This window comes from Toxorhynchites rutilus, chromosome 2 (genome assembly GCF_029784135.1).
Source record: "Toxorhynchites rutilus septentrionalis strain SRP chromosome 2, ASM2978413v1, whole genome shotgun sequence".
Taxonomy (NCBI): domain Eukaryota; kingdom Metazoa; phylum Arthropoda; class Insecta; order Diptera; family Culicidae; genus Toxorhynchites; species Toxorhynchites rutilus.
Genome location: NC_073745.1, coordinates 133,191,345 through 133,335,523, shown reverse-complemented (window position 1 = coordinate 133,335,523; position 144,179 = coordinate 133,191,345). Strand labels below are relative to the sequence as shown.

The following is a 144,179-nucleotide window of genomic DNA, read 5'->3' as shown; positions in this document are numbered from 1 at the left end:
CTCGAAACGAGTCTGACGGCGTGAATTTAGTTTTTCCCTCTTCTTGGGATACTTTTCCTAGTTGGCGGCTGTCCAAAATTTTAACACCCACCAACGGGAGTCTTTTAAATTTACCAACTCCTTCTTTTATCATTTCGCACGTCAGACCAGTTTCAGTTACCACCCCCGAGATTTCTACGTCATGGGAGGGCGTAGACGCGATACTCTAGGGAGAATCTCTCGTCGATCACAATTGCATTCGCGTGTTTCCGATCACTCACGACAACACGCAGTTTGTTCGGTCTAACCTTAGAGATTTCGACCACGGAGGAATATAATCTTGCCAGATCTTTCGAAACCTGAATGACATTAATTGACTTTCCTTTTGGTTTAGGCCGGAAAAAAACAACCCATGGACCAGCTCCAAGTGCATCGTTTGGATAGACCTTGACACGAGGAGAGGTAAAAAACGGAGGGGGAGGACGAGGTCGATTGTTGAACGTGAGCGGGATCAGTAGGGCTGGGAGGCAAGTTCGGTAGTAGAGTGGAAGCGGGAGCGAGAGATTGAGGGGGCGAAGAGGAAAAGTTTGCCAATTTTCTTGAGGGGGGCTTGTTAAGGTAGATTACCTCTTTCTCTGAAGAGACATCTTCTGAGGGGGGAACGCGTTTAAGCGACTTCCCAGCCCCCGTTGTAGCTAGTGAGGAGGAAACAGTAGTTTCAATCTCCATGTCAACATGACCTTCTGCCATTACGGCAGATATAAAATAATAAAATTTTTATTTTTTTTGTATTTCTAAACCTAATATATATTATACCTAAATCGTACACCAATGCGAATGAAATGAAACGGTGTCCCAATCGAACCGCGTGGCAATCGCTCGGCACAGATGCAACGGTATATCGCACCACAACACGATGATGGAATCGATGACGATGCTAAAGCACACACAGCGATGATACGGCACACGCACCGCGTCCGCCGTGGAGGACTTCTTCCTCACGCTGGTAGTGATTGCTGCTCTTCTCACTCGCGCAATAAAGAGAACCCCGTTAGGGCGAAATAACTTCACCAGCCACGAACTGATAACGGTATAATCTCCACTCTATAATAGACGCGAACAAATTTGCGACCGATGTCTTCGGACTGCGCGAGCTGAATGTATTTAGTATTTGAAGAGAATCATTTTTGGAGTGTTTCTCTCATATAAGTCTTGGTTCTTAAGGTGAAGACTACAGTGATCGATTATCACATTTTCTTTTGACCCCAATTTCTTATCACTCAGGATGTTTTGCAACACGATAAGAAGGTGGCAATCACTTGGTGCCAAGTTTGTTAACTTTACCTTTAAAATGGCAACAAAATATACAACAAAACGGTGCATATTTTACCTTAATCGTACAATCCTAAATATCTCAAATAAAGTTTTGAATTTTACGCCAAGATAATGAATTACTTTTTTCCCAACCTAATATATTCTACTAACAAGTTAGTCATTCTTATAACAAGTTGATTCACGTGATACAACATGGACAGTATGTCGAACGTTTCAAATGAGAAATTGTGTTAATTAGTAGGGGTCGGTTTTTAGACCTCACCAACCCCCAAAATCAGTTTTCGTTTGTGTCGACCCCTGGGAAACCGAGATCGACCCCAAGGGGTCGATATTGACCACTTTGAGAAACCCAGCTTTAGTCGATGCAAATTTGATTTTTGATCTTCCCACAAACACAATCATGAAAAATCACACCGTTTCTTCGGATGAGTTTATAATTCAGGCATTTGCAGAACGTGAGTATTAAAAAATTAATTACTAAAAATAATAAAATTAATAAAAGACGGGTGGGTAATGTCGGGGACATAACCGGAGTGACGTAGGACTATACAAAGGGGACAGCTCTTGTTAAATATATATTTTAAATAAATACCTACCTATCTACCTGAAAAATGGATTAGTGTACTGTTTACTCTTTATGAACATGTTGGTGGTTCTGAAAAGAACCTTTGGCGTTGTTTTTGCGTTTTTTGGTTTCCCTTTCGACAGTCCCCTCTGGGCTGGTTTTATTGTGGCTCTCCACTGGGGTAGAGGCGAATGAACTTCAAAGTTTAAAGCCTCTTAAAAACAAAAAAAGAAAGAAAGAAAAATACATTCATTACGATTTGTTCGCTCGTTGGATTCACATGCAGGCTAAAAAGGGTCCTTTTCAGGATCACAAAATTACCTTCAATCTAAAGAGTTTATTGTTTTGTTATCACTCGATATCCCCATCTTGTTAGGCTAAACCTTTCTGTTTAGCGATTGCATTTGCCACTCGCCACAGCTTTCACAGTTGGGAAATTTCTTCCCATCCAGCTTGTGACATATTTTACAGTAAATTACATTCAATGGCACGTCGCATTACCACCACTCAGTATCGGATTGGAGGTAATTTTAACCTGTAATCAGGGGATAGTAACTTCAAGCAAAAAAGTGGGACCGATTCGAGATTGCTTTTATGTAAACAGTGAACTTTTTTTACACTCTAAAAATTGCACCGACTTGCACTGACGACTGAATGATATTGTCAGCCGGGTGCTATGATTGATGCTAGGATCGTTAGCAAAATCTCAAGCAGAACTGTCAGTGGGATACCCAATTCATATGAAAACAAAGGGAAAATGTCAGTGGGATACCCGATATGTTGGCTCCTGTCAGTTCAATGGGGGTTCTCTAAAGACGTCACCCGGCTGGATATTGTCAATTTGTGCGAGATGCCTCAAAACAGCTGGGAATAAATATTGTTTATATACAGTAAGTTACATTTAATGCGACGTTTAGATTATTGGACAGACCTGTAATGTGACACGTTTAATTGGACATTTTTGTAAACATCGAGTTCGGGGCCCGAATTATGGCGTCATATTAAAGTTGCCACCAGACTTAGACACTGTACCACTCACATCGTCAATGTTCAATTACAGGCCAAAATCGCCTCCAAAGCGACACTGAGTGGTGCCTCGGCATGTCGTATTGAATTTAAATTACTGTATTATATTGTTATTTATGTTCGCATCATAAGCAACGAACACACATTTATTTTCCACTTGCAACCGTATTCACGATCATTGGATGGATGAATATACGATTTATACATGCATCTAGTACGACTATTGTCATGCATATATATGATTTAAAACAGACAACCAAAAAACGAATGGCGGAAACGTTCTTGATAATTATTATAATTATTACAGATTTTTGTAAATACATGTATGTTTGGAATATTGCGTTAAAAATTATTTTTAAGTCCGAATATTTCCGGTTTCAAGAAAAGTGAAAGTTAAAGTTGCTTTTTTTATTTTTAACTTTTAAGAACGAAAGATTATCTGTTTGCCGGTCTTTTGCGTTCTGATAAACATAGTTACAAAAATAAATTAGTTCAACTTCGTCATTCAATTTCACTTAACTCAAAACTGTAAACATGAGATTATGAACTTGACAAACCAAGCTGCCAAGTATGCCAACTCAGCAAACATTAAATCGTTTAACTATCGTATATAGAGCATCGAATATCTGATATTTTGGGTGATATATGATGCGCCCAAATAGCATATACAGTAAGTTACCTCTAATCCTCGACATACCGAGGCACTACTCAGTATCGCGTTAGAGGTGATTGGCCTTTAATTGGACATTCACGATGATAGTGGTACAATGTCGACATCTGGTGGCGACTTTCAATCTGGGGCCGTACTTTGGGTACCAAACTCGATGTTTACAAAATATCCAATTAGAGGTGAAAATGTCCAATTATTTGTGTCCCATTACAGGTCTGTCCAATTAACTAAATGTCGAATTAGAGGTAACTTACTGCACATGCAAGGTCATTAGGCAATACCTAATAACATAATAAGTCTGTTGTCATACGAATATACGATTCATCACTGCCATTAAAAAAATGGCGGAAAATATCAAAGTAAAATGTTCGGCCCGGGGAATCACCATTTTTGTATGTATATAGAACCTTTATAAACATTTATGTTTGTACAAATAGGAATTAATCAATTGACTTTTAAGGATATAAAAGTTTGATATTAGTGGTGACGACGGTTGTAAAATTGCTCCGATGGGATTTGAACTCCGGTTGTTTGAATTATCAAACTGCAGCTAGCTCGTACGGCTATCTGAAATATGATTTTAGGGCAAATAAAGCTCTTACATATGATACGAAAGAGTTGCAATCGGATACGTCATTCCTGATTGTTTATTGTGCTTTAGTGGAAATATCGCAAAATTTATATAGAAATGTTTAAATAATGTTCAGTACTACATGTTTCAAGTAATCAAATAACATGAAGTAACAAATTTCATTCATATTTAACAATTTAAAACTGCCTTCGAACCGGCCCAGCAAACATTAAATCGTAAAAAAATCGAGGGGTTTTATCCGAGACACGACCGCTTAGAACGTAGGACTACGCAATCTTCTTTCTTTTGAAATTTGATGGTTAATCATTTCGAATATAATTTGCGAATACGTCGAAATTTCATAAATAACTCTTTAGTAAAAAGTTCCAGGGACTCTCAAAAGGTTTAATGGCTTGCGTAGTTTTGTAGAATCATTTCGAGAAGCAACGATCATTTTTTGCCTTTGCGAGAACAATACACTAATTGGTCATATGTCGCAATTTGTTTCTTTATATCAATGCACGCATTGCACTGAATATTAACAAGAGGCATCTTCCGTGCATCGCCATCAAAGACGAATGAACTGGCTGAGTTTCAAGTGTCTATAATTCAAAAGAAAAAAGAAAAATTGCATCGTCATTCAACAAGTATCAAACACGCGTCTAACAGATGCACACAGTTGCAGTGCTAAAAATGAAACATCGCGAGAATGACTGTTTATGAAAAATCGTTTCTCGACTCTCGGTCAAAACCGTCAACAAAGTTTCTCTAAGTTTCTATGTTTCGCGCAACGAAAATGTTGCTTGTTTCCAAAAAACCAAACATCGATGTTTAGAAGCGACCTATAATCATTTGCACTCTTCTCTTTTTTCGCTTTCTTTGCCATGACTCGGATGGTTGTGTTAATTGCAATGCCAGATACACTTCAAATGAAATATTCACTAGCGTTCACAGCTCGAGGGGAAACATTAAACACAAAACGAGTAGAATAAGCTACCTTTGTTGTTTCGGGCACAGAAAGATTCTGAGAATTTTCCTCAGAGGAGATGCAATACTTATACGCTAGAAACAGCTTACTTATAATGCAAGGGTGGAGTTTACTTCGCAATTTTTTTCATTCTGCTATCCCCCTTCGTTGTTTCTGTTCTAGCGGTTGCACAAATGAACAGAACAAAAGTATGGGAAAATGGGAATGCTTCCAATTTTCATCAGTTTAAACCCAATACAGACTATGGGATTGTAATGTAAAGCATATCAAACAAAAAAAATCTTAGAAAATTTCCAATTTGATTGGTATGCAAATCGTTTAAATTCGTTCGTAGAAAAAATAGTTATTAACGTTAACTTTATTTCATAAAAACGTGACCTGTTTTCTGATTTGGTACCCTTAATGGAAAACGTAGTCCTACGTTAAAAATCTAAGATTGGTGGCGATATACATACATCCTAGACACATTACTTGTATGATGTGTATAACTGGCATATGCATATAAAATTGGAGGCCATATACATGTATATGGGTTATATGATGTAACATAAACGACAATTATACGATTTAAGTTTTTCTAAGATGTATGTATATCGCCTCCACGTTTACATGTATGAGCTTGCAGGCGCTTCATATACATGCAATTCATATTAGTCATACTTGTATGTTTGTGAATATAATCCTCAAAATACAATCATTACACTAAACCTTCGTTTCAAACAACTTATAAGCAACCAAATCACGCAATAAACATCAAGAATTGCTGGGAATCTGTTATCAACATTTGTTCAAATTTAAAAAGGTGCTTAACTCCAATTTTGTTGACATCTTTTATGCATTCAATTAAATTGTACGATACATCATTTATAAACATAAACATTCCCACCTTTCATCCTTCATTCTAACACCTCGTAGTAGAAATCTGTCAGTATGCATACACTCTCCTACGAAACATAGTGGAAAAAAATATATTCGTCGATGTAAACAAGCGGTGAAAAAGGAGACACTTTTCGACGAGTGATTTGTATGAAGTTCCACTGCCGTGCTGTAATTGAACATTTGCGATGACAGTGGTACAGTGTCGTCTTTCAATGTGGGGTCATAATTTGGACCCCGAACTCTATGTTTACAAAAATGTCCAACTAAATATGTCGCATTACAGGTCCGTCCAATTAGCTAAATGTCGAGATAAGTGTAAATTACTGTACTTTCAATCTAAAAGCAATTTAAGAATTGGTGATAAATTTAATAAAAAAAATAATAATAACAATCAATAAGCTCAGAACAACTGCCAAATTCACATACTCATCATATCCTGGCAAACAAATTATGAAAAAAATCAATTTTGTGTTTTATTATTATTTTGGATATTGTTTTAGAAAGCATTGAACTGTATTTCCTAAACTCTTTTTTGGAAGGTTTAATGGCCCTGAAAAGCGCCTTGTTTTATGGAATGGTTCCAATTTAGAAAACTTAGTACTCGTGGTTTTGAAAAAACCATTTCGAACGCCCTCGATGCCGCCTTGTTCTGGATTTGCCACCAAAGCAGTTTGTATAAAGAACAAACTTTTTTCTTCTGCTACCTGATGCCGTTTTACGATTACGTTGACTCGCCACTCGCTGCAACTGCCTGTTATTTTCTTGGTGTGTTCTGTTCTGAATGCGGGTTTTCTTATCGTCGCGAGCAGCTTTACCAGCCAACTCGATCACTTCGGCGGCCGAAACTATATAACGCCGGCTAGGTGGACTGGTGCACTGGTACTAACGCGCTCGGCCTAGCTACCCTTGCGGGGAACTCCAGATCAACACGGTTCGAGCGGGATTTTGCCTTTCCCTTCACTTTTCCTCCTTTACCATGTCCAAACATGGCTGCTTGGGTTGGTTTGTTGATGTGTTGTGATGCGAACCGATGTGGTGTACGGTTTGGATGAGAATGATCGTTACGGAAGGAAGGAAGGAAGATCTTGTATTATAGAGACTTTAAACTTTTGCAGTTCATTCGTCTCTAGCCTTGAGAAAGGCCCTTTGAAAACTCTACTCTACTCTACTCCAGCGCTACCACCTCCGCCCTCTTGCCTTGAGAAAGGCACTCGATCCCTCGCCGTCCAGCTCGTCCAGCAAACGATGTTGTCCAGTCGGTGTCCACACAAAGAATGATCGTTACGGCAGCGGAGCGGGGATTTTTAAGCTGACTGGCTGGCTCGAGAATTACGCATGTGTGAGACTGCGACCAATGTTTCGTTAATTTTTTTTTCTTTTTCCTTTCCAATCGTACTTCATTCTATTTCGCTGCTGCTCTGGTTGCCCGTTTTGGACGGTACGATTTGAGGAGCACAAAATGGACCAATCAAAAATGGGCACATAGTGCAATTGGACAATGCTTGATATTTCACAATTATTCAATTATTTATCTCAAGAAAAATGAAATGTTATTCGTTATGATAGATACGTAGATATATTTCCTATCAATTGATGCAAAAACCTTTGCGATCTATTGAGAAATGCTCGAATTATAAGCGTTCCAAATCGTGCATTTTTTCCTACTTGTTCAGTGCCTAGATTTCCATTTCACCCCCTATATCTTCCGATTAGACATAGTCCTACGTCAAAAATTATTCTACGCATACGAGTATGTTCGAATTTCAACAATAACAAAGTTATTAAACTTTTTCTCTTTTTGGGGCTATGTTTGTCTTAAACTGGCTTCAATTCAAAAATTTCGCTATCTAGAACAACTACGTTGCTCCCATTTAAAAAATTAGAAAATTTAACCTTTTGCGGTCGTATGTCCGCTCTCAGCCACTACAGCAAGGGATCATACTAAATACTTAAAACAACCATATGTAATAGTTTACCCTTTCAGCGTCAAAAACACGACACTATGCACGAAAAGTTGAAAGTAAGGAAGTAAAAGGAAGATGCATTCCCGAACAATTTCTAAAGAGCATTTGAAGACGTTTAGAACTTGAAGTGCCATCTTGACCATCTGAGAATATGCAGATGCTAGCATGTCTATATTTTCTATTATTGCGGCAACGCACGATGGTCGTTGGAGTTTGTTTAGCTTTTTTGTAGCTTCGGCCACCATACTAATGAGGCATGAGTTATCCTAGGCCGCAGAATTGCAGTGTAGACCCTTATAACCATTTTTGGTTTAAGGCTCCATGTTCTTCCTATCATTTTAGAACATACCCATAGGGCTGTATTGGCCTTACTGATTATTGAGTATAAGTGCGCATTCCAGTTTAGTTTAGCATCTAGAATAACACCTAGATATTTCACTGAAGCGCAGATTTTTATATCTTCTCCCCTAAGATGTAAAGACTGCAGATGCTGTTTTTTTCTTTTTGGTGAAAGGAATAATTGTTGTTTTTGAGGGATTTATGCTCAGACCTGTCTTGGTGTGATACACCAAAATTGTGTAAGGTTTAGGGTTTTTTGTTTGTTTCAGATGTAAGCTGCCAAACTCGAGGAGTGCATCGATGAACAAAACAAGGTAAAACAAATTTACGGAACAAGAATTTTTTTGATTTTTTGTAAAAAATAAATGAACGATACTGAAATGGCAAAATGGTCTACTACTCATCTACTTGTCGTAGTATTGACTCTATACTAAACTATTTGTTATGTTACTTAGATTGAAACAACTACATGTTATCATTAATCTTATTTATTGCATCTTTTTACAGCTTCAGTTTTATGACATTCAGCATTAATTTATAATATTTTTAAGAATCGGCGTTCAATTTACTCATTTGTTCGTTCATTCGCTCTACAGCACGCAAGTTTACGACAGTCCCAGGCTGGGGTGGGTCATATTCCGGGTGATTCCTCAATAAATGGGTTCTGAGCACATGATTTTGAGAAAACGCACGTTCGCACAAAGGACATCGGTAGTTTCTCTCCTGCTCGTGTAAAGTCTTTCTATGCAGTCGAAGCGTTTTAGATGATTTGTACGACTTTTGACAAATGTCGCAATGATAGTTTTTAGAGTCACTGTGAGAGAGCAGATGCATTTTCAGGCTATTACCGGTGATAAAGCGTCGATCGCATATGTGACAGGGATAAGGAGTGACACCGGTGTGTCGTCTAATATGGATTGCATATTGAGACGAGTTGCGGAATTTACCTCCACAGTATTCGCAAGCGAATTTCTTCTCACCCGTATGGTGACTGGCGATATGGTATCTCCTGGAAGCCCAATGCAAAAATTGTTCTTTACAGAAAGGACACGTGTATCGTTTATCGTTCGAATGGATCCTTTTATGTTTGTAAAGGTTTTCTTTCAAAGTGAAACAAGCTTTGCACTGATCACATTGATGAGGTCTCATGCGATTGGCTTTGTCGGTATGAGTTTCTTTATGTTTAGCCAGATAGCGCATTGACACAATTTTACCGCATACCTGACATTGGCTTGTTTTATGCTTTGATTCCTGTGGCTTCATGTCGTCAGAATCTGCGTTGAAGTCCTCATTTGATTCCGAATCTTGTTCATATTCTAAAAACTCGATCACATAATCGGAATCTTCATTTTTCTTTATTGCATTATAGTCATGTTCAATCTGCAAATAGCTTGCATTCACACACGTTGTTATTGTGTCGTGGTTGTCATCCAATTGTCCACCAACAGTCCCATCAATTGACGACGCTTCGGGTTTCTCTTGAAGGCCGTCTTCGTTCTGTGCAAAACTTTCAAACATAGTATCATTTTCACAGAATTCTACGATAGAATCATCTAGAGTTTCGCAATATTGTTCGTTGATGATGGTTTCATCTTTCTCTGCGCTTAAGCTCTCACCGTAGTATTTATTTAAAATATTTTGCAGTATCCTTTCAGATGTCATACTCTTCGTCCGAAATTCGTACGCCACGATCAGTTGTGCCTCACAATAATCACAAATGGTTTGAGGGAAAAATTGTGGTAACTGCATCTGTTCTGTTGTCGATTCAGCATATTCGATCACCGATTTGTAGATGTCCAGATATTTACACGACTCCGTGTCGTTGGAACTTGTCCGTCCGTCCGCAGCATAGGGATCGGTAAGTAGTCTACTGTTTACTGCTACCTTCAAGCAAGCACGACAACTGTTAGGTGTTACCGAAAATTCCATTGCGTGTAAGCTGAGCACGAGTGTGACTAAACTTATTTCATTAAGATTGTTTTGAATTTTTTTCAATAAATGTTAGCTTGCCATCGCTTACGATGAATGATCTCTACAGTTTTGTTTACAAATTTCATACGTTCGTTCCGTTTGTTTGGTTGATTGGAGCAAGGTGTAAATGATGAGGTGAGCCTATTGCCGATTATACAAAGGGCGTATGCTTTTTACTACACTGAGAGAAATAATTAGTAAATATAACGAATTTTTTGGTAAATACTACCAATCTATAGTCATTTTCGACCGTACTAATAAATACATATGTCAAGCAGAACCATGATTCGGAAGCCCAATATCGGCTACATTTTCTCGCCGAAAATGCACGTATCAGAATTATATCCTTATTATACCTCCGTATTGCCTTATGGGAACAATGAAAATGGTTAATACGCGCTTTTCTCACCAATTTTCAGATATGACAATATCCAAGCTTACTAATGTTATCGAGTAAAATATACTAATCTCTGGTAGGGATGCGGGTTTGTTGACAATATGTACAAAAAATTTGTACATTCTACTAATTTTGCATTACCAAATGTATTTAGTAGTTTTCGACCGAGGATTTTTCTAAGGGTAGGGGCCGTGCACATACCTCGTGGACAGCTTTAGGGGGGTAGGTGTTGCGAAAATGTCCACGGTTGTCCACGGTGTGGGAGAAGGGGGTTTAGATAATATCTACCAAGGCGCTTGTATAAATGTGTAACAGGTGAAGCAACATCATCACTTCAATGAGAAGGGTATTACGGTTTGTGGAGCGGGGGTTGTTTGTTTTGTTATTGCTAGGATACGCCATTTTTGCATTTTCACATGCGAGAGTAGTGGATGAACTGGATGAGAATGAAATTCTACAAAATCATCCCGTCTTTTTCACATAAATTCGCGAAAGCCGAACAAAGTGGGCATCGTTCGAATAAGCGTCGCAGCAGTTTGTAGAGAGCCGCCGGCAGCGTTCTGATGCTGTTTGTAAACAATACCAACAGCAATTCCAATATGGCTGAAAGTGCATTTCATATGATTGTTTCACCTGGTATATATAGAGGCGCCTTGATATCCACGTGGACAGGATAAATATATTTTTAATGATGCGCTGTATTTTCAAGAATTGTTTGAACTTTCCGCCCACTCTTAGTATTCTGTGTTTAGGGTTGAGCTGCTTGAGTGCGTCAAACATCCATATTTTGTCATATGGCTGAACTTCTTCCCTGGAATGTGTATTCTGAAATTCGTCCATATGAACTGAGAGTGATCGATTTATTTCCATTGATAGGAGAGAATCACGCATTCCACTAGGACGAAGGTACAATCGAAGAATGTTACAATTTTATAAAAGTCACAAGAGGGTTGTGTCCGAGACACGACCGCATAGTTGACGTAGGATTCCGTTAGGCTTTCTGTTGATTTTGGATATTTTTGAAAAATTACATCGTTAAACTCTTTGATAATGATTTGGTGGCCCTTAAAAGGGCCGTTTTGTTTGGTTGTTGGGTATTGTTAGTTCATTCTGTCGTATTCCTCGTTTGCCGATATTTTCTTTTCTTGTTTCACTTGTTACTGTACCAAAGATAGAATACTGAATGACGTGAGAGAACAGCATTCTTCGCGGAACGCATTCAAATTCGCTCTCTCTTTTATTTGCAACCCCTGTCGGATTATTTCTCTCTTTTGCATGCATCACTCTTTTGCATGCCAGCACACGCGACAAATTGCGTTTGTCAATCGCATAAGATTTTGCGTTTCTCTACACTGTCATTTATATTTATATATTTTGTGGTGTAATTTCATCCATACTTCTAATCATTCCAACAGAAAACCGAAAGAAATTTGAAATGAAATTGTCGAATCTAATTATTGAAAATCATAGATTTTAAACCGGTACATCATATTTCCCATACATTCCACCAGTGTTTACCGAGCGATGATGATAGAAGGATAGTAAACAGTCGTTGGATGGTGCGTATAAGATAAAAGATGCCGAAGTGGAACGAGATATGATAAAAATCGCCCTCTGTGATCCTAGACGAGATGCCTCCTGTGTTATGTATGGATGAAATAAAAAAAAAACTCTCCAATATCATATAAGATAATTACCAATACCGAACACAATTATCAATCTTTCTCATCAGTGTTTACATGTTACTTTAATGTAGAGAAAACATATTTGAAATGGAAAAGGTAATTTTCTTTCAAAATGTTCACATTCTGAGTATTTATTCAACCCAATGCGAATTTTAATTGGACTAACAGCACCTAATACAATATGTAGATCATATGGGAAATCACTTTTTCTAATATTCACTTTTCCAATTTTTCTCGCCGTATAAACTTTCCTTGGGTGAAAATGAACACAACAAAACAGACAGCTTGAACCAAACGACCCGTTCTCGAGCAGGAACACACCTTGATTCTTATATATGAAAATTGGAATAAATCGTTTCCTATATCGAGTTATTTTAACACAACTGCTACCATATACAATTTTACACTTACATTTGTGCTAAATTTTTCACAATACACGATCGATATGAAATTTCACAAGGCAACTAACATTAAAGTTCCAAATTAAAATTTCATTTGCTAGAATTAATCGTATAACTCAACTTACTAGCAATACAAAAATGCCCCCGACTTGCATATACGCATTTCGGTAGGAATGAAAATTCCCCCTACTTTCATATATTTGCGATGTTGATTTCTCCCAGGCAGCTTGGTTGAGATGTCTCTGTTAGGGAATATATTTCGGTAGGAACAAAAGCTCGCCCTACTTTCATGTATTTGCAATGCCGATTTCCCCCAGGCAGCTTGGTTTTGATGTCTTTGTTAGGGAACACATTTCGGTGGGAGCAAAAGCTCCTCCTACTTTCATGTATTTGCAATGCTGATTTCCCCCAGGCAGATTGGTTTTGACCAGCTAATAGTGTTATATACGCTGCGCGATTTCAGAAGTGAAGTGAAGAAAAATAGGAAATTGTGATTTTGTGAAAATTGACCAAACCTCAAGGTGAGCCACTTATTAATTGAATAATGTTTGTGTATTCATATTTTTTTGCGAAAGAGTTGTGCCTTTCGGGAAAGTGCATGGAGTGCAGATTGAAAAATCGTAAAATCAGTCGCTTCGCTATGATTTGCCCAGTTTCAAGCACTTATTTCTCAGTTAATTACTGAAAATTTTATTAGATGTTCACATCGAACGAATTGGGCTTCTCTAGAAGTTTATCACCATTGAGACAATTATATAGTTAGTGGAGCTCGTTATCGAGCAGGTGAAAAGTTTCAAGCGTAGATTTGACGAAAATATGGATTGCTACGATACTTTCGAACCGGTTTCGCGTGCAGTTTTTTTTTCTCATATATCACCATTGCGAGGCCTTCTGTTGGTGTTTCTCGATGATTCGATATGCAGTATACATGCGAGTCTGCATGACATACTGGTTGCTTCGCGAAATTCAATTGCAGTGACTGATCATGCATTGTAGAGCGTTTGATGTGGGTGTAAGTGTGGCATTATCTGCTAGCAGTTTTCCTGGAAATGACTTCGGGGCTGAGGCAGATTGTTGGAATTTTCCAATCGCCACAAATGGTTTTCTTTTTATCGGAAATTAGATAGCGAAAAGACAATATTTGCGAAGTTATGCAAGGGTGGATATTAGGTAAGCTATCGCTAGCAGTATTGCATCTCCTCTGAGGAAAATTCTCAGAATCTTTCTGTGCCCGAAACAACAAAGGTCGCTTATTCTGCTCGTTTTGTGTTTTATGTTTCCCCTCGAGATGTGATCAGCCAACAGTGTTTGGCTTCGTGTGTGTTGCGCGTTTTCGTTGCGCGGAACTTAGAACTTGTTCATTTCCTGTACACGTGAATAGCGCACCTTCAATACTTTTAGTTGCCATTAGATTTTGCTCTCATGCGCATCGACTCTGTTCTGATGCAACAAGCTTCTAACTTTGTTGATGGTTTCAACCGAAAGACGAGAAAAGATTTTTCATAAACGGTCATTTTCGCGATGTTTCATTTTTATCGCTGCAACTGTATGTATCTGCTAGACGCGTGTTTGATGCTTTTTGAATGGCGATGCACGGAAGATGTCTCTCGTTAAATACTCAGTGCAATGCGTGCATTGATAGAAAGAAACAAATTGCGACACATGACCTATTAGTGTATTGTTTTCGAAAAGGCAAGAAAGAATCGTTGCTTCTCGAAATGATTCTACAAAGCCACGTAAGCTATTAAACCTTTTCAGGATCCCCGGAACTTTTTACTAAAGGGTTATTTATGAAATTCGACGTATTCGCAATATCCAAAATGATAAACCAAAAAAATTGCGTATTCCTACGCCCTAAGCGGTTGTATCTCGGATACAAGCCCTCGAATTTTTTTCCCCGGAAACTGGATTTGCTTCAGTGAAAAGGGGGGCAGTTATTAGGTTATTCGTTAATATTTGAAGAGAATTTCATTTGATTGTTTGTATGCGAACAAAAAATCACAGCATACGGGTTTATTTTAGTGTGTGATAACCAAATACGAAGCTTATAAAGACTCGCTAACCCTTCACGGTCGTATTAAATGTAGATATGGGTGTCGTACTGGTTGGAATCAATTTTTCTTAAACGACATCATCTTATCTTGTCACGCTAATAATCTTTGTTTGTACTATGGAAACTCCGCATTAAATAGTGAATAGGATTACTAGGCATTGAAACACGGTTTGTAAAAGTATAAAATTTTACATGATTGAATGAAGTGTATATGATTCCTTGCTGTGGTGATACATACGTACAATTATTCAGTTTTGTCGGTGAACAAAATTGTTGTTCAATTAAAGGTATGGTTCGGTACGGCCATAAATAGATGAAAGAAATGGTTCGGTACGACCATAGATATGAAATGGTTTGGTACGACCATAAATATAAAATGGTGCGGTATTCCCATAGATATGAAATGGTTCGGTACGACCATTAATGAATGAAAGAAATGATTCGGTACGACCATAAATAAATGGAAGAAATGGTTCGGTACGACCATAGATATGAAATGGTTCGGTACGACCATGAGTAAACGAAATGGTTCGGTACGACCATAAATAAATGAAAGAAATGGTTCGACACGACCATGAATAGATGAAAGAAATGGTTCAGTACGACCATAGATATGAAATGGTTCGGTACGACTATGGGTAAACAGAATGGTTCGGCACGACTATAAATAGATGGAAGAAGTGGTTCAGTTAGACCATAGATATGAAATGGTTCGGTACGACCATGAGTGAACGGAATGGTTCGGTACGACCATTAATAGATGGCAGAAATGGTTCGCTACGACCATTATTAAAATAGTGAAATGGTTTGGTAGAACCATAAATGGACGTATGGAGTGATTTATTGCATTATAATTGGACGAATTTGTTGATGTAGCTCTGTATGAGCAATTTTTCGGTAAATACGGATTCGATTATGAACCATGAATTTAATAGAAAATACTCCAAACTCCAATTCGTTTAGCTTATTCTATTCTGTTAGACAATAAACTATAGAAGCATACAAAATTAATGATTCGTGTTCCATTTATTAAAAATGCATTGCATTGATATTAATGATTTACAGCAGGTATGATTCTTAAAATTGTTTTCCCCTTCTGACATTTACAGTATTTATTATGCCAGGTGGCAAATACGTGCGAGTCATCGCTGATGCTGATGATGTCTGTGACATGGAAGTGAGGAACCCAGAGAAAGGGTCCATTAAGTCAGATGAAGAGGAACACAATGTGTCTTGTTCGGAAAATGCGGAAACAGTGTTGGACCATGATATTGTGCAATCAAATGACTATGTAGTTCAATATACTCGAAAAAGCTGAAGGGAATATTCGCTACATAGACTAGAACGCATGGAGAAAGTAGTTTTTACAACAACGAGCAAACAAGAACAACAGTTGATTGATGTAACAGTTTCTCCATGACTTACTCCGCGAGTCGAATTATCACAGGGCTCCAACAATCTGGAAACCTGTGCTTCCTCTCAAGTGAAGACAGGTAGTGTAGGGGGAATACGTTGGGACATTCGACCTTTCCACAAGGTATACACCAGTGAATTGTGGACTGAATGGTGTCGGTTCAAATTAGTCACGGCCGCTAAACTATGCCCAAGTTTCTTTGACTCACAATGTTACTCAACTTTAACGCAGAATATTAGCACATATCTGCGATCACTAGTTGATACAACAGCTGAACACGAAGAGTTCACTCGTCTCAAGTAGGAGTCTAACGAGTCTGTTGTAGAATTCTATGCAAGGTCGTGGAAAAGGCCGGTATGCGTGGCTATGGCAATGATCGGAATAGATTTATCCGTTCTCAAATACTACAGGGAATAAGCAACCAAAACGTTTCCAATGCGGCAAGAACGTATAATCATGATATTCAATCTGCTATACAAACAGCTACACGAGCTGAAGAATTTAACATCAACGCGGGTCCCTCCAATGTGGAAAGTATAATGGAAGTTACTAGTAAACCAAGGAAGCAGCAGTCAGAACAGAAGACAATCTTATCAGGTGGATGGAACTTACAAGATCGGGGATATGCAAATGGCTCACCGAACAAGCGTAAATAGTTCTACAATAAATTTGTCGGGAAACACAATCGGTGCTTCCGATGCGATTGTTCGAAGCATAATGGGAAGCAGGGTGTGATGCAAAGAGTGTGGCCATTTCGCAATGTCGTAAGAAACGGGTAAACAATCTTGGTTTTTCAAAGGAAGTTGTTGAATCCATTCATAATAAACAGATATGATTTTCTTCTTGATACTTTGTAATACTGTATATATAAATAAAAATAGAAGGCCAAATGTGTTGGTAAACGCAAAACCCGAGAAAGGAATGGTTCGAATTCAGCTGTCTTTATTTTGTTGTATACGTCTCACGTCTCTGCCCGTAGAACAATATACTGGTTAGAAAAAAAGTTTTGAAATTTTTGAAAATTGGATTTTGGGTTTGCGGAATTAAGCTTCGTGTTCCGTTAGTGTGAAGCGAAAATGATTCTCAGGTGGAAAATAAAAATTATGAATGAAAAATTACTTTTCCGAATCAGACATGTATTCCATGTAACGGAGAAACATGTTATTCGCAAGAGATTCAAGAATCTTGAGCCAAAATTATATCTGAAAATAAATTTATATTGTGGTGAGTTTTGGTAGAAGTAATAGAAATTGAAAAAAAAATAAAGTTAATGGAAATTGAAAAGAACCAAATGGAAAGGAATGGTTCGAATTGAGCTGTCTTTATTTTGTTGTATACTTCTCACGTCTCTGCCCGTAGAACAATATACTGGTGAGAAAAAAAGTTTTGAAATTTTTGAAAATTGGATTTTGGGTTTGCGGAATTAAGCTTCGTGTTCCGTTAGTGTGAAGCGAAAATGATTCTCAGGTGGAAAATAAAAATTATGAATGAAAAATTACTTTTCCGAATCAGACATGTATTCCATGTAACGGAGAAACATGTTATTCGCAAGAGATTCAAGAACCTTGAGCCAAAATTATGTCTGAAAATAAATTTATATTGTGGTGAGTTTTGGTAGAAGTAATAGAAATTGAAAAAAAAATAAAGTAAATGGAAATTGAAAAGAACCAAATGGAAATTGTGAAGATCAATCAATGTAGAGTTCTGCGATTGAACCTACGAAAGTTCGCTCGGTAAGAAAATATGAATGTTCGAAAGAATTAATATCAAAAAAATAATTTTGGGCCGGACGAAGTTCACCGGATCAGCTAGTCTTTGAATGAAAGTAATGAATCAATAAATCATCAAGGGTTTTGTTTGCTTTTTTTCTTCTTTTCTTTTTCTTCTCTCTCATTTCACCTTGTGAGAAGAGGAGAGATGTGGGGGTTTAAAACCCCTTGGATAAAATATATCATATATCATATATCCCTTGGATATATATATATATATATATATATATATATATATATATCATTTTGCAACACATCCTTCACAGCGCTACCAACGGATGACGCACAAAATGAGCGGCCCGATCTGTCATCGTCTCGGCTACTTCAGCACAAGGAAAGTGAAGTGGAAGGTAAAACGTAATGTCAGAATTGCCGTTCGGACGTATCCCGCAAGTTTGAACTTATTTACATAAATGGTATCCAAACAACACTAAACAGTGACTGCAGTTTTGCCGGCACGGTTGATTGCCGTTATGAACCAGCACAAAAAACAGGAAGTGGGTTATATCTATGGTGTAACCGCAAGGGTGACGTAGGACTATCGTTGATTTAGAGATCATTTGTTTGCAGGTGAATCTGAATCCATCCTGAATGAATGAATAAATAAATATTTGGGTGACTTCAAAAACGAGAGCGTTACATTGGAGGCTCAAGGTTTTATGCATCCAATATTGGATACAAAAACCTTGTTCTGAAAAATAATCTTCAGAAGCTTTCCTGCTAACTACACTTGATTGACAAATCACAAAACCAAATGTATGTGGTCGCAGTATTATATAGATAGAAAACATTAAAATAAACTCGTTTGAATGTAATTTTCAATTCCAAGGGGAACTGGCAGATTGTTTTTCAGCAACGATCATTTCTTTCCAGGTTTCTTCTCGATAACCAGCAAACGAAAAGAGTTGCGCGCGTGTATGTGTGTGTGTGTGTGGCGGCTGCTTCGATGTCTTCCCGAGGAACCGTATTTCGATGCTGATACTCTCTTGGTCACCTTCTCTTCTCCGTCTGATCGATCGGCTTTTCTGCGCTACCTCACAGTTAAAACAAACTGATTGCATTTCAGGTCAGGTCAGGCCAGGTAATGAATCCCTCGATCCTTCGCCGTTCAGCTCGTTCAGTAACGATGTTGTCTTATCGATGTCCTCAGGCGTCGTGCACAAATTACGTAACGCTAAAAATCCGGATTTTGAACCCCCCCACCTTTCGTAAAGCAATTTCCTATCTCTAATAAACAGAAAGTAACGCAACATCTACCCCCTCCCCCCTTATCACGTTACGTAATTTGTGCACGACGCCTCACGAAAAATTAATGGGTTTCACCACCAGAATATCATTTAAGTATGCTTTTCGTGCGTGATTGAATCGAGAGAAGGTGTGGTTTACGATGGCAATTTGAAAGGCAAACTAGAGGAGAATGAACTCTCTGAGTATGAAAATTTCGGCGACTGAGCAATAATCGATAGAAAATTATATAATTTTCGTGATACGAAACATTTTCCGTTGCGCGCGCATATAATATTGGATACGAAAATATTCTACTGATGGGAAAGAATAATCTTCAGAAGCTTTCCAGCTAATTACACTTGATTGAAAAATTACGAAATCAAATGTATTTGGTCGCTGTGTTATATGGTTAGAAAACATTAAAATAAACTCTTTCGCATGAATGTATTTTTCAATTCCCAGGGAACTGGCAGATTATTCTTCAGCAACGATTAGATCTTTCCGGAATTTTCTCGATGCTGTATGGCATCCAAACGAAAATTCTCGTTTCAGTTTGGCCTGCAAAAAACTTTTATGAACTCTAATCCATCAAATTTGGAGCCCTGAAAAGGGCCGTTGATTATATGCTAAGCTAATATAGCACCCTATCCTTGGATTCGACGGGCCAGCTGAATGTCCTTGGGCATGATGCGACGCGTTTTGCGCGGATAGCACACAAATTGGTATCTTCGAATAAGCCTCGTGCAGCGTCATAACCGCGGAACTTTGGAAGCGCAAGTCGGTTTTGAAGTCATGAGCAATTTCACGAACCAAATGCTGCAAAGGTAGCTTGCGGATCAGCAATTCGGTCGACTTCTGATAGCGACGAATTTCATGCGAAGTTCCCGGTCGATAGCGATGTGGCTTCTTCACGCTTCCTGCGGCTGGTGCGCTTATCCGAGCTGCTTTCGTGTGCCTTACCACCGAAAGACTAACGAGCTGTCTGCTTAGTCCCGATGAAACGAGTCCTCACGGTGCGAGAGTAGAGTAAGAAATGAACGAAAGCAAGGGAAGTGTCATTTTATAAAACATAAAAGTATCGAATGTAAACCCCACCCTCTTTATTATATAAGCTTACTGCGAATATAATAAGGGTGGGGTTTAGATTCTATACTTTTATGGTTTATAAAATGACGCTTCCTTTGCTTTCGTTCATTTCTTACTGTACTCTCGCACCGTGAGAACTCGAGCTCGTTAGTCTTTCGCAGACAGCTCGTTAGTCTTTCGGTGGTAAGGCACACGAAAGCAGCTCGGATAAGCGCACCAGCAGCAGGATAGGTGAAGAAGCCACATCGCTATCGACCGTGAACATTGCGTGAAATTCGTCGCTATCAGAAGTCGACCGAATTGCTGATCCGCAAGCTACCTTTGCAGCATTTGGATCGTGGAATTGCTCAGGACTTCAAAACCGACTTGCGCTTCCAAAGTTCCGCGGTTATGACGCTGCAGGAGGCTTATTCGAAGATACCAATTTGTGTGCTATCCATGCAAAACGCGTCACATCATGCCCAAGGACATCCAGCTGGCCCATCGTATCCGAGAAGAGCGTGCTATATTAGCTTAGCATATAATCAACGGCCCTTTTCAGGGCTCCAAATTTGATGGATTAGAGTTCAGAAAAGTTTTTTACAGGCCGAACTTAAAGGAGCATTTAGCGAAAATCGTGCTTTCGATGATAATTCGATACCGATAGGTGCCATGGATATGGATTTCATAATGAAGAATATGAAATACATGACATGATGTAGTGAATATATCCGAAGAAATCACTTTGGTGAAACTACATTATAAAATTATTTGTGTACGAATGCCGCAATCGATAGTTGACTCTAATTTGCGCTGGGTAATTTCCTCAGAGGACTCGATTCCTCCTTTGAGCATTAAGAAACTCTTTCTGGCAAAACGAAGTGGTATGAATCACATTATCTGAATGAAAGAATGAAGAAGTTTTCTGCCAATTTCTTTCAACCTCCAAATATATCTTTCTCCCGTTTGTCGTTTTCGCGTTCGCTAATCCTTTCTCACAACACCCATTTCTCGTTTGAGAAATTGTTGAGTAAACATTGTTTGCCAGTGCGCGTACAGCGGGAATTCCTAAAGATTCATTGCACCTCTAATAAATTGCCGAAAGACATGGTCTTACGTTGATCGCACTTGATTGAAAAAATCCAAAACGAAATGTATTTGGTCGCAGCATTATATGAGTAGAAAGCAAATAATCGCTCGAAAATGACTTGATTTTCGCGATGATGTTTCACGTTTTTCATGTTATGCATCCAATATTGGATACGAAAATTTTCCTCTGATGGGGAAAAAAATAATCAAAAGCTTTCCTATTAATTGCGATTGATTGAAAAATCACAAAACCAAATGTATTTGGTTGCAGTGTTATATTGATAGAAAACATTAAAATAAACTCTTTCGCATGAATGTATTTTTCAATTCCCAGGGGAACTGGCAGATTTTTTTTCAGCAACGATGATAGCAACGAGAATTCCACGCGTGTATGTGTGTGTGTGGCGGCTGCTCCGATGTTTCAAGCGGAACCGTGGCATCACTCTCCTCCTGATGGATTCCCTTCTGGCCTTAGGTGCACAAACAGGCTCTTGGTGACACCGTTCATCAGCGCTTTCATGATAAACGAAATTAGCTTCACAACAACAGCGACAACATGCTCCAATCGCTGTTCAATCATAACTGAGTGGGTTTACGAGCGGCGCTCGCTTATATACCGATTGGTGATTTCAATAGCCTGTTTTGAAAGCAATTTTAAGACTATTGAAACAAGTTTTTGGATGAAAAAGTAACAAGTATATGACGCGTAGACATTTTATCTTTCGAATGAAGTGCTTATCATACCATTTCGTTCAGTTGTTTAAGAGCTATTAACGCTCAAAATAACGCTTTGGTTTTACACCCCGGTATAGAAATGAAAGACGTAGTCCTACGTCAAAACAAAGCTGCAAATTATGCACCACGATCAAAGCATTCCCTGAATAAATCATATCACATTAGCCGAGCCAGCTGGCGGAAGCATATTCATAAAGGTTACTAGGTTACTATTTTCAACGACAACTGTTTATTTATTATACTGCTTCAAATACCGAAACGACGAAATCAAATGTAACCATACCAACGTAAGTAATAACATAAACAAATCCAAACTTTTCGTCTTGACATTCCTCATACGTCTTTTCTAAATAGTGTAAATTACGAGCCACCTGTTAACTCCACCATCTTGCTTCAGCATTGGCTGGAACACTAAGCATTTCGTTATCCGTCCGTCTACGTCTACGTATGTGTGCTTCGGGGCGATTCTCTTTTGCCCGAACATAATGGATTTCACACTACATATTTCAAAAGTATATTTTTAATATACTTCGGGTTGTCCGATTTGGGATATACACCGTTTAGTGCACTGAAAAAAAAAGTTTTTTTTTATTTAAAAAAATTTAAAAAAAATTGGAAATATATTAAATTGCACGTATTTTACCATTGCAGTATCGGCACCAAAGACATCAATCACAATTTCAGCGGCCTGGCTTGCATAATAATATAATACAATGATAAAAATAAAAAAATTCTAATAAAATTTGTTAAATTGTACCGAATTTTCTCTTTGTTGACCTCCATTGTGAACACCCTGTAACTCACAACTGAATGAAACAAACAAAAAACCACAAAAAAAATTTTTAGTGTGAAATGCCACCTTTACAACGGGCCTAAACTTGAAATTGTATGATCGATATTACGCAAGGTATTGATCACTGAAACCAGCCAACGAGAAAATAATGGATAACTTTTTCCCCAACCTAATACATCATTTCAAATCTTCAAGTGCAACATTTCAAAGCTTCATGTTTTGGAATATACAACGGACCCATTGTTATCTTGGTGTGTGTGTGAATGTAGCTTCCTTTGGATTCCATGAACTTTTCTGTAGGACCTTTCAATACAAAGTTATTTTTGTTTGAATGAAAAAGTAGCTCCATCGTCTTCAACGATTAATAACTGATGGTGAATGCACTGAAAATGATGAACGCACTGCTAATCGATAGGCAGTTTTGAAAACTCCAATAATTTGTGTGCAAAGTTAATCCGTATTTCGACGAAAAACAAACGAAATTTTATTTTTTTGCATCGATTTTTAAAAAGTGCCAAAAACTGTTTTTTTTTTTCTTTGTTGTATAGTGTTATTCATGCGTCGATTTTTAAATTATTTTAAATATTTCGACTTCACACTCTGTACCTATTTATTTTTGTCGAATGTATTAAAAGCATGACATTGGGGCTGATCACGAACGTCACTTCATGGTGAAAACGATATGAAGTACATACAAAATGCATACAATTCATTTCGTTTTCACCGTGAAGTGACGTTCGTGATCAGGCCCATTATCTTGCGGGTTTCGATTGCGAAAATGGAAAGCGAACAACACATTCTTTGATGCATGGGCCATATCTGTGGAGATGTGTTCCTAACAGCGATGTTCTTTTTTTAATTAAGTAATTTTTGCAATACAGATTCACTACAGATATCTAAAACAATAGTTCGTTAGCACCTGGTGTAAAATGGTTTCGTAAAACGCTGCAATGGATGGGTTACATATTATTTGATCAAAAACATTTGATCGAACGCATCATTTGCGAATCACTACATCAACACAACTAAAACACGTATCGTGTTTTGCTCCGGAAAAATCATACACCGTGTCTGATTGGATTGAAAATAAAACTGGTTTACGAGGTTATACTCTCCCAGATGGAATCCCCTATTTTCCACCCCTACTCGGAAATACCAACATCTCAATTGTTAGTTGGCTTAAAAACTGTTGAAGTGCCTAAATCTCAGTTTTCAGCGGAATTCGAGAACTGTTCAAGTGCCTACATGCACCTGAACACTTCTGAGGCGAGTTTAAGGCCAGAATTATCCAATATGATAGGGGTCGAATTCCTCCAGGACAATGTCAAAACTAATGTCTGTTTGAGAATTCGGAAAACATTTTTTCTAGTTTTGCTGGAACTCTATCCGCCGTATTCACCAGATATTCCTGCTCTAGATTAACCTTTGTTCTGGATCTTGTAAGAACTGTGGCTCACCAGGCAGCATAAACATACAAAACGGTGCATATATAATCGAAGAAATTCATGTCTATAAAAAAGATGCTTCTTATTTTTTCATAAAATCGGCACGAGTTTTCAGGGCAACCTAATCTTTCCCACGATTAACGAAGCTGTACAGAAAATATTGATTAATGAAATCATCAATCACGGTGATACTGCAAGTGTTTAGTTTTGATTAGGTTCACTGTAGCCGCCATGCACTACCCCACCAAGTTTTGTGTGTGCTCAGAAGAGAAAATATTCTACATTAATACACTAACCTTGATAGCTATGATTAATTTGCGGATCTACTAAGTGGACAGCGTCAGAAATCAGGCACTAACTAACATCTATGATTTCGAGCGGCAATTTGCCCGAAAAACGAATTGAAAACTTAAAGAACTCAGCAAACTTGCGTTGGCTGTTAATAAAAATGTGTGAGATTAGATCCATGAGTAACATTTTTATATAGACTACAGCAGACAAAAAAAGCTCCTCGAGCTCGGGAAAAAATAAAAAAAAATAAGAACAATTCATTTAATAGTAATAGCTAACGTTTTTACCAATAGAAAATGTCATAGAACATAGAAAATTCAATTATTCTCTCTAAAAAATGGAGGAATGTCCACGCGGACAAGATGGAGAAGGATATCAGGAATGTCCACGCTTGTCCACAAAGGGAGAGGGGGGTGTCTGAAAGCATGTTTTTTCTGTCCACGTGGTATGTGGGCAGCCCCATATAGAATTACATAACTTTTCAGCAAAACCTATCTTTTTTTTATTGATTCTCTCTCTTTCGAAAAAAAAAACTGAACGGTAAAAGCTAACTGGCGTATATACAGCATCATATATCCTATATTTGGGGTGGTATATGATAACCGCCATATACATGCAAAGGTGGAGATGATATACATACATGACAATTGCTCGCGTATTAGTTTGGATGAATGTACGACCTACAGATGCATCTAGTACGACTAGTGACATACGTATAAACGATTTACTACAGGCTCCGTGCTTGGTTTTGTTTCTTGTTACTTTCACTAGGGGAAGTGACGTTGTGTCGGTTGTGTGCTGTTTCCGAGTAGTTACGAAGCAATTGGTTTTTCATTGTTTTCATTAATTCGCGTGTTTCCTATCATGGCCGGTTCGGACAATTTTATGTTTGTTCATGATCGGGAGCTCGAGACTTTGTGGCTCTGATCTAGGTGCGAAAATGTTGATAATCATTTTCTGAAAATTTGTCGGTTCAAATCTAGTGGGAAAGTTGCTCAATGAACATTTTCTCAAAAAAGCTTCAACCGAAAATCTAAATTGAAAGTACAGCAAATGAAACATTTTCGTCCTTGGCATTTGGTTACTTTTTCTCTCAAGAACTCAATTTTTATTTTTGTTCGATGAGTTCGGTTGTGAAGATTTTTATAGATAAATCCAAGGCGTTGTACTATAGGTGGACTGCAATGTCAAAATTGCTGTTCGGCCATTGCTCGTGAAAAAACAAAATTTGTTTACAAAACAAGTCGTATCTTTTGGTGACAAATGCATTCGTTGGCAAAATAGCTGCTCGCGCTTTATTGTCGAATCATAACAGTGCAGAAGGATGCTTTAGTATATCTTTTCGCCTTTCTTTCCAAGCAAAATGTACTTCTGTTTGGCTCCCATCGGCGGGGAAAAGAGTACTATCAGCTAACGGCGATGGTGACAAGAAATAACGCTGATTGTGGCTCCACTGATTTCGCTCAGGGAGGAGGAGAATGCTGTGCATATACCGGGAAAGAGATCCAGAAAGGGCCGTTACAAGTAATTGGCTAGAGCAAAAGGAGGTTGTGCACTATATTCCACGAATATATATTTGCTTATTTTTTCCTTCAATTATTTTCCTTAGCGAGTTGACATTGAAATCATAACCACACACCCAAACAAAAAGTAAATAATTCTGAAAGTTACGTCTCGCTACTCGTCTCACATCACGTCCTGAAAGTGTCAAGAACGAAACACCTATAGTTCAGCATCTTGGATAAATCGTCTGGCAACCATCACTTGCGTTCGTTCGCGGCAAAACACTCCACACTCAGTATCGTCGCATTGAAATAGCGTTCGCATCGCGTTTACTATGTCCGGTTCGGGTGGTTTGCATTTGATTTCCGCATTCGTGAACGAATGAGCTTTCCCGCAAATGAGCTTGCGCCCGCATCGCCTAAGGCCGAGAACATAATGAACGTGATGCGATGAGGGCGCGGGCCCGGGTTCGTTCGCGGGAATGCTCTTTCGTTCACGAATGCGGAAATTATAGTAAACGCGATGCGAACGCGATTTCAATGCGGCGAAACTGTGTGTGGAGTGTTTCGCCGCGAGTGAACGCAAGTGGTGGTTGCCAGACAATTTCTATAAATATCTTCACAATCGAACTCATCGAACGAAAATAAAGATTGAGTTATTAAATTATTGATATCGTGACGATAAACTTTATTTTAATTTACATAATGCATATAATAAAAACGTTACGTTAAGGGCTTTCCATTTACCATGTTCACAGATAAAAACAATCTCACAATTCAACTGTTTACAAAATGAAGACATTTTATCATATCTGGCATCCTTGTACTGGGTTGTTTACATATGGAATGGAGTGGAATGAAACATAAAAAAACGCGCGATCTAAAGCGATCAACATGTCATAGCTAGTGATCCCCGATTTTTGAAATTAATCGTTCATCCACTAATCGAATATTTTTCAGCAGTTTGTTATTCGATACGATTAATCGCCCCAAATAATCGACTAATCGATTAATCGTTACACTGAGAGAGAAATAATTAGTTAGACTAATATTTCTTATTTGTTAGAAAACCATTTGGAATGAAAAAAGTATTCATTCCGCCTAAAAATCAATGATTGGGCCCTATTATAGAAATCGAATCGAGGATTCGATACAATCACTATCACTATCACACCGAGTAAAATCTGGAATTATAGAAATCGAGGAAAACTACTCGATTCGTTAGCAAGCTCGAATGTCAGCGGTTGTGATGAAATATTTTGAAACAAGTTTAAAATGTTTCATGAAGCACTATAAAAAGGATACCAAATCTTTTTTTGAGACATTTGCTATGAAAATGTATTTCCAAAAGTGTTAATATGGTTATGTTTTGGAGTAAATTGATATTCCCTCAAAGAATAAAGCTTAATAGGTGTAAGGCACGCATGCATGTGTAATAAAAACGACAGCGTGGAACAAACTGCTGTACAACAAATATAATTATTAGAAAATCTATGGAATTCCGTGAAGAGTCATGCACGAATTTCACTTTTCTTTTAGCAAACCAATTTTGTTATTCATGTAATGCAACATGTAATTCTCTTTTAGAATCGATTTCTTGTTGTAGCGGCGTCGATAGCTTTATTGTATTGGGGCCACCACATGTTGCTCTAAATTATCGCTTGTTGTGTGCTAGTGTTTTCTTTACCTTTCCCCTCATGTCAATCCAAATCTATAATTTGAATAAAATCATTATTGTTTTGCAGGATAGCTTCAACATATGGTATAGAGCATTATACCACTCCGACCATTAGTTTGATCTATTGTAGTGAAAGTGGTATAGTTTGGTATAGTACAGCAATAAAAAAGAAAATTGCTGCCAAAAATAACGTACTAATGTATGCTAGTAAAAGTAAGCAATTTTTAGGTAGGAAATTCGGTTGAAAGAAATTCAAAGAGTATGATAAAATTTACTTATGAAAGTTATGTGTATCGTAAAAGAAATACTTTCTGCCATTCTGAACCTAGATGCATTGGTGGTCTCAGCTCCTCTCTGGATTTCTCCAACTTTTCCTACACTGGGATTATATTAGAACTGCCTCCACAAAAACCTCGAGTAATGTCTACATTCGCTTCCATTGTTTCAAGGAGTCGTTCAAACTAGTGGTGATTTGGTTTTTTTTCTTCCACCACTCATTTTCAGCCACTGAAATATGCGCTGGAAGTAAATTCTGCATTGTAAGTTATAACATGATTAATATAAATAATGCTGGATTGAACACTTACCTTGTATAGACTATTCTGGCAGCACCGTAAAACAAATGCTGATCAAAACAAACGAACATGTGTTGAAAATTGCATATATTGAAGCGTTTCTGAAATGTTTCCCAAAGGGATGCAAGCCAAAACAAAATAATTCTCTGAAGATATGCAACAAGTGAACCAAACAACTCGAAAAGTTCTGACACTTGCATCGATAGTTATAACTCGCTCGATGCTATCGAATTGTTCGATTTCTATAATAGTAAAATAGAGCTAACGAGCAAAATTCGTATCGCCTCGATTTCTAAAATAGGACCCATTAGCTTCTATACTTCCCTAAACTCGTAAACGAAGCTCAATTCGCGTTGACGGCATTAGGGGAGCGTCAAAGATAATGATTGATTTTCAGGATAAAACCACAGCAGTCGTACTTTTTCTTGCTCTGGGTTTGGATCGATTAATCGTAAATTATTCGTTCGCTTCGATTATTGATAGTGTAATATTCGTTCGATTAATAATCGATTTCTGTAGGAAGTATTCGATTATTCGATTAATCGAACAATAATCGAGGATCACTAGTCATAGCATCGCACCGCACCACACCGCACCGCACCGCGTCAACTACGTCCTTGGCCTTAGAATATGTCAAGTTATGCGATTTAATGTTTGCTTGGCAATTACTTACGGATCGGATGCAAGCAAACCTACTTACCAAGGTCAAACTGTATTTAGTCTCTATTCCACAATCCGAGAGTCTACGTGTAAATAACAACAATATGGAAACATATCTAGAAAACGCAAAATACGACACCCAGCGGGATCAGCCTATGCTACAATGCTTTGAATTTTGTAACTAAAATGGCATAAATAAGACCTCAGTGTAGAAAGAAAATTGCACCACCTTATCTTCAACTTCATTCAGAAAGTGAAACAAAAACAGAGCGACAAAAAGTAAACAAAGGCGACGTTTGTATACAGTATGTTGTTTTTGTTTTGTTATTGTGGACATGAATGGCATTTCAAAAGCAACCAGCACGTGTTCAGCAGCTACGGAAGCTGAAGTGGGCATTTTTATTTATACTTGATATCGCATAGTTAGTTATTCCATTATTTTTATTCGGTAAGTACATGATCAATCGAGACTGTATAATTTTTATAATCTTCCCCATTGTAGAAATGGCATCGAAATCGTTGCAATATGATGCCGCGGTTGGTGGAACTGTTAAGCTTCCAGAGGAAATTGACTCGGTGGAATTCAATGAAGAAAGACTCACCGAGATGAAAACATTGCTCCGCAATATAGCTAGCACCGAAAAGCAAACCAAACTTATGCACCAGTCGCTTCCCCTTCACATGCGACGTCGAGCTATGACGTACAACCCGAAAAGATTACCTCGGAAGTTCCGTTCCATACATCTGGCACAGTTTAGCAAAAGTGGACTACCGGAGAAAAAGAAAAGACCATCAAGAAAGTATCGTCGAAAAACGGCAAATCTCTTGAAGGAATATGAACGCCGTAAAAGAACCAACGTTTGGCTGGAAACGCACATTTGGCACGCCAAGCGTTTTCATATGACAGCGAAATGGGGCTACAAAATACCCTACACACCCACGAGGAAGGTTTACAGGGCATGTTACCGTGCGACAGCCAAGCACTGCCTTCTGCAGGATACATCCTACATGGGATGTATTGAAATTTGTGGTCCCGACGAAACGCTGAAAAACGGATTGAGTCGTCTTTGCAGCCAGGAAATAGGATTAACAATTACTGCCAAAGCATTTCTCGGGGGAAGAAGATCCGGAAACGTGCACCTTTACGAAAAAGATAGATATCCTTTTGATTGCATCGGTAAAATCAGATTTTTGTGGAGGGCCCAGGATGCTGGTAGCGATGGAAGGACTTTATGGATTTTTGCCCATCCGGTGTTCTATAAAAAGCTTATTCAAGAGTTTATAGGTTTGTTCGGTTTGAAAAATGTCCACCGGCATGATAATGCAATGGAAGTGAACGCATCGAGTGAGTCTAAAATCAAAGAAATTACAACAAGCCCCGGAACCGTGAGAATCCCGCAATATGTGAACAAAGTGTCAGGGGTTACGATTAAAGAGTTGAAGGATGCGCTTAACTATTTTCGGTTAGCTGGACCACTTTCCCATGTCATATTAGGTAAGGCGCTAAAAACATACAAACCATCAGATAACATAAGACTGAAACATTGGTACACAAATTGGTCAGAAGATTTAGCACGTAAAAAAGTAATCAAGGAGCAACTTTGTTTTTGGGATAATGCGAGGAATTTAACATCCACCGTAGAGTTTACTCCAGGTCTTGTGATTGGGTTGGTTATAGCGGATCCTCGTCTCAATCGACCTAAAAAACGAACCAAAGCTTTACCGGGGACTATTATGACACCACAATGTTTGCCTGAAAACACAATTCATACTGCCTTTTCTCCTCTATGGGATCATTCAATACGGGATCGTATCTTCCATGAGATGCAATCAACTCACGAACTGAATCTCCTTCGAGCCAAGGAATGCCTGGTTCCTGGTGAAAAATGTGCCTTCGAAGATTATGTTCAACCAATTCCAGTGTTGCTTATACAGAATCCCGGCTCTCAGGATGCGGAATACAAACGGCTCGGATATGGCAGCGGTTGGGATTTGATTGTTCCTGCCGGATATGGTCTCGCAGTATGGCAAACTCTTATCATGTGGGGGGCAAAGCCAGCTGGTTTGAAAGAATTCGACATGCAAGCCCTCGAGACTGGTGTGGATCTGAACACAGTACCGGACACGGTTCTAGGAAAAAGCGAAGCGGATGTAGAGTACGAAAAATGTTGGAATAAATATTTTTCCAGGCCGAACAATCGTCGAGTCAACTATAAAAAATATGCAATCGCATCACCGTTTAGGTGTCCATGGGGTCAGCTAGTATCTGAGTGGGTAGCTGCAGCTAACCCTCCAAAATATTACGTTCTACGCGATCAAGAAGCTCTGGGTAAGATTCAACTTTCACTCCAGCGCAAGTTCAACATCAAATCAGCAAAGTTGTCTGCCGAAGCATTGATACCATTGTTTCTGACTATGAAATCACGTGGAAATCCTGGGGATAACTCTATCATCTGTCTACCTTTACGACACGACTTTCGGAAGAACAAGCAGCAGGGCGCAAGCCATGACAACAGTCCGGTGTATACGGAGCCGCTTCGCAAGGATCCGTGTCAGAAGGAACGGCATTTGCTTCGTAGCAGTCACCTGAGGCTGTTGAAGCGTCTACGTAATCGTCGTATTCGCGAAAAAAAAGCTCGGCAGCGAAAGAATCCTGGCACATTAATCCGAATAGCAAGACCACAAAATCAAACACTCATCCGGGAACAACTAGTCAAAATACGCGAACTGTGGTTACCAGCCAAGCCCTCATCCGTGAGGAATCAATGTAGCAGAGAATGCTTCGGTTATGTTACTCGATCTAGTTTCAGCCTGTCGGAAGGGAAAGTTACGGCGCTTGGTTACGTGACGGCGAAGGGTCTGGAAAAATTATTTAAAATATGTATCAAGGGGACGTTTAAGGTGTTGGTCCGAGGGACAAAATCAAGGTGTTACCGGTTTGCCACTATCAAAGTCAGGGTGGAACAGACCCCATTTTGAGTAACGCAGAAATAGCATTTAAAAATAAATAATATCTTGTTAATGTTTAGGTTTTCAGCATTTGTTTTAAGATTTAGCTATTTGTGTTCCTTTATTTAGCGTTAAATACAAAACAAAAAAATAGGTACAGACAGCGAGGCTACCCCGATATCATGGTAAATTAAACATTAGTTCAGCCGTATCGAAAGTACTGTCTGTATTCCGAAAGCCGTCGCCTTTTTTTCTATACCAGTCTTTCGATTGATCTACAACAGACAGCCGCACAGTGAGGATGTCATGCGACATGTCACGAAATAGTTTTAACGTTGATAACTATTTTTAATGCGAACGGATTGTGATGATTTACGTTCCAATCGGAAATCCTGAAATATTGCCGGACATGCTTCCCATTACGAACTCCCAACCTGTAAATGGTATAAATTTGAAACATTCCCATTTTCGCATAAATTTGTTCTGTGCATTTCTGTGCTGTCATAATGGGCATCTAATGTATTAGCGGGATTCAATTTTTATATATATCACTGCGAATCAGGCGCGCCTAGATTGCTCACTCGTAATACAAATGCAGCGTTCTTTCCACGAACACTGTGGAGAGAGTAAGTATTGCAATTCAAGCTCTGCCTTTTTTCAAATTAATTGATTATAAATAAACCATTCGCGACCTCGATTACGCAGTCCCTCGCGTATCTGCATATGATTGTATTTCAAGGATTATTTAGCCAATCTCAAGCGGTGAGGACTAAGATGAAATACTCATTCGTCGACGGATAATTCTGGAACAAGTTCAAGGTAAATAATTTTGGTTTGTTCAGTCGAAAATGTTATCATGGTTCGTTAACTTTTTTTAATGCTCTAATTCAGCCGACCTATGTCTATCAGGTATTCGAATGTTTCAAAAAAAATAAATGAAATTGTCCTTTTCATGAATTACAGTAGTTTCATAGTATATTTTCACGGATTCACATGTCGGATTCAATCACCAGATGATTATTTGGTACGTAATAATCATTTCGGTCTGATTTTCTGGATTATAACACTTACAAATATTGTAAACATGATGCTTGTACACTATTTGTATCAGATTTACATAGCTAAACCATGTAATTAACGCATTTAAATGACCAATTCGGATCATGAGTTGTCAGATTGACAAATGTTGTTTTATTCTTCGGCAACCGCTTGGCGCGCTGCAGTTTGCAGCAAACTATGATCATAATTTCTCTTTGAGGCAAATCGTTAAAAACATTAAAATTTGAATAATTTCAACGCCTTATGGTAGTATTAGCAACTATATTCTTGGCGCTTTTCAACAAACCTAAACGTTTTTGGTGTTAAGCTTCATCCCGTTCTTAGATAGGCCCGAGCGTAGCCATTCGGTGATCCAATCAGGGAAGCCAAGGTATTTAAATTTAGCAATTGTCAAATTCAGAGGTACATTGCCCAGCGCCTTAGAGAAGGCTTAGTATATCGCATCAATTTGGTGTCGGTCGTTTCTCTATATTCAAACACAGGAAACTCACTTAGTACATCAGGTTGGTAGTTGCGGATCGCTTCTTTACAAAACCATGCTGGAGCTCCGATATCAATGGTCGGGAAGCGGCATACAGAGCATCGTTAACCAAATGCTCGAACACTTTCGAGAGAAAATCGTAGTAATCGAGACCAGGGGTGACATTGCGCATTTCGAAACGAGTGATTTTTGTTCGTTTCGACCATTTTGACATGCCTTTGACCAGCTTTGATTACGAACCCAAAAATTATACATTTCTTTACGAGACAAATTTTGCTCTAAATCTAGTACACCGAAAATATGAACTTGAAAAATATACATAATACTAAAACCATTTCGAATTTTCTCGAAACGAGTTACTCTTTTCGAAATGCGCAATGCCACCCCAGCTTCCAGGCATCGGAAAATCAGTCAATGGCATCAGCAGTGAATCGGCACATTCCCTCGAAAACAGTGGCGGTACATCGTTCGTGCCGGGCCCTTTCGAAACTTCCAACTTACTCAGGGCTACCGAGATTTCGTTTCGGCTCAAAACTATTAGCGTAAGATAATATTAGCGTGCAGAATTTGAATTTGAATATCCATGCGCAGCAGGCGCTGACTTTAAACCTAGAAATAAAATTTTCATTAGTAACTGTGTTCTCAACTAAAGCAGTAGTTTGTTCTTCGGCTCTGTCCGAGAGGTTATGGGCCCAGCGGAAAACTGAAGAAAGTTCGAGAATAGTGAAGAAAAAATGTCGACTGGAGGTAGTAACTCAGGAGGAAGCGGAAGCGGCGAACCAGCACCGGTACCAGCAGCAGCTCAAGTTCAAAATTTGTCAACCCTACCGTCCATAGAACGCTTGACTGGTCGCGACAATTGGGCTACTTGGAAATTTGCGGTGGAAACATTTTTGGAGCTTGAGGATCTGTGGGATGCGGTGAAGCCTATAGCGAATGCTGATGGAACTTTCCCAGCCGTCGACCAACGGAAGGATAGGAAAGCGCGTGCGAAAATCATCCTTCTACTTGATCCGATCAACTACGTTCACGTGAAGGACGCAAGAACGGCACGTGAGTGTTGGGCGAAGCTGGAAGCATCGTTTGAAGACACCGGTTTGACCCGGCGAATAGGACTCCTGCGAAAGCTCATCACCACAACGATGGCCGCATGCGATTCTGTGGACCAGTACGTCACCCAGATCATTTCCACCGCCCACCAGCTTCGAGGCGTTGGATTTGATATCTCTGAGGAATGGATCGGAACGTTGCTGTTAGCAGGTCTACCGGACGAGTACAAACCCATGATAATGGCATTGGAAAGCTTTGGGACTGCGATTACAGGGGACAGCATCAAAACGAAATTGCTACAAGAAGTGCAAACGCAAACCGACCGAACCGCATTTTTTGGGAAAAGGACACCTCAACCGAGGAAGAAGCAAAGCGCAGCCGAAAGCAGGTCAGCAGAGCAGCCCAAGGGACCCAAATGCAAGCGGTGCAAGAAGTTTGGCCACATCGCCCGAGAATGCCCAGCAAATCAACGAGGATCAGCGTTTAGTGCCGTGTTATCGACTAACAACGGTGCGGATGACAAAGCTTGGTATTTTGATTCAGGAGCGTCGGATCATTTCACCAACAACCGAAAACTTCTGGTGAACACGAGGGATGCACGCAGTGTAGTTATAGCAGCAGACAAAGTGACGATGAATATCGTTGCGAATGGCCTGGTCAAGCTAGATGCGAAGTGTACTCCCGAAAACCCACCGATAGAAGTCAACGGCGTGAAATTCATCCCCGAAATGTCCAACAACCTTCTTTCGGTAAGTCAAATCGTTCGCCGTGGACACGTGGTGCAATTTTCTCTAACCGGAGTCAAGGTGATCGACCCATCGGGCGTCGTCATAGCAACGGGTTGCCATGACATCGAGAAAGGGCTGTTTCGGTTCGAAGCGAAAAAGACTATAGCAACGTCACTGGCATGCACATCAAGCAATATCGACACGTGGCACAGGAGAATGGGTCACCTGAATGTAGGCAGCCTGAAGCAGCTGAAAGGTGGTCTAGCTTCTGGTATACAGTTCGATGAAACGACTTGTGGAAATTGTGTCGTCTGTGCGATGGGAAAACAGTCCCGTCTACCTTTTCCTAAGGAGGGACATCGTGCAGGTCAAGTGCTGGAGGTCGTCCATTCAGACATTTGCGGTCCGATGGAGGAGACATCGTTGGGCGGAAGTCGATACTACGTGTCCTTCACCGACGATAAGACGAGACGAATTTCCATTTATTTTCTGGAGACCAAGTCCGAAGCCGAGGTGCTGCGAGCGTTCATCCACTACCACAGTCTAGCAGAGCGGCAAACCGGATGCAAATTGAAAATTCTTCGGACAGACAATGGTAAGGAATACACCAATAAGTCTTTCTAGAACCGGCTGAGAGTATTGGGCATCCGGCACCAGACGTCAACGGAGTATACCCCGGAGCAAAACGGTCTGGCCGAGCGAGTTAATCGCACCATCGTCGAGCGGGCTCGATGCATATTGTTTGAAGCGAAGCTACCGAAGGCATTCTGGGCCGAAGCGGTAGCAGCTGCAACGTACTTGGTCAACCGTTCCCCGACCAAAGGGCACAAGCAAACACCGGAGGAGGCTTAGAGTGGCCGTAAGCCGGATTTGTCACACATCCGTGTGATTGGTGCCAAGGTGATGGCACACATTCCCAAGCAAAAACGGCGCAAATGGGATGCCAAGTCCAAGGAATCGATTCTCGTGGGTTTCGATGAAGATACCAAGGCATACCGCTTGTATGATACCGCCACAAAGAAGGTTTTCAAGAGTCGGGATGTCGTCTTCATTAGTGAACCGTCCCACGAACCATCCGATACCGTTTCAGCTCCAGTGAGGAAGCCAACGCAGGTGCGTACATTCGGGTCCTTGGATTTCGAAGAAGCACAAGCAGATGTCGTCGATGTCATCGAAGCACACCCATCTGAGGAAGAAAAAGAAGAGGAGCAGTCAGATGATGATTCGGACGATTCGGTGGCATCCAACTACTACTCGCAAGTCGAAACCAGCGAAAGTGATGTTTCTGACGGTGACGTGACAATCATTGCGCTCCCCCCGCGACAATCTTTACAACCACCCGAGTCACAGGTGTTGAGGCGCAGCGGAAGGGAGCGCGCATTACCAGGCAAGTACCTTGATTATTATATTCCGAGCAAAGGCCTACCGTCCTACCAATTTTCAGGCCAGCGCAACGTTCAGCCAACGGTTGGTTCGTCGTTTGGATCGGCATCGGCTACCGCATCGGAGCAGCAACGTATGAAGAAGGGCAACTGTCTCGCTAGCCTCACCGCTAGTGACCCCCGTAGTTTCAAGGAGGCGTTACAATTCGCAGACGCCGAACTTTGGAAAGCTGCAATGATCGAAGAATATCAAGCGTTAATGAGGAACAACACATGGGAGCTCGTCGATCTACCCCCCGGTGAGCGTGCAATTGGTTGCAAGTGGCTGTTTAAAACCAAGGAGGACGAAAAGGGCAACATCGTGCGGCACAAGGCCAGGATCGTGGAGCAAGGCTTCACCCAGAAGTTTGGTGTCGATTACGACGAAGTTTTCGCACCTTTGGCGAAGCAAGTCACGTTTCGCACGTTGCTAACCGTCGCTGCCCGGAAGAATCTGACTGTGAAGCACGTGGATATCAAGACGGCGTATCTTAACGGAGAGCTGGATGAAGTCATCTATATGCGCCAACCCGATGGTTTCCATACCGGAAATGAGGGTACCGTATGTCGCTTGAGGAGGAGCCTATACGGACTCAAACAGTCAGCGCGAGTATGGAACAAGAAGGTGGATTTTTTCTTCAAGGCCATAGGGTTTATCCAGTCGAAGGCAGATCCATGCCTATACATCCGGAAGAAAGGAAGAGCATTCACGTACATCCTAATCTACGTGGATGATATGGTCATCGTCGCGCAGTCAGAGGAAAAGTTCCGCTCCATCTTGGGATACCTAGAGCAACAGTTCGCCGTTACCAACCTGGGAGATCTTCATCATTTCTTGGGTATGGAGGTAGAACGTGGACAGAATGGCTTCAAATTGAACCAACAGGCTTACATCAACAAGTTAGTCAAGAGGTTCAGCTTGGAAAATGCCAAACCGTCGAAGGCTCCCATCGATCCAGGCTATTTGCAGCTGAAGGAGGAGGAGCATGACCAGCTACCGAATAACCACCAATTCATTAGCCTTATTGGAGGATTGCTTTACGTGGCACTGCACACTCGTCCGGATATTGCAGTAAGCACGACGATCCTGGCGCAGAAATCCAGTTGCCCCAACCAACAAGACTGGAATGAAGCTAAGCGAGTGCTGCGATATCTAGCAACAAGCAGTCACCTCAAGCTGGCACTGGGATGCAACAGCGATGGCTTGTCGCTATACGCTGACGCGGATTGGGCAGGATCTGGGCATTTGATCATGTTCGGAGGAGGCCTGATCCAGTGGGGTTCCAGAAAGCAGTCGTGTGTAGCCCTCAGCACAACTGAAGCCGAATTGGTTGCACTTGCAGAGGGATGCCAAGAGCTTATCTTGACGAAGCGATTGATGGATGAAATCGGCGAGTCTTCAACCCAGCCAATTCCAGTATACGAAGACAACCAGAGCTGCATCAAGGTAATCGAAAGCGACCGCTTGGAGCGAAGAACGAAACACATTGAAACGAAATTCTTTTTCGTTCGCGATCTCCATCAGCAACAGCTAATCAACCTGCAGTACTGCCCTTCGGAATCGATGTTAGCTGACATGTTGACGAAGACACTGCAACGAGTCCGTTTGGAGGATTTACGAAGCCAAATGGGAGTAATTCAAGATTAGCACGAGGAGGAGTATTAGCGTGAGATAATATTAGCGTGCAGAATTTGAATTTTAATATCCATGCGCAGCAGGCGCTGACTTTAAACCTAGAAATAAAATTTTCATTAGTAACTGTGTTCTCAACCAAAGCAGTAGTTTGTTCTTCGGCTCTATCCGAGAAAAACTGGAAGCGGACAACTCAGATTATACGCAGGGTCGCACTCTGCTGCAAACCTTCGATGTAGCTACGAAAAGCTACGTACTTGTAGTTTGTGTACTTTGTTTCTAAAGACTGCTAGTTAGTACGTGTTTCGGCAGTTCTAGCTTCAAAATATCTCTTACGGGCTTTACGAACGATGTTAACTCAGGTGTCCACCAGGGTTGTCGGAAGAAATAATGTCTACATCTTCTACGCGGAACATATCGCTCCAGAATGTTGTACAACTTCTCATAAAATATACGTACCGTTTCATTCGTGTCCTATCAGCGGAATAACGTTTGCATTAAAAAAATGGGCTTTTTTCGTCAATGAGAACGACTGTCATGTTACCGTCAATGGAGAGCACTATCGCGACATGTTGGACAACAATTTTTGGCCAGAATTGGAAGATCTTAACATCAATGACATGTCGTTTCAACAAGACGGTGCCGCTTACCACACAGCGCATGTTTCAGTGGATTTATTGAAAGGTCACTTTGGTAAAAAAAAAATGCCGAAATGTGAAATGTGTAGCTGAGTAGTGGAAAATTGGGTAAAGTAATTTGTATAATTTCGGTGCATTCTAGAATAATAACCGAAGAGATGAATGGGGACATTGAATAAAATGATTTCGTAGTCCTACGTCAACAAACTATACTGAGGTTTCTTGACGCAAAAATGTTCTTTTTTATTGTTTGATTGAGAGGCTTCAGCCTTTTGGGATAGTTTACCTTTTTATCAACGACAGTGGGCGTTGACGCAAGGTTTTTTTAGAAGCAAATCATCATTTCACATAAAATGGTTACAAAAAATTGGACTTGGAATGACACAAAAACTAAACACATATGAAAACATTTTCAAAGCATAATTTGATAAAATTGCTTGCTGGCCCAGATGGCAAGGATGTCCTCTGGCCAAGGCCCTAGGCCAGTGGAGATGGAACCGTGCCGTTAGGTGGCTCGCACATCGGAGCAATAAGCAACCAGCAAACAGTAACATGCAAAAAGCAATATTATCGCCAATGGGCATTTTTGTTGACCTCGCCCTCTGACGCAATACCGGTTGAAAAGCAACTCTATCGCTCATAATTTGCCAAGTTTCGTTCATTAAGCTTATTGCTCCGGTGTGCGAGCAGTATTAAAGATACCAAAATGTTCTCATTCCCCTTCATCTCGTACACTCCCGCTGATTTCATAGAGGTTTCGCAGATCATCGTACTTAAAGCAATCACTATAACAGGTGTACATTTGTGTATTTAGTATTTGGCATTTCTTGTAAATAGTCTGTGAAGTATTATTTATTTGTAATTTTTTTTTGTTTTAAATTTTTTTTTTGTAAAATTATTTGTTCATTTATTCACCCTTTTTGGTGCATTTATTTATTTATTTCTTCATTTGTGGAATTATTATGTTAATATTTAAATGTTGTTCCGTGCATGATTCAATTTTTTCATTCGCACTTGCCTAACTAATTTTTTATCGGGAAATTGCCCACAACGATTATCATAAGTTGCATGGAATCGTTGTGTTGTTGTACGCAACACAGCATCCAAGAGCGAGACAAAGCTCATGTTCTGGCACACCAATACATGCTAAGAGCGAGTAGCTTAAGCGACGCTCTAAGTGGGTCACTCATGCGGTAGTTTGAGGAAATTCATGGTTCAAAAAGAACACTATTCGTTTCGGCAAATATTGTTCCCCTGGAGAAAAAGACTGATTGTTTCGAGGAAAATTGAATACCATTGTTCGTCCACTTTGTTCCAATCAGTGGAAGAGGCAGTAGTGCGATTTTTGAAATCACGTCGCGGTGTGTTTTAGAAAGTAAATTTTGTGTTAAACGATTTTTTCAAATTTGTTAATCATTGTACGTTTTTGATAGGGAAAATTAACGACAGGATTTCAATTATTAAGGAATTCGTTAAGTGTTTGTGCTTGTGCAGAAATCTCCATCAGGTAAATTGCCCATGTTTGTAATGGAGACGTAAACGACAAAATGAACAAAATCGACTTTTTCGCCGTTTTGGATACTACGTAATGTAATACGTTTGCTCAACATGCAAACAAACATTTTTTGTTCGAAAACATTTGAGCAATTTTGAAAAAACGTTTCCGAAAAATCACTCAGTTCCATACCGCTTTAATACATCGTTCGAAAATCAACAATTATCAGTGTTATGTGCCATAAGCTAAATCTACATTTGAATCACATCCTTGTAGAGTCCACATATGCCTATCGCGATAGTGTCTTATTACTTAGTGTTTCTTAATAGATGAATATAAGAAACCATTAAAACACTGCTCATATCATTACTATTTTCTGTATACAATGAACAAAGAGAAGCAATTGTGTTTTTTAATGTTATAATTACCTAAATTTCTGCATTTGAATCTTCAAGTAGATAATGAAACAATCAGATCAGTAGTAAAATTAAAATGATATTGGTTCTTAGCATTACAATTCCTCGGATTCAACATCGAATTATTTCACATATTCAGCATTTACTCATACCGTTGGTGTAACTCGCTCCACCATCTTTATGCGATTGATCGTGATATCGGTAAATCATGTTGCTAAAATTACCAACATTGCAGATTGCCTTTACAAATTCAATTAAATGAAAAAACATGAACCTGCTGTTCTTATCATATCCCATAGTATTCAGGAAAAAGTACTATTCTAGACTCTCAACAAATCCAGAGCACCTTTTCTAAACATTTCACTAAATTTCTTTCAAACCTTTTTGATTTTATTCGATAACAACTGAAACTACCGACGGAGACATTTTGACTATTATCGAAAATGTAAATACTAACGCTACAGACAGAGCAACCTGATGATTACGTCTAGCTATGCGAACAAATGTTCATCGAAACGATTGACTGTCCGCATATATAGACGTAAGCGTTTCCCAAATGGAAAAAACATATGTTTCAATCCGCAAAATCTTCTAGGTCCTCTTTTTGCCGATAATATCCTTCGACTGGACAGATTATTTCATTCGAAATTTGCATGGTTAAGCTTGTAGGCAAAAAAACAACAAAATTGCGTTTTCCCAACACTAATGGTGTTGCTTATTACGTCTCCTATGCAAACGTGGGCAGTAAAGTTAAGCTTTTTTATGGTTGAGCAAAAACTTATTGCATCGAACAGCCGTTCGACGGCGGTTTATGTGGGACTATTTATTCTGGAACAGGCACTTCCTTCGTGGCTCGGCACATCGCAAAGGACACCGGACGCACTGCTGACCCCACGATCTGGCATCGAAGTTCCCGACGAGGACTATTTCCGTCGGAAGGGAGTGCTAGGTCACACAGCACTCCAACCAGAGCTAGTAGAGAAAGTTGTATCAAATCGTGAGTACCCAACCCTTCATAATACATGCGGATGTGGGTGGGTATTTCAAATGAATAAAAAAGATCACGATAATAAAATCGACTACACTTGATCCATGGAGACGCACGTGTCACAGTGGGGATAATTTAGAATAGGGATATGATTCTATATACAGTCAATCGCCAAATTGAGTGTACAAATGCTGCTTGACGATACTTACCATCTATTTGGTATAAAATATTTTGAATACATTGATTCTTTTGATGCATATTAATTACTCGCACATTTAACTAGCTGTATGTGCAATGAAATTCCGCGAAAAGTTTTCTGCAAATGGTTTATTCCTAAAAATTGAAAACAATCTCTATCCTAGGCATCGCAAAATTGAATGTACATCTTAAATTTCTCTGAACAAATTAGCCTTGTAAGTAAGATATTTGGGAATTACCGTACTTTTTTTCATCAGTGATTGGTGTCAACACTTAACCACTGCTTGGGCAGTGTTGGTTTTTGTTTTTTATTGATGTTTGAAAAAGTTTTTATCAAAATGGCAAGATAGAGGAAAGGAATAGATATTATTACACTTACAATGATAATAAGTATAAATTGTCGTGGAAAGACATTGCAGTAAATAGCAGCTGTACTTGGAAGAACCTATTAAACAGCAAAGAAACTCATAAACAAGTGGAAATACGAAGGAATCATGGAAAATTTCCTGGGTAGCAACGCAAACGGATCCTATCTTCTGATGATGAACGGGTAATTGTTCGAACATTGCGAAAGAACCTTAAAACAAACATTTCTAAATTGACTACCGAAGTAGCCGGCATCATTGGAAGACCTGTCTGCATAGATATTGTCCGGAGAGCAGTATACAGGAACAATCTGAGAGGTCGTGTTGGCCTCGAAAAGTATTACATCTCAAAGGTGAATATGAAAAAACGACTACAGTTTGCTAAGGCGTATGTAAATTGACCTAAGGAGTTCTGGAACAAGGTCTTTTATACGGAAGAATCGAATGGAAGACAGATGGCGTGGAGGAAACCAGGATTGGTGCTTCAGGTTCAGCATTTGGTTATCACAAGATGGACAACCCAGCAAACATTAAATCGCATAATTTTGCACGTGCCAAGTCTTACAAGGAATCCGAATAAATCATAATTGCATATAATATCAATCAAAGTATGTATCGTGTATATTTGAAATCGCATAAAATGTAAAAACTCGATTTTATATACCATTATCAAATTTTAAGCAATTCGGTATAATAAACATCAATTTTATGATGCACAGTGTCGTAAAATATATTTAATCCACATCATATGCGAATAAAACGATGATGCAGTTTGTGTGTCGTATAAGCGTATAATTTAAATCGATTCAGTACTGTAGTAAATCGTGTTGCATGCTGAAGAAAATCATGAAACAGTAAATCATATTAGATCCTAATAAAGAACATATTACATCATATTAAAATGTCAATGAAATGCTGATGCACTCGAAAATATTAACCGCTGTTAAATTAAATTTCAGATAGCCGCGCGAGATATATTCATATTAGTTCGCAATTCAATTTCAACATAATCGCTATTATAGCCGGTCAAAGTTGCATATTCATCCAAACAAATTTGGTAAGCATTTGCCATGTATGTATATGGCCTCCACTTTTGCATGCATATGCCAGTTAGGCGCATTATATGCCAACCAAATTTTAGGGTATATGATGTTATATATACGCTTGTTATGCGATTTAATGTTTGCTGGGAAGATGGCTTAATTGATCTTCTTGAAACATAGGGCCCTATTCCAGAAAACGAGACGAGCAATTCGTCTCGTCTCGTCTCGGCTTCAGACACTGTCGAGACGAGCAAAAATTCCTATTCCAGTACACGAGATTCAATGGAATGTTTTATTAGGTAGACTGGTAGAGCTCTTTCATTTTTGACGGATATGAATATCAATATTTACATTTGGTTGTGACCAAGGTGTGTATCAAGGCGCGTAGAAGTATATCCTAAGGTGGGCCAACTTGCTAAAACCACTCTTCAGCCATCTTGGAAGTCTACTGTGTTTTGTTTGTAAACAAAACACAATACGCTTGTGCCCAAGCTCGCTCGTGATCAGTCTGTCTCTTTCACGCTTCAAGGAAATAATTCCCCTTCTGCTTTCTTCCGTACTGTTTTCATATACCACTCCCCTAACCAACTTAGTGACGAAACGGCCTCACCTAGTACCATAGACCCGTCTTGGTGTGTATATTGGTTGTGATCAAGGTGTATATATATGTGTATAGGTGTGTATATATGGGCCTGATTCTCGAATACACTTCACGGTGGAAACGAAATAAACGGCACGCCATTGAACTACGTTTTACGAGTTAGTGAAGTGTCGAAGATAATAATGAGTTTTCAGGCAGAATGAGCACCTTTCAAATAAAAAATCATTAATGAAAATTAACTTCTTCGTATCAAACTGTATCAATGTGAGTAAAAATCTTTGTTTCCTTCATGTGATAGAATAATCTCATACAAAAATTTTATCTGAAGATAATTGAATATTATAATGATTAGTTTAGTGGGAAACTAATCTCGTATCCAGATGTCGACACCGTAACGTTGTCATCGCGGATACGATTCATTTCGTTTTCACCGTGAAGTGTATTCGAAGTGTATTCGAGAATCAGGCCCTATATTTACACCAACATCATCGTCACTTTAATATGAAGGGAAATACGGTTTGTAGAGCAGGGGTTGTTTGTTTTGTTATTGCCTGATACCTGGTGTCCCGACCAAAAAATATGGTGTTTGTTAGAATCATTTTATTGAAGAGAGCTATGAGGAACTGAGTGTGAAGATTGGAGCTAAACAGTGCAGATAATTTCTGGAAAATAGTGTGGCAGAAAGCTCAAATTATAAAATGATATTCTTAATGCATTTCACTTTTAGCATTACCAATCGGACCTATGAACCAGGATGATACCATATTTTATACTTTCGAGAATTCCTTGTTGGAGGCAGTAGTAATAACACCATACTGTGTGGTACACCTAGCAAAAGCATGTGCAACAATAACAACAGGGGCAGTAGCAACAATGAAGAAATCCTATGAAGTAGCTTATCCTATATAACACATAGGAGTAGATCGCTTATCTGGTTCTGTGTAAAGTAAAAATTGGCCATCACAAAGTTTTAGCGAATTGTCAATGCGCATGAAGCATTAAGAACCAACAAGAAGCATTAAGAACCAACAAATAATGACTGACTATTGGTGTGGTTGCATTGCTTCCCCCTTGCTTCGTTCGAATTCGTCAGCTTCTATCGAACAAAATTGTTTGTTTCTCTTCGTACAATATAATTTTCGTGCGTACTCCGATCCAAAGTAACCTTAGCCTTTTTTGAATTAAAAATCCGTGAAGCCCGTTTAAAGGCGGGCTTAGGTTGTAGAGCGTCAAACGTCTTCGAAAATGTGGATGAAATCTGAATGAATTATTGAACAGACCTCGTTTTAATTAACTCGAATGAGTTCCAACTTGCAATTAGATTTCATATTTTAAATTTCAACGTTTTTCAAATTTTAATGATTTTTTCCTGAAATAGATTATCTTTCAATGTTTACAAAATGAAAAACGTCATGTTCTCACCTGTGTGTAACCGTATGTGGTATTTCATCAAACCTCCGTCCGCGAGGCTTTTCTGCATTTTTTCTTTTGCGGAGCATCCAAACTATCTTTTCTTGCAGCCGGAATTATTAAGGTGTTGTTTTCTTCTTCGTCTATTTTTCTGATATAAGAATTTTTCATTTTGTCTATTGATTAGCGTTTCAGGTTTCTGTTCGATTGTATCCGTCTCGGAAATGTTATCATTATTTGACAGCTGGTGGCCATCAATCAATAACTCTGGCTCCATCTCGGAAATGTTGTTGACGGTTATGAACTCTTGGTGGCATTTGTCGCACGTAGGATAACTACATAACTGGGGAGTGAAAACCACTTGTAACAGTAATTCATTAATTTACAAACTAAAAGCATCCAAGCTTAGACTCCATATTAGATTGTGTAGCATCTCCAATCTGTATATTCTATTAGTCGGCGACAGTCTGTTTGTAAACAATACAACAACAATTCCAGTATGGCTCAAAGTACATATCGCATGATCACATCACCTGATATTTATATATACACACCTCATTTATATACACACACCTTATTTATATATACACGCCTTGATCAAAACAAATTCAGCTCGTCGGACTGGCAGTTCAGACACTGGATTTTAGGGTCCTATTCCAGAAAACGAGACGAGCAATTCGTCTCGTCTCGTCTCGGCTTCAGTCACTGTCGAGACGAGCAAAATATCCCATTCCAGTACACGAGTTTCATGGAAATGTTTCATTTGGTAGACTGGAGAGACTTCAGTCAGTTTTTCTTGGTATAATCAGTGATGTCAGATGAGAAGACATGTTTTTGTTTTGAGAAAAACAACAAACAGTTTCAAAATTGATCAATTGATACTCTTTTCTCAGTGCCAAAATATTAAAAAAAACAGGAAGTGGGTTATATCTATGGTATAACCGCAAGGGTTACGTAGGACTATCGTTGATTTAGAGATCATTTGTTTGAAGTTGAATCTAAATCCATTCTGAATGAATGAATAAATGAATATTTGGGGGACTTCGATAACGAGAGCGTTACGTTGGAGGCACAAGGTTTTATGCATCCAATATAGGATACGAAAAACCTTGTTCTGAAGAATAATCTTCAGAAGCTAACCTGCTAACTGCACTTGATTGACAAATCACAAACCCAAATGTATTATATGGATATTTTATGGATAGAAAACATTCAAATAAACTCTTTCACATGAATGTATTTTTAAATTCCCAGAGGAACTGGCAGATTATTTTCCAGCAATGATTAGATCTTTCCGGAACTTTCTCGATGCTGAATGGCATCCAAATGGAAAGAATTCCGCGCGTGTATGTGTCGATCCTTCGCCGTCCACCTCCTCCAGCACGTTAGGCAACGATGTTGTCTTGTCGATGTCCTCACGAAAAATGAATGTGTCTCACCACCAGAATATCGCTTAAGTATGCTTTCTGTGTGTGATTGAATCGAGAGAAGGTGTGGTTTACGATGGCAATTTGGTAGGCAAACTAGAGGGGAATGAACTCTCTGAGCTCGGAACTTTCGGCGACTGAGCAATAATCGATTGCGGGCGCATACAATATTGGATACGGAAATATCCTACTGATGGGGAAGAATAATCTTCAGAAGTTATCCTGTTAATTGCGATTGATTGAAAAATCACAAAACCAAATGTATTTGGTCACAGTGTTACATGGATAGAAAACATTCAAATAAACTCTTTCACATGAATGCATTTTTAAATTCCCAGAGGAACTGGCAGATTATTTTCAGTCACGATTAGATATTTCCACATTTTCCTCGATACTGGAAGCCCACCAGTGGTTAATACTAACTCGATAACCACCTGTTAATAGTACCTGATTGAAAAATATTTGGTCACAGTGTTACATGGATAGAAAACATTCAAATAAACTCTTTCACATGAATGCATTTTTAAATTCCCAGAGGAACTGGCAGATTATTTTCAGTCACGATTAGATATTTCCACATTTTCCTCGATACTGGAAGCCCACCAGTGGTTAATACTAACTCGATAACCACCTGTTAATAGTACTTGATTGAAAAATATTTGGTCACAGTGTTACATGGATAGAAAACATTCAAATAAACTCTTTCACATGAATGCATTTTTAAATTCCCAGAGGAACTGGCGGATTATTTTCCAGAAATGATTAGATCTTTCCGGAACTTTCTCGATGCTGAATGGCATCCAAACGGAAAGAATTCCGCGCGTGTATGTGTGTGTAGCGATGTCTTCCCGGGGAACCGTTTGTGGCATCACTCTCCTCCTGATGGATTCCCTTCTAGCCTAGGGTGCACAAACAGGCTCTTGGTGACACCGTTCATCCGCGCTTTCATGATAAACGAAGAGCTCCACCACAATAGCGACAACATGCTCCAATCGCTGTTCAATTAGAACTGAGTGGATTTCCGAGCGGCGCTCGCTTATATACCGATTGGTGATTTCAATAGCCTGTTTTGAAAGCAATTTTAAGACTATTGAAACAAGTTTTTGGATCAAAAAGTAACAAGTATATAACGCGTAGACATTTTATCTTTCGAATGAAGTGTTTATCATACCATTTCGTTCAGTTGTTTAGGAGCTATTAACGCTCAAAATTTCGGTCTCCGGCGTAACGCTTTCGTTTTCGAAACTTTGGTTTTACACCCCGGTATAGAAATGAAAGACGTAGTCCTACGTCAAAAAAACATAACAAAAAGGAATAAGTTTCATATATCTTTTGGTTTCATTGATATTTTTCCTCGAGCATATGGTTTCATCACTCAGACGTTTTGTTATTATGGATTTATTGGGGGCAATGTCTGTTCACCTAACCAACGATTTATTAAGAAAAGTTTTAAATCTATATATATATATATATATATATATATATATATATATATATATATATATATATATATATATATATATATATATATATATGTATTTCCAATAAAGTTGTTGTTTTCAATTACTCATTTTCGTTCAATATGTGAAGACTCTTTAAATATATTCAAAACAGTCATCTAGCATCCCTGGATATGAGTTCAATGTTTACATTTGGTTGTGTTGTTTGGAAGAGGTCCATTTGAAAGTCTGTAAAATCTTGCAATTACTGAATTGAATTTGATGGTTGCAGTTGAAAAAAAAACATTGCTTATGCAATACTAATTTAGCCGTGAAACAATTTTTGAAGATAAAGGTGGAGCAGAAGAGTACCGATGCTTTCAATCAACAAGGTGAACAAACACATAAAAAAACTAGACGATTCGACTGATTCATCGACGAGCGCGGCCAAACGGTCGTCGAGGCAGACGAGCTACTCGTCTGTTTTTAGTCGAGCTCGGCTTCTGGAATATGAAAACAAACGAGATGAGCGCTTGTCTGCTCGTCTCGTTTTCTGGAATAGGGCCCATAACCTGCAGTCTCCCGTTCAAAAATTCGGTCTCCCTCGTGATTACTACTTTCAACAGAATAATGTCCCAATCAACTCAAAACACCTCCGAAGATCTGGCAGGTACTTCCGTCTACAGTGACCTGAAAGCTCGCCACGGTATTTGCAGGGAGTGCTGGACGCCAAAGGGGGACCATACCAAATACTAGAGGATTAATTTTTGTTATCTGTTAACATTTTTGAACTGATTTCAATTTTCTTTTTAAGAAAACAGGAAGTGGGTTATATCTATGGTATAACCGCAAGGGTGACGTAGGACTATCGTTGATTTAGAGATCATTTGTTTGAAGTTGAATCTGAATTCATTCTGAATGAATGAATATTTGGGGGACTTCGAAAACAAGAGCGTTACGTTGGAGGCACAAGGTTTTATGCATCCAATATTGGATACGGAAATATCCTACTGATGGGGAAGAATAATCTTCAGAAGCTATCCTGTTAATTGCAATTGATTGAAAAATCACAAAACCAAATGTATTTGGTCACAGTGTTACATGGATAGAAAACATTCAAATAAACTCTTTCACATGAATGTATTTTTAAATTCCCAGAGGAACTGGCAGATTATTTTCCGGATCTTTCTCGATGCTGAATGGCATCGAAACGGAAAGAATTCCGCGCGTGTATGTGTGTTTGTGTGTGTAGCGGCTGCTTCGAGATCTTCCCTGGAAACCGTTTGTGGCATCACTCTCCTCCTGATGGATTCCCTTCTGGCCTAGGTGCACAAACAGGCTCTTGGTGACACCGTTCATTCGCGCTTTCATGATAAACGAAGAGCTTCACCACAACAGCGACAACATGCTCCAATCGCTGTTCAATTAGAACTGAGTGGATTTCCGAGCGGCGCTCGCTTATATACCGATTGGTGATTTCAATAGCCTGTTTTGAAAGCAATTTTAAGACTATTGAAACAAGTTTTTGGATCAGAAAGTAACAAGTATAGAACGCGTAGACTTTTTATCTTTCGAATGAAGTGTTTATCATACCATTTCGTTCAGTTGTTTAGGAGCTATTAACGCTCAAAATCTCGGTCTCCGGCGTAACGCTTTCGTTTTCGAAACTTTGATTTTACACCCCGGTTTAGAAATGAAAGACGTAGTCCTACGTCAAAAACATAAACTATACACTCAATTATGGGCCCTATTCCAGAAAACGAGACGAGCAGACGAGCGCAATGGGCCCTATTCCAGAAAACGAGACAAGCAGACGAGCGCTCGTCTCGTCGTTTGGCAGCACTCGTCGATGAATGGGCCCGCAATGTATGGGCCCTATTCTAGAAAACGAGACGAGCAGACGAGTGCTCGTCTCGTCGTTTGGCCGCATTCGTCGATGAATCAGTCGAATCGTCTAGTTCGTTTGATGTATTTGTTCACCTTGTTGATTGAAAGCATCGGTATTCTTCTGCTCCACCTTTATCTTCAAAAATTGTCTCACGGTTAAACTAGTATTGCATAAGCAATGTATGGGCCCTGTTCCAGAAAACGAGACGAGCAGACGAGCGCTCGCCTCGTTTGTTTTTATATTCCAGAAGCCGAGCTCGACTAAAAACAGACGAGTAGCTCGTCTGGCTCGACGACCGTTTGGCTGCACTCGTCGATGAATCAGTCGAATCGTCTAGTTTGTTTGATGTGTTTGTTCACCTTGTTGATTGAAAGCATCGGTATTTTTCTGGTCCGCCTTTATCTTCAAAAATTGTTTCACGGCTAAACTAGTATTGCATAAGCGATGTATTTTATCAACTGCAACCATCAAATTCAATTCAATAATTGCAAGATTTTACAGATTTTCAAATGCCTCTCCCAAACAACACACCCAATGGAAACATTGAACTCATATCCAGGGATGCTAGATGATTGTTTTGAATATATTTAAAGAGTCTTCACATATTGAACGAAAATGAGTAATTCAAAACAACTACTTTATTGGAAATACGTATATATAGATTTAAAACTTTTCTTGATAAATCGTTGATTAGGTGAACAAACATTGCCCCCAATAAATCCATAATAACAAAACGTCTGATGATAAAATCATATGCCAAAAGATATATGAAACTTATTCGCTTTTGTTGTTGTTTTTTTTTAATATTTTGGCACTGAGAAAAGAGTATCGATTGATCAATTTTAAAACTGTTTGTTGTTTTTCTCAAAACAAAAACATGTCTTCTCATCTGACATCACTGATCATACCGAGAAAAACTGACTGAAGTCTCTCCAGTCTACCCAATAAAACATTTCAATGAAACTCGTGTACTGGAATGGGATATTTTGCTCGTTTCGACAGTGACTGAAGCCGAGACGAGACGAAACGAATTGCTCGTCTCGTTTTCTGGAATAGGGCCCTATGTTCGCCGAGTCGATAATTAGATCGAAAGGTGGCTCCCCAATTTCAGCGCAGACAGAGGCAGCTGGTGTTGATGGCAGGACGACGAAGACAGTCCGTAGTGCCTTGTAATAGATCGGTGCTAGAGTTTTTGAGAGCTTTGTTCCGGCCAAACACGTCAGCTCAAGGTGAGGCGGTTGTTGATGATAGCTTTGGTCACCCGTAGTCGGATTTTTCTATTATTGTTTGAAAAAACATGCAAATATGTTACGATTAAATGATGATATTGATGATTCGAAGCAAAATGTTACTATACATCAACTCACCAAAGAAACTGTTCATTTTATTCGAATCGAGTTTGACCTGTACTTGTGAAGCGTTTAATCTCTCGTTATCATCCAATATGGTCCTTCCAATAGCAGGCTAGATTCAACTAGCAACAAATTAATCGTCTATTTTCCAAAAAATAAAATAAACTGAAGATGACACTAAATTTTATTCGCTATTTCATACATTTTCTTTTTTTCTCAAACACAAATGACACATGTTGAAATCTTAAATGGTAAAGGACGTGATTAAGTTTTATTAGCCATCTTGCTCAGTACAATCTCAATGGGTTGAATCTTCAGTTTGAATACTTATTGTGTTGCTTCTCATTAATTGTCATAGAGTACGGCTAATCTTAGCTGGTTTGTTTCATAATTCGTTTTTTGTTTTGTTTTGCAAATAGCGTAGTTTAGGAATTTTTTGAACATATGACAATTCTAAGTTTGCCAATTTCAATGAATATTTTACGATCTACGAAAACAAAATCAATTTTACTAAAATAGTTAAGTTACTTTATATAGTTGCTTTATGAGTGTTTTCTAATTCCTCTACTGTAATTGTGGAATTACAAAAATATTTGCGGACTTTTTATTACAATTAAAATTTACATGCGCATATCATCTGGGCAGCCATTTATTGACGAGGAACGTGTTTTTCGATGAATTTCTAGTGAATATAGAAGAATGGTTTCTTGTTATTACGAATTTCAGTTTGCGTCAAATTCACTTACCTTCATATCTTCTAACTCAGCTTCGGACGAGGAATGTGATAAACCTCTGTACGATTGGAATTGTGAGTTCTTCATGAATGACTTCAGAACACTGGATGATAATTGACCAAACTTGTATGGTACCACTGGGTCACAGTCGCCGTGGCACTGGAGAATCTGAAAAGATATAACGGTATCAGCATTGCGCATCACGAATTGATATTTGCCATGCATACGGGAATTGTGTCGGGACACTTGAGGAGTCCTGGAAAATTCTTGTGTAATGGTAACCAACAAGATAAGGCCAGCACACCGGCTAGCGGTTCAGTGAACGTAAGAGCAGTGTACAGAGCAAGTGCACCGCCCTGTGAAAATCCCCCTAGCATGATCCGGTTTGGAGCAATCCCAGCCTAAAAACCAAAGTAGTAATTAATCAGCATTTGCCCCGAAAAATTATTGTTTTTACCTGAATCTCTCCCTGAATCAAAGCGTGTACATTCTTCGCAGCTTTCTTAATGCCCTCTTCATCCTCTGGTCCACCAATGTCGAGCGTCTTCAGATCAAACCACGATGGCATACGAAATCCAGCATTGAGAGTCACGGGCATCGTAGGGGCTGTCGGACAGATTACCTTCATATCAGGCGTTCTGATCATACCCATTGTAGTAGCCCAACCATGCCTGTAGGAAAAAAATAACACACATTGGAAAACAATACAATTGTTGCTCATGTTTCTAGTGAGGCTTGTTTACAGTTTCTATTTTATCATACATGGATATACTACAATGTAAAAGCATATCCGATTAATGTGTCGATTGTCTGAATATTACGAAAGTCAAAGTGGTCGAAAGCCTCTCCAATGCGTGCACGGAAAATTACATAATGTAATCAATTACGACACTCGTAATGGTTTGCGAAAAAAAATTAAGTGATGAAGCAACGTAAGAACTGCGAACTTGTAGAATCACTGCAAAAATAAACTTACCCAGTGTCACCTAATCCGTGTAGGAAAATGAGCTGCAAAATTACAGAAACAAAACTTTCATCAGGAACTATCCGGATATTAAAATATTGCACATTATATTACCGTTGAAGTATGCTTTGCAGCGGATTGAATTATTACAGGAGCTGCTGCCATTATTTATCTATATCAAAGAAAAAAGAAGATATAATCTCTTTCTTACGATCAATACTTCGAGCAAAAAATGCGTGCGCCACAGATATGCACAATCATGTTAAACTTTCACATTCGCAGCGTTTTGTACAATAAAAAACACGGATCACGGTTTTCTTCACTTACTTTACAATTAGTTTGAAGTTTTTTTTTCAAACTCTCACCACTTTTCCAATTTATTTTCACAGAGCACTCCTTTTGTGTTGATGAAAGCAGATAACAAGCTGTCAAACAGTACTCGCGCAAAATATGTTTTTTTTTCTTCAATGTAAACATTCAGAGGAATAGATTGATGAATTTATAAACACGGCGTGTGATAAAGACGGGGGGTTTGTTTTGTAATGGACAGTGGTCGAAAATTACCTATATATCAAATTCAGTTTAAATTATTTATTTATTTATTTATTCATTTTTGTCAAACAAATGCAGACTAAATACTTATATGTTAATGTGACAATGTTTTCTTAGGTTAAATATTATTATTTATTATTAATATTATTCCATGTTTGTTTTAGTTTTCAAAATTGTGTCATTTTTTTCGCAGTGCTGATTATATATAAGGTATACCGGAGCAAGTTGAAATACGGGGTAAGTTAAAAGGGAAGCCATAACTTTTACTAGGAATGGTGGATTGACGTGATAAAAAATATATATAGTAAACATTATCTTTCAACCCACCTTATGACAGCTATTACCAGAATATTTGAGTGCCTCAACGCACTCCGCGCCTTTGTTTATTTTTTCTTGTTCGCGAAATCAGAACAAACATTTCTTCGCGCTGATTCAATCGGTCTGAAAACACTGATTTTTATTCAAAAAAAAAAAAAAAAATATCTATATATATATATACGGCCATTCCATGCCAAACCGATATAGTGGTTCTCAGATTTTTGTCAAAAGTGGTAGTTTTGTTTTTTATCGCAAATTATGAGACCCGTATTTTTTTTATTTTTTTGTTAAGGGGACCATTTCCATTTTAGGATGGTCCAAAAAAACATTTTTTCGCATTTTTGCCAGAAATGACTTTTTTTTTAAATTCATAACTTTTGAACTACTAAACCGATTCAGATGATCGACATATCAAATTAAAGCTAATCACCAAAGCTGATCTTTCTTGAAAAAAACACCACACCTGCAGAAAATTTGAATTCTGCTCTCGTTATTATTGATTGTATTCGTTTTTTTATTGTTTTCATAGTCTCGGGACCAAAGGCGCCATAGTTTTTTATATTTTTTCTGGGTCCCGAAACGATGTAAGCTATAAAAAACAAATATAATCATTAATTACAAAAACAAAATCCATTTTTACTCATAGTGTAATAATTTTTTCAAACAAGACTAGCTCATCGGCTTCAATTTAATATGTCGATCTTCTGAATCGGTCTAGCAGATCAAAAGTTATGAGTGGTAGTAATAGTAGTGGAAAAAATGAGAAAAAAGTGATTTTTTGGACCATCGCGTAATTTTGAAAAATCATAACTCAAAAAAGAAAAAAACGCTTCCCTGGTTTCGAGATATGTTGTGTGAAAAATCCTCAGCTTTCCAGAAAAAAATATAAAAAAACTATAGCGCCTTTGGTCCCGAGACTATGAAAACAATAAAAAACGAATACAATCAATAATAACGAGAGCAGAATTCAAATTTAGTATAGTATTTTTTAGAAAAAGACCAGGTGATTGGCTTTAATTTGATACGTCGATCATCTGAATCGGTCTAGTAGTTCAAAAGTTATGAATTTTTGAAAAAAGCCATTTTTCGGAAAAATGCGAAAAAATGTTTTTTTGGACCACCCTAAAATGGAAATGGTCCCCCTAACAAAAAAAAAATAAAAAAATACGGGTCTCTTAATTTGCGATAAAGAACAAAACTACCACTTTTGACGAAAATCTGAGAACCACTATATCGGTTTGGCATGGAATGGAAACGTATGGTTTTAAGTGCAAATAAAAATAATTATATCGGTTTTTCATTCGGAACTTGCTGCGAAATGTTGATTTGCACGATAAAACACCCTCTGCAAAATATTGGCTCATACGGGATTCATTTACTATTGTCACAGATCTCAAAATTTTAGTTTTCCGCAAATCGAAAAATCACCCAAGGGGGGAGTAAAGGAAATCGGGGTTTTCAAAAAATTATAGGAGGTTGTGTCCAAGATACGACCGTATTGTTGACGTAGAACTACGCTGTTATATTATAAAAGTCGCTTGTTTAAACCTTCGGATATTATTCTATAATGCTGTGAAATTTTAGAAACAACTGCTTAGTAGAACAATCTCTGAAATGCTTTTTTTCATTGTAGAATCAGTTGACGATAATTGACTGATGATTCATTCTTGTCTTCGCAGAACAATACACTAGCTGATCATATGTCGCAATTTATTTCATGTCAATGCATTGAAAATTTACCTCGAACGCTATTCCGGTGGCCTTTTTCGCAATTGACATTACTCGGTTACAGTTGATTATACCAATATATCTTTGGCACCGCGAGGAAACAACAACAATAACAACACTTGCAAGCATCAAATATCATGCTACATGTTATTGAGTATTGCCTCAGTGGGATTACACCTCCAGGCATCGTTCGTACAACGTAAACCAAGCGCCAAACAAGCGTTCGCCATAGTATGCATACAGAGACATACATTGGTGGCTTGAAACTACTAGGAATATAAACACTTCTCATCATTTTGCGCTATTCTCAAAAGAAACACTTCTGTTTATATTACTGGCCTCGAAAAAAAGTTGCATTACTTTCTCATACTCGAGCTAAGCGCAGTTGTCACCCTTAGTGGAGGAAGTTTTGCTACTGGCAAGCGAAACCTAATCACATGCAAAATTCCTGAACAACATTCACTTTCTTGGTGATTAAACAAGCGAAATAAACTCTTTTTTTAATATCAACAACTTCGAAAACAGTAGCATTGCTTCATTATGATCAAGACTAGTGTAAATGCAATCCTAGTTGAAGGCAGTTTTGCGACTGGCACGCGAACCCAAATAACTTATAACATTCCAGTACGACATTAAAGAGGTTGGTATTCCCCAAATGATTTTTTGGCGCACAAACTTAACGCCTGCTTCGCCATGAGGTCAGTTTAATACATTCATGCAATGTCAAAAGCACCATCGAAGCCCTTATGACGGAAAACAAACAATGTTCACTGCTTGGAAAAAAACTGCATTATACCACACAGCTTGTACTCTGCTGTAACACCCATCGGTGCAAATTCGCTGATGAGAACAACAACCGTTCATCACCAGCGGGGGGAGCTGGTTGCTGCCTGGGTAACGGCGTTTACATTTTAGACCGACGCGCTGAAGTCGCCTACTTCGCTGTTGTTCGATGCGAAGGCTCGGTTCAGTGCTTTTCACTGCACTAACATCGCGTGCATAATTAGATGACGCTTTCCTCGAAATTTTATTGCCCCCGGCAATGCGTTCGTTTTTTGCAGGGCTCGAGCCAGCCTTCCCCTTCTTCTTGCTCATCACACACTATGCGAAGCGTCCAATTTATGACGCGGAAAGAAAAACACACGATACGAATAACGCGAAAAACGAACTGGAAAAACCACACGACGATATCCAAGTTGAATTACCACTGGTGGGGTCCAATCTTAGATCGAAGCGCAGCGAAAGCAAAGTGAACTGGATTGCTCAACAGTCCGATTCCGAATGAAAGTTGGCCTCAGCGAGCTCCAATGTTTATACTCTAGGCAAGTATTCCCCTTCATTCTTCTTCTTTTCCTTTGTTCACGGTGACTTCATATCCTACAATTTCCCCTTCGTTACTCGTCGATAAGTTGCTCGTTATTTACAGCTCTTTTCAGGAAAGCACACAAATGGACTGAACAAATGTATGGGAAAATAGAAACGCTTAAAGTTTTCATGAATTTTAACCATTTACAAACCAAGGGATTCTAATGTATAGCATATTAAACAAATTTTAGGGAATATCCGATTCGTTTAGTATGTAAATCGCCAAAATCCGTTCGCGGCAAAAATAGTTATTAACGTTAACTTTATTTCATAAAAACGTGACCTGTTTTCTGATTTGGCACCCTTAATGAAAGACGTAGTTTTACGTCAAAAAAGTTGTTTGATGCCAGATGTCTTAGAATTGCATGAAATGTCGAGATTTACTGCTATCACGAAAAAAATTTCGTCAAAAATCGACTTTTCAGACAAAAAACGAGCAAGCGCCGAAAGGTCAATTTCTCACAAAAAAAAATTCGAGATAACAGTAAGTCCCTGAGTGTCGATTTTTGACAAAAAAAAAATTTCGAGATGACACTAGATCTCGACTTTTCATGCAATTTGAAGACATTTGGCATCAAAAATTTTTTTTTTCGAAAATCCCGATTTCCTTTACTCCCCCCTTGGGTGATTTTTCAGTTTTCAAAAAACTCAAACTTTGACTGATGTGCGACACTAGTAAATGAAGTCCGATTGAGCTGATATTTTGCATAGGGTAGTTTTTCTTGGAAATTGTAGAAGTGCGATATCTTTCCCTCGAGTCTGTGTCGTGGCGAAAGTGTGGCGAGGCGAAAAGAAAAAATGCATACCTTTCAACTGTATGAACTTTGTTTCACATAATATCAGTTACAAACCATACCGTACAAATAAACGACGTGTTTTCTATGTGCTCTGTTTTTTACACCGGCCCACGCGGTATCCGAAAAGTCCCGTCGTTTTGTGCTTGGCCGTCGGAGTGTTGTCCACCTTGCAATCTGTCCGGGAGTGTCGGTTTTGTTTCTCAACAGCCTACAGGTTATGGGCCCAGCTCGGTGGTGAAAAACAGTGAAGTGAAAATTCCATTTGGAAAAATAATTTTCTCGATTGTTCGAGCGAAGCCATTTTGATTCTTCTTGGCGTGCTGTTCGTCGCTGCAAGGCAGCAGCGGATCTCGGGTGGCTGTATTAGTGAGACAGCAAAATTGATTGCCCGGTGTGTGAGCGGAAGCTCGAAGAACATTCTCGAACAACGTTACGTTAAACGGTGTGAATCGATTTCGACGTGTGTGCGCGTGTTTCATTCGGTTGTGTGGCTGTACGGGAACAGTTAGTCCACAGTGAAAGTATTTTCTTGCAGTGCGTTTCAGTGAATAGGAGATGATGGCTGAGAAATACTTGTTCGCCCGGTTGAATAATCAAAATTATTCGATTTGGAAGACGAGAATGGAGATGTTTTTGAAGCGTGAAGAGCGGTGGTATGTGATTGACAGTGCAAAACCTGAGCCAGTCACGGAAGCGTGGAAGAAAGACGATTCGAAGTGTCACGCGATAATTGTTTTATACGTGGAAGACAGCCAACTGAATTTGGTGAAGGATGCTAAATCCGCCAAGGAACTGTGGGACTGTTTGAAGCGATATCATGAGAAAACTACCATGACTTCGCGAGTGTCTTTACTGAAGAAAATTTGCAACTTGAACATGGCTGACGGTGAAGATTTAGAAAAACATTTGTTTGATCTCGAAGAGCTTTTTATTCGTCTCGCGTGTGCGGGCCAGGCGCTCGAAGAACCATTACAGATTGCAATGATATTGCGGAGTCTGCCGGACTCATATGGTGGTTTAGTTACGGCTTTAGAAAGCCGGCCAGAGGCAGATCTGACGATGTCGTTCGTCAAGCAAAAGTTGTTGGACGAATATCAACGGCGAATTGAGCGGAATCCAGAGTCGGGAGAAAAAGCCATGAAGCTGCAACAGAGTGGGCAGAAGAAACGATTGTGTTTTCACTGTCAGAAGCCCGGTCATTTTCGAAAGGATTGCCGGCAGTGGCTGCAACAACAGAAGAAGAGTGACGGGGAACCAGTGAGTGCGAAGGCAGGAAAACAAACAGCGAAGAAAAGTGATGTGAAAGCCAAACTAACGGCTGAAAAGGATGTTCCGATTTGTTTTACGGTCGGGAGTGCTCGTCGAAAGGGATGTTGGTACATTGACAGTGGCTGCTCGAGTCATATGACCAACGATCGCGCTTTCTTTACGAAATTGGATGAAAACAAGCAAGTGCAGGTAGTGCTCGCTGATGGCTCGGTGTCAAAGTCGTGCGGAATCGGGGAAGGATTCATAAAATGCGTGGATAAAGACGGTGATGTGCAAAAAGTTAAATTAACGGAAGTGATTTTCATACCAGCGCTGGACAGTGGATTAATCTCGGTGCGTAAGCTGACGACGAAGGGTTTTCAAGTGAACTTCGTTGGGTCATCATGTTCGGTAGTGAGCACCGCCGGTAAAACTGTGGCGTTGGGAGAACTAAATGGAAAATTGTTTGTGTTGAAAACAGTGGACTATGCGAATATGAGCAAGGAGCAGCATCATTTATCAAACTGCCAACATGTGTGGCATCGGCGGTTCGGACATCGGGATCCGGTAGTGCTGGAGAAACTGAAAGCAGGTAATCTCAGTTTCGGATTCAAGATGGAGGATTGCGGTCTGCGGCAGGTTTGCGAAGACTGTTTGAAAGGGAAGCTCTCACGTACTTCTTTTCCCAAAACATCTGAGAGCAGAGCCACTAGAGTACTCGACTTGATTCATACGGATGTTTGCGGTCCGATGATCAACGTGACCCCAGGAGGATGCAGGTACTTGATGACCCTCATTGACGATTTTAGTCGCTATACCGTTGTATGTTTGTTGCGACGGAAATCAGATGTAGCTGGTTGTATAAAACGTTACGTAGCTCACGTTAAGACGCGATTCGGGAGAGTTCCATGTATAATTAGGTCCGACGGGGGCAGAGAATATGTCAACAACGAACTGAAGACGTTCTACGAGCAGGAAGGTATTCAAGCTCAGTACACTGCTGCCTATAGCCCGCAGCAGAACGGTGTAGCCGAGCGGAAAAACCGTACGTTGCAAGAGATGGCAACATGTATGTTGCTCGACGCAGGACTCGGAAAGCAGTACTGGGGTGAGGCGGTTATGACCGCTGCATACGTACAGAATCGTTTACCTTCGCGTGTGGTTGACAAGACACCATACGAGAAATGGTTTGGAAAGGTTCCAAAGCTAGGTCATTTACGAGTGTTCGGGTGTTCGGCCTATGTACATATTCCGGAAGTTAAAAGAAATAAATTCGACTGCAAAGCGCAAAAATTAACTTTTGTCGGCTATTGCGAGGATCGTAAAGCATTTAGATTCCTTGACCCTGAGACGGACAGAATCACGATCAGTCGTGACGCGCGCTTTATTGAACTGGAGGACAGCCCTCGCATGATAAAGTCAAAATCCCAAGCATCGGGAGAAACTGAAGCTGATTTTGACTGGCCTGAAACTGAAGCGTTGCAGGAGGAGACAGGTCTTCAGGAAGAAAAATGCGTTCAGGAGGAGCATCAGGTTCCAGATCACGATTCGGATGTGGAATTTTATGATTTGGAAGAGCAAGAGCAAACTGATGAACGAGTCGCAGATGGAGCAGAGGTTTTAGCGTCGGACGAGATGCAGAATAGTGACAAACGGTCGACGCGAGGAGTACTTCCGCGAAGACTACACGATTATGTGGCTTTGGTTGTTGAAGGTGAGCCAACCTGTTATGATGAAGCTGTTCAAGGACCTGAGCGGGATTTATGGCAAGCAGCGATGAAAGAAGAGTATGACAATTTGATGCAGAATGATACATGGAAGCTTGTCGAGCTTCCCGCTGGTCGGAAACCGATCGGGAGCAAATGGGTATTCAAGAAAAAGGAAGATAGTGCTGGAAATGTCACCAGATACAAGGCTCGCTTAGTAGCCCAGGGATACTCGCAACAGTTTGGAGTAGACTACGATTCCGTTTTCGCGCCAGTAGCTGCTCAAACTACGTTGAAGGTTTTGTTGACTATAGCTGGTCATAAGCAGATGAAGATCCATCATCTTGACGTTAAAGGTGCATACTTACACGGCCGATTGAAAGAGGAGTTATACATGCAGCAACCAAGAGGTTTCCAGCAATCTGGCGATGAGAGACTGGTCTGTAAGCTACAACGCAGTCTTTACGGATTGAAGCAAGGAGCGCGAGTGTGGAATGAGACGATTCGTGGAATCCTCGAAGAGATGGACTTCGAGCAATCAAGTGCAGATCCTTGTTTGTACACGAAACGAACTCCTGATGGTTTGATGTATTTGCTTATTTACGTGGACGATATTCTGGTAGCCTGTCAGTCGAGGGAAGAAATAACGAAACTGGAGGATGAGCTGAAGAAAAAGTTGACTCTATCGTCACTGGGGGACGTTAGTTACTTCCTGAGTATCAGGATCAGGAAAGATTTAAATGGCTATTACTCGATGGATCAGCAAGGTTATATTATGAGGGTTGCTAACCATTTTAATCTTGACCGTGCTAAAGGATCGAAAATTCCACTAGATACAGGCTACTACCGCAGCAGGGAAGGCAGCAAGGTGATGTCTGATAATAAACAATATCAATGTCTAATCGGTGCGTTGCTTTACGTGGCTGTCAATACAAGACCAGATGTATCAGCAAGCGTTGCGATTTTGAGCAGGAGAGTAAGTGCTCCAACGGAAGCAGATTGGGTGGAGTTGAAAAGAGTGCTTGGGCAAGCGACAATTGGATGGATCAGCCGCAAGCAAACTTCAGTGTCTCTATCGAGTATGGAGGCCGAATATATAGCCTTATCCGAGGCTTGCAGAGAAATTTTGTGGTTACGAAAGCTACTTGCGGATTTCGAGGAAACACAGGAGGGACCGACCACTGTGCTGGAAGATAACATCAGCTGTATCGACTTCGTCGCAATCGACCGTTCTTCAAGACGATCAAAGCACATTGACACTCGTCTACATTTCGCGAAGGATTTGTCGGAGAAAGGCATCGTAGCAGTAGAATATTGTCCGTCGAAATCGATGATCGCCGACATTCTGACCAAGCCATTGGGTTGTGTTAAACAGAAGCAGTTTTCGGAGATGTTGGGCTTAACGAAGTCTGATAACCGCTAAAGATATCGAGGAGGAGTGTAGAAGTGCGATATCTTTCCCTCGAGTCTGTGTCGTGGCGAAAGTGTGGCGAGGCGAAAAGAAAAAATGCATACCTTTCAACTGTATGAACTTTGTTTCACATAATATCAGTTACAAACCATACCGTACAAATAAACGACGTGTTTTCTATGTGCTCTGTTTTTTACACCGGCCCACGCGGTATCCGAAAAGTCCCGTCGTTTTGTGCTTGGCCGTCGGAGTGTTGTCCACCTTGCAATCTGTCCGGGAGTGTCGGTTTTGTTTCTCAACAGCCTACAGAAATCAACATTTTTAATCAAATTCGCTTTGAAAATTCGAGGGTTACTTTTTTCTCATACATCCATAAACCTTATTAGTGACCATTTTGAAGGGCTACTCCCCCACATCTAACGTATACCAAAACCCCTTCTTTCCACGGTAATATGTAATTCCTTCAATTTCATAAATCAGTTGTAGATAGTTCGAGAAGCAAAACCGCACATTAAACTCATTATAGTTTCGCGTTTCAACTTACCCCGTCCTACGGGACAAATTCAAACAATGAAAACTAAACATTTTCAAAATTGATATTTTTCGAATTGTGTGAATCTTTATTTTTTATCGAAAGTCATCTGTCATATCTTGTATATGCTCCACGCAGATTTCAATTTAGTGATTTTTTGAGATAAATGATGTTTTGATGTTTTCGTTAGAACAAACCGCGTGTTCTTAGTTGAAGCCCATGTACATAGAAATTCAGTTTTTCTAGTACTTTACCTGACTGTGCTCGTTACGAAACTAAGGGTGCTCATTATATGCAAATATTTGACTATCTTTGACACATAAAATTTGATCAACGTGTACTGAACAAACATATTCGATACAAAACACGACAAGCGAATATTCAATTATTGGATGCCTAAAATATTTTTTCGGTCTGCTCTTCGAACCTATCGGTACAGGGTTAAGTTACCTTTAATATTTCAGTCGATTTTTTTACCATGTTCGATGTTTGACATTGTTTACCATTGTTGAAAATTGAAGAGTAACAAACAATAAAGTATTTATACAAATATCAAATCAAAATTTATCTGTCAAAAAGTATCGGATATTTCACCTCCGGACAAACAGACTCGATTATATGTGATTAGATTACATACAATTTTGGACTGAATTATATAATACAGTTTGAATTTTTTTTTTACATTCCAAATACAGGGTCTTTCAGATTAAAAGCTCACGCAACAAATTCTAATAACTTCTACAAAAGTGAACCGTTTTTTTGACGTAGGACTACGTCTAACCGGAAGATATAGGGGGTGAAATGGAAATCTAGGCACTGAACAAGTAGGAAAAAATGCAAGATTTGGAACTCTTATAACTCGAGCATTTCTCAATAGATCGCAAAGGTTTTTGCATCAATTGATAGGAAATATATCTACGCATCTATCATAACGAATAACATTTCATTTTTCTTGAGATAAATAATTGAATAATTGTGAAATATCAAGCATTGTCAAAATGCACTATGTGCCCATTTTTGATTGGTCCATTTTGTGCTCCTCAAATCGTACCGACCAAAACGGGCAACCAGAGCAGCAGCGAAATAGAATGAAGCACGATTGGAAAGAAAAAAAAATGAGGGAAACATTGGTCGCAGTCTCACACATGCGTAATTCTCTAGCCAGCCAGTCAGCTTAAAAATCCCCGCTCCGCTGCCGTAACGATCATTCTCATCCAAACCGTACACTACATCGGTTCGCATCACAACACATCAACAAACCAACCCAAGCAGCCATGCCTGGACATGGTAAAGGAGGAAAAGTGAAGGGAAAGGCAAAATCCCGCTCGAACTCCAGATCAAGGTTTCAGCCGCCGGAGTGATCGAGTTAGCTGGCAAAGCTGCTCGCGACGATAAGAAAACCTGCATTCGGAACAGAACACATTCGGTTCGGTGGACATCAAGACAACAGGCAGTTGCAGCGAGTGGCGAGTGGCAAACGCAATCGCAAAACGGCATCAGGTAGCAGAAGAAAAAAGTTTGTTCTTTATACAAACTGCTTTGGTGGCAAATCCAGAACAAGGCGGCATCGAGGGCGTTCGAAATGGTTTTTTTTTTCAAAACCACGAGTACTAAGTTTTCTAAATTGGAACCATTCCATAAAACAAGGCGCTTTTCCGGGCCATTAAACCTTCCAAAAAAGAGTTTAGGAAATAAAGTTCAATGCTTTCTAAAACATTATCCAAAATAATAATAAAACACAAATTGATGTTATCATAATTTGTTTGCCAGGATCTGATGAGTATGTGAATTTGGCAGTTGTTCTGAGCTTATTGATAGTTGGGGACTTTCCTGATTATTCAATTTTCACCAATTCTTAAATTGTTTCCAGATTGAAAGTACAGTAATCTACAATTAGTTCGACATTTAGCTAATTGGACGGACATGTAATGCGACCTATTTAGTTGGACATTTTTGTAAACATAGAGATCCAAATTATGACCCCACATTGAAAGTCGACACTGTACCACTGTCATCGCAAATGTTCAATTACAGGTTAAAATTACCTCCAATCCGATACTGAGTGGTGGTAATGCGACGTGCCATTGAATGTAATTTACTGTAAAATATGTCACAAGCTGGATGGGAAGAAATTTTCCAACTGTGAAAGCTGTGGCGAGTGGCAAATGCAATCGCTAAACAGAAAGGTTTAGCCGAACAAGATGGGGATATCGAGTGATAACAAAACAATAAACTCTTTAGATTGAAGATAATTTTGTGATCCTGAAAAGGACCCTTTTTAGCCTACATGTGAATCCAACGAGTGAACAAATCGTAATGAATGTATTTTTTTGCCATCGCTCCCTTTTAACGCTCATTCGTTCGTCTCGTTGGACTCGCCCCTCTGGCTGAGTCTGCCGATTTGTCTCTATCCTGTGAGTGTGTACCGCTAGAGTATAAAACACGCGGACCCCAAAAAAATATCTTATTTTCTTTCAAACCGTAAACCCGTGTGGTTGTACGGCATCGGCATCGTGGACGTAACAAAGGAGGACAAGTTAAGGGAAAGGCAAAGTCTCACTCGAACCGTGCAGGTCTCCAGTTCCCTGTTGGTCAGATTCACTGATTGCTCCGCAAGGGTAACTAGGCCGAACGGATTGGATCCGGAGCACCAGTATACCTAACAGCGATTATAGAGTTTCGGCCGTCGGAGTGCTCGAGTTAGCTTGCAAAGCTGCTCACGACAATCAGAAAACCCGCATCAAGAACAGAGCAGCTTCGGTTCGGCGCTCATCAAGGCAACAATTAGTTTCAGTGAGTGGCAAAGTGTTTCTCCGGCACGTCGCATTAAATGTAATTTACTGAACAACATGTCACAAGCTGGATGGGAAGAAATTTTCCAACTGTGAAAGCTGTAGCGAGTGGCAAACGCAATAGCTAAACAGGAAGGTTTAACCGAACAAGATGGGAATATCGAGTGATAACAAAAACACAACACCAAAGGTTCTTTTCAGAACCATCAACATATTCATAAAGAGTAAACAGTAAACTGATCCATTTTTCAGGTAGATTTTCAGGTTCACGTAGGAGAAGAAAATTAAACAACATATTTAAAATATATCTTTAATAAAAGCTGTCCCCTTTGTATAGTCCTACGTCACTCTGGTTATGTCCCTGACATTACCCACCCGTCTTTTTTTTATTTAAATCGTTTATTTTTACAGGCTCAGTTACATAGGTTTAAAGGAGCCGAACTCCTTACTGTATTGTTACTAGTATATATACATTTTTCCTTAATTCTAATGTTAATAATATAGGAAACCGATTACTCGCGGTCAACTCGAGTTTAGAAGGGTGACATATTTTCTTCAGGAAAAGGAGGGGATATGAGGATATGTTGACAATGATCACACTCACACTCTCAATCACACTCATCACACTCATCACACTCAATTCTTAAACCTATCTTATATCTAATATGTATTTACATTTCATCTTATTCTTAAGAAGGGATCCGATCTCTCACAAAGGAAAAGGAAAAGGAAAAACTAAGGGTATGAGGACAATCACACACGAAGATCGATAGCTTTAAGGAATACATATATTTGGGACATGTAATCAAGGTCTAACCGAGCCAACACGTCTCTCACCGGCACCATGGGCTGCCTTCCTCGGGCCCGAAGGGTAACTACTAAATTCGATCTGGCGACAAGATACAGCTCGCACGACCAAACAACGTGCTCGATGTCGTGGTAACCTTGGCCACAAACACAAAGATTGTTGTCGGCAAGATTAATACGAAAGAGTAGCGCATCTAACGAACAGTGATTGGACATGAGTCGGGAGAAGGTGCGAATAAAGTCCCGACTCAAGTCCAGACTTTTGAACCATGGTTTAAGGCTAACCTTAGGGATAATCGAGTGGAGCCACCGGCCCAATTCATCTTCGTTCCAGTTGCGTTGCCAGTTAACTATGGTATTTTTACGGACTAAAGAATAAAATTCATTGAAGGCGATTTGACGCTGATAAATATCGCCTTCAATTGCACCTACCTTTGCTAATGAGTCAGCCCTCTCATTACCCAGAATTGAGCAATGTGAAGGGACCCAGACAAAGGTAATGACATAACAGCGTCTGGATAAAGCACTCAAAATTTCTCGTATTTTCTCAAGGAAGTACGGCGAGTGCTTTTCCGGCCGCACTGAACGGATAGCTTCGACAGAGAACACAATGTAATAGTGTTCAACAGGTCGTGAGGCGACGCTGTCCAGCGCCCAGTGTATCGCTGCCAATTCAGCAATATACACTGAGCAAGGATTCTGAAGACTGTGTGAGGTGCTAAAAAATTCGTTGAACACTCCAAATCCTGTGGACTCATTCATAGAGGACCCATCAGTAAAGTACATATTATCACAATTGATATCCCCATACTTTGCATCGAAGATCGTTGGAACGATCCTCGATCGAAGATAATCTGATGTTCCATGGATATCCTGCTTCATGGACAGATCAAAATGCACAGAGGAATTGATGTAGTCAGGAAAACAAACACGGTTGGGAATATACGAAGAAGGATTAACCTGCATGGAGACGAATTCATGATATGAGCTCATGAATCCAGAATGAAAATTTAGCTCGATCAGCTGCTCAAAATTTCCGATAACCAATGGGTTCATAACCTTACACCGGATGAGGAACCGAAGAGATAATAAATTGAAGCGATCTTTTAGTGGGAGTAGGCCTGCCAAAACCTCGAGACTCATGGTATGCGTTGAGGTCATACATCCCAACGCGATACGGAGACAAAGATACTGAATTCGCTCGAGTTTAATGAGGTGTGTTTTGGCAGCTGATTGAAAACAGAAACTGCCATACTCCATCACTGAGAGAATAGTTGTTCGATACAACATTATAAGATCTTCGGGATGGGCTCCCCACCAGGTGCCGGTAATTGTACGGAGAAAGTTTATTCTTTGTTGACATTTTTTACTCAGATACCTAATATGGGCCCCCCAAGTACATTTAGAGTCGAACCAGACCCCAAGATACTTGAATGACATAGCATGAGTGATCGGTTTACCCAAAAGTTGAAGCTTTGGTTTTGCTGGTTTATGCTTCCTAGAAAAAACCACCATCTCTGTTTCCGTGGAGAATTCGATCCCTAGCCCAATGGCCCAGGTTGAAAAATTGTTCAAAGTATCTTGTAAGGATTTTTGAAGGTCGGATTCGTTTGATCCTACGACAGACACCACTCCATCATCTGCAAGTTGTCTAAGGCTGCAATTTTGTGTAAGGCAATTGTCAATGTCGCTTACGTAGAAGTTGTACAAAAGGGGGCTTAAACATGAGCCCTGGGGGAGTCCCATGTAAAAGACCCGACCTACTGCCGAATCTCCGTGAGAAAAGTTCAAATGTTTCTCACAAAGCAAGTTATATAACATATTATTCAATAGAGGTGGCAGACTCCGAGATTGTAATTTGTCTGACAAAACCTCTATTGAAACAGAAATCAAAGGCCCCCTTTATGTCCAAGAATACTGAAGCCATTTGTTTTTTTTTTCGGCGTAAGCCATTTGAATTTCTGAAGAAAGCAACGCAAGACAATCATTCGTCCCCTTGCCCCTGCGGAACCCATATTGTGTATCTGAGAGTAGGCCATTCGTTTCAACCCATCGATCATCGATACCAGATATTGATTCAGAAGAATTCAACCCATTGGTGATAGAAATTTTGATTGGCAAGTGGTCACTACCGTTGGGATCCTGGATTACATTCCACTTGCAATCTAACGATAGTGAATTCGAGCAAAGCGAGAGGTCAAGAGCACTTGGGTTAGCAGGAGGTTTAGGTACACGTGTTGTTTCCCCAGTGTTCAAAACGGTCATATTGAAGCTGTTACAAAGGTCATATATCAACGATGAACGATTATCGTCGTACGGTTCCCCCCAGGCAGTTCCGTGAGAGTTGAAGTCTCCCAAGATTAATCGTGGCTCAGGAAGGAGTGAGCACATGTCAACAAGTTGCTTGCGGCTAACCGCAGCTCTCGGAGGCCAATACAAGCTGACTATACAGAGGTCTTTGCCTCTGATGTTTGCATGACAAGCAACAGCTTCGATCCCTCCAATAGGTGGAAGGTCAATTCTAAAAAATGAGTGACACTTATTGATCCCCAATAGTACCCCTCCGTATCTGTCATCGCGGTCCAAGCGTATTATATTAAAATCGTGGAAAGAGAGATCATTTTGAGAACGTCCTTGCAATGATGGAAAACAAATTCCGGGTTACAAAATGCATCATTTTGTTAATTTCAAACCCGATCGTGTACCGGAATAGAGGTGATTATCGTCCCGAAGTGGGGAATGCAGTGTTACTATCCACGGAGCGAAAAAAAATTATAAGGAGCTATTCGATTTTTTTTTGCGTGAGCGTTTAATCTGAAAGAACCTGTATGACTTATTTCAAGAAAAAATGTAACCTTTAAACGTTAAGGTGAAATTTAAGTACCTATTATATGTACAGTGTGGTAAAAATGGTGATTTTTGAAAAATTTTCACCAGGAATTGTTTGGATATAGATATTGCAGCGAAATTAAGAAAGATAGAATTTGGGTGTCAACGAACAAATTGTAGAGCGGTTAAAGAACTTTAATTCAATTGATAAAAACAATCAAGTTCAATGTGAATTTCGAGGAAAAAAGAAATAATAATAATAAATAAAATAAATAAAAAATACTTCATTTTCATTTTCAAAATGTTATTTAAATCCACTAGTTTAGATCTTCCGCTATTATATCCTTTACTAAATTTTCTTATCTTTTAAATGGGAGCAACAGAATCGTTTTCCGTGGCGTACTTTATAATGTAGAACCGGTTTGAGGCAACAGAGTCCGAAACAAAAAAAAGTTATATAACTCTGTCATTGTTGAAATTCGAACATATGCATAGAAGGATTTTTTCATCAAATATCAGCGTCTATCACCTCCTTAGATTGTGGATAAATTTATTTCTTTCATGTGAGACAGGTGTTTCCTGACTTTAAGGGTATGAATGAAAAATTAAATTCCTCTTTTATATTCAAATAACAAAAAATATATGCATCAAAAACGATTATTTTTTTTAATCGATTATATACAGGATTCGATTATCTGGAATTCGAAATCCGAAATTGTGTATATAGGGGAAATCAGGGAAAAACCGACACCCCCTGATTTTTTCAGTTAGAATCATTTTTTTGAAAAATTTTCGATGTACCCTGTACATACTTGCATTTCTTACATTTCGAGGTATCTCACATTTGCGGAAGTCACTTTGCTGTCAAAACAAACAACAAAACAGAACCGGCCAGCAAACATGAGACAGTCCATGTAAAATTTCGCTCGTGGAATTTAAGTGTTTATGTCGGAAAATTGTAGAAAATTCGATTCTTTTATGAGCTTAATTCATCGTAGATCATTGCCTGGCCTGGCCCATCGGCACATTTCACGTGGATGCTCACCTAAACTGGGATCTTAAAGCGTCCACATAGTATATAGATAACTTCTTAATACTTTGAAACTATTGTAACAAGTTTTCATTCGTTTCTCCAAAGGTGTCGATTTTACCCGCACTCCCATTTATTTCACCTGAAAACATCAATTTTTGTATTCTATCAAAATTCGAGTACTAATCAAAAAATGATCAACAGATACTGTAGAATGGATCATGAACAGTTGAACTATTTGAAGTTGAAAACCCATGGTAGATCTTGGAAATATGTGGATATCCTTAGGGTGTCGGTTTTACCATGATTTTCCCTAATAGAGTTCGCCCTGTATTTCGTGTTGGGATGCTTCGATGTCGTATTCATTCCCAATTTCCGTGAAAAGCTTCATGTCGTCAGCATACACAAGCACATTGATACGCTTGAGAACTTAGGAGATGTCAATAACGTACGGAATGAAAGGAAGAGGACCAAGATGAGAGCCTTGAGGGACTCCAAAAGTTCAGTATTGCTTCGAATAGTTTAAGAATGCAAGAGATAATGGCGATAATCGAATACTTTCATTTTTCCAAAGGGGTGTCACAAACTCATTCACACAAAAGTCGCCGGTGATGTTAAAGAATAAATAGCCAAGATAATATTTTTGCGATTTTTTCATGATTGATTTGGTTATGTCCGAGATGTGCAGTGCAGTGTGCAGTTGTTTGGTCGTGCAGATAACAAAGGTACGTCCTCACTGTGTCCACTATTTTAAGCCAGCGCTACACGATGCTACGAACACCCTCGAATGTTGGACGCTCGATGATTCGACGCATCGTGTAGTCGACTGACGAGCTACGAACCTCCAATGTCGAGTGTCGAATATTCGCGTTGGAAGGTAATCCGTTCGTTGTGGATTACCTTCCAACGCGAGTGGCACGAGTCAAAGGATTTTTGTCATTCGTTGATTCGACACTCGATGACATTCGATACACCGCTACACGATTCGTTCGAATCTATCTTCGACAGATTGGTTTGTTTACAAGTTTTAGATGAAGGAACTATGAAATTGATTAATAAAATTCAAAATATTCGGCAAAATATTGCAGTTTAATAATGTTAATTTCAAGCATTTTTAATTTACTGCCCGATATCAGTACAATAGCTACGGCAGCAATTTCAATACTCGCATCGTCATCCAGTTTCCTAACGTTTTTGATGGTAAGTAAAAACAATAAACATTCGAATCGAACATTCACTTCACCGTGTAGCAGCACATTCGTCACAACATTTGTCGATTCATCGAGTCAAATGTCTGAGTCCAACATTCGAGTGAAACGTTGGACGAATCGTATAGCGCCCGCATTAGAGCTTCGCAGGAGTGCCTTCAAACAACGTTTGTCGCGGCTGCAGATTGCTCCGCAATTCTTACTATAGGGTCCTGGAGAGGAGAGCTTTCTCCAGGTGTCGAATTCAGTTCCACAAGTGTTGGCGGAATGGAACTTGTATTTGACGTTGATTGGATACTGATGCTATGTGTCTGATTTTCTGCTCGATACGGATTGATGATTTCGCCCTATTGATAAATTTCGGAACCGAGAGGCGATTGGTATTGGCACGTCTGTGTTGATTTTTGTTGTTCGCTGTTGCTGTTTCGCACACATAATGTCGCAAAGTAATTTTAAAAAATAATAAAAAGTATGTTTGCAAATCCATAAATTTATAATTATGGTTCAAAGTTTTATCAAATACAATTATCCTGCAAAAATAATCGAGAAAACAATATTCTCAACAAAAAAATGTAACTAAGTATAAAAGAGGAAGAGGCTTCAGAGAATATAATGCGAAGCTTTCACGAGATCAGATCGACGATTATGAAATCGAGGTGGTCAATGATTTCGTGTTCTTAGGCTCACTGGTGACCGCTGACAATGACACCAGCAGAGGATGACAAAATGGATCAAATACAAGACTAGCGTTTGCAAATGATCATGAGGCGAACCTTCACAACAACTGTAAAACCGGACGGGCATCAAATAAGACGATATTGTGGATATGCAAAATCGTTCAGAGATCGATCGAAAAATCGCGGATACTTTTTAAATGACTCAACATCATTGATGCCCCCTAAGACTCTGTTAGCTACCTCCGAAGTCTGCAGAAACTGCGCCCCGGAATGATATCTCTGGAAGTTTTAAATCTTTTCTTCATGTGTGTGATTTAAAAACATCGCTGCGTTTACACTACTGAAGGCAGTGTAACACTAACGAACACTAACCTGAGCCACTGCATTGAGACTAGATGTGTTCTCGAAAAAAAAAATCAATCAATTTAGTGGAATTAAATGCCTACACAATTAGGTCCTCTTGTAAATAAAATCAGCGGTTTGTAGCCGTTTCATACAGGGACCAGAATTATTTGTCATCGAGCGCGTTTTAGTGACTAAACAAAATCACCAGTATTTTACTTTGGAGTATCGCGTCTATATCCTCTCGCACGATGGTTTTCAAATGTAGAGTGCTTCATTTGTGCTGATTTGCAGTTCAGATGTAACGAAGATGAATTCAATCGGTAGCTCCATGCTCTTGGTTATGGTTTGTCTCGAACCATAGTTTCAAAATTAGACTTGTGTCGGAACTTTATTTGTACCATCTTCGACTCATGTCCAACCATGTTCGTTAGTCACCCTGCCCTTTCGTGTAAAACTGACCGACACCAATGCACTATGGTCCAGGAAGTGCATTTAAGTGAAAATTAGCATCTAGAGCTCGACAGTGATTCTCTAGACAAAAACTGTCTTCGACAAAGTTGTTACATATAATAGAGCGCTCATTTTTATGTTATCAAAAATAGGGTGACCAAAATTTACGATGAAATAAAAAATCTAACTTTTTTATCTTTATAGATGGAGGTAAACATAGTTCGACAATATTGTAGCTCTGGTTATTTTAAGTAACTTTGTGGAACAATATTTCTTTCTATCTCTTCAAATAACCGATATAACGCTTTTTCTCTAGGTTGAGTTAGGTTTACCATGAAAAAAAAAGGTTTTTTTGCTCTAACTTTTATATGTAAAATTCTACATCAAAACTGTCTTTGAATGATCTTTAGAGCTTTCCAATCCACGCATTTTACGGTGCATAACTTGTATGTATCTTAATGCCACTCAAAGTTATTGATGTTTTTTCCCCGAAAACACGACCTTTTCATTTGCTTGTCGTTCTTTTTGGGGCAAACATAATAAAAAATTATTGATAGCATTTTAAAGAGCACATTTGACTCTACATAAGGTGAAACTTTCAAAAGAGTGTTATTTTTTGGATTTGAGTAAATTAAATTTTAAATTATGAGTTTTTGCATATAAATGAACAAGTTGCAATTTTTAAATGCATATAGTAAGCGTAGACTTTAAAGCAGCATCACTTCAGTTCAGTCTTATAATTTTTTTTCATGGTAACCCTAACTCAACCTAGAGAAAAAGCGTTATATCGGTTATTTGAAGAGATAGAAAGAAATATTGTTCCACAAAGTTACTTAAAATAACCAGGGCTACAATATTGTCGAACTATGTTTACCTCTATCTATAAAGATAAGAAAGTTAGATTTTTCATTTCATCGACAATTTTGGTCACCCTATTTTTGATAACATAAAAATGAGCGCTCTATTACTTGTAACAACTTTGTCGAAGACAGTTTTTGTCTAGAGAATCACTGTCGAGCTCTAGATGCTAATTTCCACTTAAATGCACCTCCTGGACCATAGTGCAATGTTTGCGTTTGTGACCTATGTTGTCACGCATGTTTTTCGGTCGTGCGAAGTATATCTAGCCGCCAGATCAAATTTCAAAAATCCGAGTAAAAGAACCCAGCCTAATATGCTATAATTCCAATTGAAGAAATGAACTGAAATTGGACAATCTTTTCATTGCAGAGCAAATGAATTTTGATATTTTTTTTTCTTCAGTATTCTAAAATTCATTTTATTATTCTAATGTGGGTGGAGACGAACACAACGATATGAAGACACCTCAAATCTTACCATCTTACTATTGTTGCATGATGTGTTCGCTATATTCTTCGTTCGGACCAACATACCAATGAAGACAACTTGAATATTATATCTAAAATATATTTATTCCTCAGACGTGTTTCTGATGTAAGAAATACATAGTATATTATAATTATTAATCTCTTTTTACGTCTTTATTTTAACTAACTTTCCTTGTGGCTTTTGTTATCTAGCGCTTTTAGCAGTCAACATTCCTGAATTTATATAAACATTTCTAACAGTTAGGGATGGTTATTTATTGGTATGATTGCAACTGTTTTTTTCACTTCCACTAACAGCGCAAAATGTATGGTGAATTAACTTGTCGGGCATCTACATATCAGCATAATGTTGTCGTGTACTATGGGTTATGAAATAATGAAATCGAAGACACATCATATTATTAGTACTCATGCTTTGAATGATACTACAGCGGCACAAAGACAATACAACATCAAATAGGTATTCCGTGATTATAGAATTTTCGATTCAACATTGTTTAAAGGAACTGTTATAGCTGAATACCATGAAAATACTAACTATCATACGTAAAATGTTCGTACCTCTTTCCCTGCTTACATATCAATAATCTTGAATTTCAAAAACGACTCAATTCTGTTTCTATTCATTACATCGCTCAACCGAGTGTAAATATTTTATTACTGCCCTAGAGTATAGATACTAGTAGATAAAAAGAACGTCCAAAAAGAAATATATTAATAAATATATTCATACTTTAGAAATAGTGTAACTTATACCGAATCCATTTAAAACACCATTTTTTATTCGTATAATTAATATTAGTACACACAGTGTTGTTTGTGAGATATCTCGTGTTCGCATTTTATCACATATCTTGCTTTACTTCACGTAGAAACTGGGACTTAGCAATGTCCTGTAGTCGCAAAAAAGCATCACATATTCAGCTTTCTCTAGTTGCATGTATTTCTCTCGTCAATAGTGTGTTACAATTGCCACGGAAGTAACTAAATTTGGTGAAGTTTGTCTGTACGATGGAAAATAAAACAGGAATTTCGCATGTACACATTTTTATCAATAGCACAGACAGATTCTGATGAATTGTTTTAGATGCCAGATAATTAAGATAATTAAGTATGAAATATCCACGTCTAATAACCAATGTCTCTGATGGTGATTATCTGGCTTGGGGAAGCGCCAATGGACGCATTCTTGTTCTCCCGATGTCGAAATTTGCGTTCTTATTTAACCAATGCACTCTTCTAGACAGACTGAATGCAGCCACAAGCTATTTTGCATCAATATCATCACTTCAGTTCTGGACCGATTACACGAAAGCGATGGATGACGTCCGTTGGATGGAAAATTAAAACTCGTTGGTCGCTGCTACTGCTACCCGCTGCAGATGATGAGATTCGCGGTTATGCCGGAACGTTGGCCTTAGCGTATGAGCTCTGCTTCGCGGTTAGAAAATGAATTATCTTTTCGGAAAGCAACTGCGAATTTTATACGATTTGACTGGCGGTTGAATCATAAGTGGAGGGGCTTACGATGCAATGTTTCGCTAGCATTCAAATTATATTCCGCTGTTACTCTGTTCGCTCCTTTCGGTACAATTTAAGGAGCACAAATTGAATCAATCAAAACTTGACATTGGAAATTTCAAAATTATCCAATTGTTTATCTCAAGGAAAATAAAATGTTGTTGATTATGATAGATGGCTAAACATATTTCCTATCTATTGAGCAAACATCTTTACGATCTATTAAGAAATGCTCGAGTTATAAGCATTCGAGATCTTTCATTTTTCCTGCATGTTCAGTGTCTATATTTTCGTATTACTCCCCATACACAGTAATCGTTCCCTAACTGATCCTAGTTTAACTGGTCTGCTTTTTAACTGGGCGAACGTTAACTGGACCTTGGGCCAGTTAGAAAGCAGAATTTCGTAAACAATCGACGCCATATCCAAATACAAGATTTGCTATGAAGAGCATTCGAATGTAATTTGAGATGTTATGAAAACTGACATTATTTTCGCATGACAAAAACATTGATTAAATTACAGAAAAATAATTTTCTCAAATTATATTTCATACCTGTTGTCGCACTCAATGCGAAACTTCAATTGGAAAACTTTTGTTTATCCAATTTCATGATCAACGCGAATCAAACAATTCATTGAAGTTCCCCTCGATTTTATTTGACGTTTTACATGCCGGACCAGTTAAAACGCGAATGTTGATAACTGGTCTTCCCTTTTCCCCCAGTTAGCGAATGTTTACTGTAGTCCTGTTAGACGTAGTCCTACGTCAAATAAATATAATTGTTGGAGCTAATATTCCATGCGAAACCCTATTATCCAGATTTATTTAGCTCTATCTTTATACCACGGAGGCATATAGAGCACAATTTCCAGCTGCCCTCCGCCATCGTGAGCAAATGTGGATAGTAAATGCCCCACCTCTTGTTGTCCACGAGGACTTTGATGATGATGGAGCATTTCGAGAGTGAGAGTGAGCACCGATCGAGGGTTATACCGATATATACAATAAATAATGCAGATCGGGTTTAATTTGTTGCCTTGTTTTGATATTCGTATGCAGCAGTCACAGTCATTCATGGCAATACCCTAAAGCCCTCTTTTCTGTCTCCTCGAATGGTTCAGATCCGAATGTTGAAGATCCGATACGAACATATACTTTCATCATTGGCAGCCTCCTAATGTCTATCTTTAATCGATCAATTCTATACGACGTCTCTTCTGATATTGTTTTATTTTAATTTTAATATCGGTTATTTGAAGAGATAGAAAGAAATATTGTTCCACAAAGTTACTTAAAATAACCAGGGCTACAATATTGTCGAACTATGTTTACCTCTATCTATAAAGATAAGAAAGTTAGATTTTTCATTTCATCGACAATTTTGGTCACCCTATTTTTGATAACATAAAAATGAGCGCTCTATTACTTGTAACAACTTTGTCGAAGACAGTTTTTGTCTAGAGAATCACTGTCGAGCTCTAGATGCTAATTTCCACTTAAATGCACCTCCTGGACCATAGTGCAATGTTTGCGTTTGTGACCTATGTTGTCACGCATGTTTTTCGGTCGTGCGAAGTATATCTAGCCGCCAGATCGAATTTCAAAAATCCGAGTAAAAGAACCCAGCCTAATATGCTATAATTCCAATTGAAGAAATGAACTGAAATTGGACAATCTTTTCATTGCAGAGCAAATGAATTTTGATATTTTTTTTTCTTCAGTATTCTAAAATTCATTTTATTATTCTAATGTGGGTGGAGACGAACACAACGATATGAAGACACCTCAAATCTTACCATCTTACTATTGTTGCATGATGTGTTCGCTATATTCTTCGTTCGGACCAACATACCAATGAAGACAACTTGAATATTATATCTAAAATATATTTATTCCTCAGACGTGTTTCTGATGTAAGAAATACATAGTATATTATAATTATTAATCTCTTTTTACGTCTTTATTTTAACTAACTTTCCTTGTGGCTTTTGTTATCTAGCGCTTTTAGCAGTCAACATTCCTGAATTTATATAAACATTTCTAACAGTTAGGGATGGTTATTTATTGGTATGATTGCAACTGTTTTTTTCACTTCCACTAACAGCGCAAAATGTATGGTGAATTAACTTGTCGGGCATCTACATATCAGCATAATGTTGTCGTGTACTATGGGTTATGAAATAATGAAATCGAAGACACATCATATTATTAGTACTCATGCTTTGAATGATACTACAGCGGCACAAAGACAATACAACATCAAATAGGTATTCCGTGATTATAGAATTTTCGATTCAACATTGTTTAAAGGAACTGTTATAGCTGAATACCATGAAAATACTAACTATCATACGTAAAATGTTCGTACCTCTTTCCCTGCTTACATATCAATAATCTTGAATTTCAAAAACGACTCAATTCTGTTTCTATTCATTACATCGCTCAACCGAGTGTAAATATTTTATTACTGCCCTAGAGTATAGATACTAGTAGATAAAAAGAACGTCCAAAAAGAAATATATTAATAAATATATTCATACTTTAGAAATAGTGTAACTTATACCGAATCCATTTAAAACACCATTTTTTATTCGTATAATTAATATTAGTACACACAGTGTTGTTTGTGAGATATCTCGTGTTCGCATTTTATCACATATCTTGCTTTACTTCACGTAGAAACTGGGACTTAGCAATGTCCTGTAGTCGCAAAAAAGCATCACATATTCAGCTTTCTCTAGTTGCATGTATTTCTCTCGTCAATAGTGTGTTACAATTGCCACGGAAGTAACTAAATTTGGTGAAGTTTGTCTGTACGATGGAAAATAAAACAGGAATTTCGCATGTACACATTTTTATCAATAGCACAGACAGATTCTGATGAATTGTTTTAGATGCCAGATAATTAAGATAATTAAGTATGAAATATCCACGTCTAATAACCAATGTCTCTGATGGTGATTATCTGGCTTGGGGAAGCGCCAATGGACGCATTCTTGTTCTCCCGATGTCGAAATTTGCGTTCTTATTTAACCAATGCACTCTTCTAGACAGACTGAATGCAGCCACAAGCTATTTTGCATCAATATCATCACTTCAGTTCTGGACCGATTACACGAAAGCGATGGATGACGTCCGTTGGATGGAAAATTAAAACTCGTTGGTCGCTGCTACTGCTACCCGCTGCAGATGATGAGATTCGCGGTTATGCCGGAACGTTGGCCTTAGCGTATGAGCTCTGCTTCGCGGTTAGAAAATGAATTATCTTTTCGGAAAGCAACTGCGAATTTTATACGATTTGACTGGCGGTTGAATCATAAGTGGAGGGGCTTACGATGCAATGTTTCGCTAGCATTCAAATTATATTCCGCTGTTACTCTGTTCGCTCCTTTCGGTACAATTTAAGGAGCACAAATTGAATCAATCAAAACTTGACATTGGAAATTTCAAAATTATCCAATTGTTTATCTCAAGGAAAATAAAATGTTGTTGATTATGATAGATGGCTAAACATATTTCCTATCTATTGAGCAAACATCTTTACGATCTATTAAGAAATGCTCGAGTTATAAGCATTCGAGATCTTTCATTTTTCCTGCATGTTCAGTGTCTATATTTTCGTATTACTCCCCATACACAGTAATCGTTCCCTAACTGATCCTAGTTTAACTGGTCTGCTTTTTAACTGGGCGAACGTTAACTGGACCTTGGGCCAGTTAGAAAGCAGAATTTCGTAAACAATCGACGCCATATCCAAATACAAGATTTGCTATGAAGAGCATTCGAATGTAATTTGAGATGTTATGAAAACTGACATTATTTTCGCATGACAAAAACATTGATTAAATTACAGAAAAATAATTTTCTCAAATTATATTTCATACCTGTTGTCGCACTCAATGCGAAACTTCAATTGGAAAACTTTTGTTTATCCAATTTCATGATCAACGCGAATCAAACAATTCATTGAAGTTCCCCTCGATTTTATTTGACGTTTTACATGCCGGACCAGTTAAAACGCGAATGTTGATAACTGGTCTTCCCTTTTCCCCCAGTTAGCGAATGTTTACTGTAGTCCTGTTAGACGTAGTCCTACGTCAAATAAATATAATTGTTGGAGCTAATATTCCATGCGAAACCCTATTATCCAGATTTATTTAGCTCTATCTTTATACCACGGAGGCATATAGAGCACAATTTCCAGCTGCCCTCCGCCATCGTGAGCAAATGTGGATAGTAAATGCCCCACCTCTTGTTGTCCACGAGGACTTTGATGATGATGGAGCATTTCGAGAGTGAGAGTGAGCACCGATCGAGGGTTATACCGATATATACAATAAATAATGCAGATCGGGTTTAATTTGTTGCCTTGTTTTGATATTCGTATGCAGCAGTCACAGTCATTCATGGCAATACCCTAAAGCCCTCTTTTCTGTCTCCTCGAATGGTTCAGATCCGAATGTTGGAGATCCGATACGAACATATACTTTCATCATTGGCAGCCTCCTAATGTCTATCTTTAATCGATCAATTCTATACGACGTCTCTTCTGATATTGTTTTATTTTAATGGCGTTAACGTTCCCCTTTGGAACTTTTGCCGTCCCATCGTATGCATTAACTAGCGTCATTTATGATTACTAAGTTGAGATTTATTAAGCCAAATAACACGCCTTGAATGTATTCCGAGGGGCAAGCTCTAGAATACGCGTGACCACAGTGCAAGTCGAAGGAAATTTCTTTGACGAAAAATCCCCCGACCAGAACGGGAATCGAACCTGAACACCCGGCATGAGAATGTGAGACGCTAATCACTCGGCCACGGGTTCTTATATTGGAGAAGTGTGTAATACGCACTCCTTAAGCGGGAATGGATTTATCTTGACCGTGCTCTTAGAAATTAAGGCGACAACTACGTCAGTACGTAGATTAGTTAACCCTCAGTCATCGGTAACCGTTCTGTTTTTTAGATACTGAATAACAAAAGTGCTAAGAATTTTATTTTCTAGGGCGCCCAAATTATAAATTTCCAATCATACGGTGTTAAATGGCCCAGCAGAAGTGTAGTATGCCCAGAAGCTGGTTCTCTCAGAGACTGAAAAGCTCAGAGGAACAGCTTGTATGAATAAGAGATTCCATCAATCTATTCTCTTCATGCCCACCAGCGAAGAGAATAAACCGTTTCTCCGGTGAGCGTGTTCTCCCAGTATTCGTGCATTAATTCTCCAGTCCGTGCTCTTGTTTTCTGCATTCTCTGAGCACATAATATAGATGCCAGATGTGAAGACATGTTTCCGTTTTGAAGACACTTAATTTTGTGAAAACATACTGAGGTCATTTCAAAGTATGTGAAAACAATTGTTGGGTGATTTATCGAACATGATTTAGAAATATCGTGATGGTTTGCTCATTTTTGTTCATTATGATTACATTTGAAGACATTTATTCGTGCCATGCAGAGATATTTGAAAAAATCATCTGGCATCCCCCACATACAAGCTATTTATCTCGTGAGAATGTTATCCGTCCGAAAGCGACCAAATTGCCCCGATCGAGGGTATGCTGCACTGCCCGATGGTAAGCTGATGCGGAAAATGTCTAATTGAGAAACAAATGAATTCTTTCTTACTGTTTTCTTCATCTGAGATATCCACTGGGAACTCAACTTAATAAATATGACTCACAGTTATCGCCTTTGAATCGGTTTCAAGCAACAATAACCTTATAGAAATGATGTAGAAAATTATATCGAAAATCGCTTCCAAAGAAAATTCCAAACACACTCGATCCATAGCTGCGGTTCTCCAACTCCCGGCCGCACTGATTTTTACCAAGTCCTGTTCCACCTGTTCCAATCTTCTCGCTCGCTGGGCTCCTTTCCTTCTTATCCGTACCGGATTTGATGCAAACACCATCTTTGCAAGACTGCTGTCCGGAAATCTGGCAAAATGCCCTGCTCGTCGCACTTGTCCAGCCTTGGCGACTTTATGGATGCTGGAGTCGCCGTAGAGTTGAGCTAGTTCGTGGTTCATCCTGCTTCTCCATACTTCATACTCCATACTCCATACAACCGGTCGAATCAGGGATTTGTTCATGGTACACTTCATACGGGTTCGAAGTTTGTTTTACCTTAAGGATTTGCGGAGCTTATAGCAGGTACGACTTCCGCTGAGTATGCGCCTTCGAATTTCACGGCTGTTGTTGTCAGTTGTTATCAACGAGCCAAGGTCAACAAAAAAATCCTCGACCACCTCGAGCTCGTCACCGTCGATCACAGCACTGTTAACAAGAAGGATTCTGTTATGATCAGTCATTTCTGCTAGACGTATTTAGTCTTGGATGCGTTGACCCCAAGCCCAATTAACTCTCAAAGACTCAAAGACTTCCGACAGATCGCCCGGGATCCGCACACCGTTCATCGTTGCCTGGATAAGACTTGTCTGCTTTCGAGGAAGGTTCGGAGGAGGTTCGTCCATGATTCTCCATAGCTGTTGTCGGTCGATTGTATTATATACGGCATTGGAGTCTACGAAGATGTGGTGCGTAGCCTTATTTTCGCAGCTGCTGTAGTGTAAAAATCTGGTCGTCAAGCAACCGGGCGTGAATTCGGCCTGATAACTTTCCACAAATTCGTTTACTATTGGCGATAGACGGCGAAAGAGGATCTGAGACAGGATTTTTTAGGCACCATTCATGATGGTGATTACACGGTAGTTCCCACAATCAAGCTTGTCACCTTTTTTTTTATAAATGGGCAGATTATCCCATCCTTCCACTCCTCCGGTAGTTGTTCTGTGTCCCAGGTCCTAACTATCAACCGGTGTATATACCTGGACCCGGTTTCCCGTACCTTCCTTGAAGAGCTCCGCTGCGAGGCCATCCTTACCAGCTGCTTTGTGGTTCTTCATGGTTCTAATGGCCTCCTTAACTTCACCCGGGAGTGGGGATGGTACATCGTCGTTATTCATTGCACCGGGGTAGTCCTCTTCAACGCCGTCTAGGTCTCCTGTGTGCGCCTGAATCAGGTGTTCATCGTAGTTCTGCATCCATTTTTCGTTCATCTCGCGTCCGTTCGTCAATATGCCTCCTTCCTTGTTCCTGCACATTTCGGCCCACGGCACAAAGCCTTTGTGTCAGGCGTTTAGTTCCTTGAAGAACTAATGCGATTCTCGAGAACGATTAAGTAGCTCCATCTCCTCACACTCTTTCTCTTCCAAGTGGCGCTTTTTTTCACTAAAGAGATGTGTTTGCTGCCTTTGTTGCAATTGGTATCGTTCCACGTTTTGTCTGATAATTGCTGCCTTCAAGATGTTCCAGCATTCATCGGGGGAGCAGCATCCAGTTTGTCTACACGCAGTAACGCAGATTCAAGATGCTGCGAATATGTCGCAGCGACGTTCGGCTTCTGTAGTCGTCGTAGGCGGTATCGTGGTGAGCGTTGATGTCTTATGTTATTGACGACTGACAGTTTAGAACGCAATTTGACCATCAGTAGGTAGTGGTCTGAGTCCATGTAAACGCCACGACGTCGATGATATCTGAGAAGTGCCGACCATCGTTCAAAACGTGATCTATTTGTGATTGTTTGCTGAAGTGATCTCCTGGTGTAACGGTATTGTAGGCTGTGCTGGAAGAAGATACTAAGTATGGCCATGTTCTTGGAGGCACTGAACCTACCAATTACCGAACTCCTGAACTGATCTGAACTCCTTCTCTTGGTCGACCTGAGCATTCAAATCACCGATGACGATTTTGATGTTGGTTTTGGGCAGCAATCGTATTTCAAATGTAACAATTTATTTCATAGACATGGCTTGAATTTTGCATGTTACACGTTTAAAGCTTCATCATTCTAAACCCATATAAAAGTCTCGAACTTTGCGCTTCACTCCAGCCATACGAGTTTTTATAGACTCCTCAATTACGTTACCGGTAGCTCTGGTCCAGATTTATTGAAAATGCTTCGCAATAATCAATAATCAAAATTGCACCAATGGCTTTCGTTAAAAATAATATTTACAGCATGGCCCTACAAAGGGAAGCAATGATGATCATAGTTTGAATTATAGAGGCTTTAAAATTTTCTTCAGTTCATTTGCTTCTAGTCTCGAAAAAGCTAATTTTGAAAATTAAACTAAACTCTCGACTTTGAGAAGGCCATTTGGAAAACCTCACTGCCGTCTGGTTTCAGCTGGATGGCTGATGAATCGCGAACAACTTATTTCAATAAATTGAGAATGGGCGGAGCTTAAATTGCAATATTTTCTCTATTCACATTGTCCACAGAATGAACGCTGCATCTGCTACTTCTGTTTCATAAAAACGTACCCTTTTTTATTTGACATCATTACGAAAACAATAAGCCCTACGACAAAAAGGTGATGATTTCTTAGGTAACACCAGATGGGTCAACCAAAAGAACGTGCGAGCTAGATACGGGTTAGGTAGAACTGAATTAGACACTTTAAGCGATTTCGTGATTTTAGTGCCTGACTATGCCGGATTTTTAACCCATTAACAACCAAGCTGTAAAAATTATTTTTTTAATGAAAGCCATTGGTGTTATTTTGATTATTATTATTATTATTTTATTTATTATTATTTTGATTACAGAAATTCCAATCTTCAAGAATTATATTTTTCCTCTGTTTCGTTTTCCTGAAAATGACAAAAAATCGAAAAACCCCGAAACAAAAACATTGCCCAAAACCTACATTTTTGTTCTTGTAGGAGGTTTAATCCAATGATTTCTCTCCAACATCTCGATGTGTGTTCTTTTATCAAAGTAATTCTGTAGAAAAGTTTACATGTTTTTGAATTTTATAATGTTTTGTTTTTTGTTAGGTTATGTGAGGTTATATACTCTCCCCACATAGTTGCCTTGAACCGAATTTATTGCCCAGTAAAGTTGAACAAAAATGAATGAAATTGATGGTAAGTAGTAGCTAATAAACTAAGCTATCATCTGATGCCAAAAACTTACCGGTTTTCCAAACAATTTCCTGTCAAAAGATTTGAGATACGTGTACCACAAATGCAGATATAAAATGAACAGTGATTCCGTATTCTAAATGTTGCATGCGGACAGAGACGAACCAGCCTATGGCTAAGTCTCTTAAATGAAGGCAAAAAAATGTTGCGAAGAAACATTGACAAGAACAAACAAAATAAAAAGTACTATAGTTCAATGTTTAATATAAATCTTTTGTGAATTCAATTTCAAACAACGTTAAATAAATCAATTTAGGTACAGCCATAGATTAGCTATGTAAAGTTATGGATTTTTTTTTACGAAAAATAATGAATGATCTAAATATATTCAGCCTATTAAGTTTACCGAGATAATATCAAGCAGCTTGAAATACAATTTGTGTGCTAACTTTTGCGTTCCATTTGCGTTCTAGCTCATAGATTTACACTGCACGTAATTCCTAACTAAAGAGAAAAAAGGTATTTCAGTCTGATGATACGAATACATATCTTCTGGTTTTCCACTAGCTCATAAAAAATTTGAAGATCTCTGTAATAAATAATTCGTGTTTTTCCTCTAATTAAAATTCTTCACCGTGTCACTGGTACTCAATGACGCTGGACTTGGAAGATACATTCTCAGCAGAGCATCAATTCCACGTGTTAATCCACTGTTATTTCCTTTACATCGTGGTATGACAGATATATATTCAATCCGTTGCAATTGATCACACTATGAGCTGCATTAACTGGGCATATAATTCACTGCCTTAATAATAAAAGTTCGTTCCACGATGTTGTTCAAATTACAGAGAGAAGTATTTTAGAAATTGCGCTGGCGGCACCGGTTGTGTTTCGGTGCTATCACTATTACCTGCCTCTCGAATACGCTGCCGAATGTCCGGGTATTGATCTACAATGCACGGATGCCCTGCCGAAGGCCAAAACAAACAACGACAGAGACGACAGAAGGCTAATATCTCAGCATACTGCAATTCCTCAGGTACACCGTAGGTTCTGGAAGAAAACATAAAATATGATCTTGGATAATTTTCCAAAACAATATATCTCAAAACATACTTCCGAAGGGCGTGGTATATAGCCTGCCAGTTCCGGTGACGTTCCTTGGTATCCTGGAGACACATTTTGTCCAGAATGACCTCGATTTGCTGTTTGGTGAAATGATAGTAAGATAACTCCCGCCAAACGCGTTGCTCGGAGATCAAGGCCGCCATCAGAGACCAAGCGGACGAGGACGCTTCAAGATCCTTGTAGTCAGAAAGTCTTAAAACGATTTCACGAACACATTCTTCTGGCAGATCATGTAGCTTTGGGCGTATATTCGGTCCCGGCTGAAATGAATGGGTTATAAAACAAGTAACGGAAGCAAAACTGTACACAAACCTCTTTTATCTGTATCTGACTAGCGATATTCTGGATTCTCTGAATAGTTTGCACGTGGCCCTCCCACAGGCTTTGGCTGCCGAGTGGTTTTCCCCAGCATTTTTGATTTTCCTGATTAACGAGTGACCGTAGCTGTTGCACTAGGCCCCTCAAAACGTTGAAGTTCTGCTGTGAGGCGCTAACATGCGTTGCGACTTCCTCCAGCATTTGCAAAAGCAAACGTTGGGCTCCACCGGGAAGACTTGTGATTCCCTTGCCGGAAACGAGCAGACGCAGCAGAGCGCACACGTAATTGAATCGTCGTCCATCCCGCACCGAGCTACGAAAGTCCAATCGGCGTACGGCTTCGCCCAAACCATTGAAGCCCGCAATTTCGCGGGTGCACTTCAGCGTGATGTGACAGTGGGGAGGAATTTCTACGTCGCTGGAAAAGGTATAATTGGGTATGATCATCGAATTATCATAGTTGGGAGTTAGCTGTACCAGTTTTCGTTGTCATTTTCCGTGTCACTCGAGCTGCTGCATTCGGAGATACATCTACAAACGGGAGATAGAAGGTTGTCAATTACCATTTCACGTGTTTGAATTATCACGGTGTCGGTCTGAATGAAATACTAACCCATTTTTGTATAAAATATTCGATTATATTTTTTTATTTAACCCTTTTACGGGTAGTACCATTAAATTGCAACCAATTTTTGCTCTTCTTTAAAAATAAATTATCACTTCTAGCCTTATGTGATAACTAGTTCTGATATCTAGCAACATGCGATTGCTATTCTATGCATTAGAAAATTGTTGGAGAAAATGATTCTTCGAAGGCTCTATCAATGGATCGAGACAAACGATTTGCTATCAAGTACACAATATGGGTTTCGCAGGAGCAAAGGAAGAAACGATTGTTTAGCGTTGCTTTCTACAGATATTCAACTGGCCTTCGCGCACAAGGAGCAACTGGCTTCAGTATTCCTGGATATTAAGGGAGCTTTTGATTCGGTTTCCATAGAAATTCTGTCAGACAATCTGAACAAATGTGGACTTCCTGGAATTTTGAATAACTTCTTGTACAACTTGTGGTCAAAAAAGCAAATGAACTTGACCCCCGGACAATTGACAACTTCCAGAAATAGCCATATGAGTCTACCCCAGGGGTTAGACATCAATTGAATATAGACTACCCAAAATCAAAATCAACATGGCGTCATTTGTTTACCAACATATCATTTGCGAAGATAGAAATCGTTGAAATCACGGATATAGTATGCTTTATTTCTAACTGCATGAGCGATTTTCATATTTCGGTTTCACATGGAGGTGTTCACATTTAACATGGAGTTTAAAGTTAGCCACTATTCACTATATAACCGGACCAAGTTGTAGACAACAGTAATTGACAGAACCAAAATGTCAGTGAACCGCAGAAATATTGGGTACACTGGCAATATAAGGGATTTGGCGTTTTAGTCATACCCCTGGTCTACCCCAAGGCTCATGTCTCAGCCCCCTTCTTTATAATGTTTATGTAAAAGATATTGACAGTTGTTTGGCAGAACAATGCACACTAAGACAGCTTGCAGATGATGGTGTGGTTTCCGTCAGAGCACTTGCAAAGACCATTTCAAAATTCCCTAGATAACTTGTCCTCCTGGGCAAGGAACTTAAGGATCGAATTCTCGCCGCAGAAAACTGAACTGGTAGTGTTTACTCGAAAGCAGTCCCCAGCCCAATTACAACTTAAGCTTTTGGGCAGAAGCATTACCCAATCATTGACCTTCAAGTACGTTGGTGTCTGGTTTGATTCAAAATGCACTTTGAATACCTACATTACGTATTTGAAGCAAAAATGTCAAAAGAGGGTCAACTTTCTGCGCTCGATTTGCGGCATGTGGTGGGGAGCTCATCCGGGAGATCAGTAGCTAAAAGTCACCTTCTAAAATTGGAACGAATTCAATATCATTGTCTGCGTATAGCTCTAGGCTGTATGCACTCAACGTATAACATGAGTCTGCGCATAACATGGCAGGAGTAACTCCTCTACAGAACCGATTCTGGGAACTTTCTCTCAGAATACTGGTGGAATGCGAAATCACGAACACACTTGTGATTGAAAACTTTGAAAAAAATTTTCGTCCAAATATACAATCTCGGTTTATGAGAATTTATCCCCACTATATTTCGTCAGATATTTGTCTTCCATCGTTTACTCCAGACCGTGCTCACTTCACCATCAGCAGTTCCTCAATTGAATACGATCTGTCGATCAAACAAGCAATACTTGGGATTTTAGATCAGCTTCGACCAATTTTCATTCTCCGTATTTTTAACCGAAAGTACCAAAAAGTCAATTGCATGAAAAAATACTTCACAGATGGGTCTCGTCTCAATGGATCCACTGGCTTCGGTGTTTTCAATGAGAATTCAAGCGCCTTCCGTAAACTGCAGGAACCTTGTTCCGTTTACGTTGCTGAACTGGCAGTAATCGGCTTCGCATTGGGGATGATCTCCAACAAGTCTGCAGACCATTATATCATTTTCTCGGATAGTCTCAGTTATCTTGATGCTCTCCAGTCGATGAAACCTCGTAGGCACCCATTTTATTTCCTCACAAGAGTGAGGCAGCAGATGAGTGCACTGATCGAAAAATCTTAAAAGATAACCTTTGTATGGGTCCCCTCTCATTGCTCAATTCTTGGCAATGAGAAAGCGGACACTCTCGCGAAGGTAGGTGCCCAGAAAGGCGAATTGTTTGATAGACAGACTTCATACGATGATTTTTTCCAATTACTGCGTCAGAGTTCCCTCTTGAGTAGACAAACCGATTGGGACACTGGATGTCTTGGGCGGTGGTTATATTCAATTATTCCAAATGTTTCTTCGAGAGCGTGGTTCAAAGGTTTGGACGTAAGTCGTGACTTCATTCGTGTAATGAGTAGACTTATGTCCAACTACTACTCGCTAGATGTACATCTCCACATAATAAATCTTGTTCAAAGCAATGTCTGTCGGCGGGGAAATGGTTAAGATGACATCGATTACGCAGTTTGGCAATGTACGGATAATAACGCAGCCAGAGAGCACCTTTTGAATACCCTTGAGGCCCAAGGAAGACAACCCTATGTTCCTATTACAGACGTGTTGGGAACTCGCGACATTTGCTATATGCAGTCGATATATGTGTTTGTGAAACGGTCTAGTATAAGAATTTAATGCTTTTGTGTTTTTTTTTCCTTTGTTGTTATTAGTTTGTTTGTCTTGTCCCCTCATCTCACCGTCGCCCACTCCGACAGCTAGAACACCAGATGCAATCCCTGGTCATTATACACAATGCTACAGTGCGTGCGGCAACCCTCGGTTGAGACAATGATACCTCGTATCCATATCTCTAACCTGACCCGTCCCACAAAAATTATTGCCCCTCTAACCTCGAGTAAATCGCGAGTAATTGATCGAACCCTACTAAACATAGATTTAAGTTGAAATGGACAGTCACATCCATAATCACATTCAATGCATGATGGAAAAAGAAGGGAAGAATATTGAACTTGTTTTTATATTGCTTTCTCGTTTTGTTCTATTTCAGTTACTGGACGCACAAACACTTAGAGAGAGTAAAATTATTCCTCTCGCGAGCGATAAACCTCTACGCTTCGTATATTATGAACCTGTCCATATTCCCCCCACTACATGTCCATCATACCCGCACCGATAAAAATTTTCTACTTTTCGGCTTGTTTTAATTTCAGTAAAAACATGGAAAAACACTTTTTGTAAAACATTTGGCCAGTTATTTCGAAAACCAATTTTTGAAAAAATGAGTTTCCAAAGATATAATTGAAGTTTTCCTTAACATGTCCGTCTTACACCCATCTCCCCTACATATGAACTGTTTAGGACCTGCTGAATCTAAGTTTTAGTTGAAACTAACATCAAAAATTCAAATATAATAAATTCATATTTACTATCAAGTGCCCGCCAGGTATAGGCAAAATCGCATCGAAATTCGTGTAACATCACTCATCCACAGATAAATCTCTCCTTTCGATTCATCGTTTATGCCTCACTTTATTTGAGATAGAATACATTAACCTATCATCTTCGCAAAGTTCATTCTCGAGTTAAACGGAAAAATACTCGATTCCGCTCATCTATCCTCAGAGAATTTTGCATTCCCTCATTTGCCTCTCGGAATGACGTTAGATGGTGATAGAATCAAATTGGAAACTTTTGCTTGCGCCAGCGAGTGCCTCTGTAAAATCATTCGTTTTTCGCTCAAATAACAATCATTGAGCCTCGATCGCGGCAGTAAAATATAGGTAGATAGTTGAAATCGAGTTGTTTGCTGTGCACTATTGCAATGACATTTTTTTTTGGTTTCTAGTATGAAACGATCTAAGCCAACGCAAAAGACCATATAACGGCAAGTTATTGGTGAGCGGGAAGGTAGATTCATGTGCACTTGAATGCTGACAAAGAAAAGAGTACAAGGGAGAATAAAATCATACTTACAAGCAGATTCAATCTATTTTGACTCGCTCGTTATATTGTTTCGTGCGATCCTTCCGAAGGAGAATTCATTCATTGAATGTTGTTTTCCACTCTTTCTTTTGTTATGTTCACTATCAGTCTCGATTGAAGATGGTCGTGGAGTGAAAAATGATTAATCGTGCAATATCACGATTGTTTGCTGCATTCTTTTCGCCATGATTATTCCAAGCAGATACAAGAGTGATTTATAATCAGGTGTGGAGAAATGAGCGAATGAACTTTTCCATACTTGGTGCCCGCTAGACGGGCAACTATATTGCCACCAACATTTTACGCTAGCCCTTTTAGGTGCAGGTGGCAGCTATATTGCCACCAACATTTTACGCTAGCCCTTTTACATGCAGGCGGCAGCTATATTGCCACCAACATTTACGCTAGCCAGGCAGTGGCAACTATATTGCCACCAACTTTTTCAATGTTTTAAACTGTAAAAAATATTCTTTGTCTATTCTAGCATGTAAACATGTTGTTCTATGTTGTTTTATGTGTTGTTTTTTTCAGTGTTTTTGTTTTTGTTTAACTTTCAATGGAGTAAACATAAAACTGATTATTCGAAGAAACAATCCACAAATTCTTAGAGTACAGCAAAATTCATTTCAAATACATTTCTAACTCACGAATGGGTAAGTTTGAGTATACAATTTTAATATGTGCAACCTGTTGTGATCACGTAATGGTTCTCTGTAGTGAACCATTTTTTCATTTCGATATAACTTCCGGTTACACATTTCAACTGAAACTATGTCGGGTGACATTGAATCGGACGAGGACCTCGAAAAAAGTTGGAGGAGATTTGTGGATTTTCTTCTGATGTATCTGGGGATGGTTTTCGAACAGATGCGGAATCGTTTACCGGCAGCAATCCGGATTTATTCATGATCGAAATTCTTGTGGCAAGTGACGATTCTGATGACTATGATGAGGACAGTGAAACTGAACAGAATACATCCGAAAATGATCTAAAACTGTGCGCCTCTGCGCTCCATAACCGTATGTTTTGAAATGCTAATTTTTACGCTGGAAAATGTAAATTGTTTTATTATGCTGTTAGTTTTTATGGTACATACAGAACCGGGCGATGGCAGAGAATTAGAGGAGACTTTTGGACTGTTCGATAATCTTGATGTGTCTGAGGACGAGCTGGAATCTGATCCAGAAGCATTGAAAAGTCGCAAATCGCTTTCAGTTTTGTTCGATAAGCTTTCGCTAAGAGAAAATGATCATGCTAAAGACGCTGGGATGGAACAAACTGCTTCGATAAATGAACCACAACTACTTATTCTTCTTCTTCGGGTCTCCAGAACCGTAAGTATTTTAAAAAAATCTTATATTCAGCTCAAAAGCTGTGTATAGAATGACGAACCTACAATCGACATTGACCAACGGTTTCCGGCGATGTGGATTGTATCCGTTAGATCCTGATGCTGTTAATTACTCAGGTCTTATTGCTTATTGATGCTGTTAATTACTCAGGTCATTACTTATTGTAAAATCCAGTGAAGCATCTTCATCCCAAGCTGTGTTGTCAATAAACAAACAATATACTACTGCTGTAATCCATTCGATCACTGATTTCGACTCATTTAACTTAATCTAATACAGTAATCATTCGGTAACTGAACCAGAAAAAGGTTGACCAAATAGTTCTGGAATAAAAACAGGACACGTAAGCCAAAAAAATAACTTTTGATATTTTCCGAAAAAATTATTTAGTGAATAAAACCGAGTATAAAATAAAATAATCAAACATTCTTAGATGTAGGTCATGGGGGACAAAGTGGTCACCTGCTTGTTTGGTAGTATAACTATTGACTATTGAAACCGTATTGATAGTCCTTATGTTTGAAGAATTTTATGACTTTTGAGTCACCCTGTACTTCAGTAGAGCTGTCAAAATGTCAAAATATGAATAAAAACAAAAATTGCTCTCGATAGCCATTGGGGAGTAGTTCTGTGCGTATGGTATCTAAGGAATTTCACGTGAAATTTAGTATATTCAATCTGATATGTTGGACAAATCATCAGTTTGGATAACTGTTCAACTATTCTAGGAGAGGTTTGTTCAATCTCACCGATTAATTAGCATAGAGATCTCTTTTGTGTTTGGGGGCAAAGTGGTCATAAGTGTTATTCACTTACAATGTTCTGTTTACTAAAGCTGATATACCTCGTCACATTCTGCTCTTGAAGAGGATTCTTTTGTGGCATTGACCCAGGAAAAATATGCCACTCCAACTAAACGATGCCTTATTATGCGGAACGTTATGTGTTTCTTACTATATTTTTGTATGCATGAGAAAAAATAAATTGAGACTCTAGGCCAAGCTCATTTCATACATGTACCTACTATATCAAATATGATTTGAACACATTTGGACGAAAAAACGCATAAATCTATCGCATTTAGCTTGATATGTGCGAGTGACCACTTTGCCCTCACTAGGTGACCACTTTATACTCCAAGCAAAAAAAAGTTCGATTTTTCACCTTTTTTTTTTTTCTAATGATGAAAAATGTAATATTTTGAATTTTTATAGTAAAAGCCGAATGCTATCTTGAACAACAATGAGTAGAACTATAATATTCTTCGAAAAACGGGAATTGAAGCGGTATGTGGACGCTGGAAATGGTCATATTCCTTAGGGTGACCACTATGACCCCACTTCCCGTACTTTGTTCTCTGTAACGGAGGAATATTGAGATAATGGTTTTTGGAAGTTTCCAATATAATGGTTTTTGGAAGTTTCATCATTAAATTTGTCACATTCCAGATCGAGATTCTGTTTTAAATTATCATAACTTTCATGGTTTCAACATTGGGTCGTGACTTTTCCGTTGTCCACATATTGTTCATGGCAGAAAAAATCTTCTAACAGATGCGGTACCACTTCCAAAAGCTTTGCCGTACATTATATTTTAAGCAGACATCTGGATTCCGAGTTATTATTTTAGTAAAGAAAGGTCAATGATTCCAGATATGCCATTACAAAAAATCAGTAGTAAATGAAATTGATCATCTGATAATGAAAATAATGATTTTGGCACCTACTACCATACGTACAAACTTAAAAAAAAATTAAAGAATATCGAGGCAACGGCCGGCTAATTGGGCGTGGAATTACTCTATAATCCTTTAGCTTAACGAATTTTTACACTCTAAAAATACGTTTTCCATCTCCTCTGTAAACATCTGCACTTACATAACTTCAATACAATCCATACATTCTATTGAGTTTCTCCTAGACTAGACTTCCATTGTTCAAAGTATTTCAATGCAGCATCGAAAAAAAAATCACAGTTTGCATCTCGCTAGTCGAAAATACTTCTCCCCTTTCACGTTGAAGAGTTCTAATAAAATGATCAAAAATAAAACCAACTTCAGCAACATTGTTTCTTCCCACAAAACCGACTAATGTCTGAAAGGTCACTATCCGGTCTCTGGTAGAAAGCAAACAGTTTGCGGCACGGGTTTTTCGAACAGATCGCGTAGTACAAGACATTTTCTCTTTATACTCAAAATACGGTACAGATTGATAGAAGGACGGGACAATAAAAAATGGTCGAAAAAACGGTACTATCCCGCTGAAAACGGTAAGTTTGGTCAGCCTAACCAGGAAGGAAGTCCAGTTATCGGCATTCGCTTTCTAATTGGACCGGCAGGTGAAACGTCAAACCAGATCGAGGGGAGCTTCAATGAATTGTTTGATTGGCGTTGATCTTGAAATTGGGCTTTGCCGTACATTATAAAAAGGTTCCCACTATAAGTTTTGCATTGAGTGCGGCAATAGGTATGATATCTAATTTGGGGAAAATATTTTTCTGTGATTTAATCAATGTTTTTGTAACGCGAAAATAATTTCAATTTCTATAACATCTCAAATTACATTCGAATGACTCTCAAAGCAAATTTTCTAATTGAATATGGCGTCAATTGTTTACGAAATCCAGCATCGAGGGTTTTAAGTTAACGTTTGCCCAGCTGAAAGGCAGTCCAGTTAAACCAGGTTCAGTTATCGAATAATTGCTGTGTTTAAAACGATTCATTATTATAACAATATGATTATTAGGACCACCAATTAACGGAATTAGAAAAATTATGTTTTTTCCGGTTGGAATTAGGACCAAAAGGTGCAAAATGTTTTCCATAATTATAAGTGGTATGAATACAGCAACGCTCTCATCCGTATGTTTATCAGTAGTGAAACGAATACCAAGCAAGTAACACATCAGGGACATTATATACGCGTAAGCAGTAATTTATAGAGTACACAAACGTTTAATTTTTTTCATAGCTTAGCTGAGTGATGATTATTTTGAAAAAGATCAATCAGACGAAGAGGAAACTGACGTGAACAAAGACGATTGGCCTAAGCAACCTAACGTGAACAATTTTTAATATGTCTTCTGCAAGTCTCGGGTGAATTTCCGCATAACACAAAACCGTCGGTTTATTTTGCAAAATTTTCGACGACAGTGTAATAGAATTGTTGGTTACACAAACACATGTACGCAGTTCAACAAAAAGTCGATGTAGGGGTGCCTCAAGGTCTAATGAAACCTTTTCTTGATATCATAATATTGATGGGACTACAGTCACTGTCTACTGTTGAGATCTATTGGTCCAGTGACTTCTTCTTCTGGACGGAAGAGATCGCTGCTATTATGCGGTGCAAACGATTGAGGAAATTATGAATAACCTTCATCTGAATGATAACGGCGCGATGCCTTTGAGAGATTCCGATCAATTTGACGAGTTGTTCGCCCACTTCTTGACTTATTTAACTCCGCATGCCATATTGCCACCAACATTTAATGCTAGATGGGCAGTGACAAAAAAAAACCTTATTCTACTCTCACCACCTTCAGAGAACATAACCCTTACATGAAGAGCACATATCAACTATAGATATACAAAAAACTGTTGACACAGTTGCAAAAATTGGTGTCAATATTGTTGCTACTGCCCGTTAACCCCAAAAACACTGTCACTTTATTGCGCCTTTTGTTATGCAAAGATTAAAACTATAGACTTACAAAGAAAAATTGAAAATTTGAATATTTCCTTTCCATTTATTTTATTTAGAACGGTTACAGTGAAAAACTTATTAACTTGTTACATTTTCAACGAACTTGGACAGAATTTTCTTTCGACACTTTAGAATCACGGTTTTGATACATAAAAATGACTCCCAAATCAATATCGTACATTTTAGCAGCCCAAAAAATTGGTTTAGAAGTTTTTGATTAAGTAAAATATTGAAATAATATTCCAAGTGCAGCGAAAAAAATACTTTTTATGACTGACAAAACAGTTGCCACGGCCATATAAAGGGTTAAATAGAATGGTTAGATTCACATTCAACAGTGGCGTCGAGTAAAGCTTTCGCGCACCCGGGGCGGAAGAGTTGATTTGCATGTTCCAATATTTGAGGTAGACTCGTGTGGTCTATTGGCAGCAGTGCCGGGAATATTAACGTCCACTATATTCAAATACGGTGAATTTCAGCCTACCTTGTATTGATAACCTACTGCTCAAGCGAAAGTCGATAAATCTGAAACAACACTATCAATGAACACCGGTAGAACGAACATCAATATACCATGAAGTTCATTTATTATTTGCATCTTCATTTTCCTCATGATATTCGAACGTCGAAATCGAAGATGATTGCGTGTTAGTGAAAATCAAAACACAAAATTCAACGTCAACCAATCCGCATTGACGGCATTGAGCCTCTGAATGAAAATTAACTTTTCCGTATCAAATTAGTATTCTATTCAAATTAATAACACTTTTTTTATGTGGTAAAAAAATCTTGTACGAAAATTGTTTTTGAAGACAACTTTTTATTATAATGAAAAGTTTCAGTAACAATGTTAGAAATGTATGGACAAATAATTAAAAAAGGGTTAAAAAAAATGAGTGGGTTATATCTATGATATAACCGCAAGGTTGACGTGGAACTACCTTAGCTTAGCAATCATTCGTTTGTATTGATTAAATTCTTGATTGAATGAAACAGTTTCCAAATTCAATTGAGTTCAATATATTTGCTCTGTGTGTCTTTCCAATAAAGACAAAAAAAATTATCAAACGTTTATTTTATTTTACATTTCCCTCTGAAGTTTACATCCCAAAAGTGTACATACTTCTCGAATCTCGAATTTGCTTGAAACTGGGAAGTTCATTCGCCTCTAGTGTCTGCACGATTTTCCCAGGTTCCCAAGTTTAGAAGATCATGTTAGGACAGACATACTCCACTCTGCACAAAGGCAAGCGAGGACAAAAATACTCGCAGTTTGCATTTATTTGCAGAGCCGATTTCCCCAGAAACCTCGGTTTTGAAGTCTGTGTTAGGGAAACACATTTCAATCGGAACAAAAATACCCCCGATTTGTATGAATTCGCAATGCCGATTTCCCCACGCTCCATGGATTTGAAGTATGTGTTAGAGAAACACATTCCAGTCGGAACAAAAATACCCCCGACTTGCATGAATTTGAAATACCGATTTCTCCAGGCACCTTGGTTTAGAAATCTCTATTAGTGAACCCATTTCGGTGGGAACAAAAGCTCCCCCTACTTTCGTGTGTTCTTCTTCTTCTTTTTGGCTTTAAGAGGGTTTAAACTTTTCAGTTCACTCGCCTCTAGGCTCTTTCGTGTGTTTGCAATGCCGATTTCGCTGCTTGGTTTTAAAGTCTGTGTTAGGGAACATTTTTCGATGAGAACAAAAGTCCCCCTACTTTCATGTATTTGCAATGCCGATTTCCCCAAGGCTGCTTGGTTTTGATGGCTGTGTTAGGGAAACCGTAAATCGGGCCAATCAAAACGATGCAGTTAGGGCGTTTAGATAACGCCTAATATTTTACAGTTATTCAATTGTTTATCTAATGAAAAACAACATTTTGTTAGTTGCGATAGATGCGTAGAAATATTCCCTATCAAGTGATGCAAACATCTCTCCTATCCAGTACGAAATGTTCGAGCTATAAGCATTCGAAATCTTTCATTTTTTCCTGCATGTAATTAAATAACATGATACAAAAAATTTCATTCAAATTTTAACATTTTAACATTTTAAAACTGGCTTTGTGTCTTCTAATCTGATCGAGATTACACTAACGAGTTTGAGACCCAAATTATGGCCCCTAATTGAAAGTCGCCACCAGACTTCGACACTATTCCACTGTCATCACGAATTGAGAGTGAAATCGATTAAAGGTAAGGAAAGCCATTCATCATATCAAATTCTTGTTTTTGGCGACTTCGGCATTGGAATGTACAGTATAACTCTTTGCCTATGTTTTATTAATATACTCCTGACATCGACTGGAAATGACATACACCCCAAAGTATATGGACAATGGGTGTAAATAACAGACGAGCGGAAAACGAACATAATCTTGTTTTGATTTCCGGTTAAATAATACTGGCTCTAAATGACGAGCAATGATAGAAAACCTCTAGGATATTGAGTCAAATATCGTATTTCGGTGGAAAAGAAGATCGTGGTTTTCGGTTAAGGGAGGACCCCGGTCTGGAAAATCGAAAAAATCGAATTTTTGTTTTTTGCATTTTTGGAAAACTTATTTTATTATTTTTTGGTGGTACCGGTATCTCAGGATCTACTCGACCGATTCGGCTGAAATTTTGACGTAGGACTACGTCTAACCGGAAGATATAGGGGGTGAAATGGAAATCTAGGCACTGAACAAGTAGGAAAAAATGCAAGATTTGGAACGCTTATAACTCGAGCATTTCTCAATAGATCGCAAAGGTTTTTGCATCAATTGATAGGAAATATATCTACGCATCTATCATAACGAATAACATTTCATTTTTCTTGAGATAAATAATTGAATAATTGTGAAATATCAAGCATTGTCCAAATGCACTATGTGCCCATTTTTGATTGGTCCATTTTATGCTCCTCAAATCGTACCGACCAAAACGGGCAACCAGAGTAGCAGCGAAATAGAATGAAGCACGATTGGAAAGGAAAAAGAAAAAAAATGAACGAAACATTGGTCGCAGTCTCACACATGCGTAATTCTCGAGCCAGCCAGTCAGCTTAAAAATCCCCGCTCCGCTGCCGTAACGATCATTCTCATTCAAACCATACACCACATCAGTTCGCATCACAACACATCAACAAACCAACCAAGCAGCCATGTCTGGACATGGCAAAGGAGGAAAAGTGAAGGGAAAGGAAAAATCCCGCTCGAACCGTGTTTAGTTTCGGCCGCCGAAGTGATCGAGTTAGCTGGCAAAGCTGCTCGCGACGATAAGAAAAACTGCATTCGGATCAGAACACATTCGGTGGACATCAAGACAACAGGCAGTTGCAGCGAGTGGCGAGTGGCAAACGCAATCGCAAAACGGCAGCAGGTAGCAGAAGAAAAAAGGTTTTCTTTTTACTTTGGTGGCAAATCCAGAACAAGACGGCATCGAGGGCGTACGAAATGGTTTTTTTCAAAACCACGAGTACAAAGTTTTCTAAATTGGAACCATTCCATAAAACAAGGCGCTTATCAGGGCCATTAAACCTTTCAAAAAAGAGTTTACGAAATACAGTGCTTTCTAAAATAATATCCAAAATAATAATAAAACACAAATTGATTTTTTTATAATTTGTTTGCCAGGATCTGATGAGTATGTGAATTTGGCAGTTGTTCTGAGCTTGTTGATAGTTAGGGACTTTCCTGATTATTCAATTTTCACCAATTCTTAAATTGTTTCCAGATTGAAAGTACAGTAATTTACAATTAGTTCGACATTTAGCTAATTGGACGGACATGTAATGCGACATATTTAGTTGAACATTTTTGTAAACATAGAGTTCAGGGTCCAAATTATGACCCCACATTGAAAGTCGACACTGTATCACTGTCATCGCAAATGTACAATTACAGGTTAAAATCGCTTCCTATGCGACACTGAGTAGTGGTAATGCGACGTGCCATTGAATGTAATTTACTGTACAATATGTCACAAGGTGGATGGGAAGAAATTTTCCAACTGTGAAAGCTGTGGCGAGTGGCAAACGCAATCGCTAAACAGAAAGTTTAGCCGAACAAGATGGGGATATCGAGTGATAACAAAACAATAAACTCTTTAGATTGAAGATAATTTTGTGATCCTGAAAAGGACCCTTTTTAGCCTTCATGTGAATCCAACGAGCGAACAAATCGTGATGAATGTATTTTTTTGCGCTCGCTGCCTTTTAACGCTCTTTCGTTCGTCTCGTTGGACTCGCCCCTTTGGCTTAGTCTGCTGATTTGTCTCTATCCTGTGAGTGTGTACCGCTAGAGTACAAAAGGCGCGGATCCGCTGAAAAATATATCATTCTCTTTCAAACCGTAAATCAGGGTGGTTGTATGGCATCATTTCACATCACATCGCATCAACGGATTGGTGCCGGAGCACCAGTATACCTAATAGCGGTTATAGAATTTCGGCCGCCGGAGTGCTCGAGTTGGCTTGCAAAGCTGTTCACGACAATAAGAAAACCCGCCTACAGAACAGAGCACATACGGTTCGGAGGCAACAACTAGTTTCAGCGAGTGGCAAACGCAATCCCAAAACGGCAGCAGGTAGATGAAGGAAAAAGTTTGTTTATACAGACTGCTTTAGTGACAAAACCAGCCACCGTAAAACACCGCGCTTTTCAGGACCATTGAACCATTCAAAGAAAAGTTATTAAAAGTTATTCACAATACCAATGCATTCTAAAGTGACATAATATGACATATAATATAAACTGATTTATTTTGTTTATGCTTGTTCTTGATTGGTGGTTGGGGCCTTTTAAATTGATCATTCAGTTTTCACAAACCCATGCTTGGTTTCCGAATTAAAAGTGGCTTCAAATTACAACACATTGTATGCAGCATGGCATTAACGAATTTTCTCGGTAGCAAGAACTGCTTTCTTTGGTTGATAACTGATGTTGAAAATTGACTGACGTTACATCTGCATTGTATAGAAAATTAACTAAGGAGCAACATGATGAGCTATGTATTTCCTGCTGCTCTGTTCTTATTTTAAAGGACTTTAATCCGAAGGTCATCCGTCCCTGTATTTATTGTTGGTTTTTCAGAACGCTTCTAGCTCGTTTATTTCTCGACAGATCGTAGAGTTCGTCTCCAAAACCTCAGTTCTTTTTCATTTTTATTAACTTTGTTTGCGGAGACTACAAATCTTACAATTCATTCGTCTCCGAAACCACAGTTCAAGGTACGGTAATGTGCTCAATAGTGAAATAAATGATAGTGAACGAGCTGATGACCACCTATGCATTCCCTATCACAGCCATCATTTTTATTGTACGATATGTGTATACGCCGAAAGATGCCCGGCGTTGAACATTAAATAAGTACAAAGCCTTCAGAAAAAAACAAGAATCAAGTTTGTAAGAAAAACGCAAAAACACAACACCAAAGGTTCTTTTCAGAACCCCCAACATGTTCATGAAGAGTAAACAGTAAACTAATCCATTTTTCAGGTAGATAGGTAGGTATTCACGTAGGAGAAGAAAATAAATATATTCGAAATATATATTTAGCAAAAGCTGTCCCCTTTGTATAGTCCTACGTCACTCCGGTTATGTCCCCGACACTACCCACCCGTCTTTTTTATCAGCATATTAACACTTTACGGACCGCTCACGAGATTTCTCGTGTTTCGCGTCCCATCCGTTGCGGACCGCTCACGAGATTTCTCGTTTTCGCGTTCCTTCTTCACGGACTTGTGTAAAACTATCGAATAAAGGTTTTTGTTGCGTGCAAGTTTCTGTTCAACGTCTTGCTGGATTTAATGAATAATGGATTATTTCAGTTGAAATAAATTGATTGTTTATCAAGTAACAACTTTCAAAATCATGCTCATTAGATAGCGAATTGAATCATTCACCTTCTCACATAATTCATTTTTTCTAGATTGTGCAGAGAAAAGTTATAGACTGAAACGTGAGCATGGGTCAATATAGGAAAATTAACAGAATTTTGAAAATAAAAAAAAATGGTTCGAATAGAGTTATCGAAGTAATATTCTACCTATCTTTCAGTCACAATTTTATTGATCGAAAAAGGGTGTGAGAAAAGTTGGAAGAAATTAATTATGTTAAAGAAAATTGAAAAAAAGTTATTTGAAAGGACCCAAAACTCATTCTCGAGATAGTACTTATTCGATATAGAATAATTTCATCTATCTTTAGCAAAATTTCCATTGGTCGGAATAGGGTCTAAGAAAAGTTATAGCCCAAAACCGATACAACTTGTATGGGGGAAATTAATTAATTTAAAGAAAATTTTAAAAAGATATTTGGAAGGACCCAAAACACATTTTTGAGATAATACTCATTGGATAGAGAATACTTTTATCCATCTTCAGCCAAAGTTTCGTTGGTCGGAAAAGAGTCTGAAAAAGGGTATGGGCCAAAATGTATACAAGCTGTAGGAGGGAAATTAATAAATTTAACGAAAATGGAAATAGAACTTTTTCACACTAAAAAAAAAATTAAAGAACAGAGTGCGAAGTCGAAATTTTTAGGCGATTTTTGAAATGCTTTAAAATCGTGAAATATCAACGCATGAAGATAGGATATAAATCGTTTTAAAACATAATTTAAATGGATTTACACGGGATGTTTTACAGAGCAATTAGTATTTCGATGTATGTAGATGTAGTGGACAAAAATATCGAGAAGAAATGAGAAATCGATTTTATTCTGTTTTTTCAAAGGTAGCAAATTCAATTAACGTTATCAACTGTCTTCCATTTGATTTCTATAACGTTGTTGAAGGACCATTCAGTACTGAGATATTATTGTATGAACGAAAAATTTCGAATTTGTATTTGATAAAAAATTGGTACATAATTTTTGTGAAAGTCCTGCGGTTTTTTTTTTGAATTTTCATTTGTTCATAAAATTAGTTACAATCATCTGTTTTAAGTCAAATATGCGCCGTTTTGTTCGATGACTTGTTCCCAACGAGATGCCAACTTCATAATACCCCTGTTATAGAAGCTCGCTTCCTTATTGGCAAAAAACTCGGATAGCCAATTTTCACAGGCCTCTTTTGTGGCTAACTTCTGACTACCTAGCTCGTTCGCCATGGACAAAAATAGGTGGTAGTCACTTGGTGCAAGGTCCGGACTATACGGCGGGTGCAAAAGAACCTCCCATCCGAGCTCCCGGAGCTTCTGGCGCGTCACTAAAGAAGTGTGTGGCCTGGCGTTGTCCTGATGGAAGACAATGCGGCCTCTGTTTATCGAAGGTGGCCTCTTCTTCGTGAGTGCTACCTTCAAGCGGTCCAGTTGTTGGCAGTACAGGTCCGAATTGAGCGTTTGGCCATAGGGAAGCAGCTCATAATAGATTATTCCTTGACAATCCCACCAAACACACAGCAGAACCTTCCTGGCCGTTAATGAGGGCTTGGCCACCGTCTGAGCCGCTTCAGCGGGCTTCGACCACGACCGTTTGCGCTTCACGTTGTTGTAAGTGACCTACTTTTCATCGCCAGTCACCATCCGCTTCAGAAACGGGTCGATTTTGTTGCGATTCAGCAGCGATTCACATGCGTCGATACGGTCAAAGATGTTTTTTTGCGTCAACGTGTGTGGCACCCATACATCGAGCTTCTTCGTGAATCCAAGCTTCTTCAAATGGTTAATAACAGTTTGATGACTTATCCCCAGCTCTTGGCCGATGCTACGGCTGCTACTATGCCGGTCTTTCTCGGCTAATTCAGCGATTTTGTCGCAATTTTCGACGACAGGCCTTCCGGAGCGTGGCACATCTTCGACGACCTCTACACCAGAACGAAAACGTTGAATCCATCGTTGTGCGGTGGAAATGGAAACTGTATCGGGTCCATAAACTGCACAAATTATATTGGCAGCCTTTGCCTTTGTCATAGTAGTACTGTAAAATATGTCGGATTTTCTCTTTATTTTGCTCCATATTTGCGACACTATAACTTACGAACGACTTAACCAAACAAAACACTGTCAAGGACTATATTATAGCGCAAAAATACCTTTCCAACAAGCTATAGTATGACGAGTTGTATTCGATACAATGAATACAACTAGAACTACGCGCTTACAACGACACCTCACGGAAATACCGCAGGACTTTTTTGACAGTCTAATATCATAGTAAGATGGACCTTCAGCATTTTTTTCAATTTTTTATCTTGAAGAATGGCGTGCTAAAAATTGAAAGGTACGTTTTTCACCATAGATCCTATAAATATTCTTTATCGAATGAGTACTATCTCGAAAATGTGTTTTGGGTCCTTTCAAATAACTTTTTCCAAGTTTCTTTGAATTAATTTATTTCACCCATTAAACTTGGCCTATAACTTTTCTAATACCCTGGAAGATAAGTAAAATATTTCTCTTTCGAATAAGTTCGATAACTCTATTCGAGCAACTTTTTTTGATATTCAAAATTCTGTATATTTTCCTTTATTGACCCATACTCACGTTTCAGTCTATAAGGTTTGTCTGTCACGATAAAGAATAAAATGAATTATGTGGAAAGATGAATGATTCAATTCTCTATCTAATGAGCATGATTTTGAAGGTTTAAATTGATAAACAATCAATTTATTTCAACTGAAATAATTCATTATTCATTAAATCCAGCAAGACGTTGAACAGAAACTTGCACGCAACAAAAACTTTTATCCGCTGAAATTTCATCCGCTAACTTCATACATAGGGCGAATGAACTAAAAAGGCTAAGGCCTCTTAAAAACTTGCAAGCAAAGCAAGCAACTTCACACACGTCAAAACGTGCGGTCCCAGGCGTATGTCTTACAGATTTCTTCCCGGTCCTTAAAGTGTTAAAATGAATTATCTAAAGCGTTACATAGCCGTTTTTTGATATCTAATTTTCTTCGATTTTTTATGAGCTTCTAAACCGCGATTTTTCATTAAAAATATCTTATTTTCAACAAAATTGGCAACCATTTTGGCCATTGTTCGAATTTTCAAAAACCTCTATGTAACGTTTTTGGGTATTGTCTCAAAGTTTCAAAATATTCGGTCAGATTCGTTCTGCGTCATCTCGTGGCTTCAGAACCGATACCAACAGCTAGGTACCAATTTCTAGACAGCATCTACTCATCTAGCTGTCAACAGTGTAATAATTATTATTGGTGCACTCAAAAAATTGAAAATCTATCTTCAAATATACCTAAAACAATAACCAAAATACCCGAACATTTCATTTTATTCCTAACATCCGAAAAAAAAAATCACGAAAGTTAATTATTTTTCGACCCTCCAGACAGGGGTCCCCCCTTAGTTGAAAGTGACCCTGAAAGACCGAAAATGGAGTAAGTTAAGTGGAGTTAGGCAAAGAAAGTGTTAGAAACGTGGATCGTGTTAGAGCGAAATGGGGGTTAAGAGAGTATAGAGAACGGCAGCGGAAACAGAAACGGAAATTGAAACTTGAACGGAAACGGAAACAAAAACAGAGAAGGAAACAGAAACGAATGCAGCGCCAACGTCAAAGGTCAACACTCAATGCTCATCACTCATCGTTTAACGTTCAACGTCCGATGGTCAACACTCAACGCTCAACGTTCAACACAGCTCAATGATTAACGCTGGGGGGGGGGGTCATGGGGAGGTTTTAGAGAGGGGCGGGGTTTGCATAACTCGAGAACTAATCAGGCAAATTGAACCAAAATTAGCATATCGAAGTTTTAGGGAATAATAAATGTTTCTATGGTGATCCGATACACCTATTTCCATACAAATGAAACAAAAATTTCTGCATTAGTCGAGAACTGATCAAGCAAATGGAGCCAAATTTGAGATGTGAGGGTTTTTATGTACGAGAAAATTTTCTATGATGGTATGACACCTCTCCCTCCTCTAGAATGGAGAGGGGGTCCCATAAAATTATTACACATATTTCAACCAAACATATTCCAATCTGGAGGAAAATGCGAAAATTCGAAAAATTGTTTGCGCTAACGAAATTGATCTTCGTTCGAAAGTGGAAATGGATTAAAATGTGATGAAACACACTCCTATATGGTCTTCTATCTATATAAATAAAAATGGATCGCCGAATGTGTTGATAAGAGCAAAATTCGAGAGAGGAATCGTTCGATTTAGGGCTGTCTTTATTGTATCATACTTTCAGTATCAAACAATTATTCCATGTAACGGAGAACCATGTTATTTGCAAGTGGTTGAAAAATCTTGAACGAGAATTGTGTCTGAAAATAATCTAATATTATAATGACGAGTTTTGGTAGAAGTATCAGGAATTTTATAATAAAAGGTAATTTTAAAGGGTAGATCAGGAGATCAATCAATGACATACTGCGATTGGACCCATGAACAGCGCTTAGCCAGAAAACGTGAATGTGATAACGAAAAATACATTTTCTGCGGGACAAAGTTTGCCAGGTCAGCTAGTTTTCAATAAAAATTCAAAGCAGGTGATGAAGATCAACTTAATTTTCGTGATAATCATCTAAAATTATTGACAACGAGGAAGGTGCCAGAGCGCAGGCTTTTCGAAATTCATTAATGCTGTTTTCGTTCAATATACTAGACAAAATTCACGCGTCTCGACTCTTGTGTTATAATCATTATGACATATATGGTGTTGAGTTTCAACAGAAAAGAATTCATTCGGCATTCAATTTGTGCACCGATTGACAGTATTCTGTGCGATGACTCCCATGGAACATATGGACAATTGAAAAAAAACACTGACCACTGTGCGGTGATGCCCAAGGATCATTTTTTTTTTCCCCTTGTTGGGTGTGAACCACTGCGTCCATTAGTTTGAGCTATTGTGGTATGCCCCATTTTTTGTACTATGCTTCAAGCTTATCTACTGCTTATTGATGAAGAAGTAGACTGAAAGCTATAGCGAGATAGGTGCCAATCAGGAATAATCTGTTTGATAAAATTTATAGTCCTGATCGGCGACACAGACCAAACTTCCTTGGGCTCCAGAATAGCCTTATCAAGGTGTTGAAGTCTGCGTCTTGCTAGTGCTCCGCATTTGCAGAGCAAATGTTCCGAGGTTTCGCTTTCGGCATTACAAAAGCGACAAATATCATCTTGCACTAAACCTATGTTTTTGAGATGGTATTTACTCGGACAGTGTCCTGTTATAAGACCAGTGAATGTGCTGAAGTCTTTCTTATTAAGACTCAGCAATTGTTGAGTAATATTCTTTTAAGGCAGACATTTATACATTCTATTATTGCAGCTACTTCTGCCTGGAAAATCGTTGGCCAGTTCCCCATAGCTACAGAAATTTTTATTCTGGGACCATACACTCCAGCACCTGTTCTGTTACCCATTTTCGACCCATCGGTATAGAACAGGATTGAATCATTACGAACATCGGGACCACCCTCATCCCATACTGAACGGGAAAGTTCGATCACTCTGTATGGAATGTCATAATTGGTCCCCCAAGGATCATAATTCAAACATCTAGTAGAATGTGTTGTTCTTAGATCAGTTTCGAAACCTCGTGAAAGCAGTTTGTAGTTCTATTTCTGCCTGTTAAATCCATGGATTAAACAATAGATATGACACTTCTTGAAACTGACTTCTATCTGTTAATATAGAGCAGGTTCCTACAAAAAATGGAATGATTCTAGAGCATCATCATTATTATCACATTGTTTCCACATAACCGTTTATTGACCAGTGAATGCTGCTCTTTTTTCGATCTGTCATGATTTTTCATTTTGCGATGTAGATTTTCCACGGTACTGATCCTTTGTGAGAACAATCTAAATAGGTTTTAAGCGGCGTCAGCTCAAAACATGCCGGTTATATGGATCACGTATAGTTATAAATAATACACTCTTGATTTTGTGAAAATCACTAAATCATCGTTCAATCGAGTATCAACACATGAACATAGTGACGGGCAGGGGTGAATGCTCGTATGCACTACCGTAGGTTCGATTTCCATTTCATAGCCTCTACTACTGATGCAATAATATACACATCAAGGCGCTGTAGCTGTGCAGCGTTTATAGCAGGCAGAAATTTTGCACGAATACAGTAACTACCGTCACTGCCAGTTTGTATACTAGTGGAGAACAAAACAGTAAAAAATAACACGATGTTGTAATTGTGGCTAGCGAAATACACAACAGCCACAAAATGGCTCGTTATGGTTGAAATGATTCCATTCACAATAGCTGAATTCAGAAAATAAGTTTAAAACTTGGTATATAATTTATGTCGCCAATCCTTACACATATTTAGTTTTGGAAATGAGCAAATGTCCTTGAACTAATTCGATGACCTAGATCTCCAACAATTTTCCTTATGTAATTATAAGAGAGTTTTATGATTAAATCAATCAAGAAAGGAACGTATGTATAACGAGGCGTTCGTTGTTATAAGCAACAGACAACTAAAAATGCGTATGTAATCACATGGTGAACCCCAGGTGATATCCTAGATCTATTACTACTCTAGAGAGTAGCGTTATTTACTCGAGTCAAGAACGAACGAACGTAGGAGAGAAAAGGTGTAATGACAAAAAGAAGAGCTTTCATTGCAGCTGAACCATATGTTTTGCTTCATTTTTTTTCTAAGCTTAAGGCTGAATGCATGAATTTGTGCTCCACTCTCATTTCTCCCAGTCTGAATAATTCTGTGAGGTGTTCTGGTTTGCTCGTTTTTTTTTTGTGTAGGATGGAGAGTCTGGCTTACGAAAGTGAGAATCAGGTGTGAAGAGAAGTTTAAACGGAAAAACGAAATGATTCGTCGTCGCCAGTATCGTCGAACAAAGAACACGCGCCAGTAAACACGGTTGCTAAATTCACCCCGTCTGTTAAGACACTCATATCATTATGAAAAAAAAATTAATGAACTAATGAGTTATGAGTTCAAATCGGTGCTGGTTAAACATTTCGAGGTTCTTACCTTTTCCGCTTGACGCATTCCAATACCTTCAGTTTCTCCCAGCCTTCCTCGGTTTTCACCCATGCCTCGCCAGGAGATCGCCAATCCTTCGAAATAAAAGGCATTCTGTGTGCTACTTTTTGGCAAGGTGATTTCCACTGAATGTTTGCGCGTATATAAAACAGCGCGAAATTCGTTGTACAACTTAAATTGCTCGCCTATGTCAAACCTAAAACGTAACAAAAAGACAATTTAGTTTTATTTCGTTTCTGTTGAGGACATGTACATGTTAGAATTTATTATTCTGGACGTTTTAAATCAAACCAACCCAACGTGATTCGCCAAATGTTAAAATATTAATCAAAACAACGCGAGTGCCGATGATGTGCAACCTGATGTAATTTCTAACTGGTAGTGGAATTTAAGCTTTTATTCTTGAACGAGGTTTCGAATCCTTCTTCGTTGTTCTACAGTTTGTCCCCTGGATTGTTAACTATCAGTGGGGTTCGAGTTGAGTTAAGTTAAAGTAATAAATTAATAGAAATAGTCTCCTTAAAAAATGTATGCTGTTGGGGTAAGACCGTCACCCTTTGAGTGACGTAAGCCCGGCATGATTTCCCGTTAGTTGGAGGTTATTGGGACATTTTCTCCATCTATTTTAGATGCTCCGCAGCTCCCACGGAAATCGAATTATGAGAGTGGGTCCCAGGAGAACCTCACCCTTGCTCTATCCCTTGCACTATCATTGGTGAAGTTTCTGTCAAACGTGCTTCCAACACTTTGGAATCCCCAGGTCTACGTTACAGCATCACGTTTTGTGAAAGGTGATAAGCTCGCAACTAGGATCTAGACTCCATCGAACTAGTAATTGAATTGTGGTGTGGTTTGAGGTGCCGCATGTTAGATTTACTTAATATCAAATTCCTTTCTCTTCCATATTCCATGTTCATCGGAGCTTGTTCCGACAATATTTCCGAAATCAGTTGAGCGATTCGAACCAGATTTGATAGCGACATTTAGAATTAGAATACCTCCCATTTGAAGGTTGCCACATTCAAAATGGTTCAGCTTATGTCAAGTATAGTTTTTGACAAATTCAGGGTGCCGGTGTTACCCCCATAGGGTGCCAGTTTCACACGCACTGGTTGGTGACTTCGTTTTCATGTCAGCATTGAAAATTGACTATTACTTGCAAAAATGCTTAAATTTTCAATATTCATATTGGAAAATAATCAAGATCATGATTCTGTGAGTGTTGCGACCATAGCTGCAACGAACCATCATCAGGATGAAAAACAAATTTCAGTGTAGGTTTTCCCCGTCCTACCTAGAAGTTGCAGGCCTTGTACTTCTCACTACTACTTAAACATCGCAATATACCCATTTTTGAAAAACAATAGGTATAAAAGATAGAATTGATACGTGCAGATAAAAGGTTGCAGAAAAACGAAATTTCCGTCCTGATTGAACGGAATTATTTATTTCAATATTAAAATTAGTTGTAAAAATCGTCATATTTCTATTAGTAAAAAGTCATACAGGTAAACAGATTAAAACAATAGTTAAAATGTGAACTTAATATCTAACTTAAACTACTTACAAACTATAGTTACAGCACTCACGTGTAACCGCAGAAATTATAAAAAAAGTTCACCAATTACCTAAAGACACTAAACGTAAGTAGATAAAAAAAAATTATTTAGATACAAATTAAAAACCGATGAAACAAAATACTAATTCTAGTTTGTAAATTTATAGGAAATTTATAACCTTACAACAAATTATAAAATAAAGGTTATCGATTCGGAAGACGTCTTTGTTGTCTCCGCAACAAATTACAAAATTCGTTTACGCGATCGGAAAGTGCTGTCAACCTGAATTATGTCGAAGCGAGCAAATCGCGCTAAGGATCCCTGTACAGGCTCCGTGTCAGATGCGGCTCTTGGGCGAGGCGAAGCGTCAGCGTTGAACGTGTTGAACGATACATGCAAAGTTTGTGGCTCTGCGGAAAACAGTCGGATGGTGTGTTGCGATAGCTGTGGTGATTGGTTTCATTTTGAGTATGTAGGCGTAGACGAGAGTGTAGAAAATGTGGACTGTAACTGCAAAGATTGCGAAGCAAAACGTGCAGCTCGGGGCACAACTAGTTCATCGACGTCGGTGGCACCAACGAACACAAATCTCACATCACTGGGCACAATTCCGAAACACCCAGAGGAGTTTCAGGCTTTGAAGAAGCAAATGGAGAGTTTGCAGGAGCTGATTGGAGAGCAGAAGGAATCGTACGAGCGTTTGCTGAGAACAGAGAAAGGTTTTAAAACAGCGACAAGAAAGTTTCGAAAAGCAACTGAAAATAATGGAGCAACAATTAGCATCCCGACTACAGGTACCGAACATAATGCCGAATGCGAACTCGACGACCATCACAGATGTCCCTGAAAATCGTCGGAATACTGTAGGAGGAGCTAGGACAAATGTAGAGCTGCAGCTTTCAGTTTTGGCTGAAAAGCAGGCACTTGAAATGGAGCACCTCGAGGAACGGTTAAAAGTATTGCAGATAAATAACGACGACCTAAACAGACCCAGAAATGGCGCCACGAGATTAGATCCTGGAGCACAGGAATTTTTCCCGGCGATTGACCCGTTTCGGGCTTCATATTCATCACACGATCTGAGCAGGAGTCAGCTAGCCGCGCGTCAAGCAGTGGCAAAGGAGCTTCCAACGTTCACGGGTGTACCAGAGGAGTGGCCATTGTTTATTGCCACCTACGAGAGCACTACTCGTATGTGCGGATACAGCGACGAGGAGAACTTACTTCGCTTGCAACGTAGTCTGAGGGGAAAAGCCCTTGAAGCCGTTCGAAGCTTCTGTACCCGACAGGATTAACTGGAGTAATTCAAACGTTGCGTATGCTATTTGGACGGCCGGAGGTAATAATTCATTCGTTGGTGAGCCGGATTCGGAACATGCCTTCGCCGAAGGCGGAAAAGCTTGCAACGCTCATCGACTTTGGCGTAGCAGTCCAAAACATGTGCGCGACGATTAGGGCCTGCGGACTGGAAGAGCAATTGTGCAACGTAGCGTTACTCCAAGAGTTAGTCGATCGGTTGCCGCCAACGATCAAGCTCAATTGGGCCTTGCATCGACAAACATTGAGATCCGTCACACTGTCAGACTTCGGGGCATGGCTGGAAAAGCTAGTAGAGGCAGTGTGTGTGGTTACTATACCCTCTAACACGCCGACTAGTACAATGAAGGCGGAGAAACGAACCAGGAAAGAGGACTTGAATGTGCATTTAGAATCTGACATAGACCCATCGTTGAAAGTCGTTCGTAAGCCAACGAACAAAGAATGTGTCATCTGTCAGGAAAGCTGCGGTAGTGCAGCCGCGTGAAGTTCCAAAATCTCGATGTTAGTGCCCGCTGGGCAGCTCTGAAACAACACAAGCTATGTCGCAAATGTTTGAAGAAGCATTTTGGAGCCTGTGACGTGAAGAATCCGTGTGGGAAGCATGGATGCTCATTATGCATCATGAGCTGTTGCATGACGACTCAAGGTATAAAGCAAGTGTTTTTCCGAGGACGATACAATCAGGTGAGCGGGAATCGTCTCAGAACTGCAACACGCACGTCAGCGAGACTGGAAAAATTCTCTTCCGATATGTTCCAGCAACAATACATGGTCGTGGCGTTTCGGTCAAGACGTACGCCTTTCTGGACGATGGTTCGTCAGCGACGTTGATGGAGCATAGCCTGCTTAAGGAACTGAAGTTGGAGGGAAAATCCCACCCTCTCTGTCTGAACTGGACGGCGGATCAGCATCGTGAAGAGAAAGACTCTGTGAAGCTATCAGTGGAGATTTCAGGAGTTGGTTGCAGTAACAAGCGGTATCGAATCCCGAAGGTGCACACAGTACATCGTCTCGCATTGCCACGTCAAACTATGAACATCGACGAACTCGCAACAGAATTTAAATACCTTGAGGGTTTATCTATCGATTCATACAGGAATGTTTCTCCGAGACTACTCATCGGAATCGACAATTGCCGGCTGGGTCACGCGTTGCGTAGTCGCGAAGGACGAGAAGATGAACCCGTAGCTAGTCGGACACGACTTGGTTGGCTAGTGTACGGGCCATGCTCAAAGTCAACTGGACATGCAAATGTGAATTATTCAGCTTACCACAGCTTCCACATCTGTCCGTGCAGTGAACAATGTGATGCAGAGCTGCATAAGGCAGTGAAGGATTACTTTTCGTTGGAGAACGTAGGTGTTAAGTCGGAGAAGCCACCTTTGTCAAACGATGACAATCGCGCAATGCAAATTTTGAAATCGCAAACTAGGCTGAAGGGTGACCGTTATGAATCGGTACTACTGTGGAAGTACGAGGACGTTCATCTGCCTAACAGCAAACAAATTGCCATGAAGAGGTTGTTATGTCTGGAGAAGAAGTTATTGAAGGAGCCTAACCTAGCGGAGGCGTTCGCCAAGAAGCTTCGTGAGTACGAGCAGAAAGGATACATAAGAAAGTTATCGCCTGCTGAGCTCGACACTAGATATCCTCAATCGTGGTTTCTGCCAATATTCTCTGTCCAAAATCCAAATAAACCTGGCAAGCTACGCATCGTTTGGGATGCAGCCGCCACAGTCAACGGTATATCGTTGAACTCCATGCTGTTGAAGGGCCCAGACATGCTGACATCTATCGTGATGGTGCTTTATAAATTCAGAGAGTATCGGATTGCCGTGGCTGGAGATATCGTCGAGATGTTTCATCAAGTTCTGATGAATTCGATTGATCAGCAGTCCCAATGGTTCTTGTGGAGAAGCTGCGATCAAAGCCGAGAGCCAGACGTATACGTCATGGCGGTTATGACCTTCGGAGCCACCTGCTCACCGAGCTGTGCGCAGTTCATTAAAAACGTAAACGCACAACGTTTCCAAGACCAGTTTCCGAGGGCCGCGGAAGCAATAGTTCACGAGCATTACGTAGATGACATGCTCACCAGCGTAGAGACGGAGACTGAAGCAGAAAAGTTGGCGAAGGAAGTTGAATACATCCACGGTCAAGCAAGCTTCCAGATCCACAATTGGTTATCCAACTCCAAGAAGGTACTGGAAGCTCTGAGCATAGAAGATCGAGGTGAGAAAAACCTAAACACCACAGCGGAGCATGCATCGGACAAGGTGCTAGGAATGTGGTGGTGTACTGTAACGGATATGTTGACGTTTAAGGTTTCACCTCGATAGGACTCAGGACTTATATCAGGCCAAATTGTCCCGACAAAGAGACAGGTGCTGAGCACCTTAATGAAAGTTTACGATCCGTTGGGACTTATCGGAAACTTCCTTATGTTCCTGAAGATCCTGCTCCAGGAAATATGGCGTTCTGGTGTGACGTGGGACGAGCCAATAGCATCTAAGGAATGGAACAAATGGAAGCTTTGGTTGAAAGTCCTCCCCAGAATTGAATCCGTTCGTATCCCTAGATGCTACCGGATGTGTACCGGAGCAAAAGATCCGAACATTCAACTTCACATTTTCGTTGACGCGTCCGAGAACGGCTACGCTGCCGTGGCATATCTTCGCTTCGAAGAAGGTAGAACCATCGAATGTGCGCTAGTCGGCTCGAAGACTCGAGTTGCTCCATTGCGATTTGTCTCGATTCCCCTCGAGATTCAAGCTGCAGTGATAGGAGTACGCCTTGCTATCAGTATAGAAGATTCGCATAAGCTGAAGCCATCGCAGAGGTTCTTCTGGTCGGATTCGCGGGACGTGATTTGTTGGATAAATTCAGACCATCGCAAGTATAGTCAATTTGTCGGATGCCGAATCGGAGAAATACTAGAGCTCACCGAAGTTTCAGAATGGAACTGGATATCAACGAAAATCAACGTTGCGGATGATGCTACTAAATGGCAGAGGTTGCCAAATCTGTCCTCAAACGGGCGCTGGTTTCGAGGTCCCCCGTTTCTCTGGGAACCGGGAAGCAGATGGCCTATTACCAGGTCTGATCCCGGATCCACCACTTTAGAGTTGCGATCTCATGCTTTGCACCACACATTGCTGGAACCAGCCATCAAAATAGACAAATTTTCACGATGGAAGCGCCTAATACGACATGTGGCCTTTGTCCAGCGGTTCCCAATGAACGTTCGTAGGAAAATTTTAAAGGAGACTCTCGTCACTGGACCACTCACGCAAGAAGAGTTGGTTGGAGCAGAGAACTACATATATAAGACCGTCCAAGCCGAAGTTTTTCCGGAAGAGATCCAGATTCTCCAGGAAGCGGATCGGGAGCCTTGGAGAAGCAAGAGAAGTCTACCGAAAGATAGTGCACTATACAAGCTCAGCCCGATTTTCGATAGAGAAGGTGTGTTACGCATGCACGGTCCCATCGATGCGTGCGAATTCGCATCAAATGATACCAAGCACCCGAAATTACTTCCTAAAAGCCATCACGTAACCGAATTAATAGTACTGGATGTTCACCTGCAGTATTGTCATCTCAACCACCAAACCGTCTTGAATGAAATACGACAGAGATATTGCCACGCCTTCGTACCGTCTACCGTCGGATTCGAAATCGTTGCCAACTTTGCAGGATCAGAAATACGAAACCTCAGTCACCGATGATGGGAGATCTGCCTCCGATGCGTTTGAAAGCTTTCTCTAGACCATTTTCGTACGTCGGAATCGACTACTTTGGGCCTATGCATGTGATGGTAGGCCGTAGGGTAGAAAAACACTGGGGCGTATTATTTACGTGTATGACCGTAAGAGCAGTACACATCGAGATCGCCCACTAGTTATCCACCGATTCCTGCATACTAGCCGTTCGTAATTTCATCGCACGAAGAGGAATGCCTTTGGAGATAATAAGTGACCGTGGCACGAACTTCACAGGTGCCAACCGCGAACTGCAAGAAGCCATGCTGAAAATGGACCAGAACAAGATGATCGAGAGTTTTGTAAGCGCCCAAACCAAATGGTCCTTTAATCCACCTGCGGCGCCACACTTCGGAGGATGCTGGGAAAGACTCATCCAGTCTGTCAAAAAGACTCTTACTCAAGTTAAGCCCAATAGAACACCCACCGATGAAATGCTTCGTAACATGCTCGTTGAAGTTGAGGCAATTATCAATGCTAGACCGTTGACAGAAATCCCGCTCGAACATGAAGAAGCCTCATCACTCACACCGAACCATATTCTAATCGGATCTTCGAATGGCTCCAAGCCTCCGATCGCATTTAACGACAGTGCTTCCACGGTTATACGCTCCTGGAAAATGTCGCAGGTATATGCGGACGAGTTCTGGCGATGCTGGGTCGCCGAATACCTTCCGACCTTGACCAAAAGGACAAAGTGGTTTCATCCGGTCAAACCGTTGGCAGAAGGAGATATCGTAGTGGTAGTCAATCACAATCAACCCAGAAATTCGTGGCCGAAGGGTCGAGTCATCGGAGTGACCAGATCCAAAGACGGACAGGTTCGTCGTGCGTCAGTACAAACTGCTGGGGGAATTCTCGAGAGACCAGCAGTTAAATTGGCAATCCTGGATGTTGGTTCGACAACAAGTAAGTCGGATCAGTGATCGCGACGTACTGGGGGGGGGAGTGTTGCGACCATAGCTGCAACGAACCATCATCAGGATGAAAAACAAATTTCAGTGTAGGTTTGCCCCGTCCTACCTAGAAGTTGCAGGCCTTGTACTTCTCACTACTACTTAAACATCGCAATATACCCATTTTTGAAAAACAATAGGTATAAAAGATAGAATTGATACGTGCAGATAAAAGGTTGCAGAAAAACGAAAGTGTCCTGATTGAACGGAATTATTTATATCAATATTAAAATTAGTTGTAAAAATCGCCATATTTCTATTAGTAAAAAGTCATACAGGTAAACAGATTAAAACAATAGTTAAAATGTGAACTTAATATCTAACTTAAACTACTTACAAACTATAGTTACAGCACTCACGTGTAACCGCAGAAATTATAAAAAAAGTTCACGAATTACCCTAAAGACACTAAACGTAAGTAGATAAAAAAAAATTATTTAGATACCAATTAAAAACCGATGAAACAAAATACTAATTCTAGTTTGTAAATTTATAGGAATTAATAACCTTACAACAAATTATAAAATAAAGGTTATCGATTCGGAAGACGTCTTTGTTGTCCCCGCAACAGTGAGGCAAACATAACAATATGTGCCCTCAGATCTCACAAAACAATACTTTCCCTTATGGGGCCGGGATTACCCCCAGTTTCCCTACACTTTTTCTCAAAAAGCCATGGTGACCCTGTCATTTTTTTGGCGAACGTTACAATATAAATCTTAATATACAGGGTCTTTCAGATTAAACGCTCACGCAACAAATTTTAATAACTTTTAATAACAAAAGTGAACCGATTTTTATTTTTGAATAACGAAAATCAAGCTTATTTTAGGACATTTTCGATGTGACCAACCCTTTTCTCAATAACGCGTTTTAAACGGTGAACAAAATTCTTCCTGCACAACTCTACCAAATGTTGAAATTCTTACCATAAGAAGACAAAGTTTCATTAAGGCTAATGCGATTTCATTAAAAATACACGTTCTTGTAAATTGTATATCTTGACACTAAAAACCATCCGATCAGACTGAACGAGTAGCCGAATATTATCGTCCCGAAGTGGGGAATGTAGTGTTACCATCGACGGAGTGAAATAAAATTATAAGGAGCTATTCGTTTTTTACGTGAGCGTTTAATCTGAAAGACCCTGTATTTAAAAGCTATTGGATTTCAGACTAGAATACGACACATTTATAGACTTAACGAAAAACCTCCAAAGAACTGAACCATCTCAAAAATAAACCGGTGGGTAATGTCGGGAAAATAACCGGAGATACGTTGGACTACACCGAGGCTGGTCAATTTGAATACAGTGGAATCCCGATTATCCGCTGAATAGTCTGGCTAGCTCACCGCGAATAACGACAATCGCGGACAACGCAATAAAGGAATACAAATGAGGTTCAAATACGAACAGAACATGTTTTGGCATGAAAACTATGTTTTATCAATACAAAAATAATTAAACTGTCCATCTATAAAGTCGTGTACACCAGTGGTCAGATAATGTGAAACCCATGACCAGTACAGAAGTGCATGAGCCTATCCCTATGATCATGTAATATGTGCGTAAAGTAATCTATTCTGATTTTGGTGGTTCTGAAAAGAAACTCCATTGGTGTCATTGACGTTTGTGTTGCTAGATCATAACTGCAGTGCTGTCGATAGTGTTGCTGGATTAGATTTTCGTTGGATTTTGTTGAGGTTTTGTTTTATTTCTATACCATTTTTCGCTCCTTCTCTCTTCATTTTATATTCTCGTCTTCTTTTTTGTTTCATTGAGTTTGTGAACTAAAACGTTCATCCGGGGAGGTTTGGGTGAGAATGATGTTGCCTTGAATTATAGAGAGTTTAATTTTTTCAGTTCATTCACTTCTAGCCTTGACTAATGCCAAATGGAAAAAATGAACTATCGGCCTTGAGAAAGGCCATTTTGGGCGTCTTGCCGCCGCCTTCGCCGATCGCTTTCCGGCTAGAAACAATTCTTGTTCAAGATTCTTCAATCACATGCAAATAGCATGTTTTTTCGCTACTTGAAATACATGTTTGATACAGAAAATATAATAAAATAAAGACAGCTTGTACTCAACAATTTCTACATTTCAATTTTGGTTTCATTTGCTCTATTTCTTCTCGAGTTTTACGCAGAATTTTGTTTGTTTGTATTGAAGCACCTCCCCCCTTTTAGAGGAACGAGATATGTCAAATCATCATAGAAACATTTCTCGTACCCTCAAAAACCCTCAAATGCCAAATCTGGCTCCATTTGCTTGATTAATTCTTGAGTAATGCAGAAATTTGTGTTTCATTTGTATGGCAGCGAGATTTGTATGGCGAGGAGTGTCCAATCACCATAGAAACATTTCTAGCCCTCTTAAACCCTCTTAGTTCTCGAGTTATGCAAAAATTTATGTTTCATTGTATGGCATCATCAAATGAAAATGATGAAAATGAAGGCAAGCTCACGAATGAGCAGAACAAATGTATGAAAAAAATGGAAATGCTTCAATTTAATCAATTTAAGGTGAAGGAGGAAGCTAGCCATTGTAGTAGTATAGGTAAACCCACGTGTAAAAATATATTGTTTGTGAGAGAAGAGCAAATCACACGTAAATAGATCAATTCACTTATCATATTCTGTGGCGCTTCATAGACACGAGTCTTTGAATAAATTTGAAAAAAAAATTAACAATTTAATACTAAAGTAAAATGTATGAACGATATGTTCCGATGAACAATTGCAAATATAAAAATATATAAAAGGTGCATTTGCACATGAAGTAAAATTCTGATTATACGAGAGCGTAACATGAGCAAATTTAAAACACATGTGAATTTTGGTATTAACATATTAAGGACCGCACGTTTTGGGGCAAACTTGTGTGCTTCATTTGTTCGGATTCCACGAATGAGATCGTTTCCTTCGGTGTGGATGAGACGAATACGAACCACCGGTAGGCCTTGTGAGATTCTTGGCCAACCAAGGATTTAACCATCAGGTCTAGGAAACAAGAGTTATTTCGTGTTCCATCCGTAACAGTCAGAAAGCGAAACACGAGAAATCTCGTGAGCGGTCCGCAAAGTTTTAACAAGTTCTTCCGCATAGTAACTCGATGTTGAAAATTCCTTAACATTTTCCTTCGTTAATCGTATTGTTTTCACATATTCACGTTGGAGAGCCTTAACCCTTCTCTTCGTTGGCCAAGGCATTTTGTTTGAATGTAATACTTTTCCGTTTAATGTAATACAATTTTCTTACCCAATGTTAAAGTTGCTAAAACTTACATTATAGACCCATTAAACGTAAAACTAATAATTGTATTGATATCAACACAATTTTATTCTATTGATTTTCATGACATGAAACGCTATGACTCAGGAATAACATTTTATTAAGTGGTTTTTATAGCTGTTTCGATGATGTTGTCTGGCATCAGTGTCGAAACTAGAAAATGGAGTCCGATTGAGCTAATATTTTGCATTAGATATTTTATCGTGTAAATCAACATTTCGCACGGATTTCCACATGAAAAATCGAGATGACCATTTACATTGGCCCCTTAAACCATACGTTTTGCCTCGTATTCCAAAAAAAACACCCAGAGTGTGGATTTTACCGCAAGGTTGATGTGGGGCTACCGTAGGCTTAGAAATCTGTTGTTTGTATTGATAAAAATATTGATTGAAAGAAAAAAAATTCGAATTCAATTGAATTCAACATATTTGCTTTGTAAGTAAAGAATTTGAACAAATGCCAAAAATACCCCTGACTTGCATTTGTTTGTTTGCAATGCCAATTTCCCCATAAACTACGTTTTAGGGAAACACATGTCGTTGAGAACAAATGTTCCCCAGCTTGCATCTATTTCCAATGTCGAATTTCCCAGGTACCTTGGTTTTGAAGTCTGTGTTAGGGGCACATTTCGATGGGAACAAACATTCTTCCAACTTTCATGTTTTTGCAATGCAGATTCCTCAGGCTGCTCGGTTTTGAAGTTTGTGTTGGGCGAATCTTAAATCAGTCAAAACGTGGCAGTTAGCGCGTTTAGATAACGCTTCACATTTTACAGTTATTTAATTGTTTATCTGATGAAAAATAACATTTTATTAACTGTGATAGATGCGTAGAAATAATTCCCATCAATTGATGCAAACATCTTTCCGATCTATTAAGAAATGTGTTATACGAATTCGGAATCTTACATTTTTTCCTGCATGGTCTGTGTTTAGGTTTTCGTTTTTCCTCCCTATATACACCGGTTAGACAGTCCCACGTCAAAAAAAAAATCGAGATGACAATAGGTCTCGACGTTTCATGCAATTTTAACCCTCTGCGGTCGTTTGTCTGCTCTCAGCCACCACAGCAAGGAATCATACTAAATACCTTATTCAACGACGATGTAAGGTATTACATTTTTTTCTAAATGAATTGCAATATCTAGTGAACCTTTTCACGAATGTATACCGATTCTCTTTGAATAATAGGTAGCGACTCTGGGTGTAAAAAAATATTATTAGCATGAAAAGATAGGAGGATCCCTTTAAAGGAAAATAATTTCCGACCGCAAAGGGTTGACATTTTTTTTCAAACCCCCAATATCATGTTCGCATGTGCATTTAAAACACGCACAACAACATTTACTTTGCATGAAACGTGTCGTGCCAGTTACGCTACGTACCGGATAGTATAATATTACCTTAAACTTACACCCCAGCACAGAAATGAAAAACCTAGTCATACGTCAATGCTAGCCAACACGGTAATGGCCTAGGGACAGGGCTCTGCATTGTCATAGTCAACTGAGGATAGTCAACTGACTATCTGACTGACTATATCCGTATTCAGTAGTAATGACTTTTGGTTTCTTCACGTAGTTTCTCCGCCAAAACGACCATAACGAATTCGTTCCTCTCTTAGAGCCCCCGCAGACTGCAGACTGATTTGTCGGCCGATAGTTTGGTCGGCTTCTTAATCATTACGGAGAGGTATGCATGTGCGCACATTACGTCGATTCAGTTGGGTCGGTTTTTGCACCAGAAGGCCGACCCGACCAAACTGTTGGTTGACAGAAAGTCTGTAGTATGCGGGGGCTCTTACTCTCTCTCTCTCCTATGTACGTGTGCATTAGGGTGCCAATGAAAAGGGTCATCTCGAATTTCAAAAAGTTACCTCATGAAAAATGTTCACCACCTCGAAAAAAAACACCCTATGCAAAATATCAGCTCAATCGGACTTAAGGGAGAGTGGCGCAAAGCGGTCAAAGTTTCAGTTTTTTTTTTAAAACGAAAAATCACCGAAAATCGAAGCTTTAAAAATTTTTTTTGGATGCCAAATGTCTTAAAATTACATAACTTGTCGAAATTTACAGTTATCTCGAAAAAAATTTTTTATTTTGTTTTCATTTTGGCACTTGGTCGTTTTTCTGTCTGAAAAATTAATTTTTGAAAAAAAAAATTTTTAAAGATAACTGTAAATCTCGACAAGTAATGCAATTTTAAGACATTTGGCATCCAAAATTTTTTTTCAAAACCTCGATTTTCGGTGGTTTTTCGTTTTTCAAAAAAACTCAAATTTTAACGCTTGTGACACCAGTAAATGAAGTTCGAATGATCTAATATTTTTCATATGGTATATTATCGTGCAAATCAACATTTCGTAGCAAGTTCCGAATGGAAAATCGTGATAACTATTTCTATTGGCACCCTAAATCATACTTTTCGTTACGCATGCCGAAAAAAAACTATAGTCCCAGAGTGCCGATTTTTGACAAAAAAAATTTCAAGATGACACTAGATCTGGACGTTTCATGCAATTTAAAGACATTTGGCACCAATTTTTTTTTCGAAACCCCCGATTTCCTCCCCCCTTGAGTGATTTTTCGATTTTCAAAAAACTCAAACTTTGACCGCATTGCGTCACTCTCCCTTAAGTCCGATTGAGCTGAAATTTGGCATAGGGTGTTTTTTCGAGGTGGTGAACCTTTTATATAGGGTAACTTTTTGAAATTTTAGGGTCGATTTTTTCCCATACATTCATTAGCACCCTAGTGTGCATGCATCGATGCACCAATTCATTTTCTAGTCAAGCCACTTTTTGTTGTGGGCGACTGCCGAAGCAGTTCTAGTCGAAGCGAAGCTACTGAAAGTAGAGTCGGTCTTCATTTTTCACCTTCGAAGATTTCGAGCCCTGCCTAGGGATGTATTTCTGTTGAAGGGATAAGTCCAATTGTACGAATGGTTTGGATTGAAAAGCTGTCTTATGTTGAATGGAATAAAGGGCCTACGGTCAAAATTTGGTCAATCGAGATTGCGTTTAAATTGTTCAAATTTCAAAATAAAAAATATTTTTGTAGTTGAACTCCAATCAATATAACATACAGGAAAAAAATAGCTAAGACCTTTTATTTGATTCCTGTCATCATTTGGCGCAAATTGCCAGTTTGTCCTAAACTACTTCTCACTTCCAGCATTCTATTTGGGTTCAGGAGCTCTGACAGGTTTGGAGGGTTCTTGTACTCCGGCACAACGACGTCCGACGAAACTTCAAAGATTGTGTAACTATGAAAAAAATTAAAGGTAATTCGAAAGTACTACCACCTAAAACGCCATTCAAACGAAATCCTAAATAAGTCCTTTTATGCACCACAAACAACCTACCATCACTGGTATAATTAGTGTAACAACGATGATTACTTCAAAAACTCCAGCAAATAGAGTTGCACAGAGCAGCTTGACCTTTTGCTTCTTTCACAGTGCTAATGATATGGTGATTAACTGCAAGTAGGATATGCATGGGTGAAATTGAAACAGATATACTGTTTCCGTGCATAAATTTTCTTTCTCGTATCTCTTCGATATATCAAAAAGTCTGATATTGACCAAGTTTAATGTACTGAATCTGCACGAGTGCAACATATACTAACTGTATATATATATAGTCATAAGCACATGGAACAGAACTTTCAGATTATATTCAATACATATAACGCAGCCTTCAAAGTAGGAAACGATTGCCCCAGAATGAATAGTTTTCAGGTTGGCGTGTTTACCAGTTTCGCAATCATATTTTTTCCGAAAGATGAATTTTAATAAAGCCTTCGTACGTTTAATGGTATCAGTGTGCATGTAGGTACTTCAAAACATCATTGGAAACCCTTATGTAAATCTGGATAAGAACTATTTAAGCCTGATTCGATACACAGTAATTACATTTCATTGTGCTTGGCATGGTGCAAAAAACAAAATACCATTCTTTCTTTCGGAAAATTACTGGAATGGTAAAATGGTTCCTGTTATGCATTGCTATAGTATCCACTTATTCGGGTAGAGTTGGGCAAATTATCCACCATCACACGGCAGAGGTAGATTCAATGATATTTCCTTGCACTTACACAAATTCTAAAAATGGCTTCGAAAAGCACTCTCGACGAATGAGTTTTCCTCCGATCGTTGTTCACAGTATCAGAAATGCTTTTTTCCTATTTTCACTCACGCGAGCTTCACACGGACAATGACTTAGTTTATTTTCTTCGCTATATCCAGCAAAAAACGACGACGCAAAATCGTCTACTTTTATAGTTGTATTTTTCAGCCTCTTGTTTTTCTGCTGTCTCTGTCAACAGCAAAACAATGCGCCAGACAATCCTCCACTAACAACAAACTGCACTGCTCAGCTGCTCACAACGACTAAAATTGACTGAGTTTAATTTTTCGGACCACAGCTCCAAACAATTCCGTGTTACATTCATGCTCCAAATAGAGAGTGTATTCTCGCAGATTCTCAGAAAAGTGTGTTTTTGTTCGTGCTTCTTATTTGACAGTTCGCACAGATGATTTTGTGTTTTGTACACATTCGGAATGTAGAGAGCTTTACTAATGAGAGTACCGACCGATGCTGACTGAAATTTGTCGTTCGCCACAACCACATGTACACCCATAAAAATCAATGGCGAAAGAAGTCTTTGGTAATGCAAACAGTTGAATGAACGTATTTGGTGTGCATATTACTAACCGTATGTGAAATGAATGTCAGATATAATACATCCCTACTAACGATTGATACATTTTACAACACGGCAGATAGCAACAATACATATCGGTGAATTATTATCAATAACAATCCAAGAAGTGTAGGTTGTTTTGTATATTGTATCATAGTTTGAGCTTAATCAGTTCCGACCTTTTCGAGTTTTTGATTCCTACACAAACGAACACAACATTTTTATATATAGAGAGATAGAGGAGGGAAATTGATAAATTTTAAATCATTTCGAGGCACAATTTCAGCTTCCGATTTTATCAAGCACTTTGAAAAAAAGATGTTTCCATCACATAAAACTCATATTTAATATGGAATGGTCCATTTTCATTAGAAGCTTAATTTCAGAAACGCACTATGGCCATATGAAATTTTTTTTTCTCAATTTTTTTCAATTTTCTATGCCGTTACAACATTCCTTGAAGTGCGATGTATATTGTGTCCAACCTTGAGCTCAATCGGTTCCGTACTTTTCAAGTTTTTGACGCGTACACAAACGAACATAATATTTTTATATATATAGTGCCTGATTCTCGAATATACTTCACGGTGGAAACGAAATAAACGGCACGCCATTGAACTACGTTTTACGAGTTAGTGAAGTGTCGAAGATAATAATGAGGTTTCCGGCAGAATGAGCACTTTTCATTTCAAAAATCATTAATGAAAATTAACTTCTCCGTATCAAACTGGTATTTAATGTGAGTGGAAAACTTTGTTTTCTTCATGTGATATAATAATCTCATACAAAAATTTTATCTAAAATAATTTGATATTATAATGATAAGTTTAGTGGGAAACTAATCTCGTATCCAGATGTCGACACCGTACCGTTGTCATCGCGGATACGTTTCATTCCGTTTCCACCGTGGAGTGTATTCGAAGTGTATTCGAGAATCAGGCCCATAGAGATAGAGATAGAGGAGGGAAATCGATAAATTTTAAATCATTTCGAGACACAATTTCAGCTCACGATTTTGTCAAACACTTTGAAAAAAGATATTTCTACCACATAAAACTCATATTTAATACGGAATGGTCGATTTTCATTAGAAGCTTAATTTCAGAAACGCACTATGACCATATGAAAAATAATTTTTCTTCATTTTTTTCAATTTTTTATGCCGTAACAACATTCTTTGGAGTGCGATGTATATTGTATCCATCTTTGAGCTCAATCGGTTCCGAGTTTTTGACTTTTACACAAACGAACACAACATTTTTATATATATATATAGAAATTTTTAATTATGTTTAGGGTATATGTTTTCATTTTCATTTTATATTATTTTTTGAAGAGGTTTCGGATGGGAAAACACGAATCGTCGAGAGAATACGCAATTATTATAATAGCAGAAAAACACGTGTATTCAATTTAAGTTGTTCACATCGAATGACCGCTCCCCTAACCAACTTAGTGACGAAACGGCCTCACCTTAAGATATACTTCTAGGCGCCTTGGTTTGTCATAGTGTAGTCCAAGGCGCTTATATCAATGTATAACAGGTGAAGCAACATCATCATTTCAAACAGAAGGGGATTACGGTTTGTGGAGCGGGGGTTGTTTGTTTTGTTATTGCTAGGATACGCCATTATTGCATATTCACATGCGAGAGTAGTGGAAATGAGAATGAAATTCTACAAAATCATCCCTTCTTTTTCACATAAATTCGCGAAAGTCGAACATAGTAGGCATCGTTCGAAAGAGCGTCGTAGCAGTTTGTAGAGAGCCGCCGGCAGCGTTCTGATGCTGTTTGTAAACAATACCGACAGCAATTCCAATATGGCTGAAAGTGCATTTCATATGATTGTTTCACCTGGTATATATGGAGGCGCCTTGGTGTAGTCCGCAAGCGCAGGGTTGCCAGTATATCAGTAATTGCTTCTTTAACATTCTTATCAATGGGTATAATAATGCCCTAATACGACTACTTACAGAACTAAACTTACATTTTACTTATATATTGGGGAAAAAGAAAAGTCGTATTTCTGATCGAAATTTGACGATTTATTGACAATTTAAAATTATCCAATTAAAGTCAAATATGCGCCGTTTTGTTCGCAAACTTGTTGCCATTTAGAATACAACTTCATTGACCCCCCTCCCTCCTTATTTGCAAAAAACTCAGCCAGCCAGTTTTCGCAAGCCCCTTTTGAGGCCAACTTAGTATCGCCAAGAGCGTTTTGCATGGACCGGAAGAGATGATAATCACTTGAAGCCAGGTCTGGACTATGCGGTGGGATCAATAGGACATCCCATCCGAGCTCCCGTAGCTTCTGGCGGGTCATCAAAGATGTGTGAGGCCGAGCGTTGTCCTGGTGGAAAACAACACCATTCCTATTGATCATTTCTGGCCGCTTCTGGTCAATCGCCTGCTTCAAACGGTTAAGCTGCTCACAGTAGAGAACCGAGTTGAGGGTTTGGCCATAGTTGAGCAGCTCATAGTGGATGATTTCCTTCCAATCCCACCAAACACACAGCAAAACGTTCCTGGCCGTCAATCCGGGCTTGGCGATGGTTTCGCCAGCTAACCACGCTTCGACCACGACTTTTTTCGCTTTTGGTTGTCGTACGTGATTCACTTTTCATCACCAGTCACCATCTTCTTCAAAAATGGGTCAAGTTCGTTCCGTTTCAGCAGTGCATCGCAGGCGTCGACTCGGTCTAAAAAATTTTTTTTGCGATTTTTTTCCAATCTTCTGCAAATGATTCCAAACCGTTTTATGGTCTATACCCAGTTCCTGGCCAATCGAGCGAGTGCTCACATTCCGTATTCAGTCGCTGGATAACAGACAGACGCTGTGTGAGCTGCAATATTCTAAGAATATTGTGTGTATCCCATTCCCAGTGATAGATTATTTAGTGGACAATTTTGAGAATTCTAATTCATTTGATTACCCGAAAAAGTTTTTCGTCTTTTATCAGATGAACATAACCAGCTTCAATCAATTTCAATGAATAATCAACGGTTGAGAATTGGGCGATGTCATTTCAAAAACATTCGTACGGCACGTGTTTCGGACACCAAAACTAGAAGCGAATTGAACTATCGGTCGATAAACAATCGTCGTGTGTGCGTAAGTTGAAGTTAGCCAATACTTATCAAACAGTCAGCCGATAGTTGGCTGACAGAATAGTTTGAAGGCAATCGGAGAAACCCATCAAACTTTTTTGTCGTTACTGAATCGGTGTAATGTGCGCTGACCAAGCTATCGCCCGATGAAATGTCTGCAGTCTGCGGGTGCTCTAATACTTGAGATTCTGTACCGAACAATGTTTTATGCTTTCTTAAGTAATTATGCACATTTCACATGTATCACTGTAGCAATGTGCATCAATACCAATAGTGACCGTCAGCGTGCATAATCGCTCGGTACGTGTGTACCTTTCTACAAAATTTCTTACTTGGCTTGAAAATTTCAGTTTGTACTGTAAGGCCAAAACGTTTCATTGATCTATTGAATTATCAGTGGACTTTGTGTTTTTTTTTCAATTAAAAAAATATAGGAGGTTGTGTCCAAGATACGACCGCATTGTTGACGTAGAACTACGCTGTTATTTTATATAGGTCGCTTATTTATACCTTCGGATATTATTCTATAATGCTGTGAAATTTTAGAAACAACTGCTTAGTACAATAATCTCTGAAATGGGTTTTCCAGTGTATAATCAGTTGACGATAATTGATTGATGATTCATTCTTGCCCTCGCAAAACAATACACTAGCTGATCGTATGTCGCAATTTATTTCATGTCAATGCATTGAAAATTTACCTCGAACGCTATTCCGGTGGCCTTTTTCACTATTGACATAGACTCGGCTACAGTCGATTATATACATGTTGCTTGCCTTGAAATTTTATTGCCCCTGGCAATTCGTTCGTTTTCTTCTTGCTCATCACATACTACGCGAAGCGTCCAATTTATGACGCGGAAAGAAAAACACGATACGAATAACGTGAAAAACGAACAGAAAAACCAAATGACGATATCCAAGTTGGATTACCACTGGTGGGGTCCAATCTTAGATCGAAGTGCAGCGAAAGCAAAGTGAACTGGATTGCTCAACAGTCCGATGCCGATTGAAAGTTTGCCTCAGCGAGATCCACTGTTTATAGTCTAGGCAAGTATTCCCCTTCATTCTTCTACTTTTCCTTTGTTCACGGAGACTTTGAATCCTACGATTTCCCCTCTGTTGGTCGTCGATAAGTTGCTTGTTATTCACAGCTCTGTTTGGGAAAGCACACAAATAGACAGAACAAATGTATGGGAAAATAGAAACGCTTAAAGTTTTCATGAATTTTAACCATTTACAAACCAGGGGATTCTAATGTATAGCATATTAAACAAATCTTACGGAATTTCCGATTCGTTTGGTATGTAAATCGCCAAAATCCGTTCGCGGCAAAAATAGTTATTAACGTTAACTTTATTTCATAAAAACGTGACCTGTTTTCTGATTTGGCACCCTTAATGAAAGACGTAGTTCTACGTCAAAACAGGTAGTGGGTTATATCTGTGGTATAACCGCAAAGTTGACGTAGAATTATCGTTGATTTAGTGATCATTTGTTTGAAGTTGAATCTGAATCCATTCTGAATGAATGAATTAATGAATATTTGGAAGAATTCGAAAATGAAAGCGTTACGTTGGAGGCACAAGGTTTTATGCATCCAATATTGGATACGAAAATATTCTACTGATAGGGAAGAATAATATCCAGAAGCTTTTCTGAAAAATCACAAAACGAAATGCATTTGATCACAGTATTATATGAATAGAAAACATTAAAATAAACCCTTTTGTTTGAATGTAATTTTCAATTCCAAGGAGAACTGGCCGATTGTTTTTCGGCAACGATGACATCTTTCCGGATTCTTCTCGATGCTCGACTACCACCAAACGAAAAGAGTTGCGCGCGTGTATGTGTGTATGGCGACAGCTCCGATACCTCAAGCGTAACCAATTATCGATGCTGTTAATTTCATGGTCGCCTTTTCAGTGGTATCACTCTCCTCCCGATGGATTACCTTCTGGCCTAAGGTGCACAAACAGGCTCTAGGTGACACCGTTCATCAGCTCTTTCATGATGAACGTAGTTAGCTTCGCCACAACAGCGACAACACGCTCTAATCACTGTTCAATTATAACTGAGTAGTTTTCCGAGCGACGCTCGCTTATATACCGATTAGCGATTTCAATAGCCTGTTTTGAGGCTATTGAAACAATTTTTGGATCGGAAGGTAGAAAGTATATAACGCGTGGACATTTTATCTTTCGAATGAAGTGTTTATCATACCAATTCATTATGTTATTTAGGAGCTGTTAACGCTCAAAATCTCGCTCTCCGGCGTAACGCTTTCGTTTTCGAAACATTGAATTTACACCCCAGTATAGAAATGAAAGAAGTAGCCCTACGTCAAAAAATAGATTTTTTTTTCGTTCTACGGTATTCATGAATTTACTCAAAGCTGCATCAGCTCATGCGATACCTACATTAGAGCTCAGAAACACAAAAGTGAAGTTTGTATTTCAGCGAGCTTAAAAGCGAAATGCGTTCGTGATTATTGACGTAGGATTACGTCTTTCGGGAACATATTGGGGTACAAATTGAAAATCGAAAATCGAATACACCGTGAAAATTGTCCAATTTCAAACGCTTATTGCTCAGTCATTTCATGATGTATTGATGAAATTTTTGCGTCAATCGATTTCGTCACTCCATAAAATTTTTTTATATTGAAGAAAATAATATATGTCATGAAACTAACTATCGCACAATTGAAAAATCTCAAGCCCTATCCTAACGGAAATACCCACTTCTGATTGGTCGAAATTGATGAGACATGCAGCGGGTCCCTAACAGAGACATCAAAACCAAGCTGCCTGGGGGAAATCGGCATTGCAAATACATGAAGGTAGGGGGCGCTTCTGTTCCTACCGAAATGTATTCCCTAACAGAGACATCAAAACCAAGGTGCCCGGGGGAAATCGGCATTACAAATATATGCAAGTCGGGGGCATTTTTATATTGCAAGTAAGGTGAGTGATACGATTAATTCTAGCAAATAAAATTTAAATTTGGAACTTTAATGTTGATTACTTCGTGAAATTTATACGGCGAGAAAATTGGAAAAGTGAAGAAATATTAAAAAAAGTGATTTCCCGTATGTTGTTAGTCCAATTAAAAAACCAATTAAACACTCAGAAAGTAAAAATTATAGAAGCAAATTACCTTTTCCATTTCAAATATGTTTTCTCTATATTAAATTAACATGTTTTTACTGATGAGAAAAATTGATAATTGTGTTCGGAATTGGTAATTATCTTATATTATATTGGTGAGTTTTTTTTTCTTTATTTGAGGCATCTCGTCTAGGATCACAGAGGGCGGTTTTTATCATATCTTGTTCCACTTTGGTATCTTTTATCTGATACGCACCATCCAACGACTGTTTACCATCCTTCTGTCATTATTACTCGGTAAACACTGGTGGAGTGAACAAACAATACCCAACAACCAAACAAAACGGCCCTTCTCAGGGCCACCAAACCATTATGAAAGAGTTTGACGATGTAATTCTTCAAACATATCGGCCACAACCCTCTTGTGATTTTTTTATAAATTTCTATTTAAATTCATTTTAATCATTAAAGGTCGTCAGTAAATGGTAAAAAAAATATATTTTTGTTTATTTATAATGGTTTCAACCAGCAATTTGATAGAAGTCATAGATAATCTTCGAAATTTTAAAGTTTGACAATACATATATGAGTACTATCTTCCGGATTATTTTCAGAAATTTATTCTGTGGATAATGGTGATGAAATCGATATCACATTAAGTTGGTTGATATAATTGATTATGTAGCTGATTGCGTTTGGCCTATACAGCATATGCTTCGCTTAAAACTTTATTTACCTAGTAAAATAACGTAAATTACAACTTTTATTGCATTCAGATTTAAAAAAAAAATTAAAAGGAACTTCAAACCAAATCAACATTTAAATCGCTGCGCCATCTGGTTGTAATTCTAACATTGTCAATTCTCATAAAAGCTTTATTGACTTTATTGACGTTGGATTTACAACCAGATGGCGCAGCGAGTAAAATGAGGATGTTTTGTTTTTTTAGTATGAACTTCATTCAAATTTTTTAGAAAAATCAGAATTTATCTTCAAATTTTCCGGTTTCATGTATACTTTCCACGCTGAAAGAGTTAGAAAATCATCATTTTTCAATGTGCTACGTATATTACGAGGAATGGCTTGTTATAACCCAGCAAACATTAAGTCGTATGAATAGCTATAATTGGAGGCGATATACATACAACCAAGGCACATTTGTATGATATATGATGCAGATAACTTGCATATACACACAAAAGTGGAGGCGATATACGTATATGCCATATTTTGTACGCATATAAAGCCGCATATAACGATATGCGATTTGATACGACAACGATACCACTCAATCCATCGATGACATGGAAAATCGTGTTTTTGCATTTCATGCGATTTTAGATATATATGATCGATATTTTGTTTCATATTTTATGCGATTGTGATTTGATACGAAATTATATGTAACTTATCATGTGCAAAGTTATACGATTTTATGTTTGTTGGGAAGTATTGTAACTTTAATTTTTTTTAACTAAGTAAAAAATGAATAGGGTGTTTTGCGCTAAAAATACTGCAAATTCTTCTCGTATCGGCCCCTACATAATCAATGATATCAGCCAATTTGATATGATATCGATTTCATCGCAATTATCCATAGTATCAATAACCGGTATGCATCATCAAACTTAAAATTTCCGAAGATTATTCATGACTTTGGTAAAATCGCTTGCTGAAACCATCGGCAATATACAAAACAATAATTTTCTAACCATATACTGACGACATTTAGTGGCTGAAATGAATCTAAATAAAAATAAAATTAATAATTACGACCGAATCGCGCTTTTCAGTGCGTAAAATAAACAAACACCCTCACTTTTGTTGTTCTGAGTTCTAATGTAGATGTCGCATGAGCTGATTCAGCTTTGCGTAAATTGGTCAATTGGCGATCTAACGTACAAATCTACACCTAGGCGGCGCTGCGGTGAAAGTGATGATGGTTTTAAATTTTGCCATGTGAGCTTATGGAAGGTTTGTAGTTTTTTCCATAAATTACAATGTTATAATCATAAAAGATTATTTGATAGCGATGAGTTTTTAAGAAATTTAATTCTGCGCATTTTTATATATAACATGTTATTTTCTTATCTCTCAGTAGTGAAAATTGTATAAATATTGACAATGGTTGAATCAAAGACGGAAATTCGAGAGCACCATCAAAAACAAGTAGAAAAATGCATGGTTCTTGCATGTGAGAACTACCTTAGAAAGCCCGGAAGTAAAACATACGTGATTTGTTTTTCAATTTTAGGTTACCTTATCATCATTTTCTTAGTTCAAAAACAGAATTCAGATGCCTCACCGATCGTTTACGTTTTGCGTTAGATCGCCAATTGACGAATTTACGCAAAGCTGAATCATCTCATGCGACATCTACATTGGAGCTCTGAACCACAAAAGTGAGAGTGTTTGTTTATTCTACGCACTGAAAAGCAAGATTCGGTGGTGATTATTCATTTCATTTCAATTTAGATTCATTTCAGTCATTGAATGTCGTCAGTATATGGTAAGAAAGTTGGAGTTTTGTATATTTACGATGGTTTCAACACGCGATTTGACCAACGTCATAGATAATCTTCGAAAATTTTAAGTTTGATAATGCATACCGGTTATTGAAATTATGAATAATTGCGATGAAATCGATATCATATCAAATTGGCTGATATAATTGATTATGTAGGGGCCGATACGAGAAGAATTTGCAGTATTTTTAGCGCAAAACACCCTATTCATTTTTTAATTAGTTAAAAAAAATTAAAGTTACAATACTTATAACAAGCCATTCCTCGTAATATACGTAGCACTTTGAAAAATGATGATTTTCGAACTCTTTCAGCGTGGAAAGTATACAAGAAACCGGGAAATTTGAAGATAAATTCTGATTTTTCTAAAAAAATTTGAATGAAGTTCATACTAAAAAAACAAAACATCCTCATTTTACTCGCTGCGCCATCTGGTTGTAAATCCAACGTAAATTCATCAATCATAACAATTTTCATTATGAAAATATGTATAAAAATCTGCTAGCACTGAAACTGCTTTGAAACGTCATTCGAGTGTTACGTCATTATTCTCATTCACTTAACTTTTTCCGGCAAATCGGTGTTCTTTATTATCAATGTTCAGAGTAGACGAATCTTGAAAAAATTCCATTGTAAGCGAGACATATTCGGATTCTCAACGATGTCCTCTGGTTCTGAACAACACGGCTTCAAAATTGATGACACCAACCGAAAGTTGAAGAAAACTGAAATTGATTTCATGCGGTTAATCGAACAGCAAAACTTGGAGCGAGTGCAGAAGCTGCAGCGACAACGGAAAAACAACAAAATTGTCGGATTGGCGCTAGGCGGAACTGTCCTCGGGATTTATCTCTATTCGATTGTTTCGGTGAAGCAGGAAAAGTTTTTGGATGATTTCGAAGAGCCATTGAAAATCGAAGTTCCAGAGAAGCAGTAATGAACTGATTTTTATTGTTTTAGTATAAAGGTAAGACATCGCGCATAATTTGCAAAGTTATACTAATCATCTTTATTTCAGTTTCAATTTACCTTTGGAATGGCTGCAATGAATGTGTTATCTAAAGCTAAAAGCGGTGCACGGCTACCACCGTTACCAACAATTCGGGATTTGGTTCGATTATACAAACTGAGAGCAATTAAACAATTGTCTCAGAATTTCCTCATGGACGAGAGATTAACAAACAAAATTGTGAAAGCGGCTGGAAACATTAATGACAATTATGTATTAGAAGTTGGTCCGGGACCAGGCGGTATCACAAGATCAATTATTAGAAAGACCCCACGCAAGCTGGTCGTAGTTGAGAAAGACAGACGCTTCCTTCCTACGCTAGAACTTTTGTCAGAATCATCCAAAGATTTTCTCAACATGGAGATAGTTAATGGAGATATTTTAGATTATAGAACGGAACAGGCTTTCCCTGATTGTCCACAACATGATTGGTTTGGCAAGCGTGCCCCAGTTCACATTATTGGTAATTTGCCTTTCGCTATCTCCACCAGGCTTCTGATTAACTGGTTGCGAGAAATGAGTTTGCAAATAGGCGCGTGGTCTCTTGGACGCAGCAGTTTAACATTAACCTTTCAAAAAGAAGTGGCGGAACGCATAGTTGCTCCAATCCTATCGGAGCAACGCTGTCGTCTATCTGTAATGAATCAAGTTTGGAGTAAGGCAGAGCTTAAATTCATTATCCCTGGAAAGGCATTTGTCCCGAAGCCCGACGTGGATGTGGGCGTTGTTACAATTGTGCCGTTGAAAACGCCTCTTACCACCGTTCATTTCGATGTTGTGGAGAAAGTTGCTCGTCATATATTTTCGATGAGACAGAAATACTGTCGCCGTGGTGTCGCTAATTTATATCCTCCGGAAGTGCGTGAAGATCTTACGGAGCTAACATTCAAAATTGCAGATGTCGACCCACTGGCACGATCCTTTCAACTATCTACTGAAGAATGTTTGAGGATCGCAGAGGCGTACAATCAGCTAGTGATGAAGCATCCTGAAGTTGAACATTATAATTATCGAGCACAAAAAGTGCAAACGATTGACGAGGATTATTGATATGTACTGTAAATGATAATTGTAATAAAGTTAGTTGTCATAGATTGTAGTGTTTTTTAAATTTTATTCACAATGATGCTTCATTCCAGAATAGTTTAGATCACGTTCATAACCAATGGGCCTTATTCCCGTATTCGCTTACACTTAAGCCCTTTTTCTTCTCCACTCTATTCTCTCTTGACGTGGCGAAATGAATTCCGTGAGGTGTAAAGTAGGGGATGAAAAGTAGCTCGCCTCTGTGTGGTGCATTCTGGGTAACGTTAAATGAGCTACACAACGGAGCGACTTAGACAACGGCGTTACTCCAGAGGAGCGGATGAAATATTAAATGCTGTGGCTCGTCCGCTACACCCAAGACAAAAGTCCCGTCTCGAAGCTAGCCATCGCCACTCTAGTAAGATGGCATAGTGAGAAACAAATTACTATGAACAATCATGAACGGAATACGGATCGGAACAATCGGCAACGAATAAAGGTCAACGACTGGAAGCTCGGTACTTGGAACTTTAGATCGCTAAATATCCTGGGTGGCGACAGGATCCTACTGCATCAAACCCATTCCAACGTGACGTGACATTGCTTTGACTCACTAAAAAGTAGAAGAGTCTGAGCCTAGGGGCACGGACGGAAGTTTGACGTAGGACTGTGATTGTTCAGAACAGTTGTTTTTTTAAATGAAATTCTTTTCATTGTTTATTGTTTCTTAGTTTAACTCTTTTGAAACTCCAAATAGTAGCCCTGAAAAGGAACTTTTGTTTTATGTACTCATAACGTCAAAAGGTTTGTAACGAACAAAAAATAAAAAAAATTAGCTTCTGAAAATGATTAATGAATATCAGTGTGACACATAACAGATAGATGAAATATATGTGGATCGGTAAACGAAAAAAATCAAGGTGCTATACTATAGGTGGACCGCAATGTCAAAATAGCTGTTCGGCCATTGCTCGTGAAAAAACAAATTTGTTTACAAAACATATCATATCTTTTGGTGACAAATTCATTCGTCGGCAAAATAGCTGCTCGCGCTTTACTGTAGGTAGGTAATTTTCTGGATTTTTTCGTATAACAATTTCTCATAATTGCTTCTACTTTTTCAGATATCTACAATCAGCGGTCGAATTAAAAACAGTGCAGAAGGATGTTTTGAGTATGTTTTAGCTTCTAGCCGCGCAATCAATGCTTTTTTTCCAAGCAAGATGTACTTCTGTTTGGATCCTATCGGCGGGGAAAAAAGTACTTACGGCGACGGTGACAAGAAATAGCGCTGATTGCGAGATTACCAGATCCAGAAGATCCGGAAGGGCTGTTACAAGTAATTGGTTTTGCTAGAGCAAAAGGAGGTTGACAATGATTGCAACAGGTTCGTGTTTATTTTTCAAATTAGTGGACTTTTGTGTTGCTAATATATTACAGGTGAAATAAACTGTTGGAATCACGACTATCGATCACGCCAGAAGATCCGGAAAGAGTTGTTGAAAGTAATTGGCCACAGAAAAGTATCCATTTATGAAGTCTATCTCCATCTCGGGGGAAAGTGTGGTAAACAATGTCCGGGTTGTTTTTCGTTATGCGGACCTTGTTTCCGCATCCTTTTACTGCACAATAATACGGCATCTGAAGAAAATAAGATATTCACAATATAATTTTGGCATGATAGAGAACCGCGAGATGAACGATTATCTGTGGAGGAGTTGGACAACAGATTTCTTATACTTATAGCACTTTAATCACACTCACAAGCTCTTCAAATCCTCACTCTCCCCCAAAACTATTGAATAATATGTAATATAAATACCTTATTGCAGCTCTAGTACACTATTTTTCACGAATATATATTTGCTTATTTCTTTCTTCAGTTGTTTTCCTCAGCGAGTTGATATGAAACCATAACGACACAACCAAACAAAAAGTAAACAATGCAGAAAGCTACGTCTCGCAACTCGTCTCACGTATTGTCATGAAAGTGTCAAGAACGAAACACCTATAGTTTAGCATCTTGGAAAAAAATATCGTCATTAATTACATTGAATATGAAGTTTATGGGGAAGAAACAAAAAACAAGTTGAAAATACTTGCGATTTCGTGATATTTTGAGGTAAAATAGACATGATAAACAGTTGTTTTATTTTAATGGGTAGCTAGGGTATTGTGATTCCTTTCCAATGTCTTATTCTTATTATTAGTCTTATTCTAAGGCTAAGGTTACTTTGGATCTGAGTACGCACGAAAATTTGATTGTACTAAGAGAAGCAAACAATTTTGTTCAATAGAAGCTGACGAATTCGAACGAAGCAAGGGGGAAGCAATGTAACCACACCAATACAATTCAATGTAGTTGTTTACTTCTCACGTTTCGTGCAGTCACATTTTCGTAAGAAGCTAAGCTAAGTAAAGCTAAGGCATCGGGAGCAGTAGCTTTTTCGGTGAATTAATGTTCGTTTGCAGACTATCACAATCAAGTCATATTGGTTCTACTGCTCAATCTGTCATAGAAGAAATTGAGTCATTGTAATGCCGATCTTAATAAGTCCTTGCATGATAATCGCTGCCATCCTTCTAGTATTGATATCATTTTCGCTGTACAATTGGCCATTTTGCTGCGGCTCGGAAGACACTCGTTTAATAAGTTCGTCAATTCGATAATTGTATTGATTTTATTGATATTTTGCTATTTGCAGTCCAGTTGGTGAGTAAAATTCGATAACTGTATTGATTTTCCTCCAATTAACGAACGATCACTGTATGGGTTACACTTTCTCGTTGCTTCGATGAAATCTTGCCTGAAAAAATTGAGTGGTGCATGAAATCTCGCATTACTGATTACTTCAACATGTTAACATTCGAAAAAGGTCTTGATAATTTGTTCGATAGAACGAATTATTGCGCACAATTTCGTGTTGCATACAACACTCATGAGAACGTGAATTTACCTTCGCATCCGCTTGCAAAACATACCTCTTTTATTTGTGAAATTGTTCACTCGTTTTATTATTTCCACTGTTGATGTCTCAGACGAAAAAAATGCTGGATAAATTTGCCGTCTAATGGTATATATTATAACATATATCGTAAAGGTGATTTTGCGTAGTATGCATTTGAAAACTCTTAATAAACGTTACAATTTTCGTAGAGTGATCCCCCTATATAGAAATTAAAGACGTAGTCCTACGTCAAAACAGGTTTTTTATCGTTTTCATGTTTAAATCACACGATTTCCAAATAGTAAACAATGTTAAAGTAAAATTGAGAAATTTTCCTACAATAATCTTCAGTTGAAGAATATTTTACAGTTGAATTCGCTTGTTTCCAGCCCAAAACTTTTGTGACATGACAACACCTGTCTTTTTGTGGTTTCCGATTTTGAACATTAATGTTGTATTTTCAGTTCCGTTTCAAAACATACAAATAAACTTTTTTAAATGAAAAAATCGGTATTCATTTTGTGACGTGACAACGCGCTCTGTGTGAAGAAACAGTCTCCACGAAGCGAACACAATCAATAAGTTGTATTAAATAAGAATTTTATCGTATTGTGGCAAGCTATACACTATTTTTTCTATTTTTTATTACAGGTCGGACTCGATTATATACAGACTCGATTATATGTGATTCGATTATATACAATTTTGGACTCGATTATATACAGTTAAAAAAATATTTTTTTTAGAATTTCAAATATGGCTTATTTCATGAAGAAATGTAACCTTTCAACGTTAAGGTGAAGTTTAAGTGGCTATTACATGTACAGTGGGGTAAAAATCGTGATTTTTGAACATCTTGCTTGAATTTTCACCAAGAATTGTTTATACCGATATTGCAGCCAAATTAAGAAAGATAGAAATTGGGCGTCAAAGAAAAAATTGTGGAGCGGTTGTTTTCTGACTTTAAGGGGATGAATCAAAAATGAAATTCTTCTTCTCTTTTCAAAAAACAAAAAATATATGCAAAAAAAAACAAAAAAAAAATTTTTTACTCGATTATATACAGGATTCGATTATATACAGTGAAAAGAAATCAAAAACTGTATATAATCGAGTCCGCGCTCTATACTGAATACTTCTCACTTTCTTCTAAAACCCCACTTCCCCTTCCATAAGTATATCCTATAAGGGAAGGTGGTCCTACCGCGACCAGTGGTCCTGAACCTACCCTCCTTTGTATCTCAGGAACGATGCTTCCTAACGAATTTTCAGTAGTGTCAAATGAAAGGTGTCACAACACTGACAATTTGATAATATGGTAACCTTTTCTGGTTCTCTTAATTTTAGCGTTCTAGCGCCATTGTGGGTTTCCATTGCTTCAAAAACAGAGAAGAAATATTTTTGTCAAAACCTGTATAGAAAATGAGTTTAATATTCTTTTAGATTGCGAAACTTTACAAAATAAGGCAATTTTATCAAAATATCCTATATAAATTGAATCTACCTGTTACCTGTAGTACAAGTCATGCCGTTATTTGGGAAAAGTCGGGGTGGTCCTAGACCAACTCCCAGTTTTTACAACGTGATTGTTTACACGTTCTCTCTGGCTCAATGACTCGCACACGCCTGGTTCATCGAGTGGCGCTCATTAACGGGGGAACGCATCTGATTTTGCTATCAGATACTTTCGATAAACTCTTTGTATGCATCCGTGTGCATGTGCGCACACGGATGCATACAAATGCGCACATGCAAGTGTTTGAGTGTTGAAGATGACTTTGACTTTGATTGTTGACCTTTGACGTTTGCGTGTGCATTTGTATTTGCACTTTCTTTGTCTAATTTCACACGGGTCTCTCTAAGGCTAAGTTCTTACTAGTCTTACTAGTTATCTCCCTCTCGCTTAAATCCTATCTACTCACTATCAAACTTTATTCTCTTTTATCATTCTTTTCCGTGTACCCATGGATATATGCTAACGCTACGAATGAAGTTCTACAAAATCATCCCGTCTTTTTCACATAAATTCGCGAAAACCGGACAAAGTAGGCATCGTTCGAATAAGCGTCGCAGCAGTTTGTAGAGAGCCGCCGGCAGCGTTCTGATGCTGTTTGTAAACAATACCGACAGCAATTCCAATATGGCTGAAAGTGCATTTCATATAATTGTTTCACCTGGTATATATAGAGGCGCCTTGGGTCTACCAACGGCTCTTCAAACAAGTCTTTAATTATCCATCCAATGGTATACGAGGGTCGTTCAAAAAATAAGTTTCGGTGCCTTTTTTGAGGCATTTTTCATAGCGTGGCACGAGTTTTTCTATTCCGAGCGCGAAGCGTGTAGCGTCCAACCTTTTGAAGTACGATGTAACTGTGTCACGAATTTCTTCAGTGTTATCGAATCGTTGGCCGCCGAACGCTTGTTTCATCAACGGGAATAAGGTATTACAGCACTACAGGAGCTTTGGCAGAAAGCAGAGAACGTAAAAAGGATGTGTGACCGCAGGGCCAAATACTATCAGAGCGGCGGTACAACAAGCCAGCTGGGTAAAAGCTTTATTGTGTTGGACAAGATGCAAAGTAGTGGTAGGCGATCAGCAACAAGATGTTTGTATTAAGTACAAAAGGCCGGTTTTAAAACTACAACATCATCATGTCGGGTTCTTCTACTGTAGGGGCATTGAACTACTTTGATCTATTGTGGTGCACACCAGTTTACTATATATGCGATTTCAGCTCGTTCCATCACTCAGGGAATAAGTGATAGTAGCACTAGGACTTTGCATCTCCCCTCAAGAAGGTGTGACTTCTTTTATGAAGTTCCCTACCTTTTTTGGTTCAGCTGAGCATATCTCATTAGGAGGAAGAACGCCCTTTTCAAGAATCCGCAATCTTCGCTGAATCAATACACTGCATTGATACAGAAAATTTCCGAAGTTTCAGCCTCAAAATTGTAGAAACGACAATCATCATCTGTCAGTTTTCCTATTTTTTAGGATGATATGCTCGGACAGTGTCCGGTCAATTGACCAGTCAACGTACTCAGATTTGCTTTATTGAAGCTGAGCGGGCTGCGTGTTATTCTGCTACAAGGTGTGTAGCGTTGCCTAGTGGGCAACTGGATTTTCTTTTTTCCGTACAACTAAAACACGACCGATCCTGTTAACGTGTAACTCCTGATTATTTTTATATCAACTAAATATAAAATGAGTCTAACACTATACATACTTAATCCTAAAAGCTCATTCTAAATTCAGATTCCTACAGGAGGTGATTGGAGTCGCTTCCAGAGAGGGGAAAAAAATCAACCAATTGCAATCGAATTGGCTATATTGTAACATTGGCACAAATTTTGTTTTGTGTGTTACTTGGATAATATTCACCACAACTAATGCTATAAAATATCCATCTATCGCGCCAAAGCGTATTTCCGGAGGCCGTCATGCATAAAATGACCATGACCCAACTGGGGTCAATCATCGATTAGCATTCAAGACATTAAGACGTTTTTCTTCAGATGTTCTAAACTTTGATCACAACTGAAGGTTGTGCCAGCAAATAATTCGACGGGCTGAAGATTGTCCCAGGAACATCAATTCGACGAGCTGAAGGTGGTGCCAGTGGAATACAAAAAGAGCAATGTACTGAAGATTGTCCCATTGTGCATCCGTACTGAAGGTGGTACCAGTCAACCGAATATCAAAGCTGCAACGCAGCTGCGGACAAGGCCGAGCGACGCGAGCTGGTGGACAATTCCGGTACACAAATTTATTAGAGAAAATAAAGAGAATAAAAAAGTTCTTATATTTTGTTCTCTGCTCGAACAGTGCACATCCGAAAACGACCCGCAAAGAAGAGTCGGTAACGATATATAATCGTAAACATTAATTTGGTTACGCGGAAATTAAGTCGCGCGGATATTGAACTGGCCGGTCACGAGCCACATGGAAACCGGAGTTTTTTTTTTATTCGCAGTACTGAAGTTAGTGTCAGAAAAAATAATTAAACCTGGCCAGCGACACTGGCTGACGAACCAAACTGTAATATGAGATCGACGAGGTGGATGTACTCGCGGGCTCGAAATTAGCTATCGCTTCAGAAAATATGAAAATGTAAGAAATGTAACTTCCAAGCACCATTACAGAATGTTTGATGATTAGGGGCGCTTCAGGGGTAATGAATAATTTCGATTGTCTTGGTGTTGATAGAGCTCTCCCGTTGGCTTCAATCATCGATATTTCCCAGGTTTTGAGCTCAGATTTCATGCAAGATGTAGATAATCCACAAAATGGCTCAGGTCCGACGAATTTAGTTGAAGATCCTAATCTTGCTAAGAGATCGGCTTCTTCATTACGCTCTATACCTCAGTGGCCAGGCACCCAGTATAGATTGACTTAGATAGTAGCAGCTAGTTGCTTCAACGATAGAATACATTCCCAAATTAGCTTTGACTGACATGTGTATGCTTTCAATGCATTAAAAGCTGCTTGGCTATTTGAGAAGATACAGATATTGGTATATCTGCATTGTTTTACAGCCTAAGAGCATCTTTTTTCGCTTCAAGTTGCACGTAAAGAGTAGAAGATGTAAAAGAGCGTTTAGGGCTTTTGAGGATGCGCTGGGCATTGGTCCAGTTATTGATAAGCATGCCAGACGATGTAGATAATTAAGTTTTTTCTTAGCTGATATACGTGTAGTTTTAGGCCACCATACTACCGAAGCATATGTTAGTCTGGGTCTCACTATTGCCGAGTAAATCCAGTAAATCATTCTCGGTTTTAGTCCTCATTTTTCCCGAGTATACTACTACAAGTCTAGAGCGCAGCCTGGGCTTTAGATATTGCATACTCCAGTTAGTCGGTCCAATTTAGCTTTTGTTCAAGCATGATACCTAAATACTTGGTTCGTTTTGAAAGCTCCAATTGTACATCTCCCAATCTAAGAGGTGGAACCTTATACTTTCTGTTTCTGGTAAATTTAATTATGACTGTTTTTGAAGGATTAACACTAAGTCCTTCCAAGTTGAACCATTTGAGTGTGTAGTTAAGGACTGCTCGCATTCTATTGGAAATAATATACTCACATTTACCCCTTACTAGAATGGTTATGTCATCAGCGAATCCAATGACTTCGTATCCTAAATTAGTTAGGTTGTTAAGATCATCGACAACTAGGGTGTTACGTACGGAAATCCCAAATCAGGGCCATTTGTAGAATTTGTTTACGATAACAGGATAAGCAGATAGGGATCAGGTAGAACACATGGCAGGGATAACTAGAATGACGCAGGCAAAAGAGTCTGGTAAAGGGTGTTCGGATCAAAAAGTGGTCAACTTAAATACGCCGTATTTTTTCTAATCATTCATATAAAAACCCGATCACCCCTCATTTTATAGGTGTGTGTGTGTGTAGAATGATGCCTCTATTTGGATTTTGACATTAGATCTTTAGTTATCAAAATGGCGTCAAAGCAAGAGGAGCGATGTGAAAATCCAAACTACACGCACTCAGAAATAGCAAAATCGTTGAATGTGGCCAAATCAACCGTCACCAAAGTAATAAAAGTGTTCGGGGAACGTTTGTCGACAACTAGAAAGCCTGGATCTGGGGGAAATCGAAAGCCGGGAGCCGCAGTGACGAACAGAAGAGTGGCTAGCGCTTTCAAGCGCAACTCCAACCTATGTCGCAAATAAGTTGGGAATATCGTCTACAACCGTGCGTGAAGTTAAAAAACGATCCGGACTATCGACATATAAGAAGATAATGACTCCAAATCGCAACGATAAGCAAAACCTTACGGCAAAAATAAGATCTCGGAATCTGTATACGACATTGTTGACAAAGTTTGATTGCGTGGTAATGGACGACGAAACCTACGTCAAGGCAGACTTCAGCTTCCTGGACAAGAGTATTATACAGCAACCGGAAGGGGAAAGCTGGCAGATATTTTCAAGCATATTAAACTATCAAAG

General features: G+C 38.9%; 8 protein-coding genes and 1 long non-coding RNA gene across 9 annotated transcripts; 5 read left to right on the top strand and 4 right to left on the bottom strand.

The window, feature by feature from the left end:
* Nucleotides 1-8,811: 8,811 nt before the first annotated feature.
* Nucleotides 8,812-10,380, bottom strand: LOC129768333 (zinc finger protein 436-like). The gene has a single exon (XM_055769907.1). It carries the CDS (start codon nt 10,243-10,245, stop codon nt 8,863-8,865), a length of 1,383 nt encoding a protein of 460 aa, XP_055625882.1. The 5' UTR covers nt 10,246-10,380; the 3' UTR covers nt 8,812-8,862.
* Nucleotides 10,381-29,400: 19,020 nt separating this feature from the next.
* On the top strand, nt 29,401-32,324 carry LOC129768327 (ribonucleases P/MRP protein subunit POP1). Its single transcript, XM_055769898.1, has 2 exons — nt 29,401-29,514; nt 29,569-32,324. The coding sequence occupies exon 2, from the start codon at nt 29,571-29,573 to the stop codon at nt 32,043-32,045; it is 2,475 nt and encodes an 824-aa protein (XP_055625873.1). The 5' UTR covers nt 29,401-29,514; nt 29,569-29,570; the 3' UTR covers nt 32,046-32,324.
* Nucleotides 32,325-41,613: 9,289 nt separating this feature from the next.
* Nucleotides 41,614-90,164, top strand: LOC129768332 (uncharacterized). Its single transcript, XM_055769906.1, has 2 exons — nt 41,614-41,933; nt 89,968-90,164. The coding sequence occupies exons 1-2, from the start codon at nt 41,642-41,644 to the stop codon at nt 89,988-89,990; spliced, it is 315 nt and encodes a 104-aa protein (XP_055625881.1). The 5' UTR covers nt 41,614-41,641; the 3' UTR covers nt 89,991-90,164.
* LOC129768331 (acyl-protein thioesterase 2) lies at nt 51,892-53,798 on the bottom strand. Its single transcript, XM_055769905.1, has 7 exons — nt 53,673-53,798; nt 53,460-53,517; nt 53,358-53,389; nt 52,839-53,052; nt 52,609-52,782; nt 52,394-52,549; nt 51,892-52,329 (listed from the first exon to the last, which is right to left on the bottom strand). The coding sequence occupies exons 2-7, from the start codon at nt 53,508-53,510 to the stop codon at nt 52,297-52,299; spliced, it is 660 nt and encodes a 219-aa protein (XP_055625880.1). The 5' UTR covers nt 53,511-53,517; nt 53,673-53,798; the 3' UTR covers nt 51,892-52,296.
* On the bottom strand, nt 74,553-124,244 carry LOC129768330 (F-box only protein 25). The gene is made up of 6 exons (XM_055769904.1): nt 123,867-124,244; nt 108,871-109,078; nt 86,871-86,924; nt 86,388-86,811; nt 86,064-86,335; nt 74,553-86,000 (listed from the first exon to the last, which is right to left on the bottom strand). The coding sequence occupies exons 2-6, from the start codon at nt 108,972-108,974 to the stop codon at nt 85,790-85,792; spliced, it is 1,065 nt and encodes a 354-aa protein (XP_055625879.1). The 5' UTR covers nt 108,975-109,078; nt 123,867-124,244; the 3' UTR covers nt 74,553-85,789.
* On the top strand, nt 114,161-115,486 carry LOC129766136 (uncharacterized). The gene has a single exon (XM_055766603.1). It carries the CDS (start codon nt 114,161-114,163, stop codon nt 115,484-115,486), a length of 1,326 nt encoding a protein of 441 aa, XP_055622578.1.
* A 9,518-nt stretch (nt 124,245-133,762) lies between the features above and the next one.
* Nucleotides 133,763-134,162, top strand: LOC129770555 (cytochrome c oxidase assembly factor 3, mitochondrial). Its single transcript, XM_055773464.1, has one exon. The coding sequence runs from the start codon at nt 133,887-133,889 to the stop codon at nt 134,160-134,162; it is 276 nt and encodes a 91-aa protein (XP_055629439.1). The 5' UTR covers nt 133,763-133,886.
* A 99-nt stretch (nt 134,163-134,261) lies between these two features.
* On the top strand, nt 134,262-135,895 carry LOC129770554 (dimethyladenosine transferase 1, mitochondrial). Its single transcript, XM_055773463.1, has 2 exons — nt 134,262-135,313; nt 135,374-135,895. Exon 1 carries the CDS (start codon nt 134,262-134,264, stop codon nt 135,282-135,284), a length of 1,023 nt encoding a protein of 340 aa, XP_055629438.1. The 3' UTR covers nt 135,285-135,313; nt 135,374-135,895.
* A 743-nt stretch (nt 135,896-136,638) lies between these two features.
* On the bottom strand, nt 136,639-137,329 carry LOC129770556 (uncharacterized). Its single transcript, XR_008742140.1, has 2 exons — nt 137,083-137,329; nt 136,639-136,901 (listed from the first exon to the last, which is right to left on the bottom strand). It is a non-coding gene; the product is annotated as an uncharacterized LOC129770556 (long non-coding RNA).
* Nucleotides 137,330-144,179: the final 6,850 nt, after the last annotated feature.

Bases quoted from the DNA above. Each gene is read 5' to 3' on its own strand.
- LOC129768333 (XM_055769907.1), bottom strand. From the start codon at position 10,245: ATGGAATTTTCGGTAACACCTAACAGTTGTCGTGCTTGCTTGAAGGTA.
- LOC129768327 (XM_055769898.1), top strand. From the start codon at position 29,571: ATGGCATCGAAATCGTTGCAATATGATGCCGCGGTTGGTGGAACTGTT.
- LOC129768332 (XM_055769906.1), top strand. From the start codon at position 41,642: ATGGTGTTGCTTATTACGTCTCCTATGCAAACGTGGGCAGTAAAGTTA. The intron at 41,934-89,967 runs GTGAGTACCCAA...GTTCTATTTCAG, and splicing joins AGAGAAAGTTGTATCAAATC to TTACTGGACGCACAAACACT.
- LOC129768331 (XM_055769905.1), bottom strand. From the start codon at position 53,510: ATGGCAGCAGCTCCTGTAATAATTCAATCCGCTGCAAAGCATACTTCA. The intron at 53,390-53,459 runs GTAATATAATGT...GTAATTTTGCAG, and splicing joins CTGCAAAGCATACTTCAACG to CTCATTTTCCTACACGGATT. The intron at 53,053-53,357 runs GTAAGTTTATTT...TTTTTCCTACAG, and splicing joins CACGGATTAGGTGACACTGG to GCATGGTTGGGCTACTACAA.
- LOC129768330 (XM_055769904.1), bottom strand. From the start codon at position 108,974: ATGCCTTTTATTTCGAAGGATTGGCGATCTCCTGGCGAGGCATGGGTG. The intron at 86,925-108,870 runs GTAAGAACCTCG...TCCCGTTTGTAG, and splicing joins GAATGCGTCAAGCGGAAAAG to ATGTATCTCCGAATGCAGCA. The intron at 86,336-86,387 runs GTTTGTGTACAG...CATTCATTTCAG, and splicing joins GTCAGATACAGATAAAAGAG to CCGGGACCGAATATACGCCC.
- LOC129766136 (XM_055766603.1), top strand. From the start codon at position 114,161: ATGAAAGTTTACGATCCGTTGGGACTTATCGGAAACTTCCTTATGTTC.
- LOC129770555 (XM_055773464.1), top strand. From the start codon at position 133,887: ATGTCCTCTGGTTCTGAACAACACGGCTTCAAAATTGATGACACCAAC.
- LOC129770554 (XM_055773463.1), top strand. From the start codon at position 134,262: ATGGCTGCAATGAATGTGTTATCTAAAGCTAAAAGCGGTGCACGGCTA.